The sequence below is a fragment of the Melopsittacus undulatus genome, chromosome 4, assembly GCF_012275295.1.
Source record: "Melopsittacus undulatus isolate bMelUnd1 chromosome 4, bMelUnd1.mat.Z, whole genome shotgun sequence".
Taxonomy (NCBI): domain Eukaryota; kingdom Metazoa; phylum Chordata; class Aves; order Psittaciformes; family Psittaculidae; genus Melopsittacus; species Melopsittacus undulatus.
In genome coordinates, this window is record NC_047530.1 from 35,526,097 (window position 1) to 35,669,153 (window position 143,057).

The following is a 143,057-nucleotide window of genomic DNA, read 5'->3' on the forward strand; positions in this document are numbered from 1 at the left end:
TTCTTAGCTGTACCCTAAGGGGCTAGTTGCTCCACAAAGCAATATCAATTATCCAGCAATGGACGCTACTGCTCTTATTATTACTATATGCCTAAATGCTCACTGTAGACCAGGACTCCAGCAAGCTGGACAATAGACAAGTATAGAGCAAACAGATGGTCCTTGCCTTCCACAGCATCTCAGAGACCAGATTTACCATCTTCTGCTCCGAGTTTCCTGATGCGTGTTGCACCACACAGAGTGGCATTGTTTTTTCCCTGTTGAAGTCAATTAGGTTCTTAGGGCCCCAGGGAGGTGATAGAGAGGTTTGTGCTGCTTGCTTTGACAGAAGATGTAAAACATAAGTTCTGGTTTTGCCACCCAAATTTCACCATGTTTTGTTGAAAAATGCCTGCAGAAGCTCATTCAGCATGAGGGTGAACTTGATTGTATGGTACAGGCTTGTTTACTAAATGCAGCACAGCCTGCCTGAAGGTCAAGTGGGTACTGCGTGCCAGGGCTCCCTGCCCAGGTCTAGAAAGGAATGGAGAATGAGCCCTCAGTATCTCAGTGCTTCAGGAGTACGTGCTTTCCTTGGAAAGGTCTCTTTTTCTGCATCTTCCTCTTTTTTGTTTTCCGCATGCCCTGATTTCCTGCCCTTTCCTCTGCCACCTCTTTTCTTTTTTCCTTTCTAATAGCATCACCTGGTCACCTTCTGCAGATAACTCCTCTGGAGAACTGCCGACTTAAAAAATAACTGTTGTAAATCTCTCCCTATAACTCACTTGGTTTGTGAAGTGCAAAAATACACTTTTAACTATTCAGTTTTATTTGGGGGGCTACTGTGCTCCTTGTGTTCAGGTAAGCCATACATACGTTCCTCCAGACCCAGCCAGAAAAGGAAGTTCTAGAAATCCCATGAGAAAAGGCTGTCCTTGTTTCCAACTTCTCCTGTCAAAACCTCTGCCACTGTGAGGTAAAACCCCCAATAATGACCAAAGAAAGGAGAGGAGCAGGTAAGCAGCTCAGAAATCTGAGGGCAGCCCTGGCTGTGCTGCAGCAGCTGGAAGTCATCTTTGACAGGGACAGGGAGAAATCAGACAGAAAAGGGGATCTCAAGCAAGCAAACAAACAAATCAATTAAATGAACAGACTGGGTGATAAAGTAGAACTGAGAATTGGTAGCTAACGAACACATCTCTGTTGCTGCACTGCTTTCTCCTGGGTGGAAGGGGAGTCAATTACCCACCTTCCAACAAGCTATTGATCAAGCTGCTGCCATGTATTGAATCGGAGCCCTGGCCGCCCTGTGTGTGGTTCTTTGATTTTCTCTCCCTCTGTAGCAGCACGTGGATGGAAGCCAGATGAGCCAGCATAGGACTATCGATCAATCCACCTCCCTCCTCCTCCTCCTCTTCTTCACCCGGTTGCCATGACAACCACGGCTGCTGCTGCAGCAGCAGCACTGTTTACCTGGCCCATTTATTTTCCTCTTCAGTATCTTTCTCTTCCCCCCGCGACTCTCACCTTGGCATGATCTTGGCAAAGCACTCAGCAGTTGTAAAAAGGGTGGGTTTTTATGACTCTGAGGACAAGGCAGTTCTTGGCTCTACTCTATCACCCGGTTTGTCCATTTAGTTGATATGTTTGTGAAGAATTATTGCCTATAAACAAGAAATATCTTGATCACCAACTAAGTCATGCTCCATGACAGAGAAGAACCTGTCATCCAAGTTCTCCTTCGTACAGTTTAAGTGTGCCTGTGTTAAGACCCAAATTTTCTTCATATATATTGCCCTAGTGTGGCAACAGAGAACTTATTCCAGGTATGCCATCATTTACCACCACCCTGGGATGGTATAACATAACCACTGGGTGCACCAAACTTTCTTTCAGATCTTCAGTCACCCTCATAACTTCTGTTGAAAGCACTGTGTCCTGCAGGGGCCAGCTGCTGTGGAAGGAGCCATGGAGCAGGCCCAGGGTCACCTCCCAGTAGAAAGCCTTTGCAGTATGCTCACCATGGCTTCCAGCTGCATATGCTGAGCAGTCCAGTTCCTGGCTTTGCCCTGTTCTACAATGCTTTCCATCATCCCCACACTCTCCCCAAGTGCCAGCACAGTCTTGTTCCATCTCTTTCCTCATACTGCTTTCACTGCCTGACATCACCTTCATGCTCTTCAGGAGGATGACAGACATGCTACAAAGATCAAACAGTAGATAAACGACAGTGTTTAAGGAGTAGCCCATTTCCCCCCTCCTGAATGTTTTATTTGGTGTGCTGAATCATCCATCTGCAGAATCTCAGTGTAGGATTCTTTGCTGTAAAACAAAAAAGCTTTGTGCAGGGATATGGAATATAAGATATATATAAAAAAAAGATACTTCTTAAAATACAATACAGGTGTCCACTTTGTCTCAAAGGTCTTTCTGGATTCCATTTAATTGAAATTCTTCATCCAGGCCTTACATTCCTGATTCTTTCCACAGTAAAGCCATCAAACCCTTCCAGGAGACTCACAGTTTTCATTATAATTCAGTATGACTGATACAGGATGTAAAAGATCACTTGATAGTATCAAGTACAGATTATCCTTCCCTGAAGCAGAAAGCTACAGGATAACCTGTGGAATTTGCTACTGTGTGATATTAGGCAGGCAAAACCTGTATTTTGAAGAGAAAACAGACATCTGTAATGAAGTGAAAGGCACTGGCAATTTGATGCAAGAAAGTTTCGACCCCCAGTGCTGGGAGGCACAAGAGGACTGGGGTGAGTGCGACTCCTGCTTCATCCTTCTATTTTCCTTATCTTAGAACAGTGCTATGCTGGGAGTATTACAGAGCCATCATCCCTTCCTCTGGACAGTTTGGCAAGTCTTACTCTGTCAGATATGTTACCAAGCTCAGTTAGCCAGGAGTGTCTCTTTATATAGGAGCTCAGATCTGAGATTGTCCGGGGGACAGATTCCTTCAGAACAAGCAAATCGTGGACACTCTGCAAAATGAGACTGGGTTGGGTGCCCAACCACCACCCCATGTGAAGCCCTGGCCCCCATACTTCAGAGTACCAGGAACAAGAGGGTATGTTTGACAGGCTGAAGCAGTGGCCTGATGTGCCATGGCAGGAAGCATTATACTAATGCAAATTGTTACTACTTATTAACTGATTAATTTGTTGTTATGCCCATAAGGCACTTAACTCTTTCCAGGCACAGAAGAGAGCCCAGTCCCTGCCCTCAGGAATAAAAGCTCTAAAAGGACAAGCACTGAGGAATGGTGAAAGAAATACAAGTAACATAGATGGGGTGTAATAAGAAGAAATACATGGTTTTGCAGTTAAAATGTATGTCTGGTTTTGCAAAGAAAGATGGTTTATGTGATCACAAAATACTTGGCGAGGGGAGCATGTATGATATCATATGTCTGTCAGATGCATGTATAATTTTTGATTCACTGGTCAACTAAAATTTGGACGGGTGAGAAGCTGGCTCAGATATACTTAATTTCACTAAAATAAAAAGCCAAGAGAAGAGACAACCCTCTTCTTCAGCCCAGAAGGCAGCTGCAATAGGAGCTCATATTTTCTCAGGCTGCAGAAAATTTGCATGGGCTGCAGCTCTTAAAAACACTCAGTAAGAAGAAAAAGGTTTAATTGGTGCTTGAAGTCACATAAACGTGCAGGAAATCAGACTACTTTAGCTGCAGAGAGGTGACATGGGTATAGATGCTGCTGCAAAAGGTGGAAGTAGAAAGAAATCTGTGTTGGAGAGAGTGCGAAAGACTGTGAGGAGACTGGCATGGCTGGCGAGAGCTCACATTACTGGTGGAGGAGACAAAGAGACATACTGGAAAAGATGTATGAGCAGTATTGCACAGGTGACTTTCATTATAACAAGTTCCTTAAACTCCGTGTTAAGCAGGCAGTAGTGGATAAATTCAAGACAGGAACAAGCAGATATGGTGTGGCACAGAGATGACCTTTGTAGTTTCATTTGCCATGTACTGCAGAGTGTAGAGGTTCATACTGGGCCTGAGATGTGAATGTTATAGTAAGAAAGATAAGAGATGCAGAGCCCTCAATATGATGTCTGTACGAGAAAGATCTTGTGAATACTGACTGTGAAGAAAAATTGAAGTCTACCTACAGATGGGATGGAATAAGAGGAATTATAATGTCTAAGGCACACAGGGGCTGGCTGTGGAGTCAACTAGAAGCAGAGCAGTGATGAGCATGTCTAAAGGATGATTAGGATTTCATTTTTATTCAGAATAATAATTAATGCCAAGATGTGCAAGAAGGAGCATGCATTCAGGATACCAAAGGACAGCCTGACCCAGCCGAGCCCATCTATTCTGGAAAGCATTAAGGTTTCAATAAACACACATTGCTCTGTTGTTTCATCAGACATGCCGCTCTGGTGTGTATCATGTGATATGGCAGCGGTTCAGCCAGGCGAGGAGCAGAGCAGGCTATAATTTCCTGGTCATATGTAACTGGGTGGGGAAGCGCCTGATCCTTGGGGTGAGTAATGCTGGAATCGCACCATGTGGCACCCTGCTCTTTGCTGTTCCAGGCATTGGAGGTGTTGCTCCTGCTATTCGGGCAGACATTCCCCAAGGCATCAGAGGGCTCTTGCTCTCTTCTACACTTAAAACAGCCCGTTTCACTGCACACATGAATCCTTTCTCACATTCCCTGCATTGGGTCGTGGTTCTTCCAGTCCAAGCAGGAGGCCAAGCCCAGGCCAGAGCCACACCATGGTGCTGAGATCCCGGCCCGGTGGCCCCGTACCGGGACAGGAGGGGGCACGGCCTCAGTGGAAGCATAGGCCGCGCGACATCTGTTTTGGAATCGCTCAGGCTATGTCCCCGGGCTGGATACCCCAGGAGGGCCGGCTCTGCCCGCCTGCTCCCCGTCCCCTCCTCCCGCCGGGACCCGCCGCCTGGCCTGCAGCAGTGGGCCCGGCCCGCACCAGCCGGCTCCGGCTGTGCCGCAAACGACGCCGGGCGAGGGCTGGCTCGGTGTTTGCGTTTGGGTTTTTCCTCACCCGAAACATCTTCCGACGTGTCTTTTTCTCCCGCCGAGCTGATTAACGAGCGGGGCTTGGCCAGGGCCGGGGCTGCCGGCCCCAGCTTGGGGTAGGGGGGTCACAGGGGAGGCGCTCCCCCGCACGGCTCCCTCCGCCGACGTGAGCTGTGATTTCCGGCAGACATTTGAGGTCCCCGGCATCTGCAGCAGGCGCCGCAGCCGCGCAGCAACCCCCGCCGCTGCTCTGTGAGGAGAGGAGGGGCGGCCATGGCCGGGCAGCCCCGCCTGCCTCCTCCCGGGGTAGATATGTTTTACTCATTTCCTGCTCCCAGTAATGAGGCCAGCCATGCCGGGGTGGCGGCGGTGCTGCTGAGAAGGCAGACTTACACACACACACGGATGTTTTTGTTTCAGGGTGAATTTTTAGTGCTCGTGAAAGGGAGGGACTAAGCGGAGCTCGCTGGAGCCTGGCACAGGACCAGCGAGCTTCCCGACAACCCTTTGCCAAAAAAACCCAGACGTACAGCTCCCCCTTCCCCGGTTCCTGCGGCCCCTTCCTTGCCTGCTACCCCCTCCCCGGTCTTCAGGGGCCTCACTCCCGGCTGCAGCACTGACCTTGTAGGCTCCAGCCCCTCTGCCCACCCGCACCAGAGCCCGCTCCCTGTCCTCTCACTGTCCCCAACGCGAGGTTCCTCCTGCCGTGTGCAGACACGCTGCAGTGCTGACCCGTGACTCCTTAATCCCACTCTCTCCCCTTGCTCGTCTGTGGAATTACTGCAGGAGAGGAGGGAGCTGTGATATAAACATATCCTCGGAGGCGAAAACAACTTGAGACCAAACAGATTCGTTGCACTAGTGATTTAAACTAGGTGAAATGTCGACAGTTACTCAACATCACATTCCCAAACTCTTGGTACATAAAATAAACAAGCCTTCTAGTGATGTTTTGTATAGTCTCCAGCCCCAGCCCCACTGATGTGCTTCAATCCTCAAGGGACAGCAGTGATACGTATCTCATGCCTTCCGACCATCTTCCCCTAACACACCTGCCACCCATGAACCCTGCCATTTGTCTCCTCTGTTACAATGTACTAACAGGATTCCGTAGGTACTGTTCAGTTTTGTTTTTTGTTTTAAAATTGTCGTTAAAGAAAAAAGAGAACAAAAACTTTCTTGGCAGCAGCGATCAGTTCATTTTTGGTTGCTTTCGAATGCCAAGGCCAGCAGGATCCAGGAATTCATCTACTGGTGCCAGCAAGAAAGCACTGACCCAAACAAGGGAGCCAGAACTTGGGCTGCAGTCCGTGCCAGGGATCAGCAAGAGGCCAGAGAAACCATGCTGCTGAGTCAACACTGCTCCAGCTGCTACAAGCCTTTTCTGGGGACGCGGCTGTTGCTAAGATTCCTGGGAGCTGACTGATTGCTCCTTCTATAGTCATGTAACACACACAGACACGTCAAGGGAGCGAGGAGCAGCAGCTGGGGCCAGCTCAGAGCGAGAACACAGCCTACTGGCTGCGGGCGGCCAGGCTTCCCTGCTGCTGTGCGACGCCGGGCTCCTTCTGCAGGGCTGCAGGCGCCTTCGCCTGTCCCCCACGCATGGAGTTGTTTCAAAAGGCAGACAGTCCGGGCAGTGGTTCTACATCAAGTTTGTTTTCTGTTTGCACTTGCACATTTCATCACATTCGTTTCAGATCAGAGAGCCAGAGATGTTAAGAGGGAGGAACATGTTTAAAATTTGTGTTGCATTCCTTGCAGGGCCAGTGTTGGGTCATTCCCTTCACACAGTAAATAAATAGGGTCAAGCAGCAGGCAAGTAAAGTGTGTACTTCACATTTCAGAGGCCCAGAACTGAAATTAATGACATTTCTCATGAAGCCTTGTCAAGTTTAAGAGTATCCTGCAGCCTCACACATAGCGCAGGGAGGGAAGGCATCCTGCATCGTGTGCATCCTGCATTTTCCTTCACCCAGTTTAATCTTTTAAATCTTTTTATTCTCCTGCCTTTTATCTGCCTCGGGTACTTGCCTCCCTCAGATGCGGCAGTTATCCTTATTTCCTGCTCTACATTTGCTACTCAACAAACTAGGTGTACTCAGGCTTTCAGATCTCTCCACTCACATCTGGGTTGTTAGAGCCTTAGGGTATGGGATCTGTCTTCTCTCTCTGACGTTAGACAAATCACTGATTGCAAAGGAATAACTAATCATACTAACATTTAATAATAAAACTAGTAATTCCAGAGCCCAGTCTCCCTGCTCCTCTTTATCCAGTGTCTGTTGAGACATCGAGCTCGGAATTAGAAAGTAACAAATGAGGTTTCAGAGCACTTGAGTTCTGTTCTGTTTTCCAGTAGCACCTCGGAGTCCTAACCAGGGGCCAAAACCACTGTATCTCATAATGCTGAAAAAGGGTCTCTGCACCAAAGTGTTTCACAGTCTAAGAGACAAGCAGTGGGCAGAGATAGGGGAGGTGCAGCAGGCAGGGAGCTGTCTTTGGCCAGCATGGCAGGAGGTTGTCTTCACAGACAAGCAAACCAACTGAATTTTAGGGCAGATTTGGGTCAGGAAGAAGGGTTTCTCTGAGATCCTCAAAAAGACAGTTTTTCAGCTCAGTCGCTCCTTTTTGGACTCAGTCCTTTTTGGACTTTTATGTATTGCATAAGGTCAGTAGCACATTTAAATCCACTTCTGGCCAAGTAGCACAGAAATAGTCTCTTGGCACATGAAATCTGTTTATATAGACAAATGTAGGTATTAGCCGAATGCAGACATGGGTAAACTTACATGTTAAGTGTTTTGAGAAAGCTGATAAGAAATCCTATACATACCAATATAGAAATAAGTAATTTCCAGATTGCTTAAAGTGGATGTGTATAATCTCCATTATACCAAATGTAAGAAAAGCCTGAGGGACACAGCAAAAGTATTAGTGAAAAAGTGCTTGAGGTCTTCACTGGAAGCAGCCATCTCTGTACTGACTGTAAAGGGACAAATCAAATGGGATCAGATACAATTTTTCTAAGTTTAATTTACACAGTGATTTAGGTATTGTAGAAAACAGGAGAGGAAGAGCACTACACACACAAAGTTTCTAATTACTTGCATACACAGACTTGGAAGCTGCATTTGGCTTGTATTAAGGCTCTGGCTGTGCTTGCATGGATGGTGAGAGCCATGTATGGTTAGGCTCATCCCCTCTACTCCATGCAGCTACAGGCATGCTGTCCTTAAAATGTTTTGCAGTTACAACATCTGAATGCTGCTTTTTTGTTAACCGGCAGTGGTTCTATGCTCCTAGAGTGACTTGCTCTTCACAGTACAGGGAACTTTGTTGGGTATTGCTTGCAGAAGCTCACTGTCAACAAAACCTGTGAAAAAGGTACACCCTGAACTAAAGATGCTACACAATATCCCCCATTCTTCAATTTAGGGCATTTTGATATCACGAGACCCCTTAGATGTGTTGTAAAGCATGAGACACCACTTGTATTTCAGATCCATGTCTACTATGGATGGGATAGCTGGTAAAGGATGCCTGGGAGCAGCTTAGGCTGCAGCTGACAGGAAATGTTGATGCTGCCTTTGAAGAAGAGGTCAAGCTCTGCTCTGCTTTGAGCCATACTGTTTTTCAGTCACTCCTAACGATACCATCTCTGATGTAGTCAGATTTTCCAAGCTACTAATTGGCGTAAAACTTCCCATAAAATCTCCCATACTCAAACAAGATAGTAGAGTGGCCTATGAAGAGTTGCTGCCCATGCACCTAGCCATCGTTGAAATCTTGGACAGTTCTCAGCAGAGGTTCAGGCTTGGTTGTGGGACAAAGGGTGCTGGCAGCACAAACAACCCCCTTGAAACCCACAGACAGGAGGGAAGTTCTGTATTCATCCTTCTGGGTCTGCCTGTAGTGCTTGCTGCTGCTAGCCTCAGCAAACCCTTTTTACCCCAGACACTAGTGGTATTTAGAGAGCCTGTGAAACGGATCTTTTCTGTTTCTAAGGATGCTTGTTTGCATGAGAGCATCATGGATAGCTGCTTCCTGTGTCTTCAAAGGAGTCATATGAAGAGCTCCAGAAGGCTTCAGCTTTCCCCCAGTACTTTCTACATTAATTCTAGGTCTTGGTATTTATTTTCAAGGCCTTCTGTGAAACTATCCAAGAATATCTTAGAAAAGCCTCTTTCTTTGCATGTTGATAGCACTGTTCCTCTGAACTCTGGGATAATGAAAGACAAGGCATTCTCTACAGAAGGGTCATGGCTTTACAGATCACTCTGTTTGAAGATATAAATCTCCTTTCTCTGGCTTTACTGAAGACGGATCTGAAAACAGCAAAGAAAAACCAAGAAGGTGAAAGAAAAGGGATAAAAAGAAAACATGAGTGAAAAGAGGTAACGTGGTGAGAGAGAGGGAGTGAGGAAAGAAACAGCTTGAAAATGACAAACCAGTTACAATGAAGGAAAAGATTCTAGTTTTCCTGACACATGGGAAAGAATCAGCCTAGTGGGATGCCATGCATTGCTCTGCTCTCAGATACTCTAGAGGGAGAGCTTAGGAGCACATAGAGAAAGGAATTCCGTGCAGTACAGATGCTTATATAGGTAATGTCCCTGCTTATACAGCCGAGGCCAGTCTAGCTCTGTGCAGACTTTCAGTCCAACACAGAAACAAAAGGAAGTTCTCTGCCACAGGGTTCCCAGCTGTTTTCTTACGTCATTCACAACAGCATTTGACTAGATGGCAGCAGTGGTATTGCACCCCAAATCAAAATTCTTTTATGTCGTGTAATTTTTAGCCTTTCTCATGTTTCCATCTTGCAGCTTTGAAAGTATGTTTTCTCCAGTACACTGTAGTGATATATTCTTTCCAAGGTCATGCCATAGCTCTCAGTGTACCTATACCAAACAGCTCCAATATCTACAGATACAAACCTCAGGGCCACTGTGAGACTATATTAAAGGCAGTGTAAGGGGGTTGGCGTGGGGAGAGATATCTCCACGCCTGTATGCATCCTTCTTAAGGCCCACAAACCTCTAGTCAAGAGACTTAATAGCACTGTAATTGGATTGTAATTCTTGGAAGTGTCATGACACTACTTTAGCATTAGTGTCATAAAGGTTTTAAAAAGGGTAGTTAATCATCAATTGGTTTGTGATACTAGAACACACGATTGATTAAAACATAAAAATCTAAATAAAACACACATCCACCAGCATTTTACAGTGCCAAACATTAAATTAATGGTAGCTTAGTGGCTGCTACATCCCCTTGTCCAGCCTTCTTCTGACACAGTGCAAGCCTGCCTGCCAGTGCTTTTCGTAGCACTTTAGCCTTACCAACAGATACAATACTGTCCCAGATTTTCTTTGCATGAGCTATCAGCAGTTTTTATTTCACCTATGGTAGGACCATCTGTTTTTATTTTTGCTGTACTATATTGCAATCCACCTAAAGCTTCCTTCCTTCTTCCCTATATAAAGTAGTCCACTTGCAAAATCATGGTGCATCCCCATTCCGCAGCAAGGATTCAGTTGCGAAAAGCTCTGGTGAATTTTAATGTTAGCAAGATCTGGTTTTACAGGCCATATTGCAATGCATTTAGAGAGAAATTTGAAACTAAACCTTAACTGTTGTTCTGAAATAAATAAGCAAAAGATGTTTCTGCAGGCATGGCAACTCACATGGCTCAGTAATACACCACAGGGCTCTAAGTCAGGAATGTATTAATGAGTGGAGTGAGATATTGGTTGATTGCAGCATCACTGTTGAGCAGAGTGCTTAATCACTGGCTCAGCTTTAATACATGTATGGAGAGGTTAACGAGAATGAATAGAGGGCAGGGAAGCACCTAGTATAAAAAGGGGCAAAAGCAGACTTTGACATTGTAAGCAAGTCAGCTAGCTTCAATATCTGAAGGTATACCAGAATAAATTATCGAATAATCAATTCATAAGCACCTAGAGGATACCAAGGTAATCTAGGACAACTTGGGTTCATTTGTTAAGAACAAATAATGTCAAAGCAATCTAAATCCTTTTTTGACAGTGTAACTGCCTAACAGTGAAGGGCAAAATAATAGGTATTTATGTCTGGATTTCAGTTAGGATTTCAACGACGTCTCATCTGACCTTTGTCTAAGCATGTGGCAGAAATGTGATGTAAATTAAATCATCATGAAACAGGAGCACAATTGTGGCGATACATTTCAAAGGAAGAGTTTCTGGTAAGCAGTTTGCTGTCAAAAGGGTGTCCAGCATTTAAAAAGGAGCCTCCATACAGGTCTGTGCTGGCCCTAGTCAAAGATCAGAATTTGTAAGGTTCTGGTTAACAGAGAAATTGCCAAAACCTGTTTCAGTAAGTCAAGTACCATTTCTTTGTTGCTGTCAGCATAGATTAGACAGAGCTCTGTGGGCATGTGTTAAGAAATACTGACTTAGAACAAGGATAATCTCTGAGAGCCCTTCCAGTCCTACATGTCTTTACTTCCTGTTTACTGAACAATTTGACTGAAACTAGACTTTTTTGCTTGATGGTTTTATTCAACAGCAATTTTGTAAGGCTGTTTTCTTTTCAACAGCCTTATATAACTTTTCTCATAACCTCAGAGTAGGGGCACATCAACATGTTAAGCTGAGGTTGTTGTTTTGTCTCTCAAAATGATGTAGACACTCTCCTGGTTTGACCAGAAGGTAACTCATGCTTTTGGATGCATGCAGGCAGGATGGAGCCTGTGCAGGCTTCCAGAATTCCAGGCTTCCTGCTTCTGTGCAGCTACTATGGTGAAACTTACGCCTTAAGCTTTGCCTTTCCCATTCTGTGTCCCTAGCCCAAGAAAATGTTTACTAAATTGTATATGTGAACTGATTTTGGTATGCAAGTATAACATCTCTGGAATAGTGGGTTTATTTTAGTCTGTGGCATTAGATTTTTAATCTTACCTTTGTGTATAGTACAAGCATGAGATGGGAGTTTGGGCAGTTGCAGGAAAGATGGGTCATGAAAGTTTTCAGGACTGAAGGGATTCAGTACAGCTATCAAGTTTTCTTCCACAGCCAGTCTTGGGGATGAAAGACTGACTCTTGCCTTGATGTGTGTCCCAGATTCTCACTGGCAAAACCTGTAGCCACACACTTACCACTTTAAGTGTCATGTGCCACACAGAGTGGATACTGAACCGAAGTATGTGCTCTGGAGCTTGTGACAGCAACAGCAAAAACAACTAAAAAAACCTCCCAGCCCATATCAAATCCCAGAATCAGAGTGATGCAGAGATTAATTAATTTCAATGGGCTGTGCAGTGTCTGACTTGGGGTCATTTCAAATCAACAGTCGCAACTGTCACAGTCAGGTTCCATAAAGCAGGAAGGAGCAGAAGAAATCTCTGCACATACACACAAGCACACACACATTTCATGTCACACACTCATCAGGTATTCAGAGAGGAAAGAGATTTACCCGAGTATATGCAAATATTATTCCCTGGATACAAGTAAAGAACAGCTAACACCCTTAAACCTCCCACCCGTGTTACTTTCAAATGTTTGATGCATTTCCACATAGCAATTCTATTGTTTTCCCTCCTGGATAGGCTCCCGGTTCCTCCATGGCTACAGCTGTCACTGTGTCATCCTTCCAGTGATTAAGGGCACAAGTCCTGGCTGTGGAAAAGCCACAAGTCTGCTTTACAGTTCTGCTACCTTCTTCCCCAGTCAAACTGTGCACAGTCACGAGCACGCAGGGCCTGGCTCTAACACAGATGCTTCAAGTAGATGGGAGCCATGCCTTCTGCTACTGAAATAGCTGTTGATTTCTTAAAGTATGAAAATTCCATATTGCAGATAACTATGATCAGTATTTGTGATATGAGGTTCTTAAATTCGTATTTACACCTCTTGACAAAGCTGGGAAGTTGTCTTTGGCATGGGACAGGGCTACAAGAGGTTAACGCACTGCCCTTAGTCATTGTTCTCTTACTCCAGGGGTTCCTATGAAAAGATTCAGGAAAAAATACTTTGCAAAAATTCTCTCTGGCTACTGAACACAGGGTTGCTCTGAAATGATTCTACTGATGAACATAACTGTCTACTCCAATAAGCCAGGGTAGGTAAGGGAGTGATTGGGTCTTGCTCTGCTTTGCATCTCCATCACATCCATGGCATCTGGGTTGTGACAGTGGTTCAGGATAGGCAGGGCTTAATCAGGCTAGAGCGGGGCTATGCCATGAAGCCCAAGGGGGGAGAGGGGATCAGTCTGTTTTCTGTTGTGTTCTCCTGACTTTGGTACCCCTCCATTCAGAATTCTTGTTCAACTTAGAGACTGATGATGTGCATGTTCCACAAGGTACAGGGGAAGAACACAAAGATCCTAGAGGTCATTTTGTGCTGGATGTAGCACAAATCATAGATCCTTCTCAAGTGTTCCTGGATCAGCCATGTAAGGGATGATCCAGGGCTGAGTGGGAGCATATTTTTAAGCTCTCATGAGTTAAAGAATACATATCCTAGACAAGATAATTGGTCTCATTGTTAAAACTTTTTTGGTGTTTATCTGAATCTACCTTGTACCTCATTCAAACCACCAAGTATTGATATGCCTTTTTCCTAAAAACAATACAGTCAATTACTGACAGAACTTTTTTTCTATATATCCACATAGAGAATGTAAACAAACTACCTTAAATAAACAGTATCCCAGTCTGTCATGGAGGGACGTGTCTTACATTTCTCGTATTATTCCTGTATCTTGCTTCAGAACTTCCCAGCTGATCAGCATCCTTTCTTCTGATGTGTGTATTTAGTTTCCTGTCATCATCTCTAAATATTTTTCCAGGTCCCTGCTGTCCCAGAATCACTCCCATTTGGAGGCTCTTTTGCTAGATATATGGCTTTGTGCTTGACCGTAGTCAGACACGTGTTGTTCAGATAAGCCCACCTTACCAAGCTCTCCAGATGGACCTTTATAACTACCACATCCCAGCATTATTTATTTCTCTGCCAACTCTTCTGTCACACAAATGGATTCTCTATTTTTCTTTTACATAACAGATGGAGATATTGAGTAGTTTTGCTCCCAAAGCAGATTTCTTAGGTGCTGAGTAGAATAACTCACATATAATGATGACTCCCCATTTACAGTTGTTTTTTATGATATATCAGTTGAGTGGGAATTGAATTTGTTTAATAAGGGCAACATTGATTTGTGTAGCACTATTTTTTTTATCAAATACCAGAAAAGACAAAGTCAGCTGCCTTACAGAAATCTAAATATATTGTATCAGTACTAGTTACTCTATCAACCAAATTTGTAAATGCATCAAAAGCAATTTTAAGGGTTTTGGTGGGACAAGACTGTCCATATTGTCGCATTGTTTGGTATCAATCATGCCACCTTCTTTTTATACTTCACTGACTGCTGCTTCCCAGATCTAATGCTAAAGAGCCCAGAGGCCACACAGCATGCGATTTAGCTTTGTAAATAACTGCACATATCAGGTTATTTTCTTCATGAACTAGAACTGACTTGGTATTCTGAAATCTGTTAAACAGGAATCAGAGATTCAGGATGGCATACATTTTGCCTAACATTAGCTTGCTAAACCCTAGGACCTTGTGCAAATCAGTCACCAAGGTGTTTTCCATAGTGTGTGCTAAGAGAACAGTTTGCCTGTTTGTAAGGCATATATCTGAGTAGGTGAGATGAATGCAGAGGATAAAATGTCCTTTGGGGTGCTGTTCTGTTTCTTTGGCTATGAAATGCAAGAGGTGAGCAGTTTATTTCATGTTCTGAGTAGCTGGTCAGTTGAGATGCTTTCCAGCCTTAGAAAGTTCCTCATTCCTTCTTTTAGTAGCCTTGTTCCCAGACACTCATTTTTACACATGCAGTTTTACTCATATGACCTGACCATGTGGGCTCTAAATACTTCCTTAGCTAGGTGTCTAGCTTTTCATTTTTATCCCATAAACTAACACAGATACACTGATATGTCTTTATTACAGACCTCTGCTGAGGTATTTTGATGTCCAGACAAGGCAACTGATCACACAGGGACAGAGCCTGCAGCCTTTGACTGAAGGAAGGAGATTATATGTCCCATCACTTGGGACTATTCATACAGAGAATGGCTGCAGACCAATGTTTATGTACACTGCATGGCATGGGCCCACATGCAGTTCCTACATCATTACCTAAGGCAGCATCAGGAAGTTAAAGGAGACACAGTGAAAACTATTCCAGTACAGTATAAAGCAAAAGCTAAAGGAATAACAAATGTTTACAAAAAAGTTGAGGTTTCATGGATGCTACATCCAAAAAAAAAAAAAGGCGTCCTTTTATTTGGGTTTAATTTTCCCTATGTTAACCAAACCCAGTATCAGTGGATGCAGTAAATACAAAGGGGTTTTACAGCTTTCCAAACCTACATTACAGTATAGGAAACGTTCTACTGGTTCAGACTAATGGTCCACTTAGCTTAGTTTTCTGCTTCCAGCAATGTTAACTGCACAGTGTATTTAGGGAAAGCACATGAGTATTTGATAAAATGAGTTATTATACAAATCAACACTATGCTTATTAACCAAATCTTGTTTACTTTTGGGCCACCTTGGTGAGGGAACTCCTGAGGCAGTTGCCCTTCTACTTGGTGTTGGATATGTACTTGTGGACATATGGAAAGCACAGGACGGTCTCTTTTTGTCCAGTTGTTCTTCAGGATGTTGTTCCTGGAGTCATGAGATTCTGTGCTTTCCAGATTCATCGTATGGACACATCCTTATGACCGCAGATAAAAGATGGAAGAATTGACCCCTTAACAATTTCAGAAATCTGACTTAGAAAATGAACAGCAATGTTAGTATTCAAAAATGTGTCATTATTTTAGCCCCTGACTTTTGGTGAATGATGGCTTAGCACCAGCTAGTGGCTATGGTTAGTCTCTCTGTGCCTCCACTTCCTAACTTTAAAATGCAGAGTAATATTGGCCTCCTTTGTCATTATAAATATTTTAAAGATTATGAGATGTTCAGGCACTGAGGAATAGGCTCCATCCAACAGTCTGACCTAGAGATACAAAAAATAAAGAGATTTCCAGGAAGTGGCTGGAATTGCCTCTTAACGGGGGGAAAATATCACTATCTGAGGAGGTTGTTAGAGCCCTGGGAAAATGAGCAAAATGTGAGCATGACCACTGCAAAATAAGAATGTGGAGACATCAGAAGATTAAAAGAAAGCTTTAACGAGGACGTTTTCACAGATGTGGTTATAAGGGAACTGCATGGGAGTGGGAGTATTCTGCCCAGAGCTGGAAGACCCAGGGTGGACAGTCATGTCTTTTCTGCTTTCAGATTCCAGTGTCACCACTGACTGGCCACGTGACTCTGAGTAAGTCATACTGTGCATGAGGCACCATCCTCTCTCCTTTGGTAACACAGGGGTAACAGGGACCCTGACAGAGAGATGTGAGATTAGAGACAGGGAGATTACATTAACTGATGTCTGAAATATTTTAAGTTCTTCATGGGTATATATATATGTATATATATATATAGTAAAGATCAAAAATACTACCATTTGTTAGTCATACGTTGACTAATTTGGAAGAACATGAAGACTGTTATTTTAAAAACAATGAATATTGACTTTGATGGAAGACAGGGAAGTCACACAGACAGTTGTTCTGGTGCAGGAGCATATCACCCATCTGATCCCTGCAGAGTTCAGTATTGGCGAGAGGTATCTGGTATTCTCTGCCATAAAGCAGGGACAGAAACAATTGTCATCTCTGGCTGTGCCTCAGACAAATCCTGGAGCCACATGAGCATGAGTAGCTTATTTAGCCTTGGACCTCTCCTTTGAGAGGAGGAAGCGCCAGGTATGATGTGGCTTTTGAAAGGTGGGAACCATGGGAAATATGCTGAGAACAGACAGCGCATTCCCCCTGGTCAGCAGGGAGGTGTTGCCCATTATCTTTGCCCTCTCTGCCTCCTCCAGAGTTAGGTGATGAGGATGTTGCAAAGCACCTGCAGAGTTCAGCCAGACTTTTTCCAGGGGGAGATCCATGCTTCCCTCCCTATTTTGAATAAACATGCCTTCAGTAGCTGTGTTTCAAGAGACAAACTGTGGGTATCTGGCACCTGTGTGAACCGTCTCACTGAATTAAAAGAGTGTATCATAAGGACCCTTAGCAAACCTGCTTGTTGCCAGGTAATTCAGAGGCTGCCCTGGTGGCAGCCAGCAGATGCTGGTTTGGGTTCCTAGCAGTTTTCCTCTGCGCGTGACACTGTGGCTTCTTTGTACCCTCCATTCCCATTGTAGCTGTCTCACATTTGATACTTAAACTGTGTTTCCTGGGCAGATCCCATTTTTCTCCTCTCTGTTTGCACACTGGCTAACACAGTGGGGTACTGGTCCATGACCAGGACTACTGGTTACTATGCTAATGATTATAATGGCAGTAATTAATAATGTTTTGTTCTTTGATCTCTGGGCTTGCCGAGGCAGTCAGCTGCTGCAATTGTTCTCTGCCCTAGGGCTGAGTGTGTAGTCAGGTTGCTTTTTTGGCTGTCTGGTGATTTGATCTTGGTGCCCCCTCCTATATGCTGACCCTGCCTTCAGACTGGCAGACTGGAGTCTCCTAAAATGGTTTTGAGGGCAGTTGGCCAGACTGCCTTTGGATCTGCTCCTTCCATTGGGAATAGCATGTATTCCCTTGTATGTGCTACTGCTCACCTTTCTCAGTGCTCACACCAGCTCCTAAATAGGGTGTTCAAACTTCTCTGCTGTGCTGCTGCTTTCTCGTGATACAGCAGTGTTTTTTACCCTGATAATAAATATATGGATTATTCATGGGTCACTTGTTACTTCCAAGTCCTTATATCCATACACAGCTTCTGTTGGTTGATGAGGGATTTCAAGGGGAAAAATCAGAAGCAATAAATATCTCCAGATGACCAGCCTGAACTCTCATGTGATCCGAGGAGGAAATCTGAGAAGATAAAATAGTACGGATTGTGTTTCATGTCACAAATCATACATGCTTGCACATTTTTTTGCGGGGGATACACTACCAGGGAAAGTTGTATGTGCACTCCTAGAAATGTCAGTGAAGATTGCATGAGTTCCCTGAGCATCCTTGAGGGAGAGAGGGAGATTCCTCAGACTCTGAGCAAATGACTTCTCCAGAGCAAATTGCTTCTCCACCTAGTGCTTAAATTCCCCTAAATAACAGAAGTAATGAAAATACTGACCATGGCAAGAATGGGTGGATTATTTGCCTTTCCCTCCCCCTTTTTCACTCTTTAAAATCATTCTAAGGCCACTGCTGGTCCCTCAACAGTTAGAGAGGGTGCTGCTAGGTAGCTGAACTGTATCCTGCTGACACCAGCTCTGCTGCCGGGGTCTGAGTGCAGTTACTGGGGCAAGCCACCTAAAAATAGTGTAGATATCTGAGGTCCTAAAAAGAAGGCAAACGTAGGTGTGGCCTCTTCTCTCCAGCAAGATCTCTAACACTTTCTCCAGAAGTGGGGTGGTGCCATCAGCTAGGAAGGTTTCTGCAGCTGGGATACCATGTAGATGCCCATATACCAGTGTGCCATTGGTGGGCTGAGTGTGAGGAGGTCAGAGTCTGAAAAAATGGGAACTGAAACCATCTTGCCTTGATTCCAGACTCTGTCAAATCATTTCCAAGCTACCCAGAACAGCCTGAATGCTGCACAGGTCTAATATCTAAAGAGGAAACTAAACTAGTGAGTCACTCCAGGAGGGTTGGACTAAGGCAGCAAAGTTGGAAACTTCATCTCTTCATCAGAGCCACAGGACACATGGAGATGGCCTGGACTGGTAGAATTAGAAATACAAGTGTGCTAGAGAACATGGCAAAAGCCCTAATCCAGCTCTTGGTGACCTGCCTGAACAAACAGCTATGACAGAGAGCTGAGAAATATGATATTTGTACTTGTGTGAGAACCAGACCGATGGAATGGTTATTATCATCTGCTGAATTGGACAGAACGCGGTGGAAAGTCAGGACGGATTTCTTCTCACTGGAGAATGTGACCTAGTGAATAATGATTGATTGTTTCTCAGAATTTGCTTAGTTTTCCAGGTTGTTCAACATTACTTCAGCAGCACTTGCAGCAAACCTGTCTGTTCACTTTGGAGTTCCAGAGCAGGTCGTATCTGACACAAGGCTTCAATTTTCTTGTGAGGTCTTCTGAGGCATTTACAAGCACCTTTTTACATCCAGGTCCCATTTTGCTTGGGGAAAATGCTTCCTGCAGTGAAGACAATCAAAGATTTCCTTTCTGAATTCTCATACTCTCATCCCCTTCTCTTGGCAAAGCACTCAATACCTCTAGCAATGGATTCAGCCTTGCAGATGAACTGTGGGAAGAGAGCTGAGGCCCAAACATGTCACCCTGCCAGATCCTTGCTGGCTGGATTCCTTAAGTCTACAAAAGAAGGAAGATCAACATAAAACATCTAAAAAGCAGAACTTGGAACAGTCAGATTCTTCTGAACACTCAACTCCCTAGAGTTTATTTTCCAAACAAGATGGGACAGTGCAGGGAAGAGCCAGAAACCTTCAGTTCCATTTTATTACTGTGAGCAAGAATCACCCATTAGCTCATTCTCATCTTGCTGCCTCACTTAATGGATTTCAGATACACTTTAATGTCTACCCTGAGACTAATGCTGACCTCTTCTGATCCCCAGCTGTCTTCCAGATCCATTCCTTGCAACTAGGAAAACAGAGAGTTATTCCTTCAGTCTTGGAAGAATTGAATGCTCCAAGTGCATTTAAATGCTGTAGGCAAATGATATTAAAGGTCAGAATAAACCCTAATGGAGGGTCACACCATTCTGTGCAGAGCCATTCATTCTCATCTTGTATTGGTATTTTGTTCCCATTTTCTTTTGTTTAATAAAAAGTTCATAGTCCTTCCCTTTTCTTGAAGTGGCTGCAGTATGCATTATGAACATTCGGGCTCCCTGCTCAGGGAACAGTTTGTGAGCACATAGTAAACGAGTAGGAGCCTGTGTAAACAAAAACTAGAGATAATTCTTGATTCACCTCCACCACAGAGTCCTGAGCCTCTGAGATCCTGGCAGCCCCCAAACCCAGGGTTCCTCCCTCCACGGGATGAGACATTAGCTGGTGTATCAGGCAATTACATCGGGTGTTTTTTTTCTGCAGAGCTGTGACATCATGCCTGGCAGCTCCCCAAGGCACCAGATCCAATTACCTGAGTCACCAGCAAAGGGAAATTGCCAAGGGGCTGTCACTGAATTCAGCTCTGGTGAATGTGAGAGCAGAAAAAGCCAAGTGAAATGGCTGACAGGAGACCGGGGGAGGGAGAGGGTAGGAAAAGAGCAGCAGCAGCAGTTCCTCATCAGAGAGGTGGAAGGAGAAATGGATAAGGAAAAGACGAAAACAATCCAGGGAGAAGCTAAGAAAGAGCCGTAGGGGAAACTCTGTAAGGGGAATTTCCAAGTGTTCCCTCTGTTCCACATAAGAGATGATCAGAGCCACTATATTGACACGGGTCAAATGCTTTTGGAAGGTTTTTTTGGTATGTAATTTAAAAATTAATCTTCACTGTTGATGGAACCAGTGTCCTTTCCTTTTGTGATCCCATCTGGAACCCCCCTTTTTTAATTTACTGCATTTTCCAGCTTTCTGCTAAAGCTGTTTTCAAGGACTGAGAAACAGACCTCCTCAGTGCTTGCTGTTCCCTGCCCTGGGTTATGTTCCCTTTGCAGCTGCAATATCTTCCTTGCCTGGAGGAGTTTGCAAGGAGTACAAGGTTCCTCTGAAGCTGGCACGTGGAGCCTTGTTTTCATAACCAGGCCTCTAGAGGCTTCTGTTAATTACTTCACCAGAATTCTTATATATAGCAGCAAAATGAAATTCCCTCAACACAGGGAAGAAATATAGGCCTCTGTTGCCTAAGGAGCCGGCACTGAAGTGGTGACTTTAACACGCACAGAAGTATACCAACTGATATAAAAATCCTGACATAAATAGGTTCCCTATACAGATCATACTGGCAAACCAGGAGATACTCACAGGCAGCATTTCCCCTGCATGCGGCATAACCAGCTACAGTCACAGAAGGAGGTTTTATGTGCTGGGTACAAGCAGTGCAGACAAGGAACTAGATAGAAATGCAAGCACATGCAGATGTACCAGGTAAGATAGAGAGTCCATAAACCACAGAAATACACACTACTCACAAGTGCAGACTGAAGTACTGTGCACACACAAAAGCTATTAAGATGTAGATGCAGCCTCATTAATCTGGGCTGTTTTACAAACCTTATTCCCTAGCTTTCATAGGGGATTTAGGTGATAAATGAGGCCATTTTGAAATCTGGCAAAATGCCGCCTTCCTCAGAGAATACTACAGAGTAAAATTCTTATATAATGTGTAAAGCACAAGGGGGAGGGGGCATCTCCAGGAAGAAACACATGTCTGGGCGTGTGTTCGCATGTAAACTATTAGCTTTATCTCCACTGCAGTGCACTCTTGCAAGTATTCTCTGTCTGTGTGTGGTGTGGGGGGGGCTGTGGATGTCTTGCTGAGGCTGTGTGAACTGATCTGTGCATCAGATAGGAAGAGAAGGGACCTTTGAACACAGATCTCTTACCTGCCCCTGTTCCCAGGCTGGAAAACTTGCAGTGGCTGACCTTCAGGTCTGTTGCAAAGGTTACGGGTTAAGCAGGTATAAGGACCTTGATTTATCATGGGGGGGTTGGGGACTTGTCTAGCAATAAAGGTATCTTGTCAGCATCATGACCTTTGCTTTGTGTTTGTGAACTCCTGCCACTGGTACCCTGGGGGTTTAGAAGTGAGGGGCTTGAGCATATATATGGTTGTGTATATGATAAAACTATCTTGTTCATTAATTGCAGTGCCATATGCTAAAAATATTTACATACATCTTTTCCTTCCCCCCTCCTGCATTAATTTCAGAATTATGGACACTCAGGAGCTTAGTGATTAGTCTTCACTGAGATTGCCTGTGGCAGTGCTGACAGAGTCCTCCATATGCAAGTGATGCTTCATCTCCTGTAGACTCCCACCCTTCTCCCTAAATTGTGCAGTAGTCATGTCATCTCTGCATCTCCACATCTTTTCCTTTTCGGTAGGAAGCTGTACATACACATTTTGCCTGTGTGCTGACTGGGCACCAGTACAGGCAGGTTGGTTGCTGCCAGAGTGTACCACAGTTCGATTCCATCCCACTTCTTCCCTGTGGAGACACTAATTTGGGTTGCAGTACTTTATTCTCATGAAACTGATTGCATGAGATTTTTCCTGGGATTTAATTGCCTGAGAATTCTCTGAATTGCGCTGCAACTCATCACAGTGTTAGAAAGATAACAAAGGAGAGAGGGGTGTTGGCAGCACACTCCCATAAGCTTTCTTCCCTTGGGAAGGTAGTCTAAAGAAGCATACTTACTTCTCTCAACAAACACAATTACCTGGCCTAAGACTGAAGTTAGGCAGGATTCAGACCACTAACACCAGCAGTCTGCGTCTGAAATCTCTCCTTCAGAAGACCAAACAAACAAACAAACAAAAAGGACAGCTTTATCCTACTGGAAAGCTATTGCCAAGAAATTATGGTGGGGGAGAGCTGACTTATTTCTGCAGTATTACCTCCCCCTACTCAGTTTCAGATAATAGTTGACACGTCTGAAATAACAACCCATATAATACCATAGTCTGTCTTTCACGGGTTTTTTCTCTGGGCACATTCTCCCAGCTGGGTTTGTGGAGTGTATTTACAGAACACAGAGGCATACCCACGCTTGCTGTCCTTGGGTTAATTCAGGTTAACCCACTGCTGCTGGAGAAATGCGATCCATAGGTAGCTGCCTCAACAATCACCTCATTCCCAGGAATTCCTGCTGCCTCTGCAGCAACCCACCCTGCTGTGCCTCCCCGTCCTCCTCCCCATGCGCGCTAGGTTGAAATGAAGCCTCTCACACTTCTCTCAGGCACAAACATGTTCTCCCATGCTGCAGCTCCAGTTCTGCAGCTGCCAGGGCAGAAGGCAGGGCGCTGCGGCAGGGCCCAGCCAGGCTTGCGCCACCTTCCAGGCCCCGAGCGCTCGCACGACGCCTGCGCTTGCCGTCTGTGTGCGCACGGGGTGATGGCTCAGGGTGCACGGCCTCCATCTGTGCGTGCCGGCACCGAGCACGCAAGCGTGTGCCTTCCACCTGCCCCTGGGACTGCCTGGCATCAAGCACGTTCTCAGAGCTGTGGTGGGAGCAGAGGGCTGCCCCCAGACAAGTGGCCTTGTTCCTCTCCTTCCATTTGTGCAAAATTTCTGGGTGAAGATCAGGAATGTGTTGAAGAGCAGCCCAAAAGGTACTTCAGGTGCACAGATCTGTGGTATGTTCATATATGCTGTTTACAGGATCAGCTCAGTCCCTGCGTATATCAGCAGGGGGGACTGCAGTATACAGCAGAGAGCTTACAGCCCCTCTGATGGCCTGGCTTGGGTGCTGGGGGCAGTCCATCTGCAGTGGCACCAAGCTCAACTCACAAGGATTTGCTGTGCCTGCTTTGTCTTGTATAGGTCTGGTTTTGTTTTGCTTTGAATCAGACTGCTTATCACATGTTACTTCATTTGATTTCAGTGTCCCCAGTGTAATGGCATCTGAATCCTGAATAGGTCCTTGAGGTGTCGCTCCTGTGACAATAATGCCAATAATGATAATAACAGCAAGGGGAGGATCACAAGTGCAGCACAATGTATTTGCTTCTAGCCTTCAGATGGATCAATACTCTGACCTTCAAAGTCAAGGCATATTTGTCTACCAAAGATTTTCTTAATACTTATTTGGAATTTTAATGTGTTTTTATACTGCACCTCTGCAGCTTCAGCGATCATTTGTGGTGCCAGGGCATCTGTGTGCCTCAGCATGAAGAGGTGTTCAAAATAGCCTCTGTAAAAGGTCTCATAGAGCTTCACACTCTTTCTAAAATGGCTGCTTTGTAGCACACATATCTCTGAAGGAATAAATGGTGATAGGTGGTTAGAGATTTGCCTGCAGTGACCTGAATGATTCATTGACAACAGGGCTGTGTGTGAGCGGGTGCTGAGAAACCCGTGCAGCTCAGCCTGCCTGCGAGCCTGCCATCAACCAGGGAACACTGCACTCTCCCCTTGTGTACATACCCCACTTGCAAAAGCCCCAGAGCATGGCTGTCCGAGCCTGCTTCATCCTTGCTGGCCCAGGTGTCAGCCAGGCTGGTGGGTGTCACGTAAGCAGGACCTCATCTGGGACTCATCTTGAGCAGCTGGGCTGAGCTCTGGCTGGCCATGACGGCATGTCATGATCTGTGTCTCCCGGGTGCCTGATCTGCAGAGGACGCTGGTCTCTCTGCTCTGTCAGCTGCTTCAGCTCACGCAGCTTTAGAGGCTCACACTTCACGATTTCGAGACAGGCACTGTAGTCCTGAGGGGGAGACAAAATGGCTGTTGTGGGTATTTACATAGATCCCTATTTATACATGGCGTTTTAGGCATAGATAATGTACAGTGCAGTGCAACCTGTACATGCATAAATGGAGCCTGCTTTCAGCTTCAGTGCGCACAGCAGCACGCATTGAGCCTTTTCTTTACAACAGTGCTCTTCCCGGGCTCTGGCCGCAGTGCAGCGCATTCCAGTGAGGAGTGAGATTTCACAGCTGAACCCCCTGAGGTGACCCTATTCTCCTGCGTCCTGTTGTTGCACAATAAGGGAAGGGGTGTCTAACTGAGACTTTAGCTCTCATGTTGCTGGTGGGGGAGTGGAAACAGCAGTGGCGTGATTTCTCATGAAATGTACCCCATGACCTGCTCTGTCCAAAGCAGGAAGCCATTCCCCAGGGCCTCCTCTCGTCCCTGTGTCCCTGGGCTAGCAGGGGGCTCTTTGTGGTAGGCTTGGGACCCCCAGAGTGGATGGGTTTTCCACATTTCCTATGCAGCCCGCTTCTTCCTTTTAGAGGATGCAAAACATGTGGCAGGAGCTGGGTCTGCAGCATTCCCAGGAAGACGGCATACATGGCTGCATGTGTGATGGTGGTGTGGGGGGTGCTGGGATGGGAAGGGGTGGACGATAGAGAAGAAACCCCTTTCTGCCATGCAAAGTCTGCCCTACTTCCTCCTCTCTCTCTCCTCTCCCCCCTTCCCTCATATTTTGGTATCTCCACATCTGTGCAGAATTTCAGGCACTTCGGTCTCCCAGGAGATAGCGTCATTTTGTGTTAAAGATGCTTATTGAATCTGACAAATGATGATTTATGACAGGGCAACCGGCATGGGGCGCGGTGAGGAGTCTCAGCGCCTTGTCATGGACCGGGAATCTGTTTCATTCCCATCTTAGCTCCTTGCCTGCCTCTCATTGGAGCTTGGATCAGATCAGACTTGACAGATGCTGGGGATGTATTGCTTAGCTCAGAGAGAGAGAGTGCAAGAGAGGCCATGACAGAAACAAAGAGAGCAGAGTGAGAAACTCTTTCCCAGTGTCTCTTCCTTTAACCCATGACCACACCTACAAGACCTTGTAGGACACTCAGTAAATAAATTGGGGGGTAACTACCCTGGTAGCCTGGGGTTGAATCCATCTTTACTGAATTTCTGCATGTCACGACAATCTGAATTCAGTTTTCAGGCCATGTTCGCTGTCCTCTGTGCCAGCGGAGGGCTGCATCTTCCCGATGCAGCTTACCCAGATCTGCAGCAGTCCCTCTTTGCTACTGTCTCCTCTGGCCATTCCACTTCCACTGTGCGCCTTTGTCCTTCAGCATCCTCGCTGTTCTGGTCCTGGAGCCCACATGCAGCTCTGCCTCTGCACTTCAGCCCTCACTGCAGATGCAGAGAAAGTTCAGCCAGGCCAGGTCTGGCAGGACTTGGAAAGAGAGGCTTTGTGCTGCACGGTGTGACTGTGGTGTGCTGCCTCCTGAACTGGCTCAGATCTCTGAGCAGCTCTGCCCCTCCTGCAGAGTGCAGAGCCCAGTCTGATAAACCACCATGCGCAGAGCCAGCGGGGTTCAGCACCACCCTGCTGGAGCTGTCAGAGCTGGGAAATACAGTGCAAAGGCACCTGAGAGAGTTCACTCAAATCCTGTGGGATCCAGCAGGGCCTGTTAAGCCTGGCTTAGCACCAACCTGGCCAGACCGGGGCTTCCCTAGAGCCAAGCAGGTGTCTTTCCACTGTGTTCTGAGCACTGTGAAGCTCTCTTGGTTTAGGCACTATATAGATGTATAAAGGCAGCTCATGTTTGGCATTGTGCCCAAGCAAATAAACCCTCCAAATTCCAAAGTGTTGGGAAGAGCAGTGTGGAGGCACTTGAGTGGCTCTGTTGGGAAGCTGCCCAGGTCCAGCAGGGTTGATGCTGAGCCAGAACTAATAATCCCTGCTGGACTTGGGCTGAGCTTATTCAGAACGACTGGGTGTCCCTGCATCACACTTCCAGCACATCCTGTGGGCCCCACATTAATGGGGCTTTCTGCTGTCTGAGGTATACCCCAGCCCACTTGGGTCATGGAAACTTGAGAGTAATGTCACAGGGAGACAGGGCTCATGCACCAATCCTCTTGGTGACAGCAGCGTGTGAGAGGCAGGAGGGTGGGAAGGTCTGGAGGGAGACACTCCTCTGCTGGCAGCATGGTGAGGGGGAGGCTGGGCAGCACATGGCTCCTCCAGATGGAAGCCATTAACTGGGAATGTCTGTGATGTGGTCTGGAGCAGTGTAAACAAGAGCCATGAATTATCCAGCACCTTGTAAGCGGGGCTGGAAAGGATTCCCTGTCATCCTCTCTTTCCCTCCCTCTTTTCCTATCTCCCTCCTTCCTTTCACCTCCTCTCCCTTGATTCCCCATACTGCTGTAGACATTTCTTTATTTCCATGTGTGGTTAACTAAGGCTGTGCTTTCTTCAGTTCTCCTGCTTTTAACCTATGCCAGTATTCCTGAGAGAGGGGGGAAGGATAGAGCTGGAGAGGGGCCAAGGTCTCATGTACCTCCTCTGAGCTAACTCAGCCCTCTGGTGAGTGAACAGAGTTCACTGACTTGCTGGGTACATCCACCTCCCCAGACACTCAGACACTCCTGCCACCAGCAATGCTCTCCCAGTAGCCCTGACAGCAACTCTCACTGGTCCCTTTGCTTCCATTATTGTCTAGTGGGTGGACTCCTGAGGAAGGGGAGCATCATCAGCCTGTGAAGGGCTAAACCAACTCAATATTCTGTCACAAAGTCTATAAACCACAGCTTACAACAGTGCTAGTGAAGTATCCTGTGTTCTTCAGGCCATCTGCATACAAACATCAGTGGAAATGGTTGAGGAAAGAGTGGCTGAGAAGAAATGTCCTTTACCTGGCAGGTTCTGCTGGAGTGGCTAAGCTGACCATACTGGGTGATCCTCCCTGCTAACTGTTTCTTCTCCAGACAGCAAAATCAACCCATAGGTTTATGTTTATACATCTCAGTGAGCCTAACTAGAAGCTCTAGAATCTATAAATACTAGGATCTCTTCACTCGCTATTGAAATGTAGCTATTTCTGGCAAGGAACAAGGAAGTTATTTAGCAGAGCATAGCAACACCATGCAGCATTTGAAGTAGCAGGATGCTGCATCCAACATCTATGATATAGCAAATTTAGGAAGCAAATGAAACCGGTCAAATTGAAATACCAGTTAACACCATGATTCTCCAGCAGAGCTATGTGTTATTTCAGTGCCAGGAAGGGAATATCAATTTTTAAAACAAGATGAGTCTTCTAGCTATACCACATGCCCAACACAGAACTGGTTTGTGGGATCCCTTATCAGCTCCTGTGAACTCTCGGTATCCCATCTTATAGCACCTATTTACCTTGGACTCCTTTGAGAAGGTGTCATCCAGTCAGAGACCTCTGTATCTGAGCCCTGATGGGAACACTCCCCAGGGTTAGATAGCTTCAGAGCAAATGTTACAAATGTCTGCATTTCTAATTCTGCAATACCAAATTAGGAGTTTGTTCCATTTTATCCAGTCAAATGCAGAGTATCTCTATGGGGGAAGATCTCCAATGCTTCTGAATAAAGCATTGCAACCCCCCCAGTCTCTGCTGTTGGGGTGGATGTCGTCTCTCCAAGACAATGGATGGGGCATGGTGGGCCCCCTGCAGCAACACATGTCCCAGGAAGCTACTCAGCTTGGTGGCAAAATGGCTTTTGACGGATTCTAATATGGATGGCAGTACCTCTGAAAGCACATGTCAGGAGGAATAAGCTCTGGCCAGCTGGACCGCTGCGTGATTTAGACAGCAGCCTAATGTCTGTTCCTTACCACCTCTAGGAGGGTGTCTCTGCTAATAGGGCTTCTTCCTGTCAACAGCCGTTCTCAGTTTCTTGAACAGTAATGAAGCAAAACTGCTTTGGGGAGAAAAATACAGATGAGAGTGGGCAACAATCCAGGCCTTTCCCAGGGTTCTTGTGAGCACATCCAGAAAGTCAGATCTATATCTACACTACAGTACAACCCACAACCCAATTCTAGCAATCCCATGGCCTTATCTTTATTAGTGGGATTACTCTCTGCATTTTGTTGATTTCTGTCCTAATGCCCACTGCAGAGCCAAAGAGTCAAAGTAAAGTTACAATCCAAGTAACTTCTGTGAGTTCAATTAGGATGCTCCATTTTATGTCAGGCATGAAAGTGGCCCATTTATTAAATCTGGGCTGTAAAATGGTCTAGGTAATCTCTGATCACTAGCAGTATCTGCCTAGGAAAGGAGCGGTAGTCAGATATAGTAAATACAATATACACTCGGAACAAGAGAGATGTTTCAGGTTTTAGGGATCACTCCCCTGGTTCAAGGAAATGTCTTTCACTGCATACCACAATATACTCATGTCCAGATGGATTATCTGCTGTTCTTGCTGTTCTCTGAGACTTCATCAAGTAGACACTGTTAAGACTGACCTTCATAAACAGATATTCCCAATCGATCCAGTAACTCTCTGCTCATGTTTTCAGAGATTTTAAGGACAGAACAGATCATCTACCCTGGCTTTTTACATAATGCAAGCCCTGATTTTAATTCAGCTGGGTCACACCCTATTCATTTTAACTTTCAAAGATAATAAGGATAAAGTATGTCTTTTCACAGTCCCCATATTTAGAGCTGGAGAAGCCCTAATTGGTCTCATTTACCATGTCTCCGGGGGATCGACAGAAGATCCTTTCCTTTAGGAAGTGCAGATAGAAGTTCTAAATGATTCAAAAGATGGAGTTTCCACTGCTTTCCTGTGAAAAAAAATCAACCCTCCTTTGACAAAAAGATCTTGCTTAGTTTCCTCACTGTTCCTACTATTGTCTCTATAAATACAATAATTCAAACTGCTGAAAATGTTTTCAACTCAAAAGAGTCTACCAGCTTTCTTTGTGCACTGCCTTGGTGGTTTGTGCAGCTTCTGCCTGCCTCCAGATTCATCTCAGTCTCACACTGAGATTTTTTTCAGGTGTAAAATCCCCAGATCCACTTTATGATTTTCTTGGTCACCTCAAGAAAGCCCTGCCTGTCATCCCATCTGAACCCCCTGCTTCAGAGCACACCCAGCAGCAAGCAGCTTGCACAAGTACCAGGCCTTTGGTGTCTCCGCAGCCAGGAAGCTGCTGCCGCCCACTGGGTCCATGAGTGCCAGAGATACTGTCTCCATAGCAACACAGGGCTTTTTGTTTTTCTGATGAACAGTTTCAAAGAATAGGAAAAGCACATCTGGAGTTGCGGTATCAGTGCCCCCCCCCCCCCTACCCCCCCAGCCTGCCAGAATGAACATGAGACAATACCTTGGGTTTAGCAGGCTTAGGGCTGAACATCCCAGGAGGTAGAATGACAGCGAGCGAGGTGTGCAAGAGAGAGAAGTGTAGTACAGTGTATGCTTGATTTAAGGGTGGGTTTGGGTTGGTTACCTTATTACCGTTGCATGAGGGGCTTTATGTGGGAACAGCTCAACCACACCAACCTGCTGTGTGTTGTCTACTTGCTACAGGTGTTGCTGAACATTTGAGTAGGACTAATTTTTGTATCTCCCATTTCTATGCAAGAGTTTCTAAGTGCCCCTGGTTCAACTGCACATGTCTCAGCGGGTAGAAAATAATCATGTGACCTTTTTTTTTGGTAAATGCTTTAGAAATGTTATTTAGATATGTCATTATTTTCATTTTCTATGTCTAGTGCTCACAGCAAGTGCGTTGCTGCTGCTGTCTGATGTGTTAGAAAGCCTCTTTCTTGCAGCATGTAACAGTTTATGGGGTATGAAGCAGGAAAGCTGTTACTACCATAGGATTATACATGGCCCATTCTGGACTGTATGTAGTTTCTTTGACTTCTCTGACTCCTTATGGATCATCCTTAGGGTAATCTTTTACTTTGTTCTCAGAAGGGAGAGCAGATGATCCTGTTCCTTCCCTGCCCCACTACAGCTTCTGTTGCATGCAGCAGTTTTAGCAGACAATTTAAAAAAGAGGTGATGCTGGCTGCTTGTGTCTGGCACAGGAAGAGGCAGAGGAATCAGGCTCCCTGCCATCAACCTCTAACTTAAGCAGGCGGGATGTGGGAAAAAGCAAAGCCCAACCCCAGCCAAATAAAGCTGGCCTGCAAAAGACCTTCATTCCTGAGGAATATTTGAATTAAATACTGGCTACAGCCAGCCAGATTCCACTGAAAATGACTATGTCAACTGGTTTTAAATAACAGTCTTTCATGTATATGTTTTTTATGTTGCTTCCCATTGTCTGTTGATTTCCCTGTAGACACTGGGAAATTAAATCTTTTGCTCAACACATTTTTGTTCCTGCTTACTTGGCAAACATGGGGGTTTGTGTCTGACTGGAAGCAAGATGGCTGGCTATGCATCGCTGCCGCCCGCTCCGGAATGGCTGGCGGGAGGAGGTGACTGCTGTCTTCCTGCAGCCGACAGAATTGGTGCCTCCTTTGGGTTTTCTGGATGCCTACGAGTCATTCCTGTAGCAGCCCCTGTTACTCTTCCTGTTATTTTAGTAGTGCTGTGGGAGTCCCGCTGTACTCCTTATGGAACAAGCCAGCCCTGACTGCACTGGGTTTCCTTTGTAAATAGGCAATTCATTTCTAAACCTTCTCTTAAGTGTGCCAGCTCCAGTGTGCAACAGTAGCCACAGATTGCAGAAGTATTTTTGTAACTTACCTATCTCCAGGTTTCGGCCAGGAAATGAGAGTTAGTCCCTCCTGAGGACACAGTGCCCTTATTACACTGTATTAGAAGAAGTCAGATTTCTTTGAGTAAAAAATGGAACAACTAAAGCCACCTGAATCCCTCTGTCTGGAAGAAAGTCTGGCAGAGACTCGGAAAAGGCAGCTAGAGCATTCCTTGAAATTACTGAAAGCAAATGGTAATGAGGAGCAGCTGGAAAGAATGAAATCTTCCACATGGCTATATGTGCTATCCATATTCGCCCAGATTGTATGGCTATTGCCCAAAAATAAAGCCAGATTCCTTACAAGCACCTTTGTATTCCATACCATTGCTACAATATGGATTTATTTTTAATGGCACCCAGCAGTGCCACGAGAAAGCACACAAGGCTGCCTCCATACAGGGTGAGTCTGCTGCTGTTGATGTTACTGCAGCATCCGAGAGCTGGTAGCTCTCCTATTGCCAGAATAGTCTTCTTCTTCTCAGGGTCAGTAGCACATGATTCCATTAATTGAACATTTCTGTGTATTTCTGTAATACTGTAGGTTGGTTGTCTCCCATCTGTGTCACTGTTTTGATATGTAACATTACGTGAACATAATGCCCCTCTAGCTTTTGACTGGCAAAGAGAAAATAATCTTTTACAGCCCAGCATGGAAAGACCTTCAGGGCAAATCTGAAGCCTCCCCTTAAACCTTACCAGTACAGCTTCTGCCTTGGCCTGGGTCTCCTTTGCTGGAGAAAGCACCTCAGTCATGATCTGTCATTTTGTCTGCTGATTCATTTCAGCTTCTTGGATTTATGTGAGCAGGTAAGTAGGAAGAGCAAGGAATGGTTGACTGCATAATAACCTCTAGTGTGATAACTTGGCAGAAGTGGGCTTTTCTAATGGTTTCTAACCTCTGAACCATTTCTTTCTTTCTTTCTTTCTTTCTTTCTTTCTTTCTTTCTTTCTTTCTTTCTTTCTTTCTTTCTTTCTTTCTTTCTTTCTTTCTTTCTTTCTTTCTTTCTTTCTTTCTTTCTTTCTTTCTTTCTTTCTCTTTCTTTCTTTCTTTCTTTCTTTCTTTCTTTCTTTCTTTCTTTCTCTTTCTTTCTTTCTTTCTTTCTTTCTTTCTTTCTTTCTCTTTCTTTCTTTCTTTCTTTCTTTCTTTCTTTATCTCTCTTTCTTTCTTTCTCTCTTTCTTTCTTTCTTTCTTTCTTTCTTTCTTTCTTTCTTTCTTTCTTTCTTTCTTTTTCTTTCTTTCTTTTTCTTCCTTCCTTCCTTCCTTCCTTCCTTCCTTCCCTTTCTTTCCTTTTTTTCCTTCCTTCTTTCCTCCCCTTTCTTTCCTTCTTTCTTTCCTTCCTTCTTTCCTTCCTTCTTTCCTTCCTTCCTTCCTTCCTTCCTTCCTTCCCTTTCTTTCCTTTTTTTCCTTCCTTCTTTCCTCCCCTTTCTTTCCTTCTTTCTTTCCTTCCTTCTTTCCTTCCTTCTTTCCTTCCTTCCTTCCTTCCTTCCTTCCTTCCCTTTCTTTCCTTCTTTATTTCCTTCCTTCTTTCCTCCCCTTTCTTTCCTTCTTTCTTTCCTTCCTTCTTTCCTTCCTTCTTTCTTTTCCAAAACTGCCTGATACCTATAAAGTCATCCATAGCTACCATATCACACTTGAAGAGAGACAAATCTAGGAATGTAATTTGTTTATCTTGCTGTGCCAAGTATTTGTAAATACATAGGAAGGAAAAGAACATACTAGGTTAGCTATCTTTAAATCATTAGAGTTGGCACCTAATTCATGGGGTCACCACAGCAAAAGGTGAGCTGAGAAACAGTTTCAAGGAAGACAGGTTCATGGTATTCTCATCATAGCAAGAAAGAAGGATATTGATACTTGCTAGAAGGACACAAATCAGGAAGTGAAAGATGTTCAGAGGAGTGAATGGACAGTACAATAAGCCCAAACCTTTCTCATGGGGTGAGAGGGTAAGTGGACTTTCAAGTCCAGCTGTTTCTGCCAGGAATTAGGTATATATCTTATACTTATTTATGGCTTTGAGTACATACTCTGGACTCTGGGTAGGAGCAGGGAAACCGTGGTTATCATTGTAAGATTGGGTCTGCTTCGCAGTGTAGTAGGAGTGGCATTAGCTGGTCATATTTGGAGTTTGTCCTTCCTTAACATCCTGACCTGTAGGAAAGAGCCAGGCAGCAGCTACTGAATCTAGAGGAACTGGCACCAAGGGACAGCAAGGGATGGTGGCTCCCTGCGGATGGGGTGCAGGGACCTGCAGGGAACCCTGTGAGGCAGCAGGGCAGGACCTGCCAGCCCAGGCTTATCCCACCACCCCAGCCAGGGGCACTGGGGCAGCCCCAGCCCTGGGCATTGAGCACTTCCTTGGGAATGCAGACAAGCCAAGGCTGGGCTGCAATGTCAGCTCCGCCATAGGCAGTTGGAGACCAGCATCCTGTAGTGTTGTTGATGCAGGGACTGACGGCCTTGGGTGACTGAAATGGGGTCCTGGGCCATGGACAGGGTAGGGGAACTACATTTACATCTTTTATGCACCAGTTTTGTGTGACTTCATTGTCAATCCAGAAGGAATTTGCTTACAAGTGATTTCCATCTGCAAATAAAATGTGCTCCCTGGACCCTTCCAGTAGAGAGTATCTGTGTAGCGTCAAGCAGTATCATACAGAGGTGCTCAAAATTAGATAGGAGAGCTAGTTCAGGTTAGGAAAGAAATTTAGCCATCTTAGGTGCATACATTTAAAAGAGAGGGTCAGGAGTCCAGTAAGGGAGCTACGTTAATGTGACGACTGCGTTGCTTTGGGTACTAGAATTGACTTGGACATCTTATAACAGCACTCTGTGGTGGACACCTCTTACAGGCTTCATTTTACACTGTTGGCTGTGTGCATTGCTCAGGTACTTTAAATGTTTCTGATGCAGAAGAAATATTTCCTACTGAGTCACCCATTTCACTTCTACAGTGCCACAGTTCCATGCCTATGGGGACATACACACACACACTGACACAGACTCTTGAGCAGCAGCACCCCAATGAATCACTCCAACAAAACCAGCCAGAAATTCTGCATGTGACATTTGCAGAGCTTCCAAAGATGTAGCTCTATATTCAGCCCAGGCGGTGCACATATCTGTGAGGTTTCTACTGTCTCCTGCCCAGGGTGCCATGTGTGTGAAATCGTTCAGACTCCTGTTTTGACTGGAGGATGCCTAGCCAGTTGCAAACTAAGAATAGCCAAAATGTAACTGTCAGTATTAAAATATATATATACACATAAAAAAAATTAACTGGTAGTAAAAGAATGTAAAAAATGTCAGTAAAATATTTTGGCATTTCATTGGTATAAATACCCAGACTCCCTAAGCACTTTCAATGCATAATCTGGATTTACTGCTGTTTCAAGATGGCTGAAGTGGTAGATTCTTTAAAGCCTGACATGGCTGACCATAAGCATGAATTGTACAAATCCAGAGTTACAACTTTACAGCCTGTGTGAACACTTTTAACTGTGTGCTTTAGAGATTTATTGAGGTTCTCTATGTTTGAAGTGTTTTTGTGAAGAAAATTAGAATGTCAGCTAAAAATGTGAAAATGACCAATAAATCCTTTTTGGTTTTCTAAGGTTGAAGGAAAAAATCTGTTGGGTTGCATCTCAAATAAAAGCCCCCCTCAAAGGAAAATCATTTTTTTCTCTGATCTTCTCTCCTGTTTTTAAAGTTGATTCAACCAGATGAAAGTTACCAGGCCAGGAACTTTAGACCTGGAGGATAAAAAATGTCTAAGCTTCACACAGCAAGGAAAATACAAGCAGTGACAGGACAAGCTTCCCCTGTGTACTGTTCCCTAGCCAACGTGTTGGTGCTTTCATTCATGCAGTACTCAACTTCCTAGACTGAGTAAAGTTAGCTAGTAATTGGATGGAAACCCTGTACCTCATTTCAAGAAACTGTGTAAGAGCCATCACCTTTCAGCATCAAGACCTGAACTGGTGATTTAAACAGAAGCCACATCTACATCCTTCTAGTGCAAGGAACCATATTTCAGACTTGACTCAGCTCATCACCTCCCACCTTCATTGCCTCAGATTCCCACTGAGACTGACTGCAGAATGATGAAAATAACAAGACAAGGCATTTCGTGTTACATTTCTAGTCTGTGAGGAAAAGCAAAGAATAAGAAATGTCAGGAGTAAAGCCAGCTTTAGGAGATACCCTCTTCCTAGACAAGAGAAATCTGGAAGCACAACCATCTTTATTTTAATGCCTGAGTAAAACCTCTGAATCTTTTGATGCATGGGGCAACCATTAGTGTGATCAAATCATACTTAGTCTGTTTGTGGATTTCTAAAGCACCTATCACCACTACAGCTACGTGACAGATTACAAGAATCAGAAGAGACATTGCTGCAGTTCCCCTTATACCATATTCTTTATTGCCCCTAAGGCATTTTAAGATGGATTCTCTGGTCTCTGCTATATCTGCTTTGTACTGGTTATGGAGCATAGAGAGAACTCAAACAGGCAGGAGATTCCCACAGGAAAATTCCCTCAATGCAAGTGAGGTCTGTGCCAGTTGTAGAGCAGTCTCTTCTCTGCTGGCTGTCGCTCTACTCTCAGCAGGAACAGCATGAAACAAACTGCTATATTACAACAGATCTTTCTCTGGTATAAGGGCCATTATCTTGTTTGTGCTGGTGCTGTAAACTGGAGTAGTTGATATATTGTTACAGCTTCCAGTTGGACAAGGCAGCTAAGATTTGGACATCTGCCTCTCCAGCATGCCTTAGTCAAGGGTCACAGTCTCCTGTTCTGCAGAATTGCCACAGGGAAAGACACCCACTGTCTGTTTGGCATACGACTTCATAAAGAATGATTACTGCATGCAGGGGCACGACGTACTGGTCTCAGCCTGAAGTCAGGCTGAGCTGTTACCCCACTGGAGAGCACAAGAAGATGTTCCTGCAGCTGAAGGTTTTCTGGTTCATGAGTTCTTTCTGCCTCTGAGGATAGCAAAACAGAACTTTGGGCTTTCCAATTTAACCTGCTCATAGGAAAACCGATCCTTATTTCTTATCTTCTTTTCTGTTGTCTATGCTTTCACACAAACTAATCACAGACACTTTTTATTGACTGCTGTTGGTAATCTCCTCCTGCCCCCACAAACCCCTCTAAACCAAGCCAGCCAGCCTTGTCACTGGGGAGCAGTCAGTTTCAGGTTCCAGTTTTACCTGGACTGATAATCTGCCTGCTGTACAGTGAAGGTGCCATTTACATTTTTCAGGTTTTATTAGCCTTCCAGTTTCCCCCCACCCTGCACTTACGGGGCCCTGCAGCTCCTTAGCCAAAATTCATCTTGTATTTTTTACTGCAGCCAAGAGAACCTCAGGACATTCCTTCTGAGCTTCTCAAGTCCAGCTCCTTGCTTGCACAGCCATTTCATACAACCAGTTGAGTAAATGTATCTAACTGCCTCTTGAAACCAGCTTGCTTCCTGGCCATACTAAACCCATTGGTATTCCTTCACAGAGAGTCAACGCTCTTAACATTAGAAACCTGACAATCCCTGGCCTAAATGTATGCATGGCTAGTTTATACCTATTTGTTCTAGTGCCAGTATTGTCCTTTATCTTTAAATAGCTCTTTCCTCCTCCCCATGTGTTCACCCCCTGAAGTATTTATTTATAGGCTGCAATTATATCCCCCTTTGCTAAGGCTAAACAAGCCAGGCTCCTTAGGTAATTAAGCTTTGGTGAATGATGCAAGGCCAAGCATCCTGGATGCCCAAAATCTGCCTCAGTCAGGGCTACATTAACAGATCGTCAGGAGCCAAAAAGGACACACCTATATTTTTACCGGCGCTCGTTCTAACTGCTCTCCTACTTAATTGGAAGCTTCTTAGCTCAGGCTCTGATCGTGTCTTTACTAGCCAGTCCTCCATTTTATCTTTAAGGTAAGGCAGATGTGGGCTGTCTTTGATGCACCTACTCCATCCTACCTAACTTATCCAAGTGGCTGGGTAATCCATACGACACTGATCACATCAGGATTTGTTTGTAAAGTAGAATTAAGACGTGAAAAATACATGAACCTCAGTTGCTTGCTTGCTCAAAACATGTTCAGACAGAAACAGGAAATACGTGAGAAGCAGCAGTCCTGCATCAGCTCTGGGAGATGAGCTGGAGGACTTAACAGGGCTTTTCCATCTCTACACTGTAGGACTGTTGCAATTCGTCATTTCTATAGCACCATAAATTAGATGGCACTTCACAGGCACAGAAGCAGTTCTTGCTTCCCTGAAGTGTATAGCAGGACTCTCAGGATGGGGTGCCTGGCTGAGACACGCTCTTCCCCAGAAAGGCTTCCACTGTGAATACGATGCCTACAGGACTATGTGACAATACTGCCCCATTGTCCCATCTGGAGTGGGAGTAAAAATGCTGGAGAAAGCAGAGGGCTTTTTTCCCAACTCCCCCCTGTCACAGCTGGACTTCTCGTCTCTCCACGGCCTGTTTTAGCATTACCCGGATGGAGAATAGGCTTCTTGGGGCTTTGATTCAGTCTGGCTGTCCTCCAGCAATATCCACAGTACTCCCTCCCCTCCCATATGCTCTCCATTAACATCCTCCTGTCTGCTGAATAAGGAAAGAATAACTCTGTCAGACCCAGCCAGAGCCCCTGAGCCAGGGGAGTTCATCAGTCAGACTGGTTTCTCCTGAACCCAGAGCAGGCCTCGTTAATGGGCCAGGAGGGGATTTTATTTTGCCTTTCAGCTAGTGGCTGCTCTGAGCCAGGAGCAGAGTCAAGTTACTGTGTCCGGGAATCTCAGCTATTCCAAGAGTAGGAGCAAGTGAGCTGCTGACTCAGGAGGTTTCCTTGTATTTTCTAGTAGGGCTCAGTCCTGTCAGAGCAAACTGAACTGTTGGTCTTGCTTTCTTCTAGCCCCAGGACAGGGATTAACAAAAGTCACAGCCGACTAGAACAGGCTGGGGAATGGAACTGGAGCAGGGCTCTGCATCATACTCTTTCCTGGCACAGAAACAGCTCCTTGCAAAGACTCATTAGTTCCTTACCCTTTTTTACTCTTCTCCTTGAAGAGCTGTTTAGCGTAGTACAGACATCCACCAGCTATGAGGCAGCTCAGCTTTATTTGCACAATTTTCTAAAAGGGAAGACAAAATCAGAGGGAGAAACAGACTTACAAGACAAAATGCTTCATTGGAAATCAGTGTCAAAGGGGAAACTGATGTTCAGGAATCCCTTCCTCCCTGCTTCCTGCTGTCACCCAGAGACTACCTTCCTTCTGTTCTGTGCAGAGATGCTGGAGGATCCCTCCTGTGTAGCTAAACCTTCCTTTGGTCTTCCCAGAGCCTAGAGCAGTCCCAGCCTGTGTATGGGACAAGTGGTTAGAAACCATGCTGAGTTCAGGATTCTTCCCCTCATTTCAAGTCTGCCTATATGCCCTTATCTATTCAAAAGGAACTAATTTCTAGAGGTTAGCAGAGACGATGAGTCTACTAAAGCAGTCCCATGCACTCACCCGTTGTGAAGCAGCACATGCTCCTTTGCACAGACTGAAGTCATTGGAGAGCGTATGTGTTTGCACGTTTGCACCCCTCCATCTCCCAGCACCGCTGTGACCCCAGCCAGCCTGTTGCAATGTGTCTCCTCTCAGCCCCTGCAAAGTCCTGTCAGCAGAGAGAGCCTCCGCTCTCTTCCCAGTTGTGTTACTCTTTGCTTCTCTGCTGCCTCTCTCCGTGAGCAGTTCTCTCTTGCTGTCCTATTCCCTTCCTCACACTCACTTCAGCAATGAATAACCAGCCTAGGATGTAAAGAGCAATGGGTTACAAGCTGGAATTTATAAAACAGGTTTCTATCTGCCTGCAGCTATTGGCATATCTACCCCAACAACATCCCCTAAGACTAGAATCTGATACAGGGGCAAAGATAGGTAAGAGTTTTTCTTGCTTTCCTTTAGTCTTGAAGATAGAAGGGTCCACAGTTTGAACAGCTAAGGACCTCTTGGCTTGTGGCCCAAATGCCACCTGTCTCTGCAGTATGGCCACATGAGTAGGATGCCTCCCTTGGCTAGTATCTCAGAGATTCCCCTCTGCAAGGAGAATTTTCAGCTGCCTTTGAAGGACTTAATATCCCTTTAGAGGTGCCCAACATTGCAACAGTGACAAGCTGCAGGCTAAAGCTCTGGCCCACTTACCTTTGGCATGCTGCTTGCTTTAGATCGTGAGCTCTGTAGAAGTCCACAGATGGTGCCTAGGAGCTGTGATGGGTACAGGGAAGGAGCCAGGGAGGAAGAGCATACTCCAGGGCATCTTGTTTTCTGGAAAACTGGCAAGTGCTGTTTTTTCTCCATCACTTTTTAACACACCATTTGGATTCTGATGGGAGTCCCATCTGCAGAGTTTATCTGTTGAACCATGACCTCAAGAAGTCTAGGTGTCTTCCTCCAAAAATCTTTGAATCAGAGTGTTCTGTACTGTTTTGTTTCAGCTAACCAGGGCATGAATTCAGTACACAGGACTGGAATAAAGACAAAAGTGTAGAGAGCAATGCATGTAGGAACAGATTTCTTTTGGCCTGCTCAGTACCTGTGAGACAGGCATCCCTGTAAAAAAGGCAGGATGAACCTGCTGTGATAAATAGGACTAGGTGAAATAACTTGTTACTCAGTCTGTCATCTAGTTCAGTGAGTCACATGTAGTATCTCTAGAAAGTTGGTAACACCCCAGAAATCACTAACTTAACACATGTTTAACTGAGGTCTTGTCTCATATTTAATAGCAACTCCAGCCAGGCTTTCATGACAATCTAGAGAAGGGTGGGGAATGCCAATATGGGCCTGAATAGAACACTAATAACCCTTTAGGACCTAAGTTGCCTAATTAAAAATCAGCAGAGCATGATTTGTTCTTTGTAGCTAAGGCTTATTTGCAGAAAGTAGTAGAAAAGTGATAAACAAGACACCATGCTACAGTTGTATTGGCTGAAAAGCATGAATTCAGGCTGAGGGCAAAGGATGGACACAGAGAGATGCTGGGGTTACCCTGAGCAGGATGGCTCCCACCTGAAGGTAACATTCAGAAGATGCTGTAAGCTCCAAATGTCTGGCTTCAGAGACAAAGACTGTCTTGAGGGTGCCTGGCTAAGCACAGTTAAACTATCAGGATGCTTTATCTCCTTGGAGGGAGGTAGCCCAAATGCTGCAGTGTTGCAGGCAGCCAGAATAGCATGTGCTGCGTGATATGAAGTATTTAAGCACACATGGGCTTTGTGGTGTTTCCTGCCAATCTGAAAAGTATCAGCATGGTGACTTGCAGTGCCAGGAGATGGGTTAAGGAGAGGAGTTCCCTGGTGGGCTTAACCCAGCTGCCAGCCTGAACAGGGCACAAGGATGAACCCACATGACTCACTATGGGGAAACCTGAAATGTTACGCTGCTTCTTCCAAGTGTATCTGCTCCATCTCTGTCCTACAGAGAGTCCTGCTCCTGCTCCTCCTCTAGCTATATACCTGAGCAAACACATCTCTACGAGCTCCCCAGCTTGACCCAGCTGTGCAGAGCAATGGCTGTTATAGGAGCAGTATAGCCTGTAAGGGACGTACCCTGTGCCAATGGACTGCCCTTCCCTCTACATGACTTCTCGCCCATGCACAGAGGTGACTCTGATGGGGCAGTCATCCAACTGGTTCAAGTGATATACATGTGCTCACTTGACTCTCTCCTGGAAAACCGCATGCCTTCGTTAAGAGTTGCTCACACCCATCATATACATACAGATGTAAACAGCATGATACCACATTAACACAGTTGAGACCTATGACAACGGCAATGAAATATGAAAGCTTCTCTCCTCATCCTCGTTTTTCTGGTTTGAAAGAGCAGGGTGTGAGTCCCTGAGTGCATGAGAGAGGGATTGGTGCTGCTCCTGACAACTTAGCAGCCCTGCTCCAGCACTGGCAAGGCAGCTGCGCTGCAACTGCTTGTATGCAACCCAAGAGCTTCATGTCACTCCTGACCCGCGGTGGCATTTAATGTCGCTGGTAATTGTTACTTCCTTACACACAGCAAACAAAAATTCCTGCTGCACCAGCACAGTCACCTGCTGTGGCTTACCCAGGGGGAAAGGAGCTGGCAGTGATGGCCTGGCTGATGCAAGCAGCATCCATGCTGTTGCGTGCTTTTTGGGGTGGTCAGGGACATTCAGAATCGTTCAGAGTGCACATTAGCCAGTTTTCCTCTCCCATGTGAGTACATCCCACACTAAACATGGGAACTGTCTACCTGACAGCCTTGTGGAAGGAGGTAAATTGGGAGTACTTGCAGGTGTGGGACTTCAAATGTACAGGAGAGGTGTCTGTTCCCCTCCAGGCCAGCTGGAAGGGTGGGTGGAAGGGGGTGGGGGTTGGGAGTGGGAATTGCCCTCTGCCCAGGGTCTGTAATGGCACAAACCAGCACGCCGAGCTTTCTGCAAATGGCTTCCTCTGCACTGAACACCAAGAACTTGTAAGGCGAAAGGAGGTAAATGCCATTTGGAGGAGGATTTTTTTGCCTTGTTGCAGGCAGGACCAGCTGCGTTCCAAACCCGTGACTGCAGCAGCCATGACCCCTCTGAAGGGAAATCTGAGCCTGCAAGCAGTTGTGCTGGGGAGGGCTGCGCTCTCACGTTTCTCTGTTTTGTTTTGGAGCCTCTGATAAGTAGTGAGCTCGCTTTTTCCTTCTCTTTCTTTCTCGTTTTGGGTTTGTTTTTTTTTCCTTTCCCCTTTCTTCTGAACGTATTTCCACAGCCTCAAGGAAGGAATTAAAAAAAAAAAAACCAGCAACCAGGGTTCTGGAATGGGAACAAGTATGTTTCGAATTACAGAAAGGATGTGAAAGGTTCAAGAATTCGAGCCCTGGCTCCGCCTGTGTCTGTCTCCACCCCCCTAGAGAGCAGCTCGCATTGTGGCTTTTCCACTGCGCCGCACCATATCGTGGCACCGGGCCCGGGGCGAGCCGGTACCCTCCACGGCCGGGCGGGGCCCTTCTGGCTCCTCGGGGGTCTCCACCAGCCCCTTCCCAGCGCGCAGCCCCTTCTTAGTTCTGTGCTTGGGGGTTCTGTCTCCCGGTGTGTGTGTGTTTTCCTTCCACTGGCGAAGCTCCATCCCTGGAACGTGGGAGGAGCCGCTTGTGAGAGCGGAGCGCCCCCTGCTCGGTGGGAAGGGAGGAAAAGCAAGCAAAGATGCAGCTCTAGGGTAGAGAAGCAAGTTTGTTGCAGCTGCCGCTAAGGCGGAGGTTCTCCTTAGGCACTTGCACCCTGAGGTAAGGCAGTGAGCGGTGACTCGAGGGGAGGCTGGTAGCCACGCTGTAAGTCGCACAACAGCGGTAAGGCTGTTGTGTAGCTGATTCTGACTGCCCTGCTTGGTCACCTCAGCACATGTACCCACTGTAACTGGCTCCCGTATCAACTCCACAAAGGCGTAGGGAGAAACCACTGGCAAAGAGGGCTTATGAAATGGCTTGGAAGATCATGACTGGATCTGGTCTCAGTCTGTTATGGAGGACCATATCCTAGACACCTGCTCCATCATATGACCACTTTATCCTATGACCCCAAATGCAAACATAGACCATCAGGGAATGCACATACTCAGTTTCCTGGAAGGAGGATCCTGTGAATAAAGTTATATGGCTGGACATTATTTCCTGGTCCTCCTGTGGCATGATCAGATAACCTCTTCCTGTAAGCCTGTGAAAGCTAGTCTTGAGAGATGCATGTCAGTAGATGAATCAAGGTCCTCATGTATCTAAGTACCTAAGCAATCTGTCCAGCCTGTGGTATGTGTCTAGCTGCCATGTCAGCAGCCGCCAAGTAAAGAGGATGTCAAGGAATGAACTCTGTGTTGATTGTATTCTTCTAGCCAAACTCAGAATGCAATCCTTTGGCTGAGCTCTCTGGATAAAGAACCTATGAAATAGCTTCAGTATTGTGGATAGATAAGGAGTCACCAACATAAGAAGAAAACAACTGTAACATAAATGTTCGAGAACTGAGATGTCCGTTATGATCTTGACCTTTTCAGTATCTTGTTAAAGCCATCAGCATCAGTCAGTTGACCCAAATCTGCTGCCTAATGCTAAAAAAGTTAAATTTTGTCCTTGCAAACTTTCACTCAGTTGTCTCTATAGATTTTGTAACGTTGCTGTGACAGATCCAGGTGAGGTTTTACTCAGTGAATGAATGGACAGGGGACACCTCAGTTGCACTGATCAGTACATTGTGCTTGGCATGCTCCCAGTTCCATGATGCTGGGTTTCATGCATAGCTGCAGGGTGTCCCTTTTCATAAGGTGTATGTCCACTGATACACACTGAACACCTTTTGATATACTCATTATATATGGATGGGAGGCCACTGGAACAAAGAACTGTTGATGTAAGTTTGAAAGATGAAGATTAGTATCAGTGTACCCACTTCGGCAGCCCATGAGATTTCTCCTTTGAAAGTAAAGCCAAAAACCTTTAGGCCAGTTCAGCTAGACAGATCAAAGATCTTCAACATGAACAAGCAGAGATGGTTTGGCATATAATGTTAGTCTTTATACTTACTCTGAGATTTCCAGAGATTCTGACTAATGATGTCTTTTTTATGTAATGGTATGTTGTGCTAATGTTGCAGTGATGCCTAGGAAATCAGTCTGAGTTGGGTCTCATCTGCTGGATGAGATCCACAACAGAAAGATGATTTCCCCTGTAAGAGATCCAAAGGTTCGTCTGAACTAGCTGACACATTAAATACTCTGGTGTGCATGCTGTGCTTGCAAAACATGTTACTTAAACAGTATTATTTTCTTTGTAATATTGAGATTTGACAATGTCACTTAGCTGTGTCACTGTCACAGGCTGTGGAAGATACAGAGATTATGTTTAGCCAGCTTTCTGCACTGTCTAATTTTGTGCTGGCAGGCTGGATTCCTGAGGTATGTTAGATGAGTCTCAGAGCTGCCTTAATTTATGCTGGCCAAACTGTTTCCTTCTGCACCATTTCACAGGTGCAGGATCAGCAGAGTAATTCATGTTCCACTCCTTGACTGCCCCTGCTCAGCATCTACCACAGTTCATCCCTAAATTCCCAGCGAAGGGACAAATGCTGCCACCAAGCTTAAAAAAACTTTATTGATCTGAGAGTGGTGCTCAGAGAAGCTCTGCAACAATGCAACTGCAGCTACACCCCTCCACCATGTTGCTTGCATGTGAGTTTGGAGAACTCAAATTTTCGCTAACACTCCCAGCTTTTTGCTAGTGTTTTAGCCACACCAGGCTCCACAGTAGGACAGAAGGCTGCATCTGGTTTCCTCCCAGAGATGCAGTCCCTTCATTTTGTGTTTGGCAAAGTAGATAATATCCTTTATTTACCAAGCCCTTCCAGAGTGGAAATTTGTGTTCAAACTCTTCAGCTGGAAGAAACCATCCAATCTCCCTGTAGGTTTTTTTTCCTGGTGTGCAGGGACAATCTGGCTGCCGTGTCATTGGTGAGTCTGGGGTTTCAGCAGACACTCAATAAAGCCCCCACCTGCCACAGGCTGGTACCCGTCTCTATTTGATTATGTTGTTTTCTCTCAGATTTTTGATGGCTGTAGCTAATCTAGAATTTTAAGGGCAAAAATTAGACGAACCAGTTTAGTTGGGCAGCTGATTCTGTGGAAACCTAAGTGGAATAGTAATGCATGACTAATACACAACGGCACTCGGCATGAGATAAAGATGCATGTGTAACATATGCAACATAAACCCAACGCGCTGTGGGAAGACATGACAAAGATGTTTAACAGAGCTACTTCTCCACTTCAGAAGTGCACCCTTGCCTGCAGAACACACACAGCACTGCAATGATAGCAAAGCATGACCTTCGCACTCTGCCATCAGGTACCTAGGGATCCCATTGTTCTCCCTTCCATGTCTTCCAGTCTGGAAACAAGTGAGAAACTTCTCATCTCTGATCCAGCTTAACTGACCATAGAGCATCCGCCTGCTGATAACACAAGAGCCTCATTTTTGAGTAAAATATGTGATGCTGTAAATCTCACTCTGTCAGGTAACACTAGTTGCCAGTCAAGCAAATTAAAAACCAAACTCCAAAAGCGTCTTTTCTTTTCTTTTTTTTTTTTTTTTGGTGGTGTAAATATAAAATAACTCGTTATTCCTATCTCCCAGGCCTCAATTCCCAGCCTGCACATGTTGGTATTTCCACTGTATGCCTGTTAAGATGAGAAAGAAGATGTAAAAAGGCATCTATTTGGGCTGATGGGGAGAGAGGCACATTGCCGGTGCATGGCGAGCACTTGGTCACCAGGGGGTCGGACCCCTCAGGGGCGGGGCGGGGCGGGGCCGGTCTGGCTCGCTTTCCCGGCACTACCGGTGCTGGGCTGACACCTAGCGGCCGGCCGTGGCACCGCACGGTGGCCGAAGTAGTGCCGGAGTAAGTGTGTCCCTCCTAGGAGTAAGCGAGCTCGAATTACAAGGTGATGGGCATGGAGCCTTGGTGTTCAGCAGAAATGTCTTGCAGGTTTGGTACGCGCTTCTATGGAAGCATACCTTAGGAACAGTCAAGAAACGCAAAAATTCCTAAAATTACATGTAAGGATTAAGAAAGGAACAGAAAACCCCACAGCAAAATACCCTTGCATTTGCAAAGTACCCAACAGTTCAAATGCTCTCTGCTGCTCTGATTCTCCATCTCAAACCCCACATATTCCATGGGTGTAGGGGCACTGACCACAGTCACAAATAAAGTCTGGAAGAGGCGCAAGTGTTGGAGGATGTAGACCTGCTGGCTTAATGAGTTGAAGCCTGCTAACATGACTACTGTGCAGTCATACCAATGCCATCATGTCAACAGCGATGTTGACTTCTGATGAGGCACTGGAGTCACCTGAACTCTAATTCAAAGGTTTCTTTTTTTTTTTCTGCATGTGGGAATTCTGCTGGGAGAGACTTACCAAATGGTAACTACCTTCTGCTTTTCCTTTACACAGATGTCTGGTTTTCTCAAAGTGGCGAACATTTTCAAGTTTTCAAAGGTTCTTGGTATATAGTTTATGTTGGCAGTTGCTCACACGGCAAAATGTACTACCTGTGGATCTGCTTATCCATATTTGCATTTTCTAAATTCCGTTTATTTATAATTATGAATTTATGCAAAGCTTTCGTTTCTTCTTAGGAGCTGTTGAAATAGAAATCTTTTTTAATGTAGTTTTAAAAAAAGCAGCTCAGTATCTAAGCTATTTAAAATTTTTTATGGCTTCCATTCTTCTAGAATATTTTTTACAATAGAGATATTAAATAAAATTCCTCTTATACATGACTTTTCAAGAAACATGAGCTGTAGTTTCCCATTAATTAATTAATTGTTTCTCCTCTTGCAAAGGTCCCTGTATCAGAACTGCTGAGTCTGGTAGGGGTTGTTCACAGGGCACTTGCTTCCGTCTTTGTCCATGTGCTCTCCCTCAAAAGGGGATAACAACAATACGCGAGTGTCTTAGTTTCCCAATTCCCACTTTTTGTTTCCATCTTTGCCAACAGATTCAGCATTGTCTGCATATAGAGCAAGACATATTTGGTAACCAGGTCCAGTGGACCAATCTTAACCAAAAGGACCAGACTGAATAGGCACTTGCTGTGTATTAGAACATCAACTTTATTTCTACATGCAATAACTTGGACTATCAGAATTCCCCAGTATTAAGCATCCCCAAGCACAGGGTGACTCTGAGCTTTCTTTCAGTGTTTCTCGTACAATATTTCATTGCCTCACCTGCCTCCTGGCTTCACTTTTACGGCTCTTTTTTCTATTCCACTTCCACAGGGTTCTGCTCTTTGAGGTGACTGATTGAAAAGGAAGTGAACAAGTGTTAGTCTAGTAAAGCTAACCTTCCCTGTCAGGCATCTTAAGCTGCTGAGGGGCCCTTGAGGGAACAGCCTGAGTGGGAACAGTAAGGACAGCAAAGGTCACAACTCTTTTGATTTTTGTCTACGAGGTATTACCACTACCAAACATGTTACAGTCCTATAATGCATTATGAAGCTAGATATGGAGTAGATATCTCTATTTTTTTTCCTCACATATCCACTCAGCACATTAATGGCACCAAATGAAGTCTTTGCTGGCCATTTAGTTTCAACAGTTCATAATCTGTTTACTACTTAACCACAGCTCCGTAATTTGTGCCTGAAGTACTTGGGAACTCCATGTAACTTCTGATTCAAGATTAATCAGGCTAAGGCCCATATAGCATTTGAGCATGGATGCTTTTAGTATGGCACCAGTATATGTGAAGGAATAAAGATTGGACCTAACAAAGTAACTTGCTTCTTTTTGAAAATATTAGGAGGCTAAGAGGGGAAGAGATTTACAAAACTGACCTATCGCTTCTAGCGTTAAAACTAGATTACAACATATTTTTAAACCCATCAGTATGTGCTGAGGGATAGGAATATTTGGGCATGATGAATAGGACTTTCAGCTGATGAGTCACATGTCAGAACTGACTGAAAATCCAGGGGGAATTTCAGTCCAATGACAAGCAATTTAGCCTACAGCAACTGACAGCCTCCGAGGAGTTTGCTGCTGACTGCTCAAGCTCTCAGAACTTGGACATGATTGCTACAGGCACTAAAGAAGAGGCACTTTCAAGAGAACGAAAAGTTCTGTAGTTTGAAGGTGGGTTTCCAGGGAAAACTAGGTCTCCTAAGAAGAAGGATCAGAGAGAAGGAAAAAACCCAGAAGTCCCTGAGGATGGAGGAAAACGTCTGAAGGCTCATGTGCTGTCTTTGCAAATCTTAACCCTGGCTTCCAGGGAGGACACTGTTGAGCTGATTCTTCCCTCAAATGGTTATGAAAATGAATGAAAACGCCATTCAGCTCTGAGATCCCTGCACTCTCACAGCAAGTTTATCAAACAGAATAAAAATGACTTCTAGTTTGGCTCAACAGAGCTTCTAAGCTCACAAGGTATTTTTTCATCTACCATCTACTGGCCCAAAACATATAACCCTTCATCTCCTAATGTGAACAAGGTTGTGTTTATCTGGTGCTAAACCAAATTAAAAGATGAAAGACAAGTAGGACAGTAAGTGGAGTCACTCACTCACCTGTAGTCCACAACCCCTGTCCGATTCCGGTCTAGCTTGTGCACTAGTTCCCCAATTTGAATGCGGTCCATTGGGATGGTTGGATGCTAAAAGGAGAAATGTTAGCAAACCTGCATATTTCTAAGCAGAAAATTCTCCATATCAGGATGGGACCTGGCCATATTTTAATAGTGATCAGATGGCTTGGTGCATGGAGGAAAGAATGGAAAAATTCCAGAGTGGTGGTGGTGAGGCAGTTTCACTCTTTTAGGATTAAAATTGGATTTTTTTCATTCTCCATTTCTTGTAGAAGAGCATCACGGCTGGCTGACTATTGCTACTGACCCCAAGCACATTGGTGGTTTTAATAGGAAGAGAACTATCTCCTCAGTGCATAGAGTCAAGGGTTTAGATGCCTCTTTTTCACTTTCCCATAGCAGTAAGACTAAGTATCTATCAAGATCGTGTATGTCCTATAAAAACAGTGGACCTCTGTGATATTCTAAAGTTGATCCATTATCACTGATGCCATCTGCAGTATTTATTTGGTGTCACAGCATTTCTGTTGGTCTCATTCAGAACTCTACTTTTATGGTGGTTGAATTTAGCCTTTTAGCCTGAACAATGTCAGCAGCAAGGCTGCAGCAGAGAGGTGTCCCCAGAGTCGTGCTGTGCCAGAAAAGCATTCTGCCAGTGCTTTCAGAGGCATACCTGCATCATGGATCTCCGGAAGGCAGACACAGGGATCTTCATGTTTCCTTCCTCGTCAATCTTCCTAAAAAAGTCCCAAAGTCGTAGGTTGTGTTCTTTCAAGTAGTTCTAAGAGAAGCAAGGATAAAACATGGGCATAACCATGAAACAGCTGCCAATACCTGCTTCCACTCTCCCCTTATTCTTCCATCTGTCACCTTGCCTTTACTCATCCTGCCACTGAGAGATATGAGTCCTTCACTCCTTGTGCAGCTGCTCTATTGTCAGAACAAAATCATTTTGTTCAGGTTAATCCCATTCTTCTGAGTTATACCTCTCAGTTATACCTATAGACTCACTAGTAAACCTGTTTCTTCTGACAACTGCCTATGATTATTAGGTCCTCATTGTAGCAGCCACTGCTTGGCCTAGCTGTCTAATCCAGAATTATCCCTCTCGTCCAGATCTCTGATAACTTTAGTTGCTCTTCTCTGAATTCCTGTTTGTTTGAATGAGGACACAGCCATAATGGCTGTTAAAAACTGCAAAACATGCTATGGTGAGCATCACTAGCTGTGAAGCACAGCAGTACTGTCTGATGTGAGCCAGCAGCCCAAGATTTTACTTAAGCTTGTCCAAATCCATATCTATAGTAAAGTCTCATTCAATTAGCTGAAAATCTGCACAGCTGCTAAGAAATACAGTGAATCTGGTAGTGCAAAGGTGTTACTCAGCAGTGCTCAAGTGCTTGTGTTGCCTTCCATCAAGGAGGACAGCACCATCTGCTGCTATCCATAGAAATTACAGACTTTGAAAAGCTAAGTAATTTCGGTTTAGGACACTATCTGCTTATAATGCCATTTTCTACTTATATGAAGCACATTAATTTTGATGCTAAAGCACAGCTGTCAGTGAAGAGTTGTAGGAAAGTCAGCTATTGTGGTGAGCAAGTGATGAGGGCAGACATTCATTTAGATCAGATTTGGATCAATCAGGTTTTTTTTACAGAGCAAGCAAACATCTATTCAGATTCTTTTTTCTCCTCAGTGGTATCAGGTCCCAAGGCATTAGCTTCTCCTAAAAATCAAACGGTTTGCTTAGTAGGTTTGTGTGAACTGAGATATGTGGATACTGTGGCAGTCTTTGTGAATATACTTTCTTGAGTGAACTTGGCTGAATTTCCCACTTGGAAGAAAGCTTACCCCTTCCAACCTCCATCCCTCCAAGTGCTTGGAGCATGTGTACTGTGAAGAGAGGAGCTATGGACCCACATTCAGTAGCTCACCTGTATAATTTTCATGGGATTGGGATGCTGCTCAGGCTTCGTGAAGATACAGCCTTCGACCTCTCCATAGATGACATTTAGTTCAGGACGTATTTGATACATCAAATCCAGCAATTTGATGAAAGTTGTGTTCACCAACACATTCTGGTACATAGAAGGAAGGAAAGTGCAGTCAGTGTGGACACCCAAAGAACAACAAAAACTTGTTTGCATTCACAAAATCCATCTAATCTCAACATTAATCATTCTCTCCTAAGGGTGGTGCCTTATCCTATTTCTGCTCTTCACTTGCAGGAATCCCATGAAGGCCTGGCCCTGAATTAGGGTTCTTCTTTCTCTTTTCCCATGTCTGAGACAGAAAAGGCTCTACCGATTTATGTAGAAATTAGCTTAATGTTAGGTAGATGTTCATCAGGTAAATGTCTACACTAAAGACTTCTTATGTTAGGTGATTCAAGTGATTCATGTTCACCTCTGAGACAGTTCTAGATAGATCTCCTCTCCATTTAGTTAAGAAGACCCCAACCATCCAACACTTAGAAGGATTAGTACCTCCAGCAATGTAGCTTTATAGCCCAGAGAAGAAGGGTGCACCTATCTGGGAAGGGTCCGAGTGTCTCCAGATAAAAAGAACTTTTGGTAAAGCTCTGTTTCATTGTGTAACCCTAGTAGGAAGCTCCCATCAGCAGTACAAGACCTGAAGTTTGTTTTTTCCCAAAGAATTTCAAGCAGGGTAGTGAGAGCTCAGCATTTCAGAGCTTCCAATGTGAGTTTTCTGGTTTAGCACTTACAGAATGGGCAGCAGCACAGTGTCCTGATTTAGGGTTATGGGATATTAGAAAGTAAGCTATCAGTGCAAATATTATTGATGTCAATGTAATTTATTCTTCTAAATTTCAGTTCTGATAAATTTGCCTTTGCCTTATCTTTTAAAAACATGATTATGATCAGTTCATACCCATTATGACAGAGGAATTGTTCCTGTATTGTATTAGCTACATATTTAATTGTTGGAAGTTTCAAGCTCGGGAAATTAATGAAAGCTTCTGTTTTCTGTCATTGCAGGAGGTTCACAAGGCATCAAGCACTGTTATTTTTTCCCAAAGTTTATTTACAAAGTCTCCCAATGCATTCTTACGGCTTCTTTTTAGGAGCTAAAGATCCACGGTTTTTAAGATCTATCTAGAAGCTTATGATCTACTGTGCAGTGAGCTATTGACTGTTACTACTCAAAGACAGTCTTGAATGAATCTGGCTCTGGCTGGCTTTATTAGCTTTCATTCAGCACCAACAGCTTTATGCAGTGACTCTCTGAAGGAGCCATTCAGACATCCTTGTACTGGGCACACTAGCAGAGTATCCTAGACCTGGGAACACAGCATAAGAGAGCCCAAGCTGGCCCTGCTAGCTGCCAGCTCTCCCCAAGGCTTGCCAGCCTGGGCTTTACCCCATGAGAAAGCCAATGGACTGCCAGTGCAGCCTCAGAAGCAGCACAGCCAAAGCACTGTGGTTTAACAACCCGTGCTGGGGTTGGGTGGCACCAGGGGGAAGCCAGCTTGTGCATTCCAGCATGTTTGACACAGCCAGGCCATAGGCCAGAAAAACAGCCCATGGACAGCTGAAAAGAGACAATTTTCTCTTTTGTACTGTGATGGTGAAGATGGGCATGTGCTGGCTGTTCTGACTTCTATAAAATGTTTGATAGCATCTGCAAGTTGAAACCTATAGAGTAGATTATGTGGGGGACAGTCATGCTTAGAAATGTTGTTAGAAGCAATAAACTGCTGTTAAAAATGTGGTTTTCTATTGTGTTGCCTTTGCTAGTGCTGTCAAACCCATGCAAGGTTTTCTAGATATGATCCTTGTTTCAAATTCCTCTTACAGACACACTATAATAATACAGAATTATTCATTCTTTAAAAGTCAAAATAATCATTTAGCACTGGGAAAGGAGCAGAAGAGGCTTTTGTTTGTTTTCACTTAAGTTTCCTATAAAATATTAAAACCTTTACTAATTTCTTAAAGGTTTAAGACAGCATAAGATCTTTGGAACTGTATATTTGCAAATACTCTGAATTGAAATGCAAGACTGTCTGCATTAGAGGTGAAATGAAGTCTGTCAGACAGATTAGGCATTTGTTTAGAAGCATTTGATTGGGATATTGCAATATCATTGCAAATTTATATCATTGACCATTTATCTCATGAAATGCCAGGTAATTTAGACTTTTTGAAGGGTATGGTGAAGAGAGCATCTGTTAACCCTAAAAAGCAGAAATTCATAGTGAGATTTAGTTTGGATTGAAGATTCTTAATGTTAATTAACTCCTTGCCTCAGAATTTCTCAAACTTGCCTCCTTTTAAATAAATGCATTTCAGTAATTAATTTCTCAGAATTTAGCTAAAATCTGTTGCTCTTAATGAATTGCTGATGTTATTAGTAGTAAAACTAGCACAACCACGTATACTGCAATGAAGACCTATACCCCCACACAGCCCATTTTATTTTTCCTTTGCAGAACGAGGCCTGCCTCCTTGCAGACTTGGCAAGTAATTCCCTTTGATCTTAATTTATGCAAGAGATATTGTCTGCCCTAGAGGGATGCCTGTTCTTCAGATGATCTCTGTTGAAGGCTCTCGATACTCTCAGGAAGGATCACAGATGAATATTATGGATTCTGCTTTGGTTTCTTTCTTTAATACAGTTACCACAGGACAAGGAAACAACCCATTATGTGAGTCTCCAAAACTGCCCATGAACTTGGTTTTTTTTAGCTTGTTTCAAGTGTTAATGTATTATTTATGTTGCAAGTCCTAAACCCAGTCCTTGTGCAAATGCTCTTTCCTTTAGTCACGGTGTTACCAAAGGTGGATGGAGGGTCCTGAAGCACCCAATACCTTCTGTAACTGCTCCCATGAGGCACCAGTGAACGGATTGGAAGGCCAGGAGCAGCCTGATGTGTGCACCAGTGTTGGTCTGCAGTGCAACTCTCATTCTCACTTAGGAGCTCAGAAGCATTTCTGGGTATCCCATTTTAGAAGCAGCACTTGAGGTTACAACAGTACATGTCATGTCCCTGACTTGCTACAGAATAGTATATTAAGATTTGGCCTCTTTGATTTTTTTACTTTTTTTTTTCCACACCAGCCTTTTAATGTGTTTGGGGTTTGTTTTGTTTTGCTCCAGTTTGGGGTGTTTTTTGGTGTTTGCTTTATTTCTTTTAACAAAAATGTTTTGCTTTCAATGCCTTGAAGAATACATTTTCTTCTATTGCTCATGCATACTGACAGGGTATCAAAGCACTTCACAATATCTAGCATGTTAGGCTACCCTGGCAGGGAAACAGCTCAGGGGATGAAGAGAATTCATCCTCCAGTGGGAATTCATTCCCTGTTCTTGTTCTGCTATTACAAAACAGAAGGAAGTGAAATGTGGTGATACTATAAGCATCTCATTCCAGGGCTGTACCAAAGCCCTGTAATTTCCACATGGCTCCCTAGAAGGGCTGTCAAATATTAGCCCTTTTTTCTAATAGCTGTCTCTAAATAAAACAAGCAGCAAGTCTTCAAACAGTTTTGGAAGGGGGCAGCTCTGTGATCCACCCAGTTCCCAAGAATGTATAGTCTTGGAGGCTTTTCTTGGAGGCTTTTCAGCACATAAGCTCTTACTGAAATGTTGATCTCCTCCATCATGGATTTGGAGTTCTTTTTGATAGATAAGACTAGCGCAGTAGCACCTTCCACGGTCAGGGTATTACCATCCATCTGTGGAAGAAGGGACAAAGATCCAGACATATTACTAATGAAGGCTTCTGCTTGGCAGAAGGCATGCTGTAACCTCAAGAATGACCCTTTCTTCCAATTCTTCAGCAGGGCTGTAGCATAACTGTGGTCCCCTTTGATGAGTTTGTCTGTTATCTCACCAACTCATGTCTGTCCCACAAAGCTTTGCAGTGCAGCTTCCCAGTGGAGTTACCTTCTCAGCTTCTGCCTCCTTGTGTGAAATTCCACATATCAGGTCTCTTACTTCTGTCACACAGGGGTATGTGATGTTCAGTCATATGAGGGGAGGGCTGAGGCAGTGGGCTACATTTGAATATATGCTTGCTAGTAGGGTTCCTCTGGATGAGAGTGTGCCCCTCAGCAAATTCCCATACCTTGGCTCCTCTTGGCAGCACAGCAGATCAAAACCCAAGCTGATCAGCTGTGTCTGGCCTATAAGGTCTATCTATCTGGTGTTATGGGGTTGGCATTGCCATGTGCATCTCTTGGTGTGTGAACATCATGTCTCACCTGCCTTGGACTTCATGTACAGTCCGCACTCCTGCTGCTTGAAAGAAAACCTTCTTGAGTAACACTGGCTAACAGAAGACATGTCCTCCTTTAAATCTTTTGTGTTTCTAGCTCCTAAGACAATCTGTGTAGCTACATAGAGAGAGTAATGCCTTGGTGTGAGCTAGTGACCCTGCCTCAAGCCAGGTTAAGAGCAAAGCAGACAGACACATTTATTTACATAATCTAAACCAGCAGTTCCAAAGACTGGTGTAGTTGCAGTGATTTACAAGGATAGGGGTGTCCAAAGAGAGGCCTACAGCTTTAAACATGCATACAGCCATTTGCATGCTCTCAAGATGGTGGAGTTAAATCTAGCTGAGAATCATAAGCAAGATGACTTTTCTAAACTGAATTTCTGGAGAATTATCTTAGGCTGAGAAGACATGTTAGCTCTCAACCTTAATCTCTGAAGCCATCTTGGGTGGTCATTCAGTTTTGCCTTTTGGTGATTATTGATCCATAGCTTACTAGAAGGCAGTTTGGCTTTCTTTTTCCAGGACTTGATAGTACTCCTCTCCTTTAGGTAGTGCCGTGGCATTGTTCTGACATAGCCATGACAGTTTATCCTGTGTTTGAATAAGTTCTTAGCAAAGAACACACTGAGAAAGGCACACCCTTGCCCACCTACAAACTTCAGTGTGAACCTTTGCCTTAGGCTGAAATTCATGTTACATGTACATACGTACTTTCACAAGTACATTTAATGTATATATGCATGATCTGAATGCAGATCAGGTTTTCTGCTAGACATGTTGAATGCCTAGGTTCTCACTTGACTGAGACTAGACATGTCAAACACTTAGGGGTGATAATGAGTGTGGGGTTATCAGGAATTTTTTTAGGAAACAGTGCAGTTTAATTGCCTGAGAAGAAATCAATGAAATAGTATTTTCTTCTGCTCTGCTCACATTCAACCCAGAGCAATACTAATTTCCTCCAGTTCTAGCTCAGCCATCTCTGTCTTCTGTCCCTTCTGTCTCAGATCTTTCTACTCCTTCTGCTTATGCCTTGAGCTCTGCCTGAGCTTTATTTTACCTTCAGGATTCTGAGTTTTTCATTGGCTTCAAGGCCCTTGCAGAGCTTCTTGGCTCCCTCATTGTTGATCTGGTTGTTGCTGATGTCCAGGTGAACCAGCACGTCATTGACTTTGAGAACATCTGCTAGGGCTTTTGCTCCCTCATTGCCAATGCCATTCCAAGAGAGGTTGAGTATTTTCAGTGCATCATTGCCCTAAAGGAGAGAAGAGGGATCTTAGATACTGCATGCCCATCTTCTGTACCACTCTACCCTTTCTTTCTTGGCTGAGACATGAGCACCCTTCAAGTCACACCCAGACAGCTCCCAGTGGATCCAGCATTTCTGCAATGTCACCAGGGTGTCTCCATCCAGCAGGTAAGCTACCAGCCCTACTGACTGGCTTAGTCTTACTCTTGGAGCTGACTGCCATGGTCAGTAGGATGAGCCTTGCTAGGGCTACTGAATCCTGCTCAGACTTCAGGGATGTAAGTGCCCAATCAGTGTTTCAACCAGTTCCTGGTAATAGTTACTGTGAAAGGTATCACAAAACAGGGGCATTCCTACCCTCAGACCTTTTCCCAGTGCTACTGCCCCCTTCCTTCCCAGGTAATTCCAGCTCAGATCCAGAATCTCCAGTTTTGAGTTGCTGCCTAGAAGACAGAGAAACTGAGATGTTAGCTTGTGAAGAATGGTCTGGACACAGCTGCTGAATCACTTAGGGACTAAGAGAAAGTTTTCTGGGGGCTCAGCAACAGCTTTCTGTCCTGTTTTTGTCTGGGATAGAGTTAATTTTCTGTATAGTGCATCACTGTTGTTTATTGTTTGCTTTTTCCCTTTCCCCTTTTGGTTTTTGTACTCTCTCCCCTTACTATTTCCATTATCATTATTATTATTAGTAGTAGTATGGGTTTTATATTGTACTTCAGTTATTGTACTGTTCTCAACCCTTGGGGTTTACATTCTTTCGATTCTCCTCCCTATCCCATGCTCTGGGGGAGGAAGGGGTGTGAGTGTGTGTGCTGTGTGGTGCTGAGTTACCATCTGGGTTTAAATCACACCTTCACTAACTGCAGGAACATGTACCTACAAAGACTTTGCTGTCCATAGCACCCAAAGAACAGAGAACGGGCTGTTGATCAGCAGCAGAAAGGGAACACAGGTTTTTTTCTGACTTAATCAAAGAATAAGTTGTGAAGGAAGAAGATAGAGAGAGGGAGGATTTCTTATATTAATAGACACTATCTGTTTTTCCTACTGAAGAAAAATGCTGGATTCTCCTTGCCACAGCTAAAATATCAAGACTCACTTTGCATATGTTTGATTAGCAGAAGAGAGGACTTCAGCTTCATATGACAGCTATGCTCAGCTGTGTATGTGCCAGTGCAAATTCACATGCATAGCACACCTCACAATGTAAGTTCTACTTAGAGCAGAGTATGTGTGAATTCATTTGTGTCTACTGTGACACTGGGAAGGGTAGGACTTGCCACCAACACTTGCTTTTTCTCCTCAAAGAGAATTTCTCATCCAGATTTTCCATGGATGGGAGGTTGGATGAAGGCAGATGGTGAGTTTAGCTGACTTAAAAATATTCTTTTGAGAAACAAACCAGAAAAGTAGCAGATTCTGCAGTAATCTCTGCTGTTCCTGCCTCAAGTGAGCTGGAAGGAGAGAAGAGCTTTAACACCTTTAATTTTGGAGTGGCTCTTTTTCTGGATTAGGACAGTCACAAATTTTAGTACTGATCTCTGTGTTGCCTGCAGGCTTGTCCAGCTCCAGGGGACAGAGTGCCTTGTCCTCACTGCAGTTTTAATTGATCCATCTTTTAAAGACATGGACTGTAATCAGAAAGAATTACCTATCAGGGGAAATACTGAACCAAGAGAAGGAAATTTTAATTAAACTGAAGGTTTTCTGTACTCAGATGCTCAAGGAATGAGATGGATGCTCATAGCATACTCTTGAGGCCGCTATGGTGGCAGACGTGTTGGACATACCAAGGGAAGAAGAGCATCAGATGTTCATGCAAATCTTTCCCAATGCACTAATATCACCAGAGATTACTGAAAGACTGTAACTGTTTTGTTTGCTTTCCCTTTCCAGGGCTACTCGCACACGCTGTACCTCCCTTTGCCTGAACAGATGAATTAGGCAGCTTGATTTTATTTCTTACTAATCTGTTTCTCTTACTGCTGGCTGTGCAATGGCTCAGACCATTAGGGTTTGGGCTATTTAAGAAAAATGGAAATAACTCCTAAACTTTGTAACCAAAAGGTTAAAACAACAACAGTTCTGATCCTATTTGATTTTAGTAAAATGCAGTTTTCTGCTTTGTACTCCCTGAGGGGCTTCTCTTTCAGCTCCCTTCTCCCAGTCAGACTCTTCTGTTAGTAGTTTCTCATCCTGCATTTGTGTTCTGATATATTAGTCGTAGTTGCTGGAGTCACCTGTGGTGATGAGGGTGAAACTGGAGCAGGCAGGAAGCCTTAAATCTGGGCACCCTGTCTTTTGTACTGCCCACATATCATGGGGCATGTTTGTTGGAGAAAGAAATAGATGTTCTCTGTGCTGACACCAGCAAGTGCCCCAGTGCCTGTGCTCCAGGGGTAATAAATTACCAAGCATCTGTCCCAGAAGCTGTCCTCCCTTCTCAGAGAACTCATTGTGGCTGAGGTCCAGCTCCTTCACTTGGAAATTTCTCTGCAGAGAGACAAATGTGCAGAGACAGTGAGATCTTCCAGCCAGCTGCAACCAAGTGCCACCCCAAGACTTTCACATAAGGATGAAACAGAGAGATACCAGACACACTGAAATCTTCAGTGCATGGGAGATTATCAGCATGGCACTGTGTCCCAAATCAAGCTTTTGTCAGGCATATAACATCACAGTGATTCTCTTCCCAAAGCAGCAAAAGCAATGGGACTTTGTGTCATGCAAACTTTCTTCACATAGCTCATGTCTGGCCTGCAACACTCCCTGCAATTCTGTTCTGCCCGTTTCACTTGCACCATTGGATCCTGACCAAGAGCACTTTCTGATACAAGGTCAAGGCTTTGCTTCAGGGCAGCTTATGGTGGTGCCAAATCATGCAGAGGCTTTCAGACATGACCTAATCAAGCATCTTATTTCTACTGGAGAATTGCAAAATGAGATGAAGTTGTTTCATATGCTTCTTGAATTATTTTTGCCACCTAGGTGTTGCTTTGTTCTTGTGTTACAGAGTCCTGAGGCTTTGTTTCTCAGCTGGACTCACACAGCTCTCCTGAGAAAATGTTAACATAGTTTATCCTGGCTCTGTGTCCTCCCAGCTTCTCTCATTTCTGAAGTAAGCATGAGGCACTTAGCAGAATTATGCCAGGAAATCATGTGGGCACTGCCAAGTGAAATCATGCCAGGTAAGTAGCAGCTTCAAGAAGAGGAGAATCTGTTACACAGCCAAGGCTGCAAATGACCTTGGATTTCAGGTAACTCACCATTAATGCCTCAGAAAAGTACAGTGCACTCTCCTCTCCAAAGTTGTTTCCTGGGGAAGAAAAGTATGTTAGCATTGTGCTGATCTATCCCTGGTGCTGTGCCAGGGTCTGCAGGAAACTGTGATTTTAGGTGGACCCTCCAGTTAATCATAGCCCATGTCTGGCTGTAAAGAGTTGTAAGGGCTGAATGTCAGGTGCCGACTAAGTCCCTCTATCACTCCCCTCCTCTGCAGGATTGCGAGGAAGGGGGAGAAAGTGAGATGAAAAAGAACTCATAGGTCAAGATAAAGGCAGTTTATAAAGCAAAAGCAAAGGCCATATGTGGAAGCAAAGGAAAACAAAAGATTTATTCTCTACTTCCTATTTAGCAGGTGATGTCCAGCTACTTCTCAGGAGGTAGGGCTTCAGTACAGGTAGTGGTTGTTCCAGAAACAAACATCATAATAACAAATGCTCCCCTTCCACCTCCATTCTCTTATCTTTTATTGCTGAGCAGATATCATATGGTATGGAATATAACTTTGGTCATCTCTGGTCAGATGTGCCCACCCAGCCCACAGGGTGAGATGGGTGGAATGTTGGAGAAAGCCTTGATGCTGTGCAAGCACTGCTCAGCAATAGCCAAAACACTGGTGTGTTACCAACACCCTTCTAGCTACCAGTACAAAGCACAGCACTATGAAGGATACTATGGGAAAAATTAGCTCCATTGCAGGCAGACCCAATACAGAAGTTTGTCACTTCTCCACTTCATTACATAGAGTAGAATTATCCCAAGTTGTGGGAGATACTCCAGCAATTATCTAAGTTTCTTGTAAGGGACTAGTTTTCAGAGGTGCTGGAGGCTGAGCAGACCAAACATTTATTCACATCACTATAAATCTAAACTTCCATTATTACTCTGTGTTTCCATCAGAGTAATAGCTGAGATATTGATTTTGCCCATGGTCTGACTGATATTTGCAAGATGAGAGACTGGAACTAAAAGATGTTATTTCACTTCCCCTGCCATCACTTCTTGGGTACATATAGCCTACCTGAGAGCAGAATAGTGTGAAGAAAGGACACGTTGTCCAAAAGCAAATTGGCAATGGCTTTAGCTCCTGCTGTGTCTAGGTGGTTATTTGAGATGTTCTGGAAGGGAAGAAGGGAAGATAAGAAGGATGAGTCCAAAGAATGAGTGATCTTTATTGCCCAAGATGTCAAGTGGAGAAGACAAGCATATGGGAAATGCCAGCCAGACAGTAATTAAATGTGTGTTATAGGTATTTTTAAATCTGTATCCTTCCTAACAGGAATAAAACCCTAGAGCCATCAGTTTACATATGCATCTTCGTCTTCAGTGAACTAAGAGGCATGTGGCCAATAATTTTTCTTCCAGTGTAACACATATTCCATGGTCTATCAAAATGCATTTTGTATACCCCCATTTCAGATAGAAGGAACATTCCTACCAGTTCATATCTGAAAGTTCTGCATTATTCCCTTAATCTGTTTAGAAAAGTTTCCCATGTCATATTGGAGAATGAAAGTTCCTGACCAAAACATTTTTTCTGTTGGCTAAGCATGAACTAGAAAGACTTAGTTATGGTAATTATTGTCACATCTGCTAATGAAGAGAACAATTCCAGACTCACCAGGCTGTCATCACATGCATACTTCTGCTTTTCAGAAGCTTGTACTTTTTAAAAGTAGAGCAGCATAAAATATAATGTTCAGAATGAGATTTTTTTTTGCATGAGAACAAAGGTTATTTGGTTAAAATTGTAAAGGAATTAATCATTTTTCTTTCAGATGATTGAACTTGGTGAGCAATAATTTTGGCCTCAAACTATGTCAGATTGGCTACCAGTTCTTGAAGGGTGGAATTCTCTTGTAGCATCTCTGCTATGCATATGGCTCCTTCTGCCAGCATGTAGTTGTCTTCCAACTCTAGATGGGTGACAGTTTTATTGGACTGGGAAAACACAAAGATAAACAAAGACACACAAAAAATGCTGAAGGGTTAGGGAAGGGGATAGTTTTCTTAGTTCAAAAGGCAGTGGACATTTCCTCCAAACCCCAGAAAGCATTGCAGGCCCTAGGCAAGACAGTGATGAGGGGATGTGACAGAGATATGTCAGTAGGAATTGGCATACAAAAAAGATGCTTTTCTGGAGAGGTTCTGAGTGAGTAGGACTTTTCATTGCTTTTTGCCAGCCTGAAGACCCAGGTTCAGATCCAAGCTCCAATTCAGGCATCTAGGGCTTGTCCATTGGTGAGTGTACCATAACCCATAGTTGGGGATACCAGTCCCTACAGCCCTACCTCTGGCTCTGTAGGAGTTAGTAGCACTGGGGACTTGTGTCCCATGGAAAAGCAGCAGTTTGCTTTTGGGAGCAGCTAACTCCAACAAAGGCCAGCAGTTGCCACACAAGACTTTGCTGTGCAGGGTATTAGAAACATTATGGATGCTCAAAGCTCCTGTGGGGAAGATATGTGACTTTTTCTCCCACAGTGTGTACTCAGTGATGGCTTCCAGGCCTGAGAGAGGCCTAAAATGCCTACTGTTCTTGAGAACAGTGGGCTTGCTCTTGCTGATTACTCACCATGAGAGCAATAGCAATGGCTTTGACACCTTTGGGTCCTAGACCATAGTGATTCAGGTTTATATAAGACTTGGCCATGTTCTGAATAAAGTACGAGACAGGCACCACCTCCATCAGCTTGCATGCTTCCAAGTACAGCTGTGTGCCTGTAGTGCCCACAGAGGCTTTCTGAGGATCTATGGAGAAAAAATATTTGATGAGTGGTGCATTCTTTTAAAGAAATTAAGTAAATTAATTACTTATTAAGTACTTAAGTACTTAATAGAATTAAGTAACACTATGCAACAACAGTAGGGTTTTACTCTTAAAGGATCATTTTCCCCTGGTTCTCCCAATCCCTTTATCCCAGACCTCCAAGAGTTAATGTATCCTACTTGCTTCTCCACTTGGCATCCAGCGACTTGCTGCAGCTTCTCACCAGTCTGCAATGTGACTAAACCTTTCTTAGTGTAATTGAGAATCCTTGACATCAGGCAAAAACATTCTTTTTTTTCCCCTAATCTTAACTGAAGCATGCAGCTGATGTTGCCATCAGAGACAGGGCAGCTAAGAACATTTTGGCTTACAACCAGCAGAAAGAATCCTAGCATTCGCATCTTGGCCATTGGGTGTTGTTGACACAGCTGCAGTGAAATGTATCAGTCCAGCTGGCAGCTGTATTTCCACAAAAACCTGTCATTTGGAATTCCTTCATCAACCTCCATACTGAGAGCTCATATTTCTCCATGTTTTTATGTGCATTCAGTGGTCTGACCTCAAGACAAATTTCCCTCTCATCAAAGCCATTTTCCAGTTCAGTCTGAGGCCTCTAACAGTCTTGTTCTTGAATTGTTACAGGTTTTGATTTTCATTCCATTTATAACAAGTTAAGAAGTTATTGTCCTAAATTGTGGGCAAACCTTACTGTTACAAAAATGAGTGCAAGACTTGTTTAACCAAAGGAGTGACTTCATGAGGCAGAAGATGAGAGTCACTGGGAAAGTCTGGGCCAGCTGTGGCAGACCTATGGTACACAGACCACAACTGCTATGCAGTATTCCATCGGGGGCACACAGAGCTTCAGTCCCATCCCTAGTTTCAGTTAGCTGCTCCTGCTTCCCAAGCAGTGGGCTACACTGGCCATGTTGGTTAAGGACTAGAGGAGAGAAAAAGGAACAAAGGAATAGCCCTGGTGTATAAAAAGCAACTGAAGGAAGATGCTTGATAGCAAAGGGAGAGCTCTTAGAGGGAAATTTATTTCCTTTGGTCATTATCAGTTGTCAGATTAGACGTGGTTTTCAAGACCCTGGCAGGGTTGTGTCCTTGGTCTCCATTTCAGATACATAAACAGTTCTGCAGGTAGGTACAGCTCTGACTGTAAGGAAAGAGAAAGGCTAGTGAGGGCAGAGAGTCAGAAAACATTCACCTTCAACCTCTAGGTCAGTGTCAGAGCCTTCTGTGGCCTTCTCTGCTGAGGCGTCACCGAGGGACACAGACTCTGGAGATTCACTGATTTCGGATGTCACTTCATTCTGGTCTGCTATGAAACCAAACGGGTTCATTTTGTCAGAGGTGTGACTCTCTGAATGTGATAGATCTCCCACTGCTGTCAGTGAAGCCTGTGCCCCTCTTCAACACGCTGTGGATGCACTCCTTCCCCAGCCCTGCTTCGTGCTCACTGCTCCCTGTGTGTTCTATGCCTGTGGTGCCAGCCCTAGTGTAGGGATGGGCTAACTCTGGGGCTGCAGATCTGCAGACTGGCCATGACTTGGCACCTTTTGGACAGAGCCCTCCCCAGATTCTGCAGCCCATGTGTGGGGGACTCACAGCTCTCTCACACTAGATCTTCTTTCCCTCATGAGCTACCTTTCTCCCCTTTCTCTATTTCTGAGCCTTCCAGCAAAGCAAATTTCCCCTCTCTATCCCATTTCTTCATAAGCCTACAAGCCAAACCTTGCCAGTTCCTCCCTGCTCTCCTGAACTGACTCATACTTCCCCAAGAACAGGCAGGACATTGATGGCTGACTTTGCAGTCAGACTGGGAATGCTTTGTAGCACTCTTCAAGCATGGCAGAAGAGAAAGCATTTGAATGCTAATTGTATATTGGGACTGAGTGTAATCAGACCAATTGGAAGTGATACAGCTTCTCTTGCCTACAAGTCATAATTTGTTTTATAGCTATAGAGAAGGAGAATTTGGAAAATTCCTTTTAAAGAGGAATAAAAGCATTAAAAAAAAGGAATTTTGCCAAGATAATTTTTTCCCTACTCTAAGTCTTAATTTTCATTCCCTCTCACTGCTTTTACTACCTTTTTCCCTGACTCCTTATTTCCCTTTAGAGCTCCAGGCTACAGACCTGTGATTTTGTACTCTTCTTGGGTGTAACTTAGCATTGGTGTGTGACATGGAACTTGCAGTTTGGCTGTTCATTCAGACCTATGTAGGGAAATGATGGGCAGCTGGCATCACTCTATTTCGTACAGCCATGCAGCTGCAGTTCCTTCATTAAGACCTTTTCCTTCTGCCAGACTTTATTTGTTCAAATGATGAGTTTACTTGCATTATTTTAGTGCAACAGAGTTCTTAAACTTCCTGTTCTGGGGAACAGACTGTCTATGCTAAACAAAACCCATCCAGACTGTACCATCCCCCGACAACATGGCTGTCCTGTGTCCAGTACATCAGCCAGTCCTCCTGCAGTCTACAGACTGAGCCTTCTGAGGTAGATCCAGGAGTGGTCCCTGCACCCCTGTGATGCTGTAGAAATTGGCACTGGTACAGATAATAATATTGCCATTCAAGCAGAAATCTGAAAAGCAATTATTGGTATTAAAACCAATGCAATGAAAAGTGATGGGCCTGGAAACTCCTTTATTGCCTGAAAGCTGCAGCTGGCAAGCCCTCTTCTGGTTCATTTTGATTTCTCAAAGCTGCTTCCAGGTGGCAGCTCCCATCTCTGGGCACTGGCATCCTGGATCCCTGTTTCCCGCCTTTCTCTTCATTGCTGCGTGGCCTGGGGAAGGGAAAGCTTCCCACCTGGTGATCAGCCTGCTGCAACAGCAGCCCCTCGTGGGTGCTGGTGATTTTAATTTGCCCATTCCTGACTATTTCTCAAGTGAGTTTTCTAGTAACTAAACACCATACCTTCATTCTTCTCAGGCTCATTTTCTGTGTCACCACTAGTGAATGGCAGGTCCATTTGCTTTTCCATTTGCTTTTCCTCTCCTGTAAGTGAAGAGTTCACAGCCATCTCCTAGACCTGTAAGTTCTTCACACCTACATACAAAAGCATAGCCACTTGGGTATGATTAAAACATCTCCAGGAGGACACAGTGCCACTTATAAGATCTGTGTTCTTGATTTATAGTGCTGAAAATCCCATTTCCTGCTTGGCAGGTGTCATGAGAAAGCCCTGCTGAGCCTGCTGTCACACTACCCTGCCCCACTGTGCCACTACTACACTTCTGTGACCTCACCTGCACCCTCTGACTCCAAGGTGACATTCTGTGCTGGAAACCCCGTTGCTCTGGGATACCATCAGCTCTGATAACCAAGAACAGCTATGGTTTTGGCTCTGAACCCCCCAAGACATATGAGAGACTCATACCAGGCTGCTAGTAGGAGTTCTCTTTTCCTTTGCGTTCATATTCCAGTTTATACAATTTCATGGGAAAGCCAGACTGTGGCAGTTATAGTCTTAAAGGAAGTGAGGATAGAAGGAGTGTATTTGTCCTATTCAGTCTTGAACAGATTCAGACTTCCCTACTGCCAAATTCATGTTACGATCAGTAATAAAGTGTGGGTTGTAAACATGTCAGCACTTAATGGGGCTTTGAATCAAGTACTCATTCATCCCACCAACTATGGGTGGTGACAAAATAGTTCAGTGGTTATTATTTTACATCATGTATACTGAGGACTTTGTGACCTTACCTAAGGGGTTGAAATCAAAACAATAACAGAAGAGTCTTTCTGATAAAGGTTGAACAGAACTAAAATATACACTTAGAAATCTTCCAATTCAGAGCAATGCTCAGTGAACATAACCTCTCTTACAGATTTTGAAGTTCATGTAGCCTACACAGTGTAATATGGGCTATAGAGAGATGAAGAAAAAGTCCATTTCCCCAAGGATAGGGTATTTTTAGTGGGTTTATTCTGCTAGGTTCTACATAAACCTCTCAAGTAGTTCAGTCATTAGAGACACAGTGGGGATATGTTTGGACATAGAACAAAATACCGCAAAAGCCAGTGAAAGGTTTGACTCTGAAGCAGATGACCATTGTCAGCTTTGATTTCATTGCCAAAGTTTGTAAATATTTCTCCTAGTGCAGGCCAAACAACTGTGGCTGTCCTGATACTTGTCTGTGGCAGTGGCTAACACTCTTCTCTAATTTCAGTCTGATTATCCTGATATGGGTCAGGCCTGAAGATATTTTCTTAGAGCTTTCCTTGTAAAGAACAGCCTTATTTTAAATGCCCCAGTCATCAGCCCTTAATATTGCAGATCCTTCCTCTGGAGAACACCCTTCATTTTCTGACTAGAAACCACTGATAGTTTCCAGAGGTTTGCTTACTGAAGCAGGAGATGGGAAACCACAGTCCAATTCTGTGCTTTGCCAGAGACATCTGTGGTATTTAAAACAAAACATCATGTCTGTGGTCCATGATGTTTTATAATTGGGGATTTGAAAAGAAGACTGGTGGGATGATTATTTGTATACTTCCAGCATCCGCTCAGAGCCTAGCCACGGACACAAACACGGTCAGAGGCAGGTTGCTCCTTGAAAAGTGTTTCACAGAATCCCAGAATTGCCAGGGTTGGAAGGGAACTTTGGAGACCACTCAGTCCAACCCACTGCCAAGACAAGCCCACCTAGAGCAGGTTACACAGGAACGTGTCCAGGTGGGTTTTGAATGTGTTCAGAGGGGGAGACTCCAGGACCCTTCTGGGCAGCCTGTTACAGTGCTCTGCACCCTCAATCTAAAGAAGTTCTTCCTCATGTTGAGGTGAAACTTCTTGTGGTTCAGTTTATGGCCATTGCTCCCAGCTTGTACTGGTACTTGGGGTTATCACAGAATCACAGAATAGTTTGAGATGGACAGGACCATCAAAGCTCATCTAGTTCAACCTCCCTGCAATGAGCAAGGACATCTTCAACTGGATCAGGTTGCCCAGAACTACATCCAGCTTGGCCTTGAATGTCTCCAGGGATGGGGCATCTCCACCTCTCTGGGCAACTTGTCCCAGTATTTTACCACACTCATTGTAAAGAGTTTCTTCCTCACATCCAGCCAGAATGCTCCCTCTTTTAGTTTAAAAACATCACCCCTCATCCTGGCACAACAGGCCCGGCTAAAAAGTCTATTCCCATCTTTTTTATAAGACCCTTTTAAGTATTGGAAGTCTGTAATAAGGTCTCCCTGGAGTCTTCTCCTTCAGAGAGCCTTGCAGAGAGTGGTTACAGCCCTCTGGTCATCTTTACGGTTCTGCTCTGGACCCTCTCTTTCCTGTTCCGAGGACTGCAGAGCTGGATGCAGTACTCCAGTTATTCCTCCCCAGGTGCAATACCCTACACTTGCCCTTGTTGAACCTCATGAAATTCTCTCTGCCCAATTCTTCAGCCTACCAAGGTCCCTTTGAATGACAGCACAGCCTTCAGGTATATCAGCCACTGCTTCCAGCTTTGTATCCCTTCATCCAGGTCATTGATAAACAAGTTGAGGAAGTCTGGAACCAGTTTCAACTAATTATAAACCATGAGACACCAGCTGGTCACCATCAAGGGAGCAGTTTGGCAGCACTCATCAGCAAAAGGCAGAGATGACATGAGTCTTGACTTCATTGCAAGTGCCCATCTTGAAAAGATTTTGAAAGAAGGCTACGGAGATCACATTAAAAGTATGTATTTGGTGTAAAGAGCTGTAGTGGTGCTCAGTTCTATCTGTTTGCCTTTAGATGTTGTACCCATCATGAATGCAGACTTCAGCCAGGACTTCTCTTTTCACATGAAACTGTCTGGTTTCAAAATGTAATAGGTAAGTACTTGCAAAGGCCATGACGTGCTCACTGCCAGCTGAGCGGGAGTCATTTTGCAGAGTTGTGGTGACCTGTGAGCAGCCTATGCAAAGAGAGCACAGTCCTGCACCTGCGTTTCACTCACCCCAATGGTGTTTGTCTCTATTGACTAACACCAACAGTGTTTGCAAAGCTGCTGTAATTATTAACTCATCTGGAGCAAATGGGATTTTATTTGTTTGGTGTCTTTCCAGGGATAAAAAACCCAAACCCAAACCAAAACATAGCCGAAATTTTCCTTTCTGTTTGTATTTCTGGATATCTGGGGATGAAAACTTCCGTTTGAAAACACAAGTTTCGGGGTGGCAGGGCCAGAAAGCCGCTGTCACCCTGCCCACGGTCACTGCTCCTGGCCCCCGGGGCTGCAGGGTCCCACCGCACGGCCCGGCCGTCTGCGGAGCCCGGCCGCAGCGGCTCCCGGGGCTCACAGCGGGCCTGGCCCGGCCCACCGCGGCCGGGGCTGCCCCACCCACTGGCCGCGGCCTCCCTGAGGCGGGCGGCCCAGTGCGGCGTAGGCCGTGGGCCCGGCCCCGGTCCGTCCGCAGCCCGGTGTACCGCGGCGGCCTAGCTCAGCGCGGTGCCGGCACGGCGCGGTGAGTGCCTTGCGTGGCTACCGCCTGCGCAGCGACGAGGCTCAGCCCGAGGCCGTGAGGTCGCTGCTGAGGCGGAGCCGGTGCGTGCGTCCCCTCTTTGGGGCCGTGCCGGGGCGGTGGAGGCCGTTCCGTGCCGTTCCGTTCCGTGCCGTGCCGAGCCGGGCGGTATGATCGGTACTGTTATCTGCTATGTACTGCTGCCGGCGGCGCGGCTCCTCCGGGCCCTCCGAGGTAACCCGGCCCCTGGGGGGCGGCGGTTTGGCCCAGGGAGCCGGCGGTGGGGGCCCTGGGGGACGGGGTGCGGGCGCCCCTCATTTCCCCAAGACCCGGCCTGAAGGCAAAGCGGCCGGAGAGGCCTCGGCGGCTGGAAGCCGGGGGTGTCTCCACTGCCCCGCAGCTCCCCAAGGCCCTCACCCTGAGCAGCGGGAGGGGTGGGCAGGTGTGGGCCTGAGGCTGCTCAGCCGCCGGCAGCGCGGGGGGCTGGGTGTTGGAGGGAGCAGCAGCCAGCTGTTGTGCTGCAGTGGCACACTGCAGGCTGCGGGGGGGCTTGGGCCTTCTGACCCGGACCTGCGCTGCAGGTCTGGGGAGATGTTCGGAGCTGAGCTGCTCTGCGGTCTGTGCCTCCCCAAGGACCTGCTGTTGACTCATGCATGGATTCTTGCTTTGTGTGCATCAGTATTTCACTTGGCTTCCTAGGTCCTGCTGGTACTTTCCAGGGCCTGGTGACTGCTTGAACCTGTCCACAGGCCTGTAGCACACTCTGATCATTGTGAACAGCCAGCTGACTTGTCTCAAATTCAGCTCCTCTCCTGTAGTGAGAGGCGTTTATAACAGCCATGTCTGGCTAATGGTGCGTGAAAATACTGACTTGGTGTTTGGACCTTCATGAACTTAATTGCAAAACTATGAGGAGTTTGGTTCTTAAAGCTCCATTTCTGACACCGAAAGCTTTGACACAAAAAAGACAATAAAAGCATACATGGATGTTGCTGACACCTGCATGTCACTGCTGTGGCTCACTGACTTGTCACAGGGATACAGTAGAGAAAAAGTATCTGTGTAGAATTTGTAGCAAAACATTAATACCGTCATCTGTTGTATAGGTGCAAGTGAAGAGTCCCTGTCATATTCTACTTTACCCCACAATATTAGTACATTCAAATGTTACATTAACAACAGGGGTTATTTTAATTTTTTACCACAGATGTCGGTCATGAGGTGATCTGTAATTCTTACCAGGGCTACTTCTGTGCATATATTCTTTCTAATAAGGCTTTTAACCACACTTGTTGGGTCCTCTGTGTCTTTATTTTTCATCTCTTTATTACATTCTTGTGATATGTTTGTTCTTAGCTGAGAGCAATTTTGTTACTCAGTCTGTGGAAAGAAACATGCTCCAAGTGGTAATCTGCAAGAGTCTGGCTTCTTGGCCCATGCACCCTATCAGCTAACTTCTACAGACTGTGCTTTGCATGTGTTGCTGAGAGCTGATAGTGCTTCCTCAAGGCCTTTTAGCTTGGCTGACTAGCTGTGGCACTGCATTCACTGACTCCCAGAATCGCCAGGGTTGGAAGGGACCTCTGGAGATCACCCAGTTCAACCCCCAGCCAAGGCAGGGCCACCTAGAACAAGTTACACAGGAACCTGTCCAGGTGGGTTTTGAATGTCTCCAGAAGGGGAGATTCCACAACCAACCCTCATGGGCAGCCTGTTCCAGTGCTCTGCACCCTCAGTCTGAAGAAGTTCTTCATGTTGAGGTGAAACTTCACATGTCTTCGTTTATGGCCATTGCTCCTCATCCTGTTGCTGGGCACCATGGAAAGAGTGTGGCACCATCCTGCTGGCTTGTAGATTCTTATATACATTTATGAGATCCCCTCTCAGTCTTCTCTAGACTGAACAGGTCCAGCTCCTGCAATCACTCTCATAAGAGATGTTCCAGAGCCTTGATAATTCCATAGAGTTGATAAAGCCATTGCCATCCTGTAGAGTTTCAGTGACTTTCAGTAACATAATTAGTGGCCAAACAAGATGCAGTCCAGTTCTGGTTCAGGAGGAGATGGAATAAGTTACTCAGCAGTAATAATTTTTCTTTGGAGAAGTCATTTGTTTGGGTTGCTGTCCTGAATGGCTGAATTGTACAGTTACTGCAGATGTGCATAGGAAAAAGAAAAGAGTGAGAAAGGATTTCCATCTGTCTTATGATGGTTTTGTTTGTTTTCAAATGGCAGATGCTTTCTTTACCTGTCGAAAGAATGTGCTTCTGGCGAAGAGCACGTCCACCCAGATAGAAGACGTTTTTACTGCGAGCAGAGGAAGGTTGGTCCCAGAAGAACAAGAAGCCCTTCTTCAGCAGTGGCTGGAAGAAGGAGTAGGGAATTTGCCAGCCAGTGAGGGTGCTCCATCAGTGGCAAAAGTATCAGTTACGCTCACTAGTGACTGGTTAGAAGGTTCAGAACTATTGATGACTAGCCTCAGTGATCTGAATTCAGCTCCTGAAGTCACCCAGTGTGCTGGTGAGCATCTCACAGAGTTACATGCCTTGGCCTCCTCAGAACCACAAGACCATGAAGTGACTGAAATTGCAGAATTACCAACAGAGGAAACAGCTGTAGCAGGCAGTGCCCCTTCAGCAGCTGTGGTGCCACAGAGGGATCACCAGACAGCTGGCTGTGCCACTGTCAATGTAGAACTGCAGAATGAAGACCCAGCTGTGCTGGCTTGGAGTTTAGTGTGTGATGAAGAGACGGTGCCAACAGAGCCCCACGCCTGGCCCATTCAGGATATGGTACAATTTTCTTCTCTCCCGACAGAGGTACCCTACCATGGTCAGTAGTAACAGCTCTGAACCTAATGTTTGGGTTGGGATTTAGGTTTGTAGTCAGGTTATTGTGTCTGGGCTTATTGTCAGTAAGACATTGATTGTATCTGTCCATGCAGAATTGACAGGATCTGCTAGTGAAAGCTGCAGAGTGAGTTTTTGCTGAGGGAGGGCTGGTCATGGCTAGTAGTCTCAGTGCTGTAAGACCATCTGTTCTGAACATCAATATATGTTAATTTTCCAGGAACTGTTCCAAAATGCTGGTTTTGTAATATAAAAAGCAACCAAAACCTGGCTGAGTGCTTCAGTATGCTTGACTCTGGTCTTCTGTTATGCTACCCCCGTTGACAATCATCCAAAGGCATCCTAGAAGAGCACCTGAAAAACAGAGTGGGTGAGGGTTTGCACAGAGGCTAGAGGACCTTAGTTTGGAGGAAGAGAATGGTTGTTTTCTGGGTCCCAGGGTAACAAAGGTTGAGCACCCAGCATGGATGTAACTTGGCTTTTTGTCTCTTGCATACAGAGGTTTTATGGAGAGACTGGGAAGATCTTTCTATCAAGCCATATGAGCTAGAGCAGGTCCCAAAAAACACGCCTCTCTTTGAATTTCGAGTCATGTCTTACAACATCCTTGCCCAGGACCTGGTGGAGCAGAGCCTTGATCTCTATCAACACTGTCATCCAGACATCCTGAACTGGAACTACCGCCTTCCAAACATTTTGCAGGAAATCCAGCACTGGGATCCTGATGTGAGTATGACTGAGCCTTTTCTACATCAGTGTCACCAGAATTTGAATTCCTTGTGTGCAATTAAAATTAATAGGATTAAAAAATGAAAAGAATGAGGTGAAAGTCCTTAGAAAATACAGCCTGCTTGATAACTGAACACTGATTCCTCCATTCCTCTGAGAGTCTTCGAGAGGCCTTGTGCATCCATTTTTTTAATGTTTATTCTGCTTTGATTGTGTTACTGTAGAAGCTAGTTGTACTTTGATATCAGGGCTTCTTTAAAAAGCAGAAGTAGAGGAAGAGATAATGTGTGTTGCAGGAGGAAAGGACCAGGTTTATAAGGCAGCACAGGAGGGGAAGCCTGCATAGAAGGGACTTCATGTCTTTCTCTGTTCCTTGAGTCCTTTTTGTGTAATGAAGATCTTCTGCCTCATCACTGGGAAACTGAATGATAAGCTAATGTGATGCAGAAAATTATTGCTCTCTATCTGGAAAGTACAGGACAGAGTTGCAGCAATCACCTTTCTGGTTGTAGGGTTGGTATGTGAGTGCACTTTTCCGCTTTCTTCCTTCCCCTGAACAAGGTAACTAGCAAATACTGGTGGAGTGAGTGACGTCTCTGCCTCCCTTCTAGGTTCTGTGTCTCCAGGAGGTGCAAGAGAACCATTACTGGGAGCAGCTAGAACCAACATTCAAGGGGATGGGTATGTCCTGCTTTTGTGTGTCTGTACCTCCAGCTCATGGAACTGGCCAGGTAGTGCTTCCTGCCTAATGTCTTCAAAGCACTTGGTCTTGAGAGAGCTCTTTCTATTTGTCAGGTATTGTGGCTTTACTGAGCTATCTGCCTAGACCTTTACCCTTTTTTTTGTAATTGATATTTCTCAGAGTTGACAGAGTAACAAAGCTGACAGACTTGTAGAAGGACAATGAAAGAAACAATATGCTCAGTGATAAACTGTGATTCCTGGGACAGAATTGGATGTAATGCTGAACCCAAATGCAGTAGGAACCTCTTCTGCTGCGCAGACTTGCTGAACTCCCTAGCTCATGGTGGGAGCCTGAGGTAGTGACTGGATAAATTTTTTAACAGGTGATGGTTTCTTTTCAGGCTTCACATGCTTTTATAAGCGGAGAACTGGGAAGAAGACAGATGGCTGTGCAGTGTGCTATAAGCACAGCAGGTTCCAGCTGATCAGCTTCAGCCCCATAGAATACTTCCGGCCTGGCCTAGACGTCCTCAATCGGGATAATGTGGGCTTGGTGCTGCTGCTGCAGCCTCTGCTCCCAGAGGACCTAGATCTGAAGGCAGTCAGTCCTTTGTGTGTGGCTAACACTCATGTGTTGTTCAATCCCCGGCGGGGAGATATCAAACTGGCCCAAATGGCCTTGCTCCTAGCAGAGATTGACAAGATTGCAAAAACTACTGAGGGAAGCTACTATCCTGTCATCTTGTGTGGAGACCTGAACTCTGTACCTGATTCTCCACTCTACAAGTTCATCCGGAATGGGGAACTTTCCTACCATGGGATGCCAGCCTGGAAGGTAGATGGCAGCCAGGACTGGGGTTGGGTAGCTCATTATAGCATGCTGCTGTAGAGAAATGCATGTAAATGTAAAGAATGTATGGCTGCATTCTTCCTCTCATGAGGAAATAGTCTCAATAATTAATTCAGTTATTCAGAAGTCTCCTCCAATTCCTCCAGCACTGCTGCGGAAAGAAGAGGACAAATGTGTGTGCATTGTTTCCACCACTGCTCTTTTGGCTTCTCTTGAGGCAGACTGGGGATAATAGACCATTTCAGGTCCTGGTTCTCCCTTGGTATGGGATTTTTGTGCCTGCATGACTGTACATGAAAGTGTAGGGGAGTACAAATCCACCAAGAATTTCTGAAGGGTTTATTATATCTGCACCATATTGTGAACAGCTTCATTCATGCCTTTCTATGAGGCACTCTCCTGTTGCTCTTGACAGGTATATACTTACCTTGTCTATAGCACGCAAAAGTTCTGCTCTGTGTTGCTGACTCTTTCTGGCCTCCATGCAGGTGTCTGGTCAGGAGGACTTTTCCCAACAGTTGTATTCACGGAAAATGCTGGCCCCACTGTGGCCGAGCTCCTTGGGTGTAACAGACAGCTGCCAGTATGTCACCCTGTGCCAGCCAAAGAAACAAGGTGAGCTCTGGTGTGCACTGAGTACATAAGTTTGCTGAGGATGGACAGTCTGTGGGCCTTGCTGTCTCAGTAGCTTAGGCATATGTTACATGAGGTACTCAGCAAAGATTCTCTTCTTCTGCCAATTTCCTTGGTATATGAGTTAAATTTAATTTTTCTGGGGTCTGTTGCTGTAGCCCCATTTCTGCCATTTTCTTTCTCTAGTCAAGAGCTGAATGTTCTCCTACCAGTACCCATTGCTCTTTGTATGGCTTTCATATTCCCAGACTTACATTTTCGTGCAGTTGCAAACTATGTTTAGCTGCAGGTGTTTGTGGGAGAGGTTCTGGGCAGTATTTGCACACCACTATTAGGAAATCATTCCAAAGGGCCCATTTACAATCATGGCTATTCTCTACTATCCTTAGGGTTTAAAAAAAAAAAAAGGAGCCCACACTAAATAGCTTTTATTGGAATCTTGAATGTAGAGCTTGTATTGAGCCTGATCTCTGGAATTGTTTTTTCATTTTTGGCAGATGTTTCCTTGAGTTGTACAGTAACTCATCTGCTTGAAAGTCCCTTGAACTTGTGGTATCTCAGAGGAGGCATCTTAATTTATTTCACCAAGGTGCTGATTAAGACTGTTGCATTAGCTAAAGGGATAGCAATGACTATGCTCTCTTCTACGTTTATGCGTCTGTTCTGTTCTACATTTAGGTTGTTAAGTGATTCGCATTCTCATGGTATCAGAGTGCTTGGGCACAAAAACCTCTCTCAAACTAAAGAGGCTTAAGAGGTATAAAGAGTATGGAGGTGTCCCCTGTAGATGTGACTTTGCTGCAGTCATTTTCTTCTTTAAATTGTATTTTTCTCTGCAGGCAGACGTAAGTACAGCCGGGACTTCCTGCTACAGTTTCATTATTGCAATCTTGCCTGTGAACGACCAGCACATCTGGTCCTTTTGGAAGGTGTGACAGATGCTAAACCAGGTACTAATGGGAAACTTTCCAGCTTATGTCTCTCCTAGCTCAATTTTGATAAAAACATGGGGTAGATGTAATGCCTGGTGAGAATAGAGGAAATCAGAAGGGTGCCTTCTGTGGCTGTGTGGTTACTAATGGGTTCTATGAGAGTTCAGAGGAGTACAGTCTTACCACCCTCGTACACACTGACTATGTTCCTTGAGATGCATAAAGATTCAGCCTCTTTTAGAGGCTGTTTGTTACAAAGTGATCTAGTTCTGCTGTCTCCGTTTCTGTTCTGCCATTCTAAAGGCCCTTTGAGTAAGCTGTAGGCTAAGGAAAATGACCTTTCTTAGAGAGCAAAGGTTGAGGTACCCTAAGCTTCAATAATAAATGCTTCAAGGACATATCCTTAGCAGAACAGAGTATGACTTCCCTGTGGTTTGTACTGATCTGCTCTAGAATGTTCCTGTTAGTCTTAGAGCTGGGGTTTCCTTTGAATATTTTTCTTCAAGGTGCCTGTGGCTGGAAGCTATCTGGTCTTCTTGGGCAAAAAGATTCATTTGATGGCAGGAGAAGCTTCTCAGACTTGGGTTGAGCAGCCTGTGCCAGGATCTGTGTAGGTCTGGCTGGACTCTCTTTGCTCCTTTGCAGACCGCCCTCCACACTGGTGCAAGCCTGCTGCCATGGTTAAAGACCCTGATCCTCAGCCATTCGTCCCAAGGTAATTCAGTGCATCTTCAATGGCCTCACTCTACAAGCCCGGTTGCATTTTCGTGAGAGCTGAAAGTCTGGCTGAAGTAAAGACTGAAATAAATTTTGGGGTGGAAGAGAGTAAAGAGGGCTGTCTGGAAGAGCCAGATCCACCCAGGGTTGTCCCAGCAGCTGGGTGCTATTCTGTCAGCATTGTGTTGGTGAGGTGAAGAATGAAGAGCATAGACAGGACTGGGTATTGGAGACAAAGGGAGTTCATAGTCAGCTTTGTCTTTGGTGTAAGTGGAGTGAATAATTTGGAAAGACTGTCTTTTATGCATTCACAATATAGAAATAGTTTTGACAGTTGCATAAGCAAGGGAACATCCAATCTCAGCTGTGACTGCAGTACTCTTTCTTTCCTTGGTAAATGGTGGCTTTTCATGTGCAGGTCTTCAGGTATTATCCAGCATGGCCTCAACCTGACCTCTGTCTACAGCCACTTCCTGCCACAGAGGGGACGCCCAGAGGTCACAACGATGCCCATGGGACTTGGAACCACTGTTGATTATATCTTCTATTCAGCAGAGCCTGTGGAGAATAGGAACAGGGGGGGTGAGTGTGGCAGTGCAGGGCTTATCCCTGTGATGTTGGGAGAGGGCTGCGAGACATGCCAGAATGCAGCTCAGTGTTTGGCACTGCATTTTGCTAATCTGGGGTGGATCTACATGGTGTGACTTTGACTGAAGCGATGCACACAGTGGAAGCATTTGCTCAGGTATCATAAGAAGACACTGTTTATCTTTGCTGTGGAAAAACTGAAGCTACTTAGCTTATGTTCATGTAGACTTTTGAGGAAGCTGGAACAGAATGGATTCTGTTCTTTTGTGTAAGCATTTTACTTGTGTTCCAGTGCTGGGTCCTAAGTTCAAGGCTTGGACTTATGGCTTGTCTGAGACCACATACTAGCCTTAGAAGGTGGTGACTGGATACCTTACAATGGCACCACCTCTCTGCAACCTGAAACAGGAGATAAGGTGATGAAAGACTGTGTGTAAATGCATCCAGGAGCTGTTTCTGAGCTAGTTTAGATCATGTCAGAAGGAACATTGGGGAAGAGGTTAGGAATGGAGAGATTAATTTGTCCTTAGGGGAGAATATGAACCTATTGATACGACTTAGTGCCATGAAAGGAACTTTTCATGTAAGCAGCTGCCTGGTGAATTGAGTTTGATTGATTCCTGTGCTTACAAGTATATGAAAAATTGAACAACAGCCATATAGGATGCTCACTTCTTTCATATCTAGGCACGAAGGTGCATGCAGTCTTTGTGCAGACTGTCTTTGTTCATTAGGGAAAGAATAGGAAAATATTTACAGATGTTCCTCTGTGAGTGTGTAGAGTTAATCTACAGCATCAGTCTCTGGCTGATACTTCTTTCTATATTCTCTGTCAGGTCGCAGACTGTACCAGGATGGAGCCCTGAAGCTGCTTGGCCGCCTCTCCCTTCTCTCTGAAGATGTCCTGCTGATGGCGAATGGCTTACCAAATTCTTTTTGTTCATCTGATCATCTCTGTCTGCTGGCTAGCTTTGGCTTGGAGATCGCCAGCCTCAGAGAGGGTTAGTGTTGGTTCCTTCCCTAAAGAGAAGCTGTTCTGAATATAGCAATTGAGGCTCTGGATTGCACAACCTGCTTGCAAGAAAACTATGTTCTCATCATGCCCTAGAAGTCCCTTTCTCCCCTTACTCCCTCAGAAAAAGCAGGAATGGAAGAGTTTGAGTGCTTTTTGCATTGGTATTTTGTGTGTCTCTTCATACTTGAGCTGTGTTCCCAGTGGGCTTCCAGTTGTATTTAGACACTACCATCTCTTAAAGGGATCCTTGTTACACTGCTTTGTTTAGCAGATGTCTTAGTGCTGCTGGAACCACTGTTAACTCCCATGTTAATTTGACCCCGTGTGAGATCTTCAAGCATCTGGGAACAAGAAGGACAATGCTGCCTACATCTGGTTAGTTAAATGGTACTAAGGATTTGGGGATGTATACACCAATATTCTATCACACCAAAGCAATGGGTAATTTCTCAGTGATAGCTTATGAAGTATGAAGGGAAAGGCTGTGTAACTTGGAGCCAGATTGTCAGTCACTTGGATTACAGTGTACTTTTGCTGGCAGTGGCTTGGCAAATACAAACCCAGTAGAACTTTACCTGTTCCTAGAGCAGATTCCCTAGATCAGCCTGACATTTTCTGCTGAGTTCTTCCGTAAGATATGAGAGCAGTATTGGCAAAACCATTATCAGTTGTTCACGAATGAGGCAGGGAAATCTGATCCCACTTCAGGTTTTTGTGGGAAGGTATGAGGAGACTTGAAATAGTGTACTCTCTTCCTGGGCTTTATTTGGGTTATGTCTTAAATGTCACTTTCTTTATTGAAAAAATAAATTTTTTCTAATCTAAGAAAAAAATATGAACTGCAGCACCTTGTGTTTGTGGTAGCTGAACCCTCTGAGGACTTGCTTAATGAGGCTTTGCTGGCTGTGATGGGAAAGAGAACAAATTTGCTCCACAAGATAGTAGTAATGAAGGTTGAAGAGAGGGAAGAAGTGGGCCTAACTGTTGTCTCCCAGCACATTCCCAAACACCAGAGTTGGTTTATTTGGCACCAAGCTTGTCTTGCAAAATAGTTTGCACTCAGCAACCCTTCCACTCCTCCCAAAGAAAGCAAGTACTGCCCACCTTTTACAGCTCACTTCTGCAAACTGTACAGAAACAAGGTATGTATGTGTGGGATCATGTTCTGTCCCATATATGACTGTGTGAGGACTGCATATTCCCTTCTTGCCCCTGACAGATGTTGGTGATTTGCCTGGTGATTTGTGGATGGCTTTTGCCATCCCATAGTCTGTGTTAGTGAACAACAGTCTGGGGTGAATAAGATTTGTTTGCCCTTAATTTCACAGGTAAAGGTTCTGGTGTGGCACTGGTGTTTTGTACATGGGGAGGTACGCAGAGCTGTGTTTTTCTATGGCTCTGCTTATCTGACAGCTGCACTAATTTCTGCAAGTACTCTTATTCTGATTTGTAATTGATTGCATTTATAAAGGGAGGGGAGGAAAGGGAAATCAGTGAACTGAGATCTTAATTTTCTGCCAGGCTTGAAAAGAGGTTGCCAGAAAGAAGCCTGATTGTAGATAACTCCCACCAGCTGTTAGCATTGTAATAGGAAACTTGGAAGGTTTAAAACCAACCAACCAAAAGCAAACCAAAAACCACTGTGATACATAGTGTTGGCACTTACAACTTCGGCTATCTGTTTCAGTTGTAATTGCTGGCTAGGTCTGACAGTGAATTGATTAAGGGTTTTGTGAAAGCAGCCCTCCTGCCTCCCACCTGTTGAGACCCATAAGGAGTACACCATCAGATGAATTGGTTGCCACTGCACTGGCCAAAGCACCCTGCCAGTTCTGTGATCTAACTGGACATGATAGCAGCTGTGCTTCAACATCGTAAGTGCTTCTTCCATTTTATTTAAACCAAAGACTTGACTTTTGTGTTGGTAACTTGGATGAAGGCATCTCTCAGGGGGGTTTTAAGGTTCCAGCTGTATTTTGTTGGAAAATCTAATGTTCCACAGGTCAAGCTAATGCTTTTGCTTTTGATATGTGAAATAGTATGATCTCAACTTTAAATGGTTAAGTTGCTGAACACTGGATATGGAGTCATGTGCTGAGAAACCACAGGACAATGCCTGCAAGTCCTCTGAGTCTTCTTTCTGAAGGTTAGAAAGTTCCTGGAGAGCCCTGCAGCTCCCAAATGCTTCCTTGAGCATTCATAGGTGTAACTATTGCAGAAATGCAGGACCATTGCTAGTGGCTGCATACAGACACACAAGAGTTTATCACTTGGTGGTTTTGACCACAGTCTGTGAAGCTCTGGTATGGATCCCTACAGGCTTGGCATGTCTCAGGAAAGGAAAGAAAAATGTATTCTAGAGCAATCTGGAGTTAACATCAAATGGATCTGGAGGCCTGTGAATGCCTCCAGCTTTGGGGGAGCTATAGGAGAAGTTTGGAGAAGGGGTGGGTGGCAAGATCGCTACCCCTAAAATAGCAACTACTATATAGTTCTATACTGCTTTAAGAATAGCACACACTGATACAATAAGAGGCTGTGGTAATGAGCAACTTGTGGTGGGACACATAACTAAGATTACAGATGTAGCTCTCAATACTGTTTCCTGACTTAATCTGTATATGATAGGAATTGTGATAGGAATATCTGCTATACTTAGAAAGAGAAGGTATCAAAGAGGTAGTAGTGATGTAGCTCATGGAGACTGGCACTTAGGGGAAGGGATGCCAGAGACCACTAGCAGTGTGTATATATGCCCTGTTACAGTTTCCTAAGCTGCAGGAGCATGCAGCTGTAGAGGCAAACACATATTTGACAAAGTATCTTTGCTAGATAACAGCTTAGGTTGCACCACGCTGGTAGGCTGTATTTAGTTATGCGACTTAGAAGTTGGACTTCCTTCACTTTCTCAGAGTTTTAAGTTCATCACTTCAGGATGTTGCACTTTATAATCAGTTTTCCCAATTGCATGGGGTGGGAGGAGTGGTAAACAATATAATTGCTCTAGTTTCTGCTCTTTTCTTAAATTAAACTTGGCTGCTCCTCGAGGTCTTCCTTATGCATCCTTTTCTTTACGAGGTACCTGTCCAGCAGCTGTTCTCCCACGACTGCGGTACCCCGTTATCTTGCTGAGTTACTGATGTGTATTTTTTCCTGCAGCCATATTTCTTCAATTAAAAGCTATGAGTAGGATTATTTACAGATCAGTCTTATTATAAATTTAACATTTAGACACTGTTACACCGTAAGATAGTGGTTTCCCTTGCCCCTGAAGCGTTAAGTGGGAGGGGTGGGAGCTCTGAAGCAACACTTATGATGAGAATAACTTGTTACATGAAACAAAGTTTCAGTTTCATTAGTACCATGTGTACCACCTACTTTGTGAAGCACAGAACTCTGAAATATACTTGACCTTAGTTCCTTTTCACTGAGAAGTCTCCTGGTGGCGCTAAGAAGAGTTCAGCATCTCAGAAAGAATCTCTTTTAAGAGCAGATCAAAGCACGTGTCCTGCTCCTAATAATATTTAAGTGGTGTTGGCAAACAGTCTGCAAAGCAGGCTGTTGCTGCAGTGCAATTTCTCCTCCTATTGCCAACTCACTAATGAACATTTATTGAAAGTACTGTTGGGGATTTGCAGGCGTATCCATAGCTCATCCAAATGTAGATGAAGCCTTTTGTGGCTTACCTGAATGAAGGCTGTGCAAGCCTTAGTGGGACACCATTGCCTTTACAAGCAGGCTTCCTGTTGTGCAAGTTAATTGAATTGCTGTCTAAGTAAGACCTGGGCCTTACTAGGCTGTAGCTGCCCAGCATGTAGTGCTTTCCATAGTACCATCACACTGAAGTGCACAAACTGCATGATCACTGCAACTGAATATACTGCATTGTGTTTCAAAGTATGAAGTATTTAAAAATCTGAGTTTCTGTAAAGAATTCACCTGCCGTAATGATAACCGGGATGTCTAATTTAACATTTGGCATGCCTCAAGCTCCTTCCTTTCGTCAGCTGTACAACTTTAGCATCTGTCAAGGCAAGTTATCCGCCAACTTCCACTGAAAATATCCTTCTAGTCTTGAAGCTCTTTTTCCTTTTATTTGTTTGAGATCCAGACTGCACATTCTTGTGTTCTAAGGGGATAGGAATGCTGTATAGTAGAGTTGGAATTTTTTTCCTAACTTTGGTTAGACAAACAGCAGCTTTCAAGGTGCTGAGGTGGCAAATGGGAGAAGGACTAGAAGCTGGTATGTGCTACAACAAAAGATGTATTTATTTCATCCAGTCTTTCCTTCTACACACAAAACAAGACTTCAAGCTTTAGCAGTGTTATTTAGTTTTTTAGTCTTTTCAGGATGGATGGAAAGCTTTCTATAGCAGTCTTAAGTTTATTCACTAACTGGCCACTTTCAGGAGTGCTCCTGAACTGAACCTGGAGGTAGATGGGTGCAGTAGTTATTCTAAAGCTATCCTTCCCCTCCGTCCCTCCCACAGAGTGAGGTTGGAGATAGGATGGCAGTCACTCTTTACCAAAATAAAAATGTAATCCAGGAAAGCCAGCTCAACTGAGTTAACTGAATTCTGTAATGGCCTGCATTTCATAGCACATCATATGCCTTTGCCTTCTGTAGTCTTGCAGTCTCTGCATGAATGCTGCTCTTAAGGCTCACTCTCGCTCTCTTATAAATGGATTTTTATATGCATTTAGGCATGTGAGAGACTGAAGTTTTGCAGCTGTGGGCTTCTCAGTGTAGTAGCTGGCTGGGTTGTTTTCTGTTTCTTACTGCTTCACTGAGTTGTGTGTATCCTTTCCACAATAAAGGTTTCTCACTAAGGTCCAAGTAGCCCAATCTCTGACTGACTTAAAAACTTAGAACTGCAGGCTCTCAGTAGCAGGGGAAAAGCCTGATCTAAGAGGGAGCAGAAAGTGTTATTTTTAAGCTGAGCTGTGGCGAAGTTATTGTTTTGCTGTTCTCATGCCACTGTGTAGGAATCACTGTGATCTGTACATCTATAGGAGATTTAGGAGTTACCTGATTTTTAGCAAAATCTGTCAGACATGGGGTAGAGGGTATTTTCAAGCAAGCATCTGAAGCAGAGATTTATAGAAGTTACGGCATTTTAGTCTTTTTTTGCTAATATTATTAAGTATTTAATAGGGGAGCAAGGAGACTGAGTGCTGCTGAAGTCTATTGCCAACTCCTGGGTTTGAGCACAGGCCATGCAGGCTTATGAAAGGGCACCTCTTTTCTTTTGTGTCTTCACACCACCCAGGAGGTGCTGTGCAATTAATTCCCCTCAAGGCAGAATTTGTTCATATAATTAACTTAGATAAGAGGAACTATTGCATGTGCCATTATTTTTGGAGTAACAGATTAGGGGATGTTTATTCCTTTCTTCTACATGCTGTAGGCTTGCCTACATCCTGGCCCTGGTCCCAGCTGTTACTCATTTCCCTAGAGAGAAGGGCTGTGTTATGCCTGAAAGATGATAGCCTGAATAAAGTTGGATCCCCCTTGCCAGGAATGCATTGAATCTTGCAGCTGACTGTCCTTTATTAACCCAGCATTTGTCTTGAGAAGTCCTGGTGAGGTCATTAGTCTGGAAGGTCACTAAACTAGAGACCTGAAGCAGAATTGCTTTTCAGGCCAGGAAGGGAGACTAATCATATATTGAAGAGTAGAGCAGTGCAAGAAGAGGCTTGTGTTAACCCTTACAGCATTATTTCAAACTGAAGTTCCTGTTGTTGCACCCACTGACTTTTATTTTCTGTCCAACCTGACTAATAGTAGTTGAAGAGGAAAAGATGAGTTTTAGCCTTTGGTACACAGCCATGTACACACTTCTTACACTCTGGCAGCTGCCTCTGTGTGTAAAGGACTGTTCAGATGACAGGAGAATGAGGGTTCTTCCATGTCCATAGTGTTGCAAGTACAGGGCATCTATACATAATCTGTTGGATACCATCACTCAAAGCTGTGCCTTTGACTTCTCAGCTGACTTACAACAGAAAAATTTAAATTTGAAATAAAGACATTACAGACATATTGTTTTCCCTGCACAAGCTGAGAGCAGGACAGAGGGAATTTTATTTTCTAAATGTCAAAGGAAGCAGGAAGAAGTATCAACATGAGGGCTATGGGAAGTGCAGTAAGAACTAAATCTAAATACAAGTTCTGTGTTGGCTACATAAGAACACAGAACCTCACTGATTAATTACAAAAAGACACACAGGATATTATTCTTAAAGAAAGAAACCTGCCATTTCTTAGTTCTGAGCTGTACCAGTGATAAAGACGTAAATGTTTTTGGAGCACCCTATCAGTGCTAGAGTAGAATACTGATATGCATGGAAGTGGACCACTCTGGTCCCACTAGCACCATCTCAACCCTGACCTGGAGGGAAACTCTGCTTGGCAGAGATTAGTGGGGTTCCATAGCCTTCTGGGCCAAAGTTGAGTTGAGTTGCTCCTGAGCAGACAGTGCCAGGGCACCACTGAAGGAGAGTGGTTGTGATACATTTAAGTTATAAATCCCTAATGCGGGTCTTAATGTTGACATGATGGCAGTGCAAGACCACTGGAATATATGGAGTTATTTCAGCTAGACTTGCACACACAGTATGCATAGGACACAGGGCACCTTCTGCTTCTATCTAGTGCCTGATCGTCAGGACCATGTCAACAACTGCAGGGGGGTTGGAACTAGATGATCTTGAGGTCCTTTCCAATCCTAACTATTCTATGATTCTATGATTTAGAAGGAGAAGTGGCTAAAGCAACCACCCAAGCCTCTGGTGCAAGGTCAGGCCCATCTAATCCAGATTTTGGCAACAGAAGCATTCTTCTGTTCATTGTGGTTTCTTAAACTCTGCACTTTTAAGGACAGTCATGTTTCAATCTATAAAACACCACATGTGTGCCTACCTTAAAGGGCAGGCATCTGATTAAGGCTTTCACCTGAAATACTAAAACAAAAATTCTTCATGTTAAACAGATCTGGTAACAGTGGTACAGCTACTGCATGAATAGAAACTATGTTTCAACCACAGTTTTGGAGTCATTTATTCTGGTAGATCCAAGCATACTATACTGACCTATACAGTGCCATACAAGTAAAATAGTCACCTGAAAAAAAAAACACTCCACTTCCACTAAACACTTGCTAACATACCTTAAGTTCCTAAAGACTCATTAAATTTAGCGTATCACAGTTAAAATAAAAAAGGCTAGTGTCACAATCTGATGGACACTCAACCCTACTCTTTAGTACATGAAGTTTATATCAGAGTGACACTGTAGCAGGAAGTTTTGCTCACTAACCCATTCGTCCATTAAAAAAAACTGCAGTTGGCCAAGAGTCAAGGGACTTGTCTACATAAAAGTACAAAGAAAAACTCCTATTTCAAGATTTATATTATATTAAAAATAGTTTTGCTAGTAGTAGGTCAGCATTTGTTCCAAGTCTTTCAAAGCTCACCTCAACTTGGCATATGACATAGGCAGTGTCTATCCATTCCTAGTATATGGATGCAGTTGCTTTCCACAGAGTTCAGAAGGACCTGTACTGCAGAACAGACATCAAATGAGACCTACTTACTGTTCAGTGAAATCTATACCCCAGAGCTACACGTGTGATCATACTAATACTTAACATGAAATAGCAGAACTCCTCAAGATCCTTTTTTTTGTTCTGCAGGCCCTGAATTGCTGTCTAGTTCCTTATTTTCATTTCTTCTCTGTAGCTCTAAAGACTGCAAAAGTGAAAAAGACTCATCTCCAGCCTCTTTTTCCTTATGGTTAAAGGCAGACAGACCAGAAGCCAGAGCAGGTGGATAAGGGAGGAAAGAAGTGGAAGTGCAGAAGTTCATTTTTCATTATACCCTTAGGTTTCTTACTGCATAAAACTGTATTGCACTAATACTTTCTGTCACAGGGAGATGCTCTCATGTTGTTAGCAAGGAAGCTAAGCTTTGTATTGAAGTGATGCATCTTGTTACAAAGATGGGGGTAGCAAGAGCAAGAAGAGAATGGTTTGGTCATTTTCCATTTTTTAAGCACCATCTGCTAAACTGGAGATACAAAACCAGTAAGGGGCAGGAGTTCCACCACAGAGAAACATAGTAGAAGGCTTGAAATAGCAATCCTAGTAGAGGGCATATGTCTGCTCCTGCATCCATCTTGAGAAGTCATCACCATTAGATACAAATGAATTAAATGCCTCCTAACGTACATAACTATGCAACTAAATACTGAAAGAGTATATTCTCTTCTGGCTACAGCTGAGGATTAGGAGACCTTGAACTCCACCTGTCATTCATTCCTTAAACATCCACTTCCTTTGGTTTTCTAAGCTATTGGCCTCAGTTACATCCTGCAGGAAAGCACTTAATTATCAGGTCAAACAAAGCATTTTGTTTTAAGCCATTCTGCCCTGGTGATATAACACTGCTGAGCATCCCTTTTGCCCTGCTCTCAAGAAAGCATCATTGACTTGCAGCTGACCTCTCATTTGCCCCATCTATTTTCAGGTCTTCCTCCCCCCAACACATTTCCCTTCCTTTCCATCTAAAAAGGCGCAAGTCTGTCCAGCTATTGAATGTGCTCTGTATGAAGCCACTAATTACTTTCAAGAGCTCACAGTTACCCTGAATTAACTAACTAACCAATCAACCAAAGTCACGGTGAGGATGCATCCTAGTTATATCTAAATGTGTTTTATGTCTTTTTCTTGGATTTAATCCACTTTAATAAAACCTGACAGTCAGTCTCCCTTGATGACTGCTGCAAGTATTTATCATATGATTCACAGTGGCACCTGAACTTTCAGTCCACTGCATAGCAAACTATGCAAAGGCAGTTTGTGGCTTTCAAGTAATGTATATTATTTACAGGTAACAGTGGTACCTTTACAGCTAACGTCATCATTAGCATCCAGACACTAAATATGTTAATTTACAGCCATACAAAATTGACCAGAGGACACATTCAGATGGGTGCTGGGCTTGCAACTTCTGCATGTAATTTCAGATTGTTGCATGTAGCTGGAGTGCAAGGGAGAGGACAGGTGTTGCACTGCACTGTGGAAACTGGCATCCGCTTCTGGACTAATCTTGTCTTGGGTCATCAGCAAGTTCTGCCACCTCCCTGTGGACCATCCTCCTGGTTGTACAGCATAGCAGAATAGTACAGGCTACAAAGAGAGCTTGGAAGGACAGACTGCACTGGTATGGATATAGCACCTTGCACATTACGTCACAGTTAAGGATGTACAATTAGGAACTTGTGAGGCCTGAGTTAAATCACTTGGGGGTGGTGCTTCAGGGATTAACACTGCTTTAATGTGACAGAAGAGCTGATTTGTTTGGGGATAAGAAGCCATTCTTTGCCACCAAAATAGCACTGCTTATACAAATGTGTAGCACAGCAATACTGCAAAAAAAAACCTGGTAGAGCTAAGCTCCATCATGTTTCTAACTAGTTCACATGAAAGAATAAACCCAGTTCTAACAAAGTTAAGCATGTAGGATTTCTGAAAGTTTATCTCCTTGTCAGTACTATGGTAAAACAAAACTCAGTTTCTCTTGAGGATACTCACACTTCCAAGCTCAGTTTTTACTTCCCCTAGATCCACACATCCAGATCACTTCAAAGCCATGCTGTTCTGACTTATGACAACTCCACTATTTCCAGGCCCTCAGCCTCAAAGCGACATCTGACAACACTCCAGATTTCTGACACGCAATACACAGCTTAATCAGTAGTACAACATTCCACTGGAAATAAGTGTAGGAAAAGTCAAAGCTGAAAGCAGGCAGAAAGGCCCAAGTCCTTTTGGAAAGGCTAGCCTAGGTGGTGCTGTTAAATAACTGCAGCTATCCAAAGAACCAGAACACAAGCAAAGCCTAGGGTGGGGAACTACTTTCAGGAGGCTCTGGGCTGAGCTGTTAGGAAGGCAGCTGCAATCTCCTCGAGCAGGACTTCCCATCAGCAAGCATGTGTCTGTAGCTCTAGCACTAACACTACAGTGAGGAAGGAGCAAGGATCTTGTGGAAAGGAAAAATGCTCATAAAACCTGTTCACATCATTAAACCCTTCTTTAACTATTTACTCTTAAAACTTGTACCTCAGTGACTGAAGCACCTTCTGCAAGCTTTCACAGTAGCAGTCACTAGAGAGAGAAGGCTCATGAAGGGTGGGCTCAAAGTTCAGACTTCCCACCAGCCCCTGCCTGGTCAAATGAGGTCTCTGTGCCTGTTTTCATATGGCAATGGCATAGGCATAACATCATTGCTGATGACCCACTCAACAACGAAAGGATTTAGAACAACAGTTCACCAGCATCACAGTGGGTAAAGAAAATCATAATCCCACTGTTTACTCCCTCAGAGACAATGAAATGCTTTGAAATAGGCAGGACTAAACACACAAGATGTGGTTTCTGCAGATGAAAGGTCTTTGTATGATCAATAAATCAGACTGAGCAAATTCAGCCCTCTCTTACAAGAGCAACGTTAAACAAAGTGTTCATAATGGCAAAACTAGGAGTTTCTGCACAAGATGCAAAACATGATAGGGGCCATCCCATTCCAGCATCACATACAGCCTCAGCCGTGCAGGTCTTGCATGGGTTGAAGGCTTCTGAGCAGACAGGGAAGAAGTGCTGTCAACAAGATGCTTCGCTTACTTGCTGTCAACACAAATAAATTGATAGCGAGTCTGCTGACCCCACTCACTTCATATTCCTCCTGCAGCAAACTCCCACCAACATTCACATCTTTTTTTTTTCCCCTTTTTTGTAAAAATACTTGTTTCAGTGAATTAAGATGGACACCTCTCCCAGAAACAGGCAGGTGAATCCTCTGGGACCCATGGGATCCAGCTCTGGGACTGGCCCACTAGGAAGTACATGGGAAGATCAGCACTCTGTTCTGCTCCCACTCCCCTGTCTCCTTTGTCAGCATCACTGCAGGTGTATCCAGGTCCCAGTTGTGGCCAGCAAGAAATCTCTGGAGCTAGGCACAGGCCTTTTCACACCCGGATCTGGTACCCATTGAGGTCTGGCATGGCTTTGGAATCAGCAGGCTTCTTCTCACCAGATGGCCTGTAAGCAAAGAAGGTAAGTACTATTCTGAAACTGTTTTCTTCGTTCAGGAGATGCTGCACATAGAGATGGCAGCACATGAAAAGGTACAGGAATGCTTCAGACTTATCCTACACTACTGAGGGCAGGATTATTCTACAACCTCCAGTAACTCTCCCAGTGATCTACACAGAAAAGAATTCAGGTTAGGAAGAGTAGGAAGCCCAGTCTGGCGCCCCATATCAGTTTCAGGAAAGCAGTCTCACTGACAGCAGTGTAATTATTGGAATCTCTTTGGGGCACAGGTCTGTGAAATGCCAGAGCTCAGACCCCTGCATAAGGTTAAATAACTGCTATCAAAATCACTGTCTATTTCAGCTGCCTTCCTCCTCCCTGCCAAAACAAACAAAAACCCCAGCTGTTTCCCCACTCCCCAAGCAATGATAAACTCATAAAGGCACAGACTGGGGAAGAATGCTATCGCAGGTCAGATAAGTAGCCCCTGTTATGAAGAACCCCAGTAAGACATTAGAAGGATCCAAAACCTGACAGCAATGTGTAGTCTGTGACTAAAATGGAGATGCTCTATATGGGTTTCCTGCCCAGCAGCTGCACTCACCGACGGTCCCCACGGCTGTTGCGCCTATGCGGGCTAGCCTGACCTCTTTGTGGGGAGGAGACATCTTTCTTTCTGTCCTTGGTGGGAGATGGTGGCCCAGTTCCTTTGCCAATCTGCCAGAAAAAGTAAGAGCAACGTAAGCAGACAACCAATATGAGTAGTAACCAGAAAACACAAAGCCTAACAATGATTAATTATATGGGAATTAAAGACAAAAAGGCAAGGCAAGCACATAAAAAATGCAAAAGCCAGACAAAAAAATACTAATAGTGACAACTGTGTCTTCAAGTACTGTATACAGTCCAAGCTAATTACAACTGCAGTACTGCATGAGCGTCCATTAGGGAACCAGCCTGTATACTGGAGTCCTCAGCCTCCAATTCACCATCTACTCCAGCACCATCTAGGAGAGTGTCCTGGTTACTCATTCCCCCAGCACACCATCAGCTAGGCAAGACAGCAGATGCAGCAGCAAACTGCTTCTCCACCCCTGCTGCTTACCTTCAGCCGCATATCACGGGCATGTCTCTCAAGCTCTTTGCGGAAGTCTTCCCGGGTTAGCTTGTCTAGATCCAAGATGGAATGCTTCCACTCAATCTGCTCCACACTGTGTGGGTCATGGGACACACAGTGGCCCAGTTTCACCTTTTTGAGAGTGTGCCAGCAGCGGTGATATGCCTCCTCAAAGTCAAAGATGAGTTCACTCAGTGTGCGGAAGACAGGTGCTTTGTACATGAGCTCCTCACGTCGGCTGATGCCCAGTGCCCCATAGCGGCCTCCGAAGTTCACCCCCAGCACAATGTGTCGGAAGTAGTTCCCTGAGAAGTGGGTTTTGAAGCTAATGGGGAAACGGTCCAGCGTGGTCATGTTGTTGGTGAGGTAACTGCAGCAGCCACTATTGAGGAAACAACTAGAGATACTATTTTCTTGACAAGACACTTCCTCCTCCAGATCCTCCCAGCCTGATCAGCAGATTTGCCGCTGATTCAGGCATCAGATAGGTAGGATTTGTTCTCCAGGTCAAAGGTCCAACCTATTGCAACCTGCCCTACTTTCATCTGAGTCACGGAGAAACCAGACTTGGCCTCCTCAACAAAACCTTCAACAGAGGGAAGTTATTTTCAAGGTACTTTTGTGAAGCATAAGTGCTAACACCTCAAGTGTATGTATTCCATTGCTCCCAAACTGTAATAATAATGCTGTAGCATTTTTCCTCAGTTTGTTTTAATCTGGTCTACTAGCTACTATTTCACACACAAACCAAGGACCTTAAGGACAAAATACTCATCAGACTACCCTTCTGAACCATTTGCTTGCCATCTGTGCCATTCCAGGTGGCTTTGTCAGTGTGCATTGAGAACTTACAGCCTGAGTGACGTAGACTAAGCCTGGAAAATAGCGAGGAAAGATGTGAACTTAGAGATGACACGTGTCTAGAATTAATAAAGGTATTGCCTAAGCTGACAGGCAGTGTTAGACATAATAGTAAAGTGACATACATCATAACTAGAAGTTGTGGAGGATCCCTAACTTTTTAAATGTAGAACACATGCAGGCAACATTGCAGTAAGGGAACAATGTTAGTCCACAAAGGACTTCCTGACCTAACTCTAGCTAGTATTTTTGCCCCTCTTTAGATGTTGCTTAGATTCTTCCTTTATCTTTTTCTCACATACAGAGTTGTTCAGGGCAGCATCAGCCTTCTTGGTGAAGGAGGAGCAACTTTGAAAAGCTAGTTCTGATATTTCAGAGAATTGCTTGGATTTGGATTTTTTGGTGGTTTTGTGGGAGAACTGGGTAGGGAAAATAGAGGGATGTGGGGCTTGGCAGCAATCTTGTCAGCAGCCTGAAAGCATCATAAGGGAACAGAGGAGACGGACAGACGTGCACAATTCTATGAGGAAAGGATACATTCCCAGGATCACAGCTTCCAGGCATTTTATTGGCAGGGCCTCTTTGGTCATTTCTTTGGCCAGGTCCATCAGCCTGCAGAGTGGGACAGGGGAAAGATGAGGACAGTTAGAGGGCTTGTGCTATGCAAATATGGCTAGTTTAGCGCTTTTGCACAATATATGTTAAGTAGGTGTCCAGCAGAGAAGGTGGCCCATTGAGGACAGGGAACAGAAGAAAGTATCTTCTTTAAGAAGATACTAAATCCAAACCAGGTCTCTACCACATGTTGTTGCTGCTTACAAGGAACTTCAGTGAGTTACAGAAAAGCTGCCTACTTGACCAACCTCTGTTTTAGTGAGAACAAGGCACTTGGCTCAGTGAGTTCTGGATGGACACCTGTGTGGCCACAAGCAGAAGCCTCAAAGGATTGAAGGCCAGCAGTGTTTGCCTCACAAGGTTCAAGGACAGTAAAGCCTTATTCTCTGGCATCAACTCTACTCTCCATTCAACAAATACTGTGGAGGAGCCATTGTACTGGTTAAAACACAGGACATCTAGGGTCACGTAAGTCTGTGGACGAGACTAATGGTAAGAAGCCAGCCTTGGGAGGCTTTCAGTATGCTGGCCAGGCGAGTCAATTAACATCAGGTGCTTATCTCCTTAACTTACAGAGTACAGCTCTTCCCAAAATTTGCAGTCAGGAGAATCTCCCTTCTCCTTCAAAGTATGAGACGTCAAAGCTTAGTAAGAGTAGATTCTGCAAAGGCACTCACAGGAGCTGTGAAGTTAGACCTGTAAAGATACTTGGCTTTTATGAAGCTTGTTTAGGGCAGGACCTAATTTCAGAATCCATCAGAAGTTTATATAGTTATATAGTTCATATAGTTAGAAGCAAGCAGGCAGAATCTGCACACCTGGAAATACATTATTTTATTTGATTTACTGACTCACGACAGTAAAACCTACTCTTGTCCTTGAGAAAGGCCAGACACAGCTCTGCCCAGCCATGCCCCAGGCAACAGACAATACAGTCACTTAAAGCAGGATGGAGCTGCAGTACTGAAAGCCCTAAGTGCCACCCTGACCTTGGTCAGGGAACAGAAGGAAAAGCAGTGGGCCCCAATATTGTAAAGCAAGGATTAAATGCTGTATGACTGCCAGCACTTACCCAGTCAGAGGTCTGCTCTTCTTAATCTCAAAGAATTGTGTCCCGGTGTGATTGTACCTTGAGGCAAGAAGTTAAAGGCTTGACAGCTTGGAAAATAGTTTGTAGAAAACCTGTCTGAAGAACTTTCTTGTTACTTACTATTCTCACAGCAAAGTCATGATCCCACAAATATGAGAGCAACAGAAGAAAGACCCCATCTCCTCTCATGCATTTCTCCCATTTATAGTCTCTCCTAACTTCCACTGTGTTTCCTTCTTGTTAATTCTTCTATTTCTCCTCCCCACACACGTTTTCACCCCATTTCCCAAAGGTCAGTGCTGACAACAAATGCTCTGCTCAGCCTTCCAGTTACCAGGACAGAACATAGACAGATCTCTGCCTGCTCTGGTCTACCTTATTCTAAGACTGACTAGGACCAAATCCAGTGCATAACCACCTTCGGTGGGTGAGAGGTGTCAAAAGGTCTGCCTCCTTACTTTTCTTTAGGGCTGAAGCCAGAGCTATCTTTGTATTTCATCAGTGAGATTAGATTGTGTATGCATCACATGTACATGCTGTCCAGCACAACAGGGATGGAGAAATCTCATTCCCAGGACACAGTGACACCAGCAGCTTTGTATATAAAGGGGCAGAATACCACAGATGCACAAAAGCAGGGCAGCTGTCTAACTTTTAGACAGCTACAGAGAAGAGTGCTCAAGTGGAATGATCTGAGAAGCAGTTATTCTTAACACCACAGCTCATCCATACCTTACCAGTGAGGTGACACAGTTTGTAGTCTGTCTAAGACTTGGCTGTCAGGGTTGCATATGTGTTTCTAACAAAATGGCCACTGACCTAGAAGTGTGGGTAGTGGGAAAAGGCCCTTGACAACGTGCCTGTTTGTTACATTGAGTGAACAGGATCAGAAAGTAACTTGGGCAGACACAGAGCAGTTAAACAAACCATCATCCCAAGTCCAGCTTCCTGTTTTCAGGGAGCAAGTTTCAGTTCTCCTTCAACTACATCAGAACAAGCTCTTCTGCTCCCTCTTTCTGGGTTATCACACCAGTGACTAACATAACAGTAAAGGATACTGAAGCTCCCTGATGTAGCGCTGTACAGCTTCCAGGCGCTCAGGGATGGGGGTGGACGGCTGGAACGTAGGCACACTTGGTATGGGAATCTGAAATGGGGAGCAGAATATAAATCACTGTTTTCAACCCTCTCCAGCTTCTTGCTGAACTCAGTGGCAGATAACTACAGGGAGTGTGTTCTCTGAAACTAGCCCCTTTTTGCTGTCCAAAGTGATCACACCAGAACATTCCACTGTTTCCACACTGACAACTGGAAAGGGATTCAGAATGAAGCACCACCACAGAGCTGCAAGAGAAACTGTGTGAAAGAGTCATGCATTTAGGCAACATTACATTGGAAGAATGAGATAAAATTAACTGACAAGGCAAGATGCGAGACAGGAAAGTTACCGCCCAAAGGAGCTTGGCCTCATTCAACTATGCAAACTGGAAGGCACAAAACAAAAATGAGAGGGGGAGGTAAAAACTGAGAATGAGTTTTCCCAAAGCCACCGGATCATAGAGCAGTCCTGTAAGCAAGGGTATAAAGGTCCCTCACTGCCAGTGAGTTGGCACTGACAAGGACACAGGCTTGACAGCATCATGACTCCCCCCTGCAGCGTCTGTTGTTTTGAATTATGTGGTCAGAGAACGACTCCTGAAAGCTCACCATTTGGACTGCTCTGCCATTCTGAGGCCTCAGCCTTATGGGTCCAGTCTGATTTTCCTCACCATTTGCTCCACAGGGAACAACTGCAGCCTTGTCAGCAGCTGAGAAAATGTGTCTAAGGAAAGAGAAGTGTCCTGTCCACAGGACAAATACACTGGAGAAGACACAGATTTGGTGTTGATTGACAGACTTGGAGAAACAGCCTAGCATTCTCTCTCTGAAGGATAGCTTATGCCTTGCACACACCTCTCTGATACCAGACTGCAGCAGCTTTTCACAGCAGTTTGGTTTTCAGCTTTTCAGTTCCTCTTCAAACTTCCCCCTAAAGATGGGCCATCCCCAGCTAAGAAAGAGCTAGTCAGAACCAGATCTTCCCTTGGGCTTTCCGCTCTGCTGTGTGTGCCTCTGCTGGCCATGACTTTGTAGCCACTTCTCACCCTCCACCTGTATTTCTGTGCCCACTCATTTCCATTCCTCCTTCTGCCCCAGGTTGGCATAAGTGATTGGTGAACCAGGGCCAGGCTTCAACCAGCTGAAAGCTGAGCCAGCAAGCATGGGTAGTTTTCAGTCAGATCAGTTCCCAGTCCTGGTTTGCCACATGGTTGCACTCTGCTTTTGCCTGCACAGTACAGGGGCCAGAGACTTCTTAACCTTGAGAGATGGGCTGTCACTGCCTCTGAAAACCATAATCTGTGTTTTTAAGCCTAGTTCCAAACACCATCAGCAAGTAAATGCTGAGCTAAACTCAATCTCTACCCATTTTCTCTCCATGTTTTTTCAATCTATCTTTTTTTTTTTTAATTTTTAAAAAACTAAGTAGCACCATTTGGCTACTGGTACCCATTTTCATAGTACCTCTTGGAGGTGTGCCAGTTACCATCTCCAGTGCCTCACTGATATACCCTGCTTGGAGCAAGCAGAGGCACTGCCTGGCTTGCAGGAAACAATGGCAGGAGCAGATGTGAAACTGGGTTTCTTCAGCCACAGCAGGAGCAGGGAAAGCTCCAGAGACCAGACCAGGGATGGAGGCATCTCTGGAACCACATGAGCTGAGTCAGTTTGGATGCTGTGAGCTGACACAGAGTCACAGGAAATCATTTCCAGGCAGAAACAATGAAAGAGGTAAGAAGCAGGACAGGCTCACTATTTAACTTTGTTCCATTTCTTCAGCATGGACACTTCCATGCTTTCCGAGTGGAGACTGACAGATTAAGTGCACATTGATGGCACAGATTAATGACTGGATAGATACTTCTCCCTTTACTAGTTGTGCAGACCCCCAGATCCCCTTTTCCTCAAAGAACTGTGCCATGCTGGACAGTGGAATGGCAACCAGTTCAGCAGGGGACTAGTTAATGCAGAAGAGCCTCCTGCACCTCAAGTAATTAAATTGATGAAAGTACAGTGTGCTCTCTCTCTTTCTCGGATCTGGGCCTGCAGCCCAGACAGGGCTACAGTTTCTTTTGCATCAGGTCTATAGCATTTTAATGGGGCAATAGAAACAGGAGGAGAGGAATAAGGTCTCCATCCGCACACTGACAGGATGGAAGACCCTAACATTTTGTCCTTATGCAGTATCCACTTTACATTTCAGAAGGGCTATAAATATTAGGCAGTATTCACAATCCTCCAGAAAGCAGAGAGGAATTTATTTGTAGAAGATAAGAAATCAGATCTATTTTGCTTTCCTTTTAGTTATTCAGGAAGCTGGAGGGACAGCTAGGAAGAGAGCCCAGATTTCCCAGAGCACATACCTTTGCCAGGCTTAGCAGACTGACTGAACATGCCTGTGGTCCCTCATCACTTGTATGGAGGGTTTGCATCATGCTGCTCCTGGATTTACACACCCCAGGAGGCTGGCTATATGCGTGGGATTGGGACTCTGTTTTAAGAAAGGGGATCCTGAGAACAACAGAGATTTTCAGATACTAAATGGGCCATGCTATATATATGGCAAGGCAGATGGGAGCAAGGCACAGAAAAAGCTCCACCCTTATCTGTATGACAAAGGTGATTTTTTGGTTAGCCTAGTGTAGCAACAGTTTATTTTATGGTGCTTACATGTATCCAAGCACCTCCCTAATAATGCTTTTGCAAGCAATGTAAGAGCAATACAAATCCCAGTTGTTAGCCTGACTAAAGAAACTGGATTTTACTACCCTCTTCAAGTATGAATCCATTAGATGCAACTCTTCCTGTCTTTGTCCTCATAACCACCTCATTTAAAATCCATAATTTCTTAATGAGGCAAGCACACATCACTTTGTATTTCCAGTGTGGATCCATTTCATGGCCCCAGCAGCTCCAAGCAAAGTAATACTCCATACTTTTGCTAGAAAAAAAACAGCCTGCAGGAGGGTGGCTCTTAAGCCCAGGGTGCATGACCAATCAACTATGTCCTGCCACTATGATACAGCTCACTTGATGCCCGCTCACCCCAAATCTACTGGAAGGAAACGGAGACCAGAAGAAATCTCTGAGCTCTCACCCCCCAGTCAAAGACATGGCCCCTGCAGCTGCTCTGTGAACATCTAAAGTCTGACCACAGCCTCCTGCAGTTGTCATTTTATGGTATTTTATGGCCAACTCTTTTTAAGAGTTATTTCCCCCCAAACCCAATGCTGGCTACCATTTAAAGCCAAAAATATCACAGTTGGTGAACCCCTGTCCAGTTTTCAACACCTAAAAATGCCTGTTCACCCTTCAGCACAAGGAGAATACCTGCCTTTTCAAAGGAGCTAATCCTGCAGAGTACACTCACTGTCCTAATTCTCATCTGTTGCATCAGCCATTCAAAGAAACTTGATGGAGGCAGGTGGTGATATAAGCAGTCCTCAAAGATAAAAATACATCCCTAGAGGGGAAAAGGAGTTAGGGAAACAAAGCCCATCCATCCTTGCTGCTTCCTGCACCCCAGCATCCTCTCAGCTGTATGCCCAATAAGCTTGGGAATGGGACCTCGAATTGCAGAGCAGTGAGTAGTTTATATATCTGGTTTCCAGGGTGCTAGCAGATGCCAAATAAATGGATAGCCCAATTTCACCTGTTATTGCAAGAGCTTATATCACTTATGTCCCTTGACTGTAACCCTTTGGCATCAAGACTATAAAGTCAGTACAATGGAAGAACTTCACATTAAGACCAAAACCAGAGACTGAGCACTGTATTTCCCTCCCCTCATGTACTGGGCTTTTGTTTGTGAATCTTTTTCTTCCATTTCCTTTGCCTCTCCTCATCAAATCAGCCCATTTGGTCAGGAAATTGAGTAGTGCGCATTCTGACTGATTTGAAACACGTTTTCAGCCTTCACACAGGCTTAGGACAAAGTCAAAGAGAGGAAGGAAATCTAAAAAGGAAGGAAAAGTCCAGTAGGGTTAGAATAGGGACTGTAATTAGGACTCAAGTTTTGTACTGGTTGCTGCCACAGGTGCCTATAACTCTTCACTGCACAAAAGATGTTGCATCACATGTTTCTCCAGAGTTACTGCTGGAAAGTAGTGTGGATTGCCTGTGCGCTATATAATAGCATGTTCTCGTATACATTCAGTTACCTTCCCAGGGAGGTAAAGTCCTTATTAAACCAGTCTGAGCATTAAAAAATTATGGCTTTGCATCTGAGTTTCCTCTGATAGTGTGATGGGAATACTCTCCTAACCCACCACTGGAGTGACACATCAAATGTTTGCAGTGTCTTTTGTTCACACGATGCCAATGAAAGGGGGAGATTTCTCTCCAGCTGAGGTGCAACAGAGATAGATAGTAACAATCACAAGAATTCACATGCTAATATTTCAGTGTGGAACAAGGTTAAGTGAAATGATCACCAGTTCCTCTTTTCGTAGCATCCTCCTGCAAGGCCAATAACACGCTCAAAACCACAACTAACTCTATGCATCAGCAACAAGCTCTGCAAGTGTTCACTAACTCCCCTTTAAACTCTCTGGCGTCAAGTCTCTTTTCTGACACACCGTTCTGTGTAAGAACGGTTTTCAGTGTGGGAGATTGTACCCAAATCTAGTTTCTTCATGTTTAAAGACTCACCTCTGCCTGTCTCACTCACAAGTATTGGGACTTTTCTAAATTTAACTCTCCTCATCCTTCCATCATTTAGTCAGTCTTCCTCTTGAGCACAATCTATCTTCCTCCCAGGCTGCTCACACATGAGCCACCTGAAATCCGTTTTCCAGCGAGGCCTCAGAAGTGGGTGCTGCTGGCCGCCACGGAAGGGCAGAGCCCCGCAGCACCCTCCAGCACTCCCAGTTACAGCGAGGCTTTGCTTTCAGCAAGCACACCCCGGGGCCCTTTTCCCGAGGGATCGCTCCCAAGCTCGGGGGCCCTTCCTCAGAGAGGTGGAGGCGAGCGGCTGCTCGCAGCTGGATGCCGCCGTAGCCCCGTGGGAACGGGGTGTCTCACCTTGGGCAGGTCGGCAGCTCCCCGGATCCTCTGCGCCACCCGCTCCCCCTCGGGGTGGATCCTGCCCACATGCCGCCACATCCGCTCCCAGGTGGGCTCATCCACGGGCAGCCCGCCGCGGTTAACGAAGAAGGGGACGCCGCCGTCGCGGAGATCCTCCTCGCCCTCCTCCTCCTGCTGCTCCTCGTCCCGCGGCGCTGCCGCCGCCTCGCCGGACTGGGGGTGCCTCGCGGCGGCCGCGGCCCCGCCACCCCCAGGCATCGCCGCCGCCCGGTCTCAACGCCCGCCGCCCGCTGCCGGGCAGCCGGGGGCCGCGCCCCGCATGACCGGCAACCGGGCACGGGGCGTCACCGCCCCCGCCGCCCCCCCGGGGATATCAAGGCGGAGGGCTTTCGGGGAAACCGGGAGCGCACGCCAGGCGGGGCGGCGCCGGCTGCCGCATCAGGGCCGCCGCGGCGGGGGAGGCGCCGGCGGCCCAACAGCCCGCGGCAGTGACGGCGGGCACCGCGCGGGGCGGGCCTGCCGCCGGGGTGTCCCCACCGCGCCGCCTCCCGAGCGCTCCGTGGGGCGGGGGCCGGGCGGGGATAGCGGCCACGGCGGCGGATGCCGCTTGCGGGGTAACAAAGCCCCCGCGCGGGGCGGTGCCGCGATGGGCCGGGCCGGGCTGGGCCGGGCTAGGCATCGCTCGGCATCGCTCTCCTCCTCTCTGCTCCGCCCTAGGCCGGGCAGCGCAGGGGCTCGCAGGCCGCGGGTCGCAGCGAGCTCCCAGCGCGGTGCCCGGATCCGGCTTGCTGCTGGCAGGGAGCCGGGGCGGGCGGGTAGGGGTGCTGCTGCCCGCGGGCGATAAGGGGGAGAGGGCGGGGAGGGGCGGGAGCGAGCCTTTGGGGGGAGTAAGGGGGTGGGGCCACGGCATGGCCGGTTAACGGTCGACGTGAGGGGTAGCGCGGGGTTGTGTGTGCAGCCGTTAGTGCGTGTACGGCCGCAGTGTTTGCCGGCCGTGGTCTCCGCTGCTGCTTTAGGTGGGTGAGGGACGAGGGAGACGGGCCCGAGCTGGAGTGGCCCGGGAGGTAAAAGCACCGCTGGGAGCGGGGACAGGTTTCTGTGTAGAGATACCTTTGAGGAGCAGAAGAACTGCCATAAAGTTGCTAGGTGGAAAGCAGTAAGTGGCAGAGACACTGTTCGGGATGTTCCTGGTTTAACTTGCGAAGTGCTACAAGGTAATCACAAAGGATGGTTTTCCCTAGGTGGGAACCACACTGCTGATCTTGGGGGGTATTTCCTTCATGAGAGGGCCTAGCAAGGCTCTTTTGCCTGGGAAGAGACAAAATGCACCTTTATATCAAATCTGGAGGTGCAGCACAAGTGAAAGACTGTGGTCTGGCTGTCCATTGCAGCCCTCCTGTGGTACTGTAAAGTGTGCAGCTGTGATGGGAGGTTCTCCGTACAATGCAAGAGATGTGGAAGCCTGTTCACTGTGCTCCTGGCACAGCAGTTATGTCCTTATCTGTAAGAATCAGGCTGTGTCTTATTATAGATAGGTTTGCTGACTGTTTTCTCACCACCCTGTAATAAGAATCCATTTTGAAAGTTCTGGTATAAAAAAAAAGTGTTCCATAACTTAAGCACCATGTAATAGTAATGCATACAAAGCAGTAACAGGTCAGCTGTTGAGGAACCTTCTGGAGAGCATCTCGAAATGCTTGCATTTAGCACTCCAAAGGGCTATTGTTCAGCATCACTGTAGGGAATGAGGGAAATACATTCTGTGTCTGGTTGCCATGGGATTTGATGCATCCTGATAACTGGGGATAACCTTTACAGAGTCTGGCAGAAGATTTAACAGAGAAATGTCTCTTCTGTAATGCTCTGTGGGCAGATTTTCACATGAAGTGATTTCTGAGGTCAAAATAGTTGAAGACAGCATTCCTCTTGAGCTCAACATTGCCCATATTGCTGGAAAGTTGATTTCATTTCAGGAAAATTAAGCTAAATGAGTATCCCTCTTCTGACTTCTAAACAGAACACCAGCCCCACTTCATGCAGCCAACACTGATTTTTGTAATACTTAAACATATACTTCACTGAGTAAGGTTTTCCTCTTGGTTTGGGACCTTGGTCAGTGCTGATATATCACTTCAGTAATAGGTTTTAGTGCTTTTGTGGTTGTCTTTGCCTTTTACCTGTGAGCAAATGGAGATGGGTAGAAGTGGACTCTATCTCTAAAGAGGCAGCAAAGCTTGTGTCAGGAATCACTCTGCAGCCCCTGAGTAGACACATTTTGTAAGAATAGTTCATACCATCCCATGTCCTTGATCCCTTCTTCCCCAGTGGTCCCTAGTTCCTCTGGAGAAACAGGACTGGAGGTGTGCCAGTGATGCACTGGCAGTGCGCAGGCATATTGGGAGACATTCTCTGCTTTTGGTTGACTGATAGTAACAGCACTGGGGAAAGGACAAGTGCAAACTCTTCAAATGCATCTTTTAGAGCTGTATTGCCTTCCCTGGGTGAAACTAGGCACAGCTGTCCATAGAAGCAAGGATGCTGGGTTTGATTTTGAGCTCCAGCACTAATTTATGGCTGGTAGTTTGTGTGGCCTTCTGTACCTCAGCTTTTCTATCTGTAAGAGGGAAATCCTAGTAGACTTGACTTGCAGACAGAGATTTTTGTAAAGATTAGTTGGCATCTTTGGTACATTAAGAATTGTTCTTTCCTAAAAATGAAAATATGTTCTAGTAGAAGTGAAACACAAACATTGTATTGTTAACACCTTAAAGTATATTCTCAAATCTTGGTTGGAGGAAATGTGTCCGGTAATCATCATCAGACCTCAAATCATAGAATCATAGAATAGTTAGGGTTTAAAAGGACCTCAAGATCATCTAGTTCCAACTCCCTGCTATGGGCAGGGACACCTCACACTAAACCATGTCACCCAAGGCTCTGTCCACCCTGGCCTTGAACACTGCCAGGGATGGAGCATTCATAAATTCCCTGGGCAACCCATTCCAGTGCCTCACCACCCTTCCAGTGAATAACTTCTTATATCCAGTCTAAACTTCTCCTGTTTAAGTTTTAACCCATTACTCCTTGTCCTGCCACTACAATCCCTGATGCAGAGTCCCTCTCCAGCACCCATATAGGCCACCTTCAGATACTGGAAGGCTGCTATGAGGTCTCCACGCAGCCTTCTCTTCTCCAGGCTGAACAGCCCCAACTTTCTCAGCTTGTCTTCATACAGGAGGTGCTCCAGTCCCCTGATCATCCTCGTGGCCTCCTCTGGACTTGTTCCAACAGTTCCATGTCCTTTTTATGTTGAGGACACCAGAACTGAACACAATACTCCAAGTGAGGTCTCACGAGAGCAGAGTAGAGGGGCAGGATCACCTCCTTTGACCTGCTGGTCATGCTTCTTTTGATGCAGCCCAGGATACGGTTGGCTTTCTGGGCTGCAAGCGCACACTGAAGCCAGCTCATGTTCAGTTTCTCACTGACCAACACCCCCAAGTCCTTCTCCACAGGGCTGCTCTGAATCTCTTCTCTTCCCAACCTGTAGCTGTGCCTGGGATTGCTCTGACCCAGTTGCAATAAGGCTTGACAGGGTTTTTTTGATTCATTTTATATTAGTTAATTATTAGGCAGTGTTCCTCCCTTCTGGCCATCACTTCACGTTTGGCAGCAACAGGGGATCAGTGTTTTAAGGTAATAATATGTCACTGTGTTTTGTTTAGCTGGGAAATAAACGAGCACAGCCATGCCAAGTGAGGCAGTCCCTGCAATGGGGACTGAGTGTAACTGAGGAGACAGCAGAGGACAGACACTTTGCTGTGCAACTGGTGTTTGTTTCCTTGTTTGCAGATGCTGTTACCTGTGGAGGAGGCTGTGTCTGCATCTAATTTCTGGCAGCAGATTATTGTGGGTAAGATGACAAACCATAAAACTGTTATTTTTTTTTAATTAATAACACGATAAATTCTTTATTTAGTTGCTCTGTAGAGGAAGCCACTGCAGATGCTGTCTGACTCCCGCCTGAGAACCGTTGTTAGGATTTCTTTGTGAAAAATAACATTAATAAAGGATTGAAATCAGGTCAGAACTTCTTCGAATTAAGAAGTTGTTTCATAAGAGAGAAAAGATCTGATAAAAGTGTTCAAATGGTGTAGATAGCACTTGAAAAATAAATTATCTCCTCTGTCCTTCTGGGTGAATTGGGAGTTTCCCTCTATTGGAAGGGATCCAAAGTTTGTTTCTGTAAACATAGTGAGTGATAGTGTTGCCTTTCTGTTTTGTAATGTCTTTAACATTTTGATTAATATATTTTAAACTTCTGCTCTGCATTTGTTGTTATGCTGTCTTTTTTTTTTTTAAAAATTATCTTCAAAAGCCTCTGACTCTTCTTTAGCTAATGTCTTTGTAAGCTTGCATAAGAGCAATTAAAATACTTACTGGTGATTTCTAATTATTGACGGCAATTTTAGGCCACTATTTCAATAGTTTCACTAACATACATTTTCTTAGTGGAACACTTCATTTAAGATTTCAATGATCTTAAAGGTCTGTTCCAGTGTAAATGATTCTATGATTCTGTGTAACACTGAATGTTGTTTAGAGCATGAGCAGGGATTGTGTTGTCTGTATCCATCTTGGCCTAACTCTGCAGTCTATGCTTTTCTGTGCTGCTAATTTCCTTTTTTGTAGCTGTTTTGGAGTGGGTTCCCTTTTCTGTATTCCTGAAACAGCTCAGCAAAAAGGTTCACATGACAAATCATCACCTTTCTGAATTTATTTCTCAGAGTTTATTTAGCTCTAAAGCTATTATCAAAACCCATTGAATTTCCTTCAGTGTTTTTTTTACATACTAATTCTGTTTAATTCTATGAGTGGAATGCTTCTTTCAAAGGCCCCTGTAGTTTGTCCAAACTGATTTTCAGAACTTTACAATTGAGTAATCCAGTGTTTCTGTATCACACTGGATAGCCGGTGGTGTACATTGTGAGGGCTCTTCTTCTGAGAGCTGTATTCCTATGTATTACAGATTGCGTCGCACCTTTAGGAAATCTCTAGGAAACTTCCTGCACATTCTTATATTTTCATCCAGCTTGATGCTACTGGTGGCAGTTACAAAAGGAGGTGAGAACTGGAGGGCAGAAAGTGAAATTTACAGCTCCTGACTCTCTCTGGGCCCTGCACTGTCTAGCTAAGTCCTATTGCAGAGGGGAATGGGCTGGGAGGGATGTTGTGGTGGAGTCCAGGATGGCCTTGACTCATTTTTTTTCATGGAATGGCAGGGTTTGGGGGGAGGGCTGAATTTAAGTCTAGGAGAAGAGAAGCCTGAGGGGGTACAACAGTCTTTATATAAAAGGTCCTGGAAAAAAGGCATGTCTTACTCATCTAGGGTATATAGGAAAAGAAGTAATATATGTTTAAAATGCAATGAAAGAGATTAAATTACATTAGAAAAAACTTTCCATAAGGACAATGAAAGACTGGAAGAAATGGTCTCAGGAAAATATGGAGTCCATATCATTCAAAATCTTCAAGCATTGTTCATCAGCCATCAGTCAGGAATTATTACATTTGGACTTGATAATATTAAGGGTCTTCTCCAATCTAAATGACACTATGATTCTGTGATTTTGAGCTGATCCTGCTTTTGAGAAGATGGAGAAGAATGTATATGACCTGTTGAAATCCTATGGCCTGAAAATCAGTGGCCAAATGTATTGACCTCTGAAGGTGGGCAGAGTTTTTGCTGATTTGAAGGGCTCTTTTGATGGTAAAGTAAGCTTCCATGAATGACCATTGCTTCTACAAACAGCCTCTTGGATTTCAGTTACTGCAGTTATATGAAACAGTGTATATGAGGGTGGAACAACAAGGCAGAGTGGGTTAATGGAAGTTTCTTTGTAATATCTTTTTTTGCAAGATACATTGTATTATTGGAGTATTATGTGAACTACCTCTTTAAAGTTTTTTGGGTTTTTTTTTAAAGCTGCTTTCAGTTAGAGGGTTGAAACCCATGTTTCAAGTGGTGTTTTTTTGTTTGCGTGCTGATTCCTTTGTCTGAGTTTAGTTTTCTCCAGCTCACAAGTGTACTGTTCATACAAATATGTGCTATGAAATTCTCTGCTGTGCAGAAAACCCTGATGAGATCAGTATACTGCTGAGCACTATGCATATGCTGCAACAGACCTCTGCCTAGAGCATGAATTCTACCCTTGCCCCTGTTTCTGATCTTGCCTTGGTTCTAATCAGGACTATCTCTGAAGATAACAGCAAAGCTTCTGTTATTTGATTGCAAAGCCAATGTAACCTTTAGTCTGTCTGGGAGATTGATTGTCATAGCAGTGCCAGAATAGCCCTATTCTGTGGGCAGCTAGAAATGTCTTCATCAAAGACTGGTATATTGACTCCACACATTTTTAGTATCCATGTGCAGTCATGCTGATTACTTTTCCTGTGTAGGTCAGAGATGAGAGAGAGGAGACTTAAATTCAATCAAGTAATCAAATGTCAGCAAACATTTGTGAAACTCCAGCATTTATCTTCCTCTATCATTGCTCTGTTGAGTTGTCACAAAGCCCAGCACATTGTGACATGGCTTCTGTGTTCTGTCACATGGCTGATAAATTAGTCATGTACCATCTGACATGTGGAGTTTCACAAACTGGGACTCAAGAAGGCTCAAAGGTTAAGACTTGCTGGAATATGGAGAGGACTATAGATGGTGATTAGAACTGTACAATCTGACTTTTATTTGGAGTTTCTAATTTGTTCTTAATAACTTTGCTTGATGAAAGGAACTTTTAGAGGGCTTGGGTGTAGAGCTTCAGGGTTGTGAAAGGAAGCAAACAGTCCATCATCTTGTGTATGCTCTGTCCCACCCCAGCTTACAGACCAAAAGCTAGAGTTTTGGGTTGTGTGCAGAGCTAACATTTGAAGATTTATTCATCCAAATAAGGAACAGAAAAAGCATCATGATACCTATGTGACAAGTGAAAGAACTGTAAGTAGAAATGGTTTCTGAAGTTCAGCTAGCTCCTTCGGAGAAAGGCTATAGACTGATAAGGTTTCACATAAAACTTCAGTGAAAGGTCGTTGACAGCTAACAGGTATAAAGTATTCAACTTAGCTGGGAAGGTCAAGGGGCTTTGTTATCTGAAGAGTGGAAAATTCCAGTTTTAAGAGTCACAAATGAGTTAACAGAGCTTTCTTCTATGTGAGTACTAAAACCTGAGGCTACCCTAGCAAAATAAATGTGGAAAATAAATTGAAAATAAGTGTACCTGATTTTAGAGTTCCTTAACTTCTCCAGTGTGCTTATGGATAAAGCTGGAAGGATCTTTTATCATAAAATTCTTAATTTCCTTTCTGTCTGTCTGTATTTTTCCTAGAGGTGGAAAGGAAATAGCCTTCTGTCCCTTAAAACCTTTTTCCTGTTGTACACTGGTAAAGCAGATGCTTCTGAATTATTTAACTGGAACCAGGAAAATGAATACACCAACACACAGTACATTTATTTAGGTTTTTAGAAGAACTGATTTCAAATCCCAGCAATGCTTTGTGTGAAATAGAAATTTAAGCATACATTTCTAGCATCCAAACAAGTGTGCTGACCCAGGGCTATGTCTTATATGGGTCAGAGTGAGCACTCAGTTATACATACTAAAAACACTACTTCCAGACTAGCCAGGTTGGGAACTTAACGTGGAGCCTTAGTTTAAGTTGCCTGTGCCAAGGCTTGTCACGTGTGCAATTTGAACTTGTCTGACTTATCATTGCCTCTGCAGATGGTCAGTACGTTCTGGAATTTGTACCTCTCCCTTTTGGTTTGGTCAGAAAACCCTCTTTGAACCTGAGTAACCTTTCTTAGCAGAAATTTATTTTTCTTCACAGAATTTCAATAAACTGGTTTTTCTTAAGAGCAAAAGTAGTTCCTCAAGAAATTCTACTGTTTATTTTCTCAGTCAAATTGGTCCTGAGCAGTTTTCTGTTCACAGTTTGGTCCATAATGTTTCCAGTTTTAACTTTGTCATTTAGCAATAATGTTGATTTATTTATTTATTTAATTTTCTAAAGCCTGGTCTGAAGTTATTTCAGTAAAGAAGCTTTAAAGTGCAGTGTGTGTTTTGCAGATCTGTGCTGCATTCCCTCATCTGTGATTCTCTGTTTCGTCTGTCCTTCCCCATTTTTTTTTTGTTTGTACACTTGCAGCATTCCTGCAACATGTGAAAGTGTTATTCTTCCCATTCTGCAAATGAAGAAATGAGGTAGAGAACTTAAGTATGTGCTTTTACTGTAGGTGAAGGCACCTGGTCAGGTTGTGTGATCGCTGACTTCGAGCAGTATGTTCAGTAGAGTGATCCGGGTAACTGGATTGAAACCACTTGCATGCAGTGCTATCTGAATATACCAGCACTGACTGGTTCATACTCGTATAGTAGTGCAGTGTCACATGGGGTTCTTGGCTTGGGAGCCTGCTCCTTAAAGAGCTCTGCATCTTCCTCTGCTGTGAGATATAAACTTGTCCTGGATGACTTGGACAAATTCACACTGGCAGAGCAGGTGCTTTATGTGAGTTTCCTACTAAACAGCAAGTCAACCTTCTTTAATTTTGTTTCTAGGCAGTATAAACTGTGTGTGAATAAAAATTCTGTGCATCTGGAAAGACTTCAATATTTTTTGGAAAGTGGGTTGATTCCCATAACAAGATGAGTTTTGGGGACTGGAGAGAATTGATTGGAATGGGATTAGTTATGCTAAGGAAGTGCTTAGTTTGTTTTTCACTGTTGGAAATGCAAATAGATTTGTAGTCCTATTGTGCCAAACTTATTAACTGACAACAACATGAAGATGTTTTTATTTTGAAGATGGTGTTATTTTTGTGTGCTTTCTGCAGTGGGGAAGCATTTTCTTGTTTGCATAATGCATTAGTCACTAGCCTTCTAGCCCATCTTTGAAAGCATGGGAAGTGTGAGGTGCAGCTGCCGTGCGTTCCTGATAGCAAAATCCCACCTTTTGCCTTATCAGCAAAATTAACACTAAACGTAGAGAATGGCTGAAAAACTCCAAAAATTTCTTATGAGAGAGGACCAATTCTCTGACTGAAAAGTGGAAAAGCTGGAGGAGAGAGCAAAACTTTTTGAGAAGTGTTACAGGAATCAGCAGCATTTCTTTCTCCAGATCGAGTCTCTGCAAACTCGAGTTATACATTGCATAAGAAAAATACCAGAGGGGCTGCAGTAGTGTCCTAATTTGCACTTTGCTTTAAGTTCAAGAGTCTTCATACACTTCCTGTTTCTTAAAAAATACTGAGTTTTGAAGAGCTAGATTTAACCAGGTTGATGTAGAGCCACAGGATTATCTGCTTAAAGTGATTTATAAGTGGGACCTTTGTTGTTGGTTTCTTTCTCCAGTCTATTTCCCAGAAATAAAACATATAGGCCATTCAAAAAAGAAAATGCATTTCTGAATATGAAAGTGGTCTAGAATACAGTTCTGCTTTTATTTTGACTATGTCCTGGACTTTTCTTCTTTGCTTCCTTCCTGTATATGTCTCCTTGCTTAGAGGAAAGCTGGCACATTAGAGTGCCAAACAAGAATCAAAAAAAAGTGTGCAGGAAGTATTCTGAAGAGCCAAATTACAACAAATCCAGCCCTATCCTTAACAAATTTTACAGTGCAGTTCTTCACTATCCCCCTGGTTTGCTGAAACCTGCTAATCTCCTTGTAATGATAGTTTTGCATTCACTAATGCATTACATTTTTTTGTAGGTATCCTATTGAATGTGCTTGATGCCACACAGTGCTGTCTATTCATACAGAGGAGAAAATTTGTTCCGAGGGGTTATCACAGAAAGCATATACTGCAGCTCCCACTAGGCTTTAGGCTCCCACTGTGGCAGTGTAATGGACTCTGCAGAGGCATGAGAGGTGTTGCTTTCCACCCAGGTTATTCACTTTGTTATTGTTTGGACTGGAAATTAAGTCTGTACCTATAACTATGGTGACTGTATTTTCACCATTTCCAACTGGAAGTGGTGTTGAATCTAAGCCTCAGTTTCAAAACTCTTCAACCTGTGTGTATTTGAAACTCAGTTGTTTTTGTTTATTTCGGGCTTACAAAGTGACTGTGTTTGTGAGAACTTTGTGACATACTTGATCATTTGTCTATTTCTCCATAGAGTGATTATTGATTTTTTTACCCCGAGTAGAAACGTTAGAGAGGGCGTAACAGCATGAGAGCACCGTGTGAGGAGGGACATCTAGTGGTTAGTAAGCACCATTCGAATTTCTTTTTTTTTTTTTCCTGCAGGACCATGAAAAGTGAAGCAATTCTTAATAGGTGGCCTGGGATTCACTTAGAATTTATAAAACTTGAAATTAAGGGATCAGTTCTGATCAGTGCAATTTCTTCTGTATGCTGTCAGCCTCTGGGGAGCAGTAACTGTTTTGATTAGTGACTGATGCCGAAGAGTGGGTTTGATGTTTGATGCCAAGGTTTGGTTACTCTCAACACATTCTAATGTCTTTTTGCTTCTGTTTTCTATTCCATTGTTTTGTTTTGATTTGGGTTTTTTTGTTTGTTTTAGGAATATTTTTGCATGGCATTTCCCATAACCAGAATTATGTTAGGATCATATGGTTGGTTTGTTTGTTTTTTTGTTTCTTTCTGTTGGAGGGTGGTCATCTCCTGAATGGCTTAGTTTGTGAGGAAAAATCATTTGAAAAGAAACTGATCTTGGTGAAGATCCGTTGTTTTCTTATGTTGACAGTCTTTCTTATTTATTGCTCTTGGGGTTAGAAGAGCTGACACTGTTCACTTCTACTGAGAAGGATTCTTGTCCTGGACTGGACTTCCATCGTTCACCCCAGGTCTCTGCTAGTTCAGGAAATCTTGTTGAATGGATTCTGTCTAAAGGTACAGAGCAGATTGCAACTGTGTGGACAAAATGGGTGGTTTTAATAAATTTTTTCCTGTTGTAATGTCTGAGGACTTGTTTCCTAGGCTACTGGGCAAGTGTAACTAATCATGGTATGGAATGTTTATGGATATATTCCAGCCATCCAGTTCCTATTGAAGTAGGAACTAGATAAAAATCTCTTGCTCTAGGGCAGTGCTTGGCTTCTTGTGTTATACAACACAGGTTAAATTTGGTATGCCAAGAAATGAGCTAGATTGGTCATATTTTTTAAATCTCAGTAATGAAAAATGTACCTTCCCACTCCCCTGGCAGGATTCAGAGAGCATGAAAACAGACATTTCCTCTGACTTGAGAAAGGAGTGGGCTTCAATGAAAATAGATCAGTCTCTCTGTTATCTGGCTTCCTGGGAGGTCAGAAGTTCCCCTGCCCATATATTATAGTATGAGCTTGGGTAAGTTGCTGGATCAAGTTTAGACTAACGACCACTGCAGTTGAGCCAGTAATTAAACTAACATGGCAAATTCTGTGCTCCAGAAGTCTTTTGGGATGTTATAGTATGTAAATACATATGTAGCTATGGAAAATTCTGGAAAGAGGTGACATTTAATACTTAGGAGGAGCAGTAGCTGTGTAAATCCATCAGGTCTCATGAGTCTTTGATTGGGCCTTGGATACATCCTGGTGACTCTGGCCAGCTTTGTTGCCTTTCAGCTCTTCAGGGGTGCAGAAATGAAGAGAGGAAGATAAAAAGATGTATGGCACATATGCTATATGTGTTAGTAACATATCTGTCACAGCTGTGGGGTCTGAATAGAGAAGGAAGGAAACAGGTGAAATCTCATACTCAGAAGGAAGTCAGCATGTGTAGGGATACTATAAAATGACATTTTTCCTTTAAAACTCAATGCACTCATACTGGGAGAAAGGGACAGGCTTGTCATTGTTACATACTTCCTTTATGAAGCTATAAGGTGAGCTTGTTTGGATATAAGTTTTGTGGAGAAGTCCATACTATGAAAGGGACATAGCTCAGTGCTATTGAGTCCCTCTGGAGGGGGGCGGGGGGGGTGTGTGTTATGGACTGGAACTGCACATAGGGGAGTACAGCAAAGAAAATTTCCAAAACTTCAGTACCTACAACTGCTGGGATATGCCATGGTTCCCAACAACTTTTTTGCTTCAAACTTTACTCTAGCCACGCTGCTCAAGTCTTAGAAGGCAGATGCAGGGGCCTTAGCCCCGCTATAGGAGAGGATCAGGTTTAAGATAATCTTAGGAACCTGAACTTGCACAAGTCCATGGGACCTGATGGAATCCATCCGCGGGTCCTGAAGGAGCTGGTGAATTAAGTTGCTAAGCCACTGTCCATCTTATTTGAAAAATCATGGCAGTCAGGTGAAGTTCCTGATGACTGGAAAAAGGGGAATATAACCCCCATTTTCAAGAAGGGGAAAATGAATGATCCAGGGAATTACAGACCAGTCAGTCTTACCTCTGTGCCTCGCAGGATCATGGAGCAGATTGTGCTGGGAACCATGGTAAGGCACATGAAAATCAGTGAGGTTCTTGGTGACAGCCAACATGGCTTCACTGAGGACAAATCATGACTGACGAATTTGGTGGCCTTATATGATGGAGCTACAAAACTGATGGATAGGGGCAAAACAGTTGCTGTCATTTACCTGGACTTGTGAAAAGCGTTTGACACTGTCCCACATGACATCCTTGTTTCTAAATTGGAGAGACATCAGTTTGATAGGTGGACCACTCGGTGGATAAAGGACTGGCTGGATGGCTGCACACAGTTGTTAACAGCTCAATATCCAAGCAGAGATGGGTAATGAGTGGTGTCCCACAGGGATCAGTGTTGGGACTGGTCTTGTTCAACGTCTTTGTCAGTGGCATGGATAGTGGGATTGAGTGTGCCCTCAGGAAGTTTGCCAATGACTCCAAGGTTTGCGGTCCATTTGATATGCTGGAGGGAAGGAATGCCATCCAGAGGGACCTTGACACGCTTGTGAGGTGGGCTGATGCCAACCTCATGAAGTTTAACCATGACAAGTGCAAGGTCCTATATCTGGGTCAGAGCAATCCCAGGCACAGCTAGAGGTTGGGCAGAGAACAGATTCAGAGCAGCCCTGTGGAGAAGGACTTGGGGTGTTGGTCAATGAGAAACTTAACATGAGCCGGCTTCAGTGTGCGCTTGCAGCCCAGAAAGCCAACCGTATCCTGGGCTGCATCAAAAGGAGCGTGACCAGCAGGTTGAAGGAGGTGATCCTGCTCCTCTACTCTGTTCTTGTGAGACCTCACTTGGAGTATTGTGTTCAGTTCTGGTGTCCTCAACATAAAAAGGACATGGAACTGAACAAGTCCAGAGGAGGGCCACGAGGATGATCAGGGGACTGGAGCACCATCCTGTATGAAGGCAAGCTGAGAAAGTTGGGACTGTTCAGCCTGGAGAAGAGAAGGCTGCTTGGAGATCTCATAGCAGCCTTCAAGTATTTGAAGGGGGCCTATGGGGGTGCTGGGGAGAGACTCTGGATCAGGGACTGTAGAGATAGGACAAGGGGTAATGGGTTTAAACTTGCACAGCGGAAGTTCAGTTTAGATATAAGGAAGAAGTTATTTACTGTAAAGGTGGTGAGGCACTGGAACAGGTTGCTCGAAGAAATGGTAAATACTCCATCCCTGGCAGCGTTCAAGGATAGGTTGGACAGGGCAACATTGTCTAGGGTGAGGCTTCCCTGCCCATGGCAGGTGTTTGGAACTAGATGATCTGGAGGTCCTTTCCAACCCTAACTATTCTATGATTCTATGAAATTTGGTTTCAGTGCTCTAATAGGTAGCCTAAAATGTATGCCTGTTGTATTATAACTTTGGCACATATTTTTCAAGTATATGTGATATGACAGCAGCTACAGGTGAAGCCATACTGCCTCTTTTTCCTAAAGTGAGTCAGGCCTTTTAGACCTGTATTGTCAGTGACCTTTCTCCAGCCATGGCTTCATGCATAAGAGCATGAGATATGCCTTATTGTGCACCTATAGCCTACCTAGACTAGTATTTCTGTCTCAGACAGTAACAGCAGGCAATACTAGATGGGGAAGGGACATGGTCCTAACCATTTCGTGTTGTGCATTCTCCTCATTCCTTCCCAGTGTCCACTCATTGGATTAGGATCATAAGGAGGTACACTTGTGCCCATTCCCTTACCTGTTTTGGAATTGCTGTCCATACAGGAATTGTCTTTGCATAGCATGCTCTTTTTGTCTAGCCTGCTGATGTTATTGGTCTCTTCAGTCCGACATGAGCAGAAATTCACTACTTGCTGTGTTTGTAAAGGAAAGTTACTTCTTTTATCTGTTTCAAACTTTGCACATACTTTGAGTGAGTGCCCAAATCGGTAGTATTGCAAGGTTTGGTGAGTAACAGTTCTGCTCCCACTTTCTCCACTGCCTTTGTGATTTCATAGTTCTCGATTGTATCTCACCTAGCCTGCATGTCTCCAAATTAAGGAGAGAAATCTCTTCATATAATGCAGCTGCTCCATCCCCTACATTCCTCTTGTACAATTCATGTGCTTGCATGAAACACCAGTGCTTAAATGTGGATGCAGATCAGTCCCTCACTAGCTGCATTTCCCAGCTGTCTGGCACGAGGCAGAGTTGGCTGCCCAGTTAAAGCAGCCATAGCAATCACAGCATAACTATTTATTTTTGTTTTTTTTTTTTTTTGAGCACCATCTATTTGACCTTTTTTAAAGCTCTAGCAAGCAGATTCCAAGAACACTTGTGGGTTGAACTACAGCAGCTCTCTGTATTTGTGGATGGAGACTTACCAAGTCACAGCCATCCCCTGAAACCAGATGTTACAAAGGGCCAGATCCTCACTAGTTACATGTGCAGTTTCTAGTCATTACAGTGCTGTTCAGTCAACCATCTGTGCTTTTTGTGCTGATTGTTGCCTGTCTCAGTGCTGAATGCGTAGAGTCATTTCTTATTTCTTGGTAGTGTCCTTGCTGTATGTGACAGGATATCCAGGGTGAGAATGTGGCCAGCTGCAGGGCAGATACAAGTAGCAGCCACACTTGGAGGCACTTACACTGATTTAGGCCGTGACACTGATGCACTCCATCTTGAGAAGTGGATCTTTAGAGGAATTTGATGCTGCAGGGAGCATGTATCAACTCATCTGTCTCTAAAAAGGATGGAGGCCACCTTCAAGTTGTGTGGTTATGGTAAAATTGATTCTTATATGTTACTCTTCTTGACTTCTGTAAGCTTACTATATGTTAAGTTGTCTTGGTTTATTAGAAATAATCCAGACTCTTTTTAATCATAAGTTGATGAGTTATTTCTTTCACAGATGACTGAGTAGCTCTTCTTGAGACCCATGTTGAGAAAAGATCTCTTTCCCAGTTTTAAGTCCTGTAACTGATTTAACAGGATAATGAAGGGAAGGCTGAAATATTAAATTTTAATATATTGGTAAGAATTAAAGGGTGTAAAATGAAACATAAATAATACTTGGTCTAACTAAACATGTATGACTATAATGTCTGGTAAGCAGAAGACAGTGATCAGAAAATTTGCTTCATTTTTTTATGTTTTAGAAAAGTAAAGACTTAAAAAATGGACTGAGAGCAAGAGGGTAGTTTTCAGATATTAATAAAAATCACTGAATGCGCCCATGTACTCTCAGCACTGATTTTGGCATATTCATGTGGGAATAGTGTGAGTTACCACAGTTTTGTGTTGTGGTGGCCCTAATTGTGTAAGTTATGTGCCCCATTTTCTCTTGCAGGTTCTATGCACAGAATGCCATGAAACCTGCAGCAATTTTTCAATACATTCTGTGTCAGAGTGTCTTTCTGTCTCTTAATAAGATGATACTTCCTGGAGTTGATCTTCCAAGTCTCTAGCTGCTGCATTTTCATTGCCAAGAATGTAACCTTGTTCATCCTTTGCACCAAATGGTGTCCTGGAAACTTTATAGGTCATACTGAATAATGACTACATACCAGAATAAACTCTCACTGGCATCTAGTGAAGAACAAACACATACGTGGTTGGTCCACTCCTGATCTCTCATCTCTTGTTCTCAAAACACTTTCTACAGACAATCTGAGGAACTAAAATTTTCGTCATAAGTTGTGGACTCAGCAGAGATACTGCTTTTATAGTAAATGATAATCTTGTTTCCCACTCTCACTGTTTCACACTAGAAATTATCTCTTTTTGTGTAAAAGAAGCACACAACATTCTCCTTCACAAGTACCAGCTTCTTTTTCTCTTGGGTGCTTTACCAATGCCTATCTAAGTAAACACAGAGATTTTGTTCTCAATATGTACTCAAGAAGGTTTCCTGTTCTTGAAGGCTATTTTAATTTCCCCCCCCCCCCCCCCCGTCATAATATTTGGGCTAATAAAAAACTATTGCACTGCTTTACAAACTCCTCTTACAATAATTTGCAGCTACAGTGATGCTAATACTGGAAGGAAAAAAAAAGTGACTCAAGGCAACTGCTCCTTCTGCTGAGTAATGCTCCTGCCAGAAGCTCTGCACTTGCAGTATTCATTCAACTTTGCTTTCCCTGCAATGCAGTTATGTTGTTGACTCTTGCTTCCTTGTGCATAGTAAAAATTTTGAGAACCCCTCAGTCTCTGGGCTTTCAACAAGAAAACACTGATGTCTTGGTCACACCAGTGAAAAAGAATAACATTTTAGTATTTATAAATATTAGCATGGAATTTGAAATTTCTTATAGTTATTTTGTTACAAAAGTGGTTTGAGTTTTCTGTATTTTGGTTTACAATAGCTGTGCTTGGTGGAAATGGGAAAAGTGAAATGAAGAAAAAGGAAAGTCAGTTAGTGAAAATACTAACCCTTGTCCCTTAGAATGTTGTTTTCTTTTAGATTTACAGTGGTAAAATAACTTGTCCAGGTAGCTGAAAGGGTATTTCTACTCTATTTAAAAACTACTGTCTGATCTAAAGATGCTTTTATTGTTGTATCTGCCTCTTTCTGTTTCTGAATAACACCATTAGTGCCAGGCCTCCAGCTGGACTTTGTGCCATTGATCACAACCCTTTGAGCCTGACAGTTCAGCAAGTTTTCAGTCCACCTCACAGTCTATTTGTCTAGCCCACACTTTATCAGATTCTGAGGCATTTCAAAGACTTGGTAAACACATGCCAATAAGAAAGTGAATCCTTGTTCTTGTAAGATCTATAATGTGTGTATTGTATATTATAGATCTTACAAAGTGTTTCTGCTGAATCAGTTTGATTTTCAGTTTGCAGAGGAATTCACAACTCCCGCTTTGCTATTTCTGCATGGATGGGGGCAGTGTCAGGTTTATTTTCTTATGAAGAGAAAAGTGATTACTATTCCTCGCATAACTGACTCAGTGAGTGTTAATTCTACTGTCATATAAATTATTTGTACTTTGGGTAGCTAGGCCATCTCTAGAAATCCATATAAACAATATTAATAGATCAATTTTGTGAGGATTTTTTCTCTACCTGTGAAAAACTTTTGAACAGTTGCCTTTTTTTGCCAGGATAGATCATGAGTGCATTTGTGTGAGTGAACTCATATTACTGTATCACCCTGGTAGAGTAGGGGCAGGGAGTTTTGCATGTGATCTTTGTGCAGAATAAATAGCACAAACTGAATTAGTTCAAGGTCCTGAACCTTTCGGAAGGTGCTTGCTTGGTGTCCTAATCTTCTGTCTGGGGGAATTAAGAGCTGTTTCTGTGACCAGTATAACCAAGCAACAATTAGATCTCAAAGAACTAGCTCATCCAGAATGTGTGTGGACTGTTCACACAGTTTGATGCTTTCCAAATGAATTTTTTTATCATTTGCCCTGGCCCAGTTGATGGGATCATGCAGCTGTCTCCAAAAGCCCGCACTGCTGCTTGTTAAGAGGTTCTGAGGGCTAAGTACACTGAATAGAAGTTTTCCATCTCCTTATCAGAGCTGGACATGTGAAGTGTTTGGGCTTGCATTGACACCCCAAGTCCACTTAATCCTTTTTTGTAGTTAGCAAAGTATTTGCCTGCTTTTGAGTGGTGGCCAACAAAACCAGGACCAGAAAGAGCATCTTTCTGCCTGTTGTAATGTGCATTTCTTTGTCTCCAGGCTCTCCTCGCCCCTTTTTGTATACTAATCTTAATCCTGCGGTTTTAGTCCTTTATGAACTTTTTTTATAAAACTACTTCATTCTTGAAATTATTTGTATTACAGTTGTGATTGTTTTAATTATGGAAAGCAGTGGACTAAGAGAAAATTGTGAGATTATAAGAGATGGCCTAAAGCCAGAGAGGGAACTTTTCATTGGGAAGATTTGTACCGAAGGTTTCTATCACCTGTGACCAAGAACTGGTTTAGGAAAAAGTTAGGGTGAGTGGAATACTGAAGAAAATAAGGGAATTTGGGAAGGATTAGTAGTTTTCTTGTCAAAAGAGAGCTGAGAAATAAGCAGCCTTAACTTTCTAGTCCTCCATATCAAGAAAAAAAATTACCAATTTTTTTCCAGGGAAAATATAACCAAGACTATCCTGATTCTGCTACCAAAATCAAACAACTTATCTTTGTGTTTCAGTTTCTTCTCTGCAGTATGAGGATAGAGATATTGGGCAGTTTTTGTGAGGTGGTTTGAGAGCTACAACTGTAAATGCAAGCTAACACAGCAGTGCTTCTCTTTGATGCTGAATGCTGAGCATGGTGCAGGACTAAGAAGTTGCTGGATAAATAATAGGATATGATAGTTGCAAATAATGACATTTGTGATTTTATACAATGCGATGTGATTTATTTTGTTTCTTTCTGTGTTTTTTTCTCCCATGGGGGAAAACAGGCAACTGTTTTTTCCACTGCTGAGATGTAATCTACAAAGCTGATTCTGGTGAAAAATTAGCCCATGATCTTTTGACAAATGATCAAAACAGGTACCAAAATTCAGGTTATTTTCAAAGTTGTTTCTGGGGAATGATTTTAAAATGCCTGATTTTGAACTTGGTTTTAATCTATTATTTAAATAATGAGCTAAATAAAAAACCCAATTGGTTGACTTTACCTTTGTTTTCCTTTTATTCTTATTAGTTATTTTCCTAAAAAACAAACAAAAAACCCAGACAAAACAACAACAGCAAAATCCACTGTAAACAATTCAGTTTTTAGCTTTTATTCTGATATTCACAGGTGTGTTAGTACCTCTTGTCTCCTTGAGCTACTGCACATAACAGTACAGTTCACATGGTATCACCTAATAGCTCTGCTTTTTCCCAGAAGTGTCAGATGTCCTGTGTGTTGGAAAAGCCCTTCCATGTGAGTGGATTCTGTAGGTATTTATGGATGTGGAGGTAGAAATAGATACCAGAGACAGCAGGTCAAAGGGGAAAAGTGTGTGCTGAGAGGTCATGTCTGAAAGTCTCCCAAAACCCAATAAACTCCAGAGGTTAGTAATCCACAAGCATGGACAAATTAGCATGTGAGTCGGCCAAATCTGTTGAAGACCACCAGCAAACATCAGGATCCACAGTGGGATGTGTGACTTGCACCAGATCTGAGACAGTGGTGGCTGCTATCTGCAGACAGGAATTAAAGGTGTATGTATTATACACCAGTTGAAACAAGGGGCCGCTTGAAGCACTATCTGAATGCTTCTCTGGAGGACCTTGTTGTATCAATACAATCCTCTGCTTCTGATGAAATGGCTGGGGTTGGCCTCCCAGCTGTTGCTCTAATCTGGTAACAACAACTTAGTATGTTGGCATGCACGTGATTGAGCTGTGTGAAGTAGGTGTACTGTGTGTAGTTCTCTGCTATTAAAGTTAACTGCTTGATTTTATAATTCACAACAGATTTATTAACAAAAAAGTGTTGTAAATAGGAGTTGTGATCTCTGACTTCCTCCAGCTTGAAGCTCTGTCAGGGAAAGGAGAACTTTCAACATGTGCACAACATTCAACATGGAATAATCCAGAAACACAGATAAATCTGTGTAAGTTCCTCAACAATTCTTGTCAGGTAATGAGGCCAGAACCAGCCTAGAGGACCAGTCAGGGAACTTCAGCTGGCACATACAGGGTCTGTGTGTTATGGGTGGGGCCTGCTTGTACTTCATATATATTCATAAAATTAATTGTATAGGCTCTGTATATATACTAGTCAGGTTATTCTAATGGGTGCTACATTTCTTAGGTGCTCTGTGTGTGTGTGGTTGGATTTGGCAATCTGAATTTTGGATAAAAAATATATTAAAAATCTATAATAAAGTATTAATTTTTTCTTAAAGTATTAGTTTTATATTTATATATATATTTATATTTATTGTTATATGTGAAATATATTAGGCACAGGGTTTTCATCTTCAAACTTTAAATAATTTATTAAAATACAGGCATTTTATTAGTATTTAAAAATTTGATTATTGGATACCTAAATTGTGAGGACATGAAGCAAGAATGATGTATGGGAAGACAGAAATTTTTATATGAAAGGAAAGATACCATCAGGTGAAAATAGTGTAGGATTATGTATGAGAATAGACTGGAACACATGGGCCTAAGTTGGCCACATTTGGGCACTGGTAGATACTGTTCTCTTTTTCTCTGGCTCTTACATGTGACTGGAAACAGGAATATGAGATGCCTTCTTTCTCAGTTCCCAGGTGAGTTTCAACTGTCATTGAGTTAACGCATATGAAGAAAATAATCTCTCTTCACTTTCTGTCTAGCAATAGTGGGACTAAGTAGGGCGTGAGGTTTTGTACAACAAAGACTAAAAATGCTGGGACAATGAAAATACAAGGTTTTGTTCTGTTGTGAAGACTGGCAATATGCTTGTCACGAATAATGGTGTTTTACAGAAATGAAGGACTATTATGTAAATTTGTATTTGTCAGAGCTGCAAAATGGAGACTAAGTACCAGCTATGCTGGCAGTGTTATACAGACCTTTGATTATAAAAGACTGAATTCTGTAGAGCACACCAGTGCACAAGAGACAGGCTGGTTGGAGGAAAAGCTCAAGACTTTTATTAGCTGTAAAAGCAGTTCATTCAAAGAGGTGTTCAGCCTGTTGGGAATATCTATTTCACCCTAGGCATGCTTTTACTGTGTGCTTCACATAGGGCATAGTTTTAGCAGTCCCCTGAAAATTTTAAATCTGCATGAAACATGGCACAAGCTTGCAATGACAGTAGGATGGCTTTCGGGAGCTCATAGAGAAGCTTTTAATATTCAAGTGCTGTGACTGTGTATTCATCAAAAGAAAAAAATCTGTGGTGAAATCATTAGCCCTAAATTTTAATGGAAAAAGTAGAATCTGTTAGTTCTTGAGATCTTTACAGCAAGATTTGCATTGACTTTGAGGCAAGGATTTTGCTCAGTAATAAAACTAGTAACTAATTCAGTCTTTGCAGTTGTTACTCATTTGTGTTTTGCTCAAAGGTGAACTAATAAAGTAGAGCACATCTCTCTACAGTTCTCAGTATGATGCTTCTAAAGAGCCATTTATGGGTTACCCTAAAATTTCAGGGAAACCAAAAAAGAGCTGTTTTGTTTGCTAAAGATTTAATTTTCCTTTTATCATTACCAGCATAAATGTAAACACATTTTGATTAATAAATAGAGAAAAAGTCGTTTTTCTTATTAGCTGTTTCTCACTTATTTTCTTCACCCTTTTGTGGATTAATCTAACACTAGATCCCAAAGCATCAAATATGATATTAACTGGGGGAGGATGCTATTTTCCTCATATTACTCACCTATTGTAAACTTCAATGAAACAGCCGTAATAGAATCCAGCTCTCAAGGAAAAGCCTTTCATTGACAAAAAGTGTAAGTTATGTCAGGATTTTCCCCCTGACTGATCAAGCCACTGCAGGAAACTGAGCAGGGATAAAACTTGTTGCAGACCTCACAGTGTAGAAGTACTCCCCTTGCTGTGTTCACCAGCTCAAATACATTTAATGTGTGTCAGAACAGTGAGAAAGACGATGGTGTCTAAGAAAATAAAATTAACTTCATAAAGGGGCTCTAGGACAATCACGGGTTGCACTGCCTTCTGTGATTGCTGCAGCTGACCTTCTCCTGGCCCTTGAATAAAAAATATCAGCTGCATACATATTCAAGAGAAAGGGTTAACTGTTTGTGCTACGTGGTTTTTATTACCTAATATGAAATCTTCATAACCTACTTGAGACATAAGGGTCTGACATATTGTACTCATTAGGAGCAGAAAAAACATATTTTTTCAACATTTGTAACTGAATTCAAGTTCCTTGTCTTCCATGCTTGCAGGTTGAGTGTGCTAGTCCAAGAAATACATGATGAGCATCAGGGAGGAAGAAGAGAACCATTGGCACCAAAATCACTGATTTGTTTCCTTCTCTTTGTTCCAGGCCAAGCATCATATCTAGAAAAATAATTTCTCCTTTGTCTTCCTTTGCAAATCAGGTTCATACAGAAAGCATTCTTTGCTGATGCTCTTATCCTATCAGCTTCTCATCTGTAAGCTTGTGGTCCTTAAGAGAGATGAGGATCTTGGTGCTATGCATGTCCTTATGAATCGAAATAACTTAAGTTTTGTAGGGGTTTAACCTGCTTTTACTTAAGGGAGGTGTTGTGGCATTGTATGTTGGGTTTTTCCCATGTATTTCCCACATGGTTGTGCTTTGATACTGGAGACAAGTCCATGACGAGCTATGAAATGTGGGAATTTGGTGACTTGATGGTTTTTAATTTCTTCTGTAGTTGAGTGGGTCTGCAAAAAGAGAAAATCTCAGCAGAGCATGCTGGTCAGTAGCAAGGTGAAGTTTGGATTGGGTGAGAGGGCCCTTCCAAGTCTTGTGCTACCTGCTTGTCTGAGTTAAATGACACCTAACCTTGGTCAGGCCTGGAAGGACACTTTTTGTTCAAAAAAAGAAAAAAATGTACACGGTGATAAGACCATTTCCTTTCTCACAGCGTCTCCTTTAATGTCAGGCCTGAAATATGAAGTCATTAGGGGATATTAAAACAGTGCTGACAAACTAATTAACAAAAGACATTACGCCGGATGGGCTCAATTTATCCTTTTTAATGGTTCTTATAAATGGGTGCCGCCAATTAAAATTAATAAAGATTTACCAGCGATTGCCCAGCATACACTGTTAAGAAGCTCCACTGAAGGTCGCCTTAAAGTCAGCCTTGTCAAAGCTGCAAGTTCAGCTCCCGATACTAAGCCATGCTGAGTTACTCGCCGTTGTTTTCCCAGGCAGTTTCTCTTTCTTTGCATTTGGCTGAAGTTTATACACTTCTGTCTCTCCCTCTCTAAAACCTCATCCATCTGTTTGTTGGCTCTATTAAAAATATCCCCCCATGCACTATTAGATTTGTCACAGTTTCACAAAGAAGATTCTCAACAGTCAGTATAATGAGCACGTTGTTCTTTCCAAAAAATCTGTCTGTTATGAAGAAATTCTTGACTTATAGCTTTCTTTTTAAATGCCCCTTTATTTTATTGCTGTCAAATTAAAGTACAACAGTGTCCCTGCTTAGGGGCAGAGTACAGATGATCAAGAATGCCCTGTGTGGCTGTAGCTTTGTTCAGCCTGGACCAGACTAAATTCTGCCAGGCCATGCTCTTATGGCTGCTGGCATTCCACCATGTTTGTTGCTCATGTTACGTGAACAAATAAGTTTAGGAATTTCTCCCTATACTTGGACAACAGAGAGAGGGCCTTCATGTTGAAAGAATTTCATCCAGCTATGTGGGAAATTAAAACTCTAGCCTTTGATTAGACATTAAAAATATGAATTAGAATTACATCAAGGGAGAAGCCTGCTAATACTGCAGTGGTTAAAAATCGATGACAAATAGTATCTTCTTTGCAACTGGTGCACTAACATGAAAACAGCTTCGTAGGCTAACCATGCAGCCACTAGCCTTAGGTCATCTCTGAAGTTCTGCCCATCATTTCCATTTTGTAAGGCTGTGGGGCTTGTAAAGTGGCTGAATGCTATTATTTTCTCTCTTAGCTTCCTTGAAACAGATGCCGTCAGAAAGACTGCTGTAAGTGGCTACATGATGCAGCTGTAGCTTGTGCTGGGCTGTGTTGACAGGTCTGTGCTGATCTTTCTCATGGGAATGTACTGACTGTAACAGGCTGGAAACAGATTCTTTGGGAGGAGGTGGTAAATGTCCACTTAAGAATGGAATGGTTTGGCATAGTCTTTTGGTGTTGCTGCTGCTGTTTAAGGATTCCCCAGAAAGCAGCACTAAGGGACACCTACTATTGTCTTTTCATGCACATTTAGAACTAGATCTCCAGTGAGAGATGGCAAGAGCATGCTCACACTTTTGGAGAGTAGCAAACAGCTCCAGATTCATTAATCTTCAGTGCCTGGTAAATGACTGCTGTATGCCAGAAAGGGCACACATGGTATCCTCTGTTCTGACATTTCTTTGTAGAAATACTGATGAAGTACAGTAAATTAACTGTTCAAAAAAGGAAAGAGATCCATGGGAGCAATGGTGAAGGCAGTGTTACATGAGCTAGAGAAACAGCTCAACTGATTTTGTGGGGAACCACCTCTGACTGCCCACAACAGGGCAAAGTGACCCTGCTGGGTCAGTTGATGAAACTCCAGGGAAATGGAAAGGATTAAATCTGTAAGAACTTCAAGAGAGCTGAAGCTTCATGTTGTGGTATAGCTGTAACTACTTCATTGGAGGTAGCTTTTTACTTTCTTTACTGTTGCCACCTCACTCCCCCACTTTTGAGTATACTGAGCACTTAGAGGAGATCTTAAAGGACAAGGTGACAGAGAAAAGCTTTTCAGGTTTTCTGGAGGGGAAGAGAGGGAGGAGGTAGGAAAGAAATAAGGAGAAACAAAAGGAATACATTGTAGGGAAGAACTGGAGAGAAAGCTAAACCAAAACATTGTTACTGAGTAGAGGCTTTCAAATTGCTCTCAACTCTTGGTGAAATTTTAGTAACTCCTCTAGGTGAACTTTTTTTTTTCCTCTCCTCATTTACAAGCAGTATTCTTTGGCAGAAAGATATTTTTTCTGGTTGTAAGTGTGACTTTGGATCTTGGAAGCAAGTTCTCTGCTCTATTGGAACATGACAACTGCAAGATTATAAGTTTAGGAATGTGAGTTCACCCAGGGGTTTTCCAGGAATGACTTGTGGGTTCACCCCCTCTGAATTTCCATATTTGTTATACTTGCTGTGTGAAAAGATGTAAGACTTGTCTTATACTTGCTATGTGAAGAGATGTAAGTCTCAAGCACAGGCAAGATATAGTGGTATGGCAGCTGATGGAATCTGTGAAGTCGTGTATTCTGAGTTGAGAAAGATTATATCTGTTACAGAGCCCTCAGAATTCCTCTTGAGCTATTTGAATGCCTAAGAACCCCTGTAACAGCAACATCTATGAGACCAGTTGCCCAAAGTAAACTCTCTGTTGACTTGCTTGATAAGCTGATATTTAAGTTGATGACAAGAAGGTATTTTCACACCACTTCAGCACTGATTTTAGTAGTGTGCAGAGTCTGCTCTCTTCCCATTCCATTTGGTTAAAGTCTCATTTTCTGTAGTGTTGAAAATATCCTTGGAATAAGTCTTTTGTTGAATCCAGTTCCTACTGTGTGTCGTATTAACATTTAATGTCACAGAATTATAAATTGTTTACTGTCCCATAGGAAAATTTTGGCACAGCTATTTACAGCAGAGATCTCAATATTTGTAAATCTCCTTAAATGTCTTCTTTACCAGCCTGTTGGATGATAGAAAACCTTTATGTCTGTCATAATGTAAATACCTTTGTACTGTTTAAGGGTATTGTCCGCACATTTTTCCAGTACTGCTGACAATTGACCCTCTTAATAGAAGATATTGGTAAATCTATTTGGTACACCACTGAAGTTTGTCTGTGTAAGTTTGGGTACGAGCTCTGATCCTCCCATATGCCAATCAGATTTACACAGGGTATGGTAAAGGAGTATATTGGGGTGCATGTGTTGCAACCTGGTTGCAGGCTACTAAGCTTTGCAGTTTCCTCAAACAACCCTGCACAGAGCTTTTGCCTGCATTCCTGATGTACAGTACATTAATCGCGCCCTCCCTAATTTCTGCTTCAAGATAAATCTCGTGCACTCCCATTATTTGGCTAATTGTCGTGGATTATATGGCAGTCAGGTGCTCTTTGGCAGGGAAAGATTAATGGAGGACATTTCCTTTGTTTTGATTTCATTTGCTAATTGCTGTGTGGAGAGGTGGTTATGTTAATTCATCCTCTCTCCCTGTTAGATAGCAGGATTTTGTTTAGCATGTGCTGGGAGAGGAGTAAGTTGTCAGGAACCCTGAATGTTTCTTTGTCTTGCTCTGTAGATTTGGGGAGGGAGAGAGGTCTTCAGGCAGTAGATTGGTTTTGTCACTGGGTAGATGAGCTGCTTGTATGATTATGTGCTTTTGTATGTTTCCATGCACAGGAAGTACTAATTATAGGTGCAAAAAATAAGTAATTTTCTGCATTTTTGCTGGAGGCTGACTCATCTAGTTGCTGGTCTCTTTGTACGTCTGTCAGACTTGTGATAGAAAGTCAGAACTGTAGTGAAAAACCTAGACCTTTTAACTGAGCATGTACATCACCACTCTGGCCACTGGACAAGATGCAGGGTCAGAGCTCGTGAGCAGCTAAGGATCCTTGCTTCTCCATCTCTGAACTGGATGGGAACTGAGTGCTGTTACTAGCTCTGTTTTTATTAGGTGATTTTAAAACCAACTGTGACCAAGTATGCAGTTCTCTCAACTTCAGATAGATGCTGAAGTCTGAGGGAACTGGCCAGCTAATTCAGCCATTCACACTTGTTAGCCAGAAAGAAGCCCAAGCCAGTCACTGGTGACTGAAAAGTGCTGCCATCTGTTGCTTGCTCTCTGACTTTTGCAAATTGTCTTGGATATCAGTCTTTCCTGCTGAGACAGATGTTCCCATTGCACATGTGTAGACAGGGATTTGCAATAATTTCCTCTTTCCATTGACAGGTTCATCCATAGCCACAAAAAAGTCCACCTTCGCCATAGCATAGATGCCTCAGAACAGAGATTTTTATTGAAGTAATATCTGAAAGACATAGTTGGGAGGAATCTGCCCAGTGTCTTCTATAATTTAATTGTTCTGTGAATAAATGAGACACCTCAGTCTCCAGAGTTATCAGCTTGTAGTTTTTGCTGGAACAAAATCCTTTTGGTTCAGTGGCTACAGCTATTAATTTAGGGTCTAGACATAAAGTCTTTATTATGGAAGACTGACAGTCTTTCTACCAAGAAGGCTGTCAGCCAGTTCTTTTCGTCTGGGGAACATGAGCAATCTGATTATCTTTAGATCTGGTTGTTTCAAAGAACTTTAAATTGAGAACCAGAAAATCATCCCTGTACAGTGATAGAAATAATTGTGCTAAGATGTTTATGTTTCTGATAGTTTGCAGCAAAATAAAGGGGCAGGGTTTAGTTGTCTTTGGATTTGTTAACTCTAATTATTATTAATTTTTTAAATTCCTACTGAAGGCTTTCTCTTTTTATGAGAATACAGACAGGACCTCACTTACCTGCTGTATACTATTCATTATTTTTCTCTCTCCATGAGAGCGTCTTGTCTCTTTGGTAAACTCCTCAGAGAAAACAGTTTGGACCCTCTCACATTTTTTTTACTCACAGAATCACAGAATCCCAAGGGTTGGAAGGGACCCCAAAAGATCATCCAGTCCAACCCCCCTGCAAGAGCAGGGTAACCTAGAGTACATCACACAGGACCTTGTCCAGGTGGGCCTTGAATATCTCCATCGTAGGAGATTCCACAACCGCCCTGGGCAACCTGTTCCAGTGCTCTGTCACTCTCACAGTAAAGAAGTTATTCCTGATGTTAATGTGGAACCTCCTATGCTCCAGTTTACACCCATTGCCCCTTGTCCTGTCACTGGATATCACTGAAAAAAGCCTAGCTCCATCATCCTGACACCCACTCTTTACATATTTGTAAACACTGATGAGGTTACCCCTCAGTCTCCTCCAAGCTAAAGAGACCCAGCTCCCTCAGCCTCTCCTCATAAGGGAGATGCTCCACTCCCTTAATCATCTTTGTGGCTCTGCGCTGGACTCTTTCAAGCAATTCCCTCCATTGTCACTGCTGTTGTTTCAAGGTAGGCTCCATCTATTTGTGCTCTGCCTGCATATTTCCATTTTTCCTTTTCTTCCCACTGCTGTGAGCTTAGCGATAAGATGTGCCTACAGCAGATCATCTTGGCTGACCAGTAAAATTCTACCTCCTATAATGCTCATACTTGAAACTGAATAATCATATAATGTCCTATATGATTTTAGGCATCACTAGATTATAAACTAGGACTCTTCAAGCATTTCCTTAATCTTCTTTAAGAAAACCAGAATTTAGTCTTCAGAGTGCATGCTATATGCAAGCTGTCAAATTTGCTTTGTGTAGCTCTCCAAACTCTATTTCATGTCTCCCAGAAGGATGCAGATTTTCAGAAGGCTGCCAGGAGGTTTTAAGTGCTGCCCTGTTCCAGGTCTCCCAGAAAATGGCTGGGCAGGCTCAGCTCCACTTTGTTATAAGTGGCTCCATTTGGAGTACTTGAACTCCCCTCATGTCAGGTTGACAAACTTCAGTCTGGACAGGACTCTTGGCGTAAGGTCATTGCCTGGCACATGGAAAGTGGTCTTCACAAATCTTTTCTTAGCTGCTGAGAGCTTTAGAAGTTACCACTCATGATCTAGCAGGGAAAATTGCTCCATTTTGCCGTATGTGTCACTGCTAGAATGTCTCTCTAGTTGTGGATGAGGGTGGTGGAAACACAAAACGTTCCAGGGTGTTTCATGTTGGAAATTGTTGTGACTAAGGGTGTTTTACACTTAAGTGTCTGAAAAAAGGCCCACTGTGAACCAAGTCATGTGGAAATGATTCCAAAACTTAATGTATTTTGCAATTCATAGTACTTATTATCAATGGCTCTCAAAGCACTTTCAGGAAAGGTTAATGTTGTGAGAAGTCTTTAACACAGAGGCTATTGTTTTGCATGGAATAAGCTCACAAGATCAGAGTAGGATGCTGAATTGGGCAAGGTGACTGGGAAATCCAGAGAAAAATGTTGCTTAGGAAAAAGATGAGGCTCAGATCCTCAGACGATTAAACAGCCTGTAAACACATGGGGTAGTCATTGCTCCAAGTAAACTGCCTGAACTTTGACTGGCTCTTAATTCATGTCTAAACCCTGGCTATTGCTCCCTACTGTGATACCATCAATGAAACAATCATAAGGCTAGATAGGGAGGCTCTGTTCAGTATGAGAGAGCAATAGCATCAGCAGACCAGGATTTCTCTAGTGCTGAGTTAGAACAATCTGAGACCCATGAGGTCTCTTTTATGGCACTAGGAAACAACAATATTGCCATCATGATACTGAAGCCATCAAGGCTAAACATATGGTGGCTAGTGCTGCCTTGAAAAAGCAAAGTAAAAATTTGTCATGGGGTAACATGTTACTGCCAAGCAGTGACCTACCTCTTAGAAGTGACCTTTATTGTGCTTGTGTATGTCCCCTGAAGATTGAGATGATAATATTTTTAGTGGGCATTAGAAGGTTGTTACTAGAAACAAGGGCTCACATACAGAAGTCATTTGGAAAGCTGTTCTTCGTGAAACATCAGTAGCAGCAAATTCACCAGAACAGTAGAAATGAATTTCATAGGCCATAGAACTAAAAAGGACCATGCTAAATATTGGGTCCAGTCCTTTGAAGTTTCTGATAAACTTGAAAGCTGTGCAAAGGGAAAGGGTTTGGGACATTCAGCCACATGTCACTACTTTGCCAGCTGTTGTTCGTGCTGAGTCCTCAGAATGACTTTCCTGAACTCCTAATCTTTTAATTAGCAGGGACTGATAACAAGGAGGTGACCTCCACAGACAGGGCAACGGAAATTATATTGAATCCCAAGCAGAGAGGAGACTCTTACGCTATGTTAGAGTTGAATACTATTATTTAACAAATTTTCCATGCTGCAACATTGTTTAGAATGTGTCATTTCTCCTCTTAAAAAATAAAAACATCAGGTGGAGACACTGGACTGCAGCCTTGAAATCCACCTAATGTATTATTAGCGCACTTGTTACAGGAACAGAGAATGATAACACCTGTGTACCCAAACTACACAGCCCTTTTCTTTCTGCCCCGACCAGGAGGAATACTATTTGTAGCAATGGCAGAATGGAGTTGACATGATCCATCAGGCTCTTGGCAATATCTGCTAACTGCACTTTATCTTTGGACTTCTGCCTTCCTTCCTGGTTCTGTGCTAAAATCTGCCTCTTTATTTCATGTAGAGCTGATTCCCAGTAGTTGTTAAGTCACTTGCATCTAAGCATATACATTTGATGTAGTCAGTGCTAATTACCTAAAAATAAAAATCTGCTTCATCCATAATGGTCTGGACTGCCTTATCTTCCAAGCCTACTTTGGAAACAAATTGCTGAATAGAATGGAAGACTCATTTTCCTGTTGCTTGGCCCTTCTGGTTTTCAGGTAGTCAGTATATGTCAACAGAATTTGTATTGTCTTAATTGTGATATCTCTTGAGTGTCTTCTGTCCAAGTGTGCATTCACTATGATAAGCTTATATTAAATAGTTTGCTCTGCTGTTTCCCAGAGGTGTCAGTCTGCCTAAGACTGGTGCTTTCTTCATTACATGTGTGGCATGGAAGTCTGTGCAGTTTCTCTAGTGTTGCATCCTATGGCAGAACAGAGGCACTGAGCTTTTTCACAGGAAGTGAACTGGACATTCCCCTTCCTAAGTCAAAGAGGCCAGAGAGATTGGTATCTGCTGTCACATCCTTGGAGATCACTGTAAACTAGCAACCTTGTAAAGCAGGCAACACCTGATGTTCCCTCAGTAAGGAAGGTAACCTATAGCTTTCTGGCCAGTAGGAGGTACTGGCATTTATCTATTGATCCATGCTACTTCATCTGTAAGAGAACATAGCAGAAAGAGATGTATTTTGCTATCTTTCCCTCAACAAAAAGGAAAAGGAAAACCTGGGCAAGGAAGCACAGGAATTATTATTGGGAATTATTATCAGGAAGTCTCCTCACTGACAAAAGATCTAAGGGCAGATATGGGGTCATGTGAAGTCATTCTATTTCCCGAACAGTGCTACTGTACCTACACCTTTGTCTTAACATGGCTATATATGGCTGTTGTACAGCTGCTTAGTACACACCACATCTCACCGGCTGCTGTCAGAGAGTGAGTTGATTCTTAAGGCTCAGTAGTATCTGTGCCTTTTAAGGCCAGACGTGGTGAATATGTGGAAGGCTCCTTTATGTTATGGTGCAGTGCTTTCCAAGGAATGTTGGCATTGAGCAGGCAGAAGGCTGACAGGGAGCTTGGTGATGTGTCTTTCGTGGCAGGATGTGAGGATGCTGGACTGGAGTCCTGAAATGGATCTGTGGAGCCTTTGCTTTGCTGCCATCCCTATCAACCTGTGTTTTAAACAATTTTTAAAGCTGTGTTGCCTGCTTGTTTTTCGAAGAGAAAGCTCATTCTTCATCCTCCCTCCAGTGAGGTGGAAACGTGTGTGTGTTAGTTTTGCCTTTGATTTACTTATGCAGAGGAGGTGAAACCACAAGGATGAGCCATGACCACATGGGTTTAGTCACTGCAGAACCACAGAAGATACTGACCCTTACTCTGAAAGCTGTTACAGCTTACGTGTAACTGAGCTGAGTTCTGTGAGAAAAGGATGATTTGCCACATATTGTTTAAAGCACTTGAAGTTCCTTCCAGATCTGTAAAAATACACAGAATTCTCAATGGAGAATATGATGCCCATCTGTGCAAAGCCCAAGGTGATTAATACAGCCTGTGAGAAATAATTTAGAACATGGCAGCTCAGCCTGACATTCCCAAGGGAGAATAAGCAAAGCAGTCCCATAATTCCCCATAGTCTAAAAAGGAATTGCATTAAAAAATTTTTTGCAAAATGAAATTTAAAATTCAGAATGCAGCCAGGCAGTGTCCTTAATAGAGGCAGAATGGTCATATCCATAGGTTTTTATTTTTCTCTATGGGATGATGCTGTCTGAGAATACTGTCATGTTCCAAGCTGAGTTCTGCGATACTGAGTTTGCAAGTGCATTTACTCAATCTGTAATTATTGATTTGGTTTCAGAGAGGAAAGTATGGCCAGTGAAATGACAGGCTGCCTATACTTTCTATTCTCCCAGGACCTAAGGAAAGGCTATACTAGCCCAAGATCATTTCCTGAGTTTGTCCCAGGAATGCTTTTTTCAGTGAGTGCCCTATCTTTGATGATTTCTGTATTGCAATAAGGGATAAAATGATTTCTTGTTGTCATACATGTTTTGTTAACTTGCTTGAATCCTCAGAGAGAAGATTCCCCCAATAGAGCAGCTGGCAGGTATCCAAATATGGATTGTAGCCAGAAGCACTACCCCAAGAAGAGTACCCGTTCTTTCTGGGAAACGGCAAATGCACATCCAACAGAACATCGCACACAGAAGGCAGCCCAGAAAAAGTTAAGATCTGACTATAGCTGAAGCTTCCTTGCCCTTTAACAATTCTAACTGTATCATGCAAAATCAATTCTTCAACTTCCGATTCATCGTAACCAACAAATTTTTCTTGGGTAGACGCACCACTTCCAGCTGGTTCAACAGGACAAACCCTACTGTTTGTAAGCTGTTTATGGGTCATTTCCTTGACAGATCAATGTTCCTGTCATCAGTCCAGTGGAACAGGTTTGCAAAAATAAAAATATATGAACTGAAAAAAATTTAGTGATGGCAGAGTGGGAAGAAGTACAAACTTATCTGTGAATGAATCAAGAGAATCCTACAGACCTGTCAAACTAAGACTGGATGGATCAGCCACACCCTGAGAGAAGAGAGTGCAAAGGAGCATAAAATATCCAGCAGAATTTTGCTCACAGACTTTAAGCCTAAAATTGAGAAATTGCTGCTGAAACATGTAGTGAAATGTTGAAGCTTGTAAACATGCGGAATGGGGATAAAGAGCAGGAGGAAAGTAAACCCTCTTATGCTTTAAGAGGGTTATCAGGGAAAGAAACAGTAGATTATTCAGTAGGTGAGAAGGATAATATTAGCTGAAGTTATTGCTATACCTAGTCAGTTTGTCAACTCACTTGGACAAATCATTGAAGAGAGAAAAACACCTTTAAGGCTAACAACATGAGCTCAGTCTTCAGAAAAGACAGGAAAGAGTGCCCTGTAATCATGCTCTCAATGCACTTACTGATAAAGTAGCACAAGCAAATATATTTAGGCTTAAGTTAAGCACTGGCTTGTGTTTGCATATAGATAATATGGACAAAGGGGTCCCTAGATGAAGAATCTGGGGTATGCAATAAAAGTAAATGGCTTCAATGTGGGATACTGGGTGTCTCTTTTTATAGAGCAAACTGTTTTGATTAGACAGTCACGTCAGTAAAATATTTTTGACCTTGCTCCTTCAAGCCTGGGCCCTTGGAGTCAGTTCTTGACAGTATTAGGCTCTGAAGAAGTTGCCTGATTTTCAGAGCTGATGTGCGCCTGTTGTTTCAGCTGGGATGAAATCCAGGGTGGGCCACTGCTGGAAACACCATAAGGCCTGGCATGAACCAATGCAACTAAACCTTTCATTGTCATGAGCTCAGACAAAGAATTATGTAAAATTTAATATGTTTGCAGAGTAGCTGACTGTGTGATATTGTTTCTCTAGCGCATTGATGCTCAGATGTCTCTGTTGCTTATTTGAACAGATTCAAAACAAAGCTTTTTCTCTAGAGCAGATACAACACACTAAGGAATGAGTAAACTAGTAAGGTTGATGCCTTCAGACAAACTCAAACTTTCAGTGCTTAGATGCCCACTAGGGCAGATGCTTGCTAGAAAGTATTCTCACTGTTGTTGGAGTCTATGGAGAAATGAAGATGGTTTCTGCTAGCAGTTTGGACACAAAAAGAACAGTCCTTTGAAAGCAGTATTTCCGTCTGGTTATAAATGAGGTATTGAACCTTTCATTAGAACGCTATTTATGATCTAAAATATTAAATCCTGAACTGAGCAAAAATAGCACTACTCAGCCTGTTCAAATGTTTGACAGTTTAGGGTTCAGAATCAAGAAATTTTTGGCAGCTGGAAGTTCTCCTCTGTATCCTGTTCTTGGAAGTGTATCAATCAGACCTTTTCAGTATGATTTGAAAAATGCAGTACCTTGCTTTTTTTTCTTTGCTTAATCAGAATCATGTCTTTGCATTGTATGATGGTATTTTTAATGTTTAGAACTAATAAGTTCCTTTCAAAATGCCAGCTGTCTTAAAGGTGCGTTTAATTGATTTCAAGCAATCCTTTTTAGTTTTAGCAGTCTTGTAAATCAGCCTGTCAGGTAGCAGAAACTTAATTTCCAATGTGTGCATAGATCTAAGGCCAAGAAGTGTTTCCTTGTCTTTCCTACGTGCCAGGGATTAGGAAGAATGTTGGCACTCAGTAAGATTTCTCAGCTCTCTGCATTAAGGGAAGGAAATGGCCTCAGTATTTGCTTTTCAACTAAGCTTGTTTTCCTGAGTAGGAGTTTGAAAATCCATTGCCAATCAAGAATTTTCTGTGTTGAGCACCATTGTAACTCCAGGGAGATTTATGTGATCCATCAGCTTCTTTCTCTTGTTCTTTGGATTAACAAATTTAGCTAAAACCAATTCCTTTGTTAAATTTTATTTCCACTCCAGGACTTTGCAAGGAACTCCTTGATTGAAGACAAACTGAGAAACAGGAGATGTGATTTTTAAGTCTGTTTTAATCTTGTCATGGGCTTTTACATTTTAGATTGCTAAGGACATACTAATTTTATTTTTGTGTTCACCATTGCCCTCTTTTTTTGGCAAATACATACAGGCTGGTATGCTAAGTATGATACTACTCATGACCAGGAGGATTTACTATACCTGAACCAGTTTGAATCAAGTAGTGGTATAGTTTCATGTACAGACATTTAGGATCCTAATTTGTACATTTTATTGTACTAGAAAATCATGGGTTCATTTTTATCAGAAGATTAATTTGTGTCAAGATCTAATTGGACTGAAATTGGAATTCAATTACAATGCACAAATAGCTTTAATTTTTTAAATTAGCTATATAGCCAGACTGTTGAAAGTAGTTTTACTTAAAGCTGAAGCAAATATGTTTTACTGAAATCTGGGTCTAAAAAAATCTATGCCTAGGGAATCAAACAGATTGTTTCTGTTTGTTAATATATCTCAGTGTTTTAAACTAGCTTAATTTATACTCTCACACCTTATTTTTCCTTAATGTTTTGTAAAAGTAAAATGAGCTTTCCTGTTTTTTCAGCTCTGGGTTGGTTTCTGAGCTTTCAGTGTACAAGTCTTTGCACTAGTTGAATAAACCAAAACATCTCCCTAAACTAAGAAAAAAGGGTCCTGTTGTCAAAATAAAGTTCTTGTTTAAACGGGCCATGAATGCAGAGGTTTGGGTAGTAGGTTATCTGGATTTAGTGGTTCCACTTAAAATGCCAAGTGAGACCTTGTACTGTTTGATCTTTTCAAGTTGAATTTAAAACAAATTATATTTAAAAAAACAAAAGGGAATATGCTTCTGCACGTCAGCTGCTGTAGTTTACAGTCCAACAGAAGTTTAAAGTGCAGAAATCAGTAGGTTATTCTGTATGTCCTGTGACAAAAGCAGTGGCTATTGGCAGAAGGAGCAGGTACAGAGGAGATTACTTGTATATATGTTACTCTGAAAATGGTAAAAATGTAATCTCCATCCTATTATTGCTGGAGGGTAGGTGTTCATAATTTCATTATGTTCTTTCTGCCTGGGGTTGAGTGTATTCTAAGCTACTTTTGCCTTTTTTTTGATTAATTTTGTTTGTTTGTTTTTTTTTGTTTGTTTGTTTTGCTCTTTTGTAGAGCATGAGAACAGAATTAGGAATCCCGCTGCACATTAAAAATCTTGGTCTGGCCAAAAATTAGATTAGAATTAGGGGGCAGGGATTCAGGTAATAAAAGATATAAATGCTGCAAAACCCCAGCTTACAAACCAGCCCAGGACTGTTTTCTCCAGTGTCTCTTCAGCTATTGATGAAGAGTATTAAACTGATCCATACCAAGGGAGAGAGCCTGCTCAGATTTCCATAATATGCAGTCTGCATTCTCCTTTGCTTTGTGTCACCTGCCCCGTCATCCTCTTGTGTTGTCATAATACAACTAGCTCAACCTCGTTTTATTCTTGTTCATAAATGCATACTGCCAAACAGTTGATATCAGGTCCCAAAAGTGAATAGGCATGGACTAACTGCAGCAGATGCATGGCTGTCCCTCTGCTTCACACTAAAATGCCTGGACCTCTGTCCTTGGGGTGCCTGCATTGTACTGTGAGCCTACTCTTCCTTCCTTCTGTGCTCCACTTCTGTCCAGGCAGTGTCTAATGCTTCCAGACAGGTGACCCAGAGTGAGTGTGTATAGTTTTTTTTTTTTTTCATCACCTCCCTTTGAACTGTCGTATTTAATGCCTGGGGTCTATTTTCAGGTTGCTATTCAGTCAGCAAAATTAATGAATTCATACTGCTTTCCCTCCAGTTTTTCTTCACTGTGTTTGAAGAGGGGTTTGAAGAAAACTGGTGGCTGGTGGCTTTTGCTCTTTTTATGACAAAAACATGTTCTCCTCTCCTTCCCTGCTCCCACAGAAAAAGCATGCTTCCTTTGCTATGCTTCCTATGGGAGGGCAATTTGGAGGAGTCCAACAAGAGACAGGATTTAGTTGTTGAAGCCTTTTCTCTTAAACATTCTTTATCGCCATTTCTACTCTCGCTTGTGCTTAGAAACGGAACAATCTTGTAGTTCTATACTTCTGCTCATGGGGAGAAGCTGGAGGTCTCTCTTTCCCAAAAGCTCCTAGATGACCCTAAAGAGTCCAAAGCGGCTGTTCCCAACAGACAGCTCTTGGGGCCAAAAGAGCTCGCCCCGCAGCTGCCGCGGAGGCTTGATCCTGCTGTTCGACATGGTGGCCACAGGGGGGCACCAAAACCTCACGGTTGGGGCGGCAGGGCTCGGCTCGGCGGGAGGGTCCTGCGGGCTGCGGCGCCTGCCGGGAGCAGCTGCGGGGAGCGGGGTCCGTCCCTCAGTGTCGGTGCCCAGGTGGAGCTTTACTTCCCTTGCTGGGGACTTAGAGGGTAGGAGGCCGGGCTGGTGGCAGGGAGCACCTGGGGTTTGTCACCTCCTAGGACGGTGGTTCACGCTCTGCTCGTGCTGCCCTGCTCCCTGCAGCCATCGAGCCCGGGCTGCATTTGTATTTGGTTACGTACCTGGTGGCAGGGAGGAGAGAAGCTGAGACAGGTGTCTTCCTTGGGAAGTTTCTAATATCACCCCACACGGTACTTGGGTGCTGTCTTCTGTCGTCATCATCCCACAGGGTACCACAGTCTCCTGACAATTTTTTTGGTGCATACTTGTTTTGATACCACATTTAAAAACTCATCTGAGATCTGGAAAAGCCTTTCAAAATCCCATATTTTAACATTCCTATTCACCTAAGAATGGCAGAAACTCAGTGGAGCTGTCACAGGGTATGAAACAACTACACAACTACTCCATGTTAGTCATAGCACATACTCATAGAAATATATGTGCTGGTCCTGATAGAAGACTGACCCATGTCACTCGTGTAGCTCAACAGGAAGACAGTTGGGAGAGCCTGATTCTGCACTGTCTCTAAATTTGGCAGAACAAATGAATTCACTACTCCAGGGACCAGTGAACACTGAAAGGTGCAATGGAGACCTCTGGAAATCATTGTCTTGTGGTTTGCCCCCATTAAAGACCACCATTTTGCTAACTAAAGATGTAGGAAGTCCTTTCTGCCATCAGCTTAACATACAGCAGCTAGCTGCATGGCAAGGTAGGATGAGTTACTAGTGGATGGTCCTGTTAAAGGTGATAAGGGAATCCCTGAATACCATTTGATTTTTTGCCTGTGTAACTGAGGAAGGAGCTGATTATGCCTTTGCTTCACAGCAGAGAGAGGTTATATGGAAGACAAGCTAACATAAAATGTATTGATAAAAGGCCTTCTTACTGAACTAAAAAGTGCTGGGTGCTTAGGCTCCACAGCTGTTGCTCTGTCTTCAGTGATGTTGACCAGATGGTCCAGCTCGAAGCACTGACATTCCCACTTGTGCTGTGGAAAGGGCTGAGCTCAGAGCCGGCTTTAGTTGTGTGTACTCTTTGGCTTCTCAGATCTGAGCTGCTCTGTGGTTTATGAGGAAGTCTGGAGACACAAACATGTCCCTGGACACTAACGGAGGGTGTAAAAAATAGCTGGCATGTTAGAAAGAGGCTTGACAGTTGTGGTTATTTTGTGCATTGAAGAATATGTAGTCATAGGTGCTTACAGAGAAATTGCTAGCTCAAGTGAGATTGTGAATGACCTCCTGTATTTTGTCAAAGTAGCCTTGACAGCTATTTACTTTGCTTTCTTCCTCAGTGGAAGGTTTTGTTCCTGAACCCTTACCATATAGACAGATAGTTACAGATGGACATAAAAACTATGAGTATGCAGCTGCAGCAGAGTGGATAGAGATCCTGAATTCCTTCATCTCTGAGGAAAACACCAAAAGCTGCAGAGACTACAGCACTGAGGAGTGTGAAGGACAGGCTGTGGCTTCAGGCTTCCTACAGGAGCTGCCTAATGACACCATTTTTCATAGTTTTGAGGCTCCCGTGGAACCAGAAAATTGGGAAGCATGGTGGGAGGTTAGAGTGCAGAGTATAGGTCTCTGTTCAGGGGATGAATCTGACACCAAACTATTTGCAGCCTGATGCATGAACCCTGACACTCTGCAGTCCTGTAGTATCTTTCTCAGAGCACAGCAAATAAGTTATGTTTTTAAATGTGCACTGCCCTATCAGCTGGTTCGGTCTTAAGTTTTAAATTGCTCAATGGGACCCCCAAGACATAGAACTGGGTTGCATGACTGTTGCAAGGTCATTCTAGTTTACGAGCTTCCGTTTACTGGCTTAAAACTTTAAAGGTTTTACAAAGCTTCAGAGCTGAAATCCCTTTTCAGTTCTCTGGCTCTGTGATTTTTTGCCTTTACTTTTTTTTATGTAAACCAATTAAATCTCTAATGGGCAGGTTTCTCTGTTGTAGAAGATCACATAATCTAACCCATGGTGGGAAGAGACTTCCAAAGCTGTACATGCTAGACAAAATTCCTGCCGAGTCTTGTGTAGTTTATTTAACCTCCGCAGAACCTGACACGTGCAAGAAATATTTTTGTCCTATATATGAAAAGGACAAAGTGCTTGTGTATCACATGAAGATCCGTAGGCTTTTCGAGTCCATTAGTTACCACATGGGAGTATTAAACAACATCCAAAATGAGAAAACCCTTTGAAAGGATCAAGTCAAAGGTCCCAGAAAATCTCTAAATTACTGATATTAGGTTTTGTTCCATTTGGGAATTTCTTCACTATTTCAAAGTCTGTGAGATCACCTGGAGAAGATTCACTCTGGTTATGCAATGGAAGCCAGCTAAAAGTGCTGTAATTTTCTATTAGTACTGTTTGGTGGCACCTTTGGGAGTGTCTACATCACTACACATCTCTTCTCCTGTGCTTCTCCCATTCCCCCTATGCTGTGACTGCATCCTGCCCTGCCTTTGTATGCCAGAAGTCAAAAAAGAACAAGGGAGTAATGGAAAATCTGATATGGATGTCAGTTGCTAAAGAATAGGGATATAATTAATGCCAGTCGACATAGCTTTATGGAAACTAGGTCTTGTCAAACAAATTTGATCTCAAGAATGTAATCTCAAAGAATGGGTTGTTAAAGGCAATTGTGTAGATGTGATGTATTTTTATAAAGCGTTTGATTTTGTACTGCATGATAGCCTAGCTAAAATCTTAGTGTTACATGATATCAGTAAAGTGCTTGTTAAATGCATTAAGGACTGGTTAGCCAAGAGCTCAAAGACATCATTTGTGGGAAGTACCGCTGAATAAGACAGTGTCCAGGGGATTTGGCAAGAACTGATATCAAGTTCAGTGCTATTCAACAGGTTCGTCTGTGATTTGGAAGGAATTAAAAACCATAGCTGAGTTTTAAGGCTTGCTGTGTCACCAGATAGGGTAATAAATAATGAGCAAAACTTTATATAAGATGATTAGCTTAACAAGAAAATCTAATTCTAACCAAATGTATTAGCAGTCATGTACAGTGTAAGACACTTGGGAGGAAGGACTGTATCTCAGTCCTCCATTCTGAAGCTGTGTATTGAAAAAAGGCTATTGCATTCCTTAGAGGTGACCACAGGAGCAGGAAGTGGGAGTGATTTTTAACCTACACATATGGCATTGTGAGAATGGTAGAATATAGCAGGTAACTCTAGTAGAGTTTTTAAAAGAAGTTATAAAAAGTGAATAGAGCACAGCAGAGGGATGCAGATGACTTGAAATAAGCAAATAGAGCTGTTTGTTGCATTTTAAAAAACATTGAGAATTGGCTTAGTGTAGAGGTACCTTCCTGGGGAAAAAGATGCCAGGTGAGCTTCTTTCCCACCACCATGATCAGAGGACCTTTTCACAACAACAGGAACCAACATCACCTGGAACCTAGGGAAGTTTATATTAAAACTGCTAGTGTAGTTTATATGAAAAATAAGATAAATTTCTTTCAAAAGTATGATTTAATTTTGGGAAAATTTTTGGGATGTTTTTTGTTTTGCATACGCTCAGCAATTTATCCAGTGCATACATGAATGAGCAAAATGGTAAAGAGTTAAAATCACTCTAAGTGCTATTCTGTGTCCTGCAATATAAAGGAGGGCATCCACCTGGCCTTCTGCCCTCAATTATGACCTGAAGCAAACAACATGTTCAAGCATGTTGACTATGTATCATATTTGTCCTCGCATCATACTGAGGTCTTAAGCAACCCTGCTGTGTCTCTGCCAGTATTACAAAAGAGCAAGCTGGATGATGAGATGATGCACTTGTGTGTATGTATACATTCTCTCACTCTTTATATATGTAAATAACTTGCAAGAAACTATCCTTCTTAAATCTTGTCTTCCCGAGCCATGAGTGTGTTTCTGACCATGAGAAGAAGCCATCTGTTAGCAGCTTAGGATGTATTTCCAACTTGCAACCTTCAGTCAGCAAGCCATCAGGCCAGCCTTCTGTATCTCAATATCGCTTTCTTGTCTCTCAACCTACATCTAGAGCTCTTGAATGTTCTGAAGAGTTTGTGTGGTCCATACTGCTCTAGATCCCTCTTCCTCAACCTTGAATGAAGGTATGCTATTTCTGGCCTTCTCTACTGGGAGGAGTAAACATGGGAAACTGTGGGTAAAGAGTGCCAAGGAAGTCTTAGTAGGTCCAAGCAGCAAAAACATCTGCTGTGTCCCCTTTCTTCACACCTATGGGTTTGCAGATTCAAGGGAGGGAAAATACTGGAAATACTCAGAGACTTTGGATGAAAATTAATTGGCAAAAGATGGGGAACAGCCAAACAGGCACAAGAAGATATAAGATACAGGGAGCAGAAAGAGCAGTACCAAGAGCTGAGGGGAGGGCTTTAGAGTAAGATTTCCTATTAGGAGATTTCAGGAGACTAAGAAAACCCTTTTGCAACCAGTGCTGCTGTTTTGGAAACCTGGAGGCTTATGTGTCCCCCTCATGAAAGGACTGCATTACCATTCCATTTCTTTCTCCTAACAGAGGAGGGGTTATGTTCTCTCCTCCTTTTTTGTGCTTCCAATGGAGTTGGATTTGCTGAGCTGAGGCAACAGCCGATCCTATTGTAAATACTAGACTGCTTTTCTGGCAGCACCCCTGCATTCCCACAGTGGTTATGGCCAGGGTCAGTGACCCTTGCAACTGCTTTGTGCCCTTTACCCTTGCCTTCTTTCTCTGTAATGGCACTACCACTGATTTAATAGCATTAATGTTTAAGCCTTTCTCCAATCATTCTGCTTCCATTGGCGCTCCTCTTTCATCTTAATTTGGCTGGAAGAAATGGCAGCTCTTTCTTGCTGTTTGCTAATGAACCTGCCTAGAGCAAATTTACAATTGGCAAGGAAAGTGATGTGTCTGTGGCAGAAGGCAAAACCTACCAAAGTCTCTGTGATCCAAGACTTTTTCTCAGATTTCATTTTCTCAAATCCAGTGAATTATTTTGTGATTCATATTTTTTCCTGTTCTACATGTGATTAAATCAGCACTCTGTGAAGCTTTATCAGAGGAAAAGAAAATTCTCTGCCTTGTAAGATCGGCAGTGTCCAGGTGGCCATGATTCTTATGTGGCGTCTGCAAATATTTGCTGGGGCAAATCTGAGCTGTACTTTTCTACAGGCTAGTGCTATAGCAGCTGTAGGACTGAGTGCTTGCCAAAGAAGCACTTATTAATTCACAGAGTGAAAAAGTTCCAACACGAAAGACTGTTCCCAGAAGAAGAAATTACATCAATCAAGGCATTTAGCTATGCTGGGGAAGAGCCAAGTTCAAGTCTTAGGTCCAGAAAAGTAGACCAAGATCTTGAGCCCAAATCCCTCATATCCCATGTAGGTCTCCTTATACATGCAGGTTTCTGTGTTGCCTAATGCAAATTAGGGAACTTTTCTATTGAAGGTTTCCTCATGACAGTGAGTTCCTGCAAAACATGCAAATTTCAACAAATAGAGCATTTCCCAACAAAGCTGGCTATGCCAAGGATAGAAAGGAAAACAAACAAACAAACATAAGCAGTTCTATGGATCAGGTGCTGTCAAGTAGGTAGAGAGGGAGATCGTTTAATAGTTGCCCAAGTATGTGCAGACTCACTGCAGCTGCTTATGCTATGTGTCTCTTCAGTTCCTGCAAGTATCTTCTGTTCTTGGGCTGCAGCGTCTGGGAAATGAAGAAATTTTACTTGGAATCATAGGGAGGATTAACAGGGTCTCATCGTTCTTTCTTGAACTGCAAAATGCCCCTTTGCCTGTTTCCATTCTGTGTGGAGGAGGAATTGAGCTGTTGTTTGATGTGTGGTACTTTCATGTGTAGGCATGAACTTGTGGAGTTTGGCCTGTATGGCAGCAAGTATTGCCATTACGTTTGCTCTGCTTTTTTTCTATTTCCAGTGTCATTGCTTTGGAGTAACTCCTGGGGCTGATTGTTTCAGATACATGGCCATCTCCCCTCTGTGCTCTGTTGGACCAGGGCTGCTAATCAGTGTTATCAAGAGACAGCTGAGTAGATCTTTAATTTACCACCTTCCACTTCCTAGAATTATTGTTGTGCTTGCACGTATCTGGAAGGATTTGTTCCCTGCAGACATTTGGTATTACTTCATGTAAGTGCAAGGTCATTTCTACACCACTGGTTTTCATCCAGCTCCACTATTGCTTCGAAAGCATTCTCAAATAGCTGTTTGCCTTTTGGAATGAGTTTGGCCCAGTCTATTGCCAGTGGCCATCTGGATCAGAATCACAGCTAGCACTGACAGGACCCTGGTCTTGGCAAAGAAGCCTGGGCTTGAACAGACCATCAGATAATTAGAAGCTACTGCAGTGACTTGCAATCAAAGAGCCTAAAGAAATGGATGCAGGGGGTCTTCGTGTACTCCTGGAAGTAATAACTCCAGAGGAGTGAAACTGGCTCTGAAAATGTTTCCTTTTCTCTGAGAGGCATCCTTTAGTGTATTGTTTAGATTCTTCTGCCTAGAAGGTTGTCCTTACTAGAAGACTTTATTGTATTGTAACCCATTTGTGTTTTATGCAAGAGGAATTCTTATAAAAATGTGAGAAATAGCACTATCCCAAGTATGGACTTAGGTCACTGTTGTGCAGAAAAGTGGGGTGTGGCAATAAAAAACTTATTTTTTCTATTATAAATGAGTGTGTCTGCAATCTTTAGCTATGTGTCTATTAAGCTTGGCATTGGCTATAGAAATAGAATAGCGCCTTGTTGCTATGGTTGTTCTGCCTTTCAAGGGGGAAGATGGTAGTAATTACCTGGTGATACATGATTCATTGTGTGGAAGTGGGTATTTCAAAACATTACGTGTTTGCTTCATCAATTGAGAAACACTGTATTTGCTGACACCAGTTGTACTGCACACTCTGGTAGCTCCTTATCATTCCTCCAAGCATGGAGTATCTGTGATAATCTTTTTATTTCATCCTACTGCCTTTCAGCCTCTCAGCCTCCAAATACTTGTGCCTTTCTACATGGTGTGCTGGAAATGCTCTTTCCGAACTTCTTTACTAAACTCTTTAGGATGTTTGTGATCACTGTCAACACTCATCTCTTCTTATGAAGCCATTGATGTAGGATTTTGAAGTTCTACAAGGACGTGGCAAGGTATGACTCAACTGCAGTTTATTACTACTCTCCAAATCTTCATTCTGACCCTCTTTTTTTTATCCTTCCCATAATTTTGTATGTGTTCATGACTTGAGAAGCTGTGCTTCTACCTGGAGAAAGATTGCACCTTTGCTTTGTTCAGTGGCAAAGCTAGAAAGCATAATGCCCAATATGAGATTATAACTAATAATTTCCTTCTTAGCTGCTTCAGTATTCTTTTCCTTGGGCTTCCACATGATATTCCGAGATGCCAAAGGTCAGGCATCAGTTATCACAAAATAATGCTGCCAACCACAACTTTACCACTTCCTTTTAAAACTCAGTCTAAAGCCAGCTAAGAAAGGGTGTTTTGGGGCTATGAATACCAAGTTCTTGTGCCTTCTTCTCCTGCTACTCTCATCTCCCTTGGCTAATCAGCTTTAA

The 143,057-nt window shown here is 43.7% G+C and overlaps 3 protein-coding genes and 1 long non-coding RNA gene across 10 annotated transcripts; 1 reads left to right on the top strand and 3 right to left on the bottom strand.

The window, feature by feature from the left end:
• The first annotated feature begins 23,163 nt into the window (after positions 1-23,163).
• On the top strand, positions 23,164-78,205 carry ANGEL1 (angel homolog 1). Of its 7 annotated transcripts, none has more exons than XM_034061877.1 (10): positions 23,164-23,382; positions 70,612-71,208; positions 71,725-71,951; positions 72,566-72,635; positions 73,040-73,473; positions 73,977-74,103; positions 74,961-75,071; positions 75,699-75,768; positions 76,189-76,352; positions 77,195-78,205. In XM_034061877.1, exons 2-10 carry the CDS (start codon positions 70,845-70,847, stop codon positions 77,362-77,364), a joined length of 1,737 nt encoding a protein of 578 aa, XP_033917768.1. In that variant the 5' UTR covers positions 23,164-23,382; positions 70,612-70,844; the 3' UTR covers positions 77,365-78,205. The 7 variants fall into 7 exon arrangements, with proteins under 7 accessions (XP_033917768.1, XP_033917770.1, XP_012984473.2 ...); XM_034061879.1 differs by having other exon boundaries at positions 23,170-23,406; XM_013129019.3 differs by lacking the exon at positions 23,164-23,382 and adding an exon at positions 67,442-67,610.
• Positions 38,312-39,743, bottom strand: LOC115946485 (uncharacterized). The gene is made up of 3 exons (XR_004080553.1): positions 39,431-39,743; positions 38,756-39,037; positions 38,312-38,602 (listed from the first exon to the last, which is right to left on the bottom strand). It is a non-coding gene; the product is annotated as an uncharacterized lncRNA (long non-coding RNA).
• Positions 47,059-64,958, bottom strand: LRRC74A (leucine rich repeat containing 74A). Its single transcript, XM_005148975.1, has 14 exons — positions 64,853-64,958; positions 63,134-63,247; positions 61,729-61,904; positions 60,990-61,097; positions 60,178-60,274; positions 59,141-59,190; positions 58,286-58,367; positions 56,232-56,317; positions 55,686-55,880; positions 53,985-54,080; positions 50,316-50,459; positions 49,052-49,159; positions 48,362-48,447; positions 47,059-47,095 (listed from the first exon to the last, which is right to left on the bottom strand). Exons 1-14 carry the CDS (start codon positions 64,956-64,958, stop codon positions 47,059-47,061), a joined length of 1,485 nt encoding a protein of 494 aa, XP_005149032.1.
• Positions 78,206-83,416: 5,211 nt separating the features above from the next.
• Positions 83,417-98,787, bottom strand: VASH1 (vasohibin 1). Its single transcript, XM_034061899.1, has 7 exons — positions 98,270-98,787; positions 93,208-93,296; positions 92,132-92,188; positions 90,982-91,056; positions 89,572-89,953; positions 89,071-89,183; positions 83,417-88,472 (listed from the first exon to the last, which is right to left on the bottom strand). Exons 1-7 carry the CDS (start codon positions 98,528-98,530, stop codon positions 88,400-88,402), a joined length of 1,050 nt encoding a protein of 349 aa, XP_033917790.1. The 5' UTR covers positions 98,531-98,787; the 3' UTR covers positions 83,417-88,399.
• Between the last annotated feature and the right edge of the window lie 44,270 nt (positions 98,788-143,057).

Bases quoted from the DNA above. Each gene is read 5' to 3' on its own strand.
- LRRC74A (XM_005148975.1), bottom strand. From the start codon at position 64,958: ATGGCTGTGAACTCTTCACTTACAGGAGAGGAAAAGCAAATGGAAAAG. The intron at 61,098-61,728 runs GTGAGTAATCAG...GTGTTTTCCCAG, and splicing joins CCATTGCTATTGCTCTCATG to TCCAATAAAACTGTCACCCA. The intron at 55,881-56,231 runs GTAGGAATGCCC...TCTCTCCTTTAG, and splicing joins CACTGGGAAAAGGTCTGAGG to GGCAATGATGCACTGAAAAT.
- ANGEL1 (XM_013129019.3), top strand. From the start codon at position 67,469: ATGAGACACCAGCTGGTCACCATCAAGGGAGCAGTTTGGCAGCACTCA. The intron at 71,209-71,724 runs GTCAGTAGTAAC...TCTTGCATACAG, and splicing joins GACAGAGGTACCCTACCATG to AGGTTTTATGGAGAGACTGG. The intron at 76,353-77,194 runs GTGAGTGTGGCA...ATTCTCTGTCAG, and splicing joins GGAGAATAGGAACAGGGGGG to GTCGCAGACTGTACCAGGAT.
- VASH1 (XM_034061899.1), bottom strand. From the start codon at position 98,530: ATGCCTGGGGGTGGCGGGGCCGCGGCCGCCGCGAGGCACCCCCAGTCC. The intron at 91,057-92,131 runs GTAAGTGCTGGC...CCCACTCTGCAG, and splicing joins AAGAGCAGACCTCTGACTGG to GCTGATGGACCTGGCCAAAG. The intron at 88,473-89,070 runs GTGAGTGCAGCT...CTTTGCTTACAG, and splicing joins AACAGCCGTGGGGACCGTCG to GCCATCTGGTGAGAAGAAGC.